Source organism: Chiloscyllium plagiosum, unplaced genomic scaffold (genome assembly GCF_037043375.1).
Source record: "Chiloscyllium plagiosum isolate Xiang-an unplaced genomic scaffold, Cpla_swu_hap1 HiC_scaffold_29, whole genome shotgun sequence".
Lineage (NCBI taxonomy): Eukaryota > Metazoa > Chordata > Chondrichthyes > Orectolobiformes > Hemiscylliidae > Chiloscyllium > Chiloscyllium plagiosum.
The window spans coordinates 7,256,957-7,372,748 of record NW_028270167.1 but is presented as its reverse complement, the minus strand read 5'-3'; the positions used below and the strand labels follow the sequence as shown (position 1 = coordinate 7,372,748).

The following is a 115,792-nucleotide window of genomic DNA, read 5'->3' as shown; positions in this document are numbered from 1 at the left end:
TTCCATGCTACCTCCTGACTAAGGATGCCAGAAAAAGTCAAGGCTGGTGTAATCAGGGTTAACGAAAATAATTTTTAATTACATAATTGTGATAATTGCTCCAAATTCATTACTCTGGCTTGAAAATATCATTTTACAAATGTGAAATTTTATTTCTTCTGAAGTTTATTAGTGTTTTTCTTTTACTTTTTCTGTCTGTGTCTTTGATCTCTCCTCCTAAATTCCATCAGTCTTCCCTAATGTTTATTTCACTTTCTTTATATGTAACTTAAATCCAACTTTTACCTCCTCCACCCCAATGATCTCAAAATCAGAGAGATATTGATAAATTAGGTAAATGGGCAAAAAGTAGGCAAATGGAGTATAATGCGGGAAAATGTAAAGTTGTTCAATTTGGAAGGAAGAACAAAAAAAATGTGATGGCTTAGTGGTTAGCACTGCTGCCTCACAGCACCAGAGACCCAGGTTTGATTCCTGTCTTGGGTGACTGTCTGTGTGGAGTTTGCATATTCTCCCTGTGTTGGTGTGGGTTTCCTCTGGGTGCTCTGGTTTCCTCTCACAATCCAAAGATGTGCAGGTCAGGTGAATTGGTCATGCTAAATTGCCCATAGTCAGGGGTAAATAACAGGATTAGGTCTGGGTGGGTTACTCTTTGGAGGATCGATGTGAAATTGTTGGGCTGAAGGGCCTGTTTCCATACTGTAGGGGATCTAATCTAAAAAAACCAGAATATTATTTAAATTGAGAAAGCGGTAACACAAAAGGCCCTGGAGACAATGATGCACGAAACACAGAAAGCTAGCATCCAGGGGCAGGAGGTAATCAGGCTAATGAAATGTTGACACTTAATTCAAGGGAGTTGGAATTTAAGAGTAGGGGACGTCTTACTGCAACAATCTACAAGGTGCTGGTCAGACCACATCTGGAGCACTGTGGGCAGTTTCGGTCTCCTTTTTTAAGGTAAGATATCATTTCATTGGAGACAGTTCAGAGTAGGTTCACCACAATGATCCCTGGTATGGAGGGATTGTCTTATGAGCAAAGGCTAAACAGGTTGGGACTCCACTCACTGGAGTTTAGAAGACTGAGAGGTGATCTCATTATAACAAAGCAGATTCTTAAGGGGCTTGACAGGGTAAGTGCTGAGAGGATATGTACCCTCACAGGAGAGTCGAGGACCAGAGAGCATCGTCTCACAATAAAGGGGAGCCGATTTAAGACTGAGATAAGGAGGAATTTCTTTTCAGAGGGGTGAGAGATTTTGGAAACCTTTGCCACAGACAACTGTGGGGGCAGAGTCTTTGTATACTTAAGGCTGAGATAGATTCTTGATCAGTAGGTGAGTCAAGGATTATGGGGAAAGAGTACACGAAAGAGGACGTGTGGAATTTCAAATCAGCCATGATCCAATTGAATGGTGGAGTAGGTTGAAGGGTCGAATGGCCTGCTGTTGTTTCTGGTTCTTATATCTTAATCTTCCTTCAACTCCATGTTCTGTGTAACTCATTACACTATCTTGGGAAAAAGGGGTGCATCTTAACACTACCTGGACATTGAGTCATACAGCACAGAAACAGACCCTTCGGCCCAACCAGTCCCAAGCATAATCCCAATCTAAACTAGTCTCACCTGTATGCTCCTGGCCCATATCCTTCCAAACCTTTCCTATTCATGTACTTACATAAGTGCCTTTTGTTCTGAAATAATTGTCTGTTTTAGGATTATAAGCAGGAGTTACTCAAAATCAGTAAAATGGATGTCGGAAGCTTATTTTGGAAACAAATATTTCCCATTGTTCTGGAACTAGATACAATTCAGAGAGCATGGTAGTTGGATACAAATAACAATTCATGGCTGTCATTTATCCACTGGGCTCAAATGATATTTGTCAACCATTTTGTCAACCAGTTGATAATGTTATTTAATATGCATGAGATCTCTTTGTCACTTCCTTTTATGTATCCATTAGTGTATGTTTCAGTAATATATTTAAAATTTGAGACATTATATAATGCATGTCTTAAACTCATTAGATTGGTGGATATTCACCGATGTTTATGAATTTGGAGAACTGTCCATTAGTTTCAGTCAGAGATCCAATGGTCTTACAATGTTTGTAACATCTCTCAAACATCCGAACATTATTTCACATCAGCATCAAGTAGCTGAGCTTTTGTTCTTTGCAAGACAAGATATCCTCTAAACTAATAATGTTTAAACAAATTGTACCGTGGTAGTAGTTTTCTTCATTTTTCTTTCCAATTCAAGTCTAAGTGAATCATTTTACTATTACATTTTTCATTTCAACCTATTTTCCTACTGATATAGCTCCTTTACAATTAATACGTTTAAAAAACTTTCATGAAACTCAAGGCCCATATGGAACAACATCGCAGATAACAAACCCAGCTTCCTGGAATGCTTTCTTTAACTCAACCTTGAAAGAAAATGGAAGAACATGTCAGCAATATATCAAATTCAATTCAAGCAAATCTTAAGTAAAGCAGACTAACAATAAACAGAAAACAGCTGGCTCAGAGTTTGCCGCAAAACTAACATGGTCAATGGTTGTGCCTGTTAGTCTCATTGACATTAAAATGTCCTTTTTATCCTTTCATGGGATGTGGGTATCACCGGTGCGGTCAGCATTTGTTGCTCATCCCAAATTGGCCTTGAGAAAGTACTGGTGAGCTGCCTTTGTTGACCACTACGGTCCACGTGATATCGGCACACTCATAAACTCAAGGAGTTCTAGTCAACAGTGAGGTAACATTGCTATAGTTGTAAGACTGGATGGTATATAACACGAAGGAAATTTTGAAAATGGCATTGTTCCACACATCTGATGTTCTTGCTCTTCTTAATGGTAGAGGATACAGCTACGAAAGGTCTGTCGAAGGACCCATCCATTTTGTGGATGGTATACACTGTTGCCACTGGAGCTGAGATAACTGAACTCCAACAAACACAACCATCTTCTTTTGTGACTTCAAGCAGTGGAGAGTTTCCTCTCAGATTCACACTGAACTCAATTTCTGTAGAGATGCTTGATGTCAGACTTAGTCAAATGTTGACTTGATGTCAAGATCCTAAAGTGGGAACAAATGCTTGCTTCTGAATGATTCTCAAAAGGATTTTGGTTAATTTCTTTTCTAACTCACAACTCCTGCCACTGACCTACTTTAATGCAGAAAGAATTATTTCGACCTACCAAGTTGTCAGGATCTAGGCAGAGACCAATCACTGCTCCTCCACTGCCAGGAAGCTTTACCGCTGAGCCAAACTGCCAAAGTAACAGACAGATAGTAAAGCATTTTCTTTCTGTAAATACTGGACCATACATTAAATTTTGACAGTGCAGCATACAAACTGAAAACTATCAATTTAACAGAACATAGTCATTTGGTTAATTAAATCAAAAGTAAATTTTGCAACTTAAAATTTTAACCAAGAATCCTGGTGTTCTTAAAATTTTCATTGCTATAATGTCATACTGGAATCAATTTTGTTAGAGGTGACTTGCATTAAGTTTGTTGTTAACCATTCTGAAACAATAGTTATTGCTGTTTACCATGTGACCAGAAGGCAGTCTGAAAGCAAAGTTACAGTAGTTTATGTGATAAGTCACAGTTTATTAAGCAGGTTTTCCGTTTTTAATTCTTCTGTCACATTTTAAATTCCACCTCCTTTAGTTTCCCTTAAACAGACAGTCCCCAGGATATGAATGGATTCCACTCCTGAGTACAGTCATAAGTTGATTTGTACATAATTCAGAACGTAAAACAATGCAGCCATTTGTAAATATGAGTAATAATTCACATATCGGATCTTTACATTTTTGTTAATACGGGATCTCGATCGAAAGTATGAGTGTTTGTAAGTTGAATGTTTGCAAACTGGGGACTGCCTGTACCATCGTTTTTTGACAAATTAAACTACAATTAACTAAAATGTAAGGGAAATGTGCACCACATGACAACGGAACCTTTCATTTCAATTGAATATAACGCATTTGTGACTACATTGTCAGTTGTCATGCATGATAATGTACTTTATTTAAATATTTTATTACACCTAAATCCATTATCATACTTAATGCAAATATAGATTGTATTAGCCAGAAATATAACAGTTTTGAAGAAACCTGTCTGCCAAGTTCCACCATTCTCAAATTTCCTTGGCCCAGACAAGCATCTGTGTATATAGACCTGTAACAACAGAAAATATTTAATACAGATACTCAGAAAATATAAGTTTTATTATTTAATCACTTAAGAACATTTTATTTCCCAATCAAATTTAACCATGGAACAGATATTCTGTCTCCAAAATACTCAGTATTATATCAGTTTCTCTTTCCTTTTCTAAGAGTTAAACTAATTGCTCAGCAGGTTCTGTCAGTGAAAGTGAACAGTATTGTACCAGGTGATAGGTGTGTATGGTCCAAAAATGATTTTCCTGACGGTTTTCCCATAAAGTCTGTGGGCAGTTCATGTGGTGTTCAAATGCAGCTGCCAAACATGAGACAGCAGATCAGAAACTTATTCTCTTAGGAATTGTGAGCATTTAATCATGACATACCCTACCGAATTTCAACAACTTGCTCAATCGCTTGCTGAATGGTGTCATATAACGTAAACCTAGGGTTGTTCTTTCTGTATTATGGGACACTCTAGGACTAGAGGACATAGTCTCAGAATATAGGGGTGTCAATTTAAGACTGAAATTAGGTGGAATTTTCTCACATAGCGAATTGTGAATATTTGGAACTCCTTGCCACAGAGAGCTATGGGGGCAGGGTCCTTGCGTATATTAAAGACTGAGATCGATAGATTATTGGTCAGTAGGGGAATTAAGGGTTATGGGGAAAGGGCAGGAAAGTAGATATGAGGAATTTTGGATCAGTCATAATCCTATTGAATGTCAGAGCAGGGGCCGAATGGCCTATCCCTGTTCCTATTTCTTATGGTTTTATGTATGTTTGTTGAACCACACTTTTTAATGTTTAATATACCATATAATTCAACAAAATGCAAAATTTAAATCAAATTCAATGGATAGCACAAGCCATTTAACGTGAAAGTAGTAATATAACACAGAGTAATTTTAACGTAACTCACGATGCAGAAAACACACAGGATAAGGTGGAATGTCAGTTTTGTACCTTGCCCAATATTGCTCCCTGTTAACTTCAATTTGATTTGATTAATTATTGTCACAGGTACCTAGGTATGGTGCAAAGTTTTGTTTTCCGTGTATTAGAGGCAGGCCATACTATACAAAGTGCATTAGAGTAATAGAACAGAGCAAATAATGCAATGTTATGGCTGCAGAGAAGGTGCACAAAAATGGAGATCAACATGAAATTTAAAATTTGAGAGGTCCATTCAGAAGTCTATTGAATAAGCTGTTCTTGAATCTGTTGGTATGTTGTATACAAACTGCCCGATGGAAGAGGATGAAAGAGAATATCAACCAGGTTTGGAGGGGTCTTTGATCATGTTAAATCACAATGTGTGTAAGACCAGCATTGTACTTAACCCCTCAGTTTTCTGGTGAATGGTTTATATTTATATTGCTTCTACAGACTGAGAGAATTCTCAGTTTAGACCTAAAATTAGATATCTTCCTTTCATGATCTGTGACTTCAGCTCTTTATAAAGTCATTTGAAGCCAGCTGAACAGTATTAGTTTTAATTAATATCTGTCAAAGCCAGATTGAAACACAAGAACAGAAATTGCGAGAAAGGCTCAGCAGCTATGCCAGCATCTATGGAGAGAAAGCAAAAGTTAATGTTTCAGGTTCAGTGACCCTTCTTCAGAACTAAAGAAGGGTCATTGGACCAGAAATGTTAACTCTGCTTTCTGTCCACATTTGCTGCCAGAGCTGCTGAGATTTTCCAACTACTTCTGTTTTTGTTTCTGATTTCTAAAATCTGCATTTCATTGATATTTTTAACAAAAAACACGAGATCTTACCTTCGTAGTTCAAAATTTTTGTTCATCAGCTCAGAAAGTTGACTCCAATTCCTACACTCGACGGCTATCCTGTGCAAAGGAGAAAAGGGATCCTGTTGACTGACAAAGGTGTGCCTTTTCTATAAACAAAGTAATACAGGTTTTCTATAGGTTATAGCAACTTTATTTTTTCTTTAGCTCTGTCACAAAACTGTGATGTCAAAAGTGGAGGAAGAAATCATTTTCAGACTTTACCAAGTAAAATGGAAATGGTAGATTCAGCACTGCGCATTTACTGGTATCTTTCATACAGAAATGAACTTTATAGAGGAATGCAAATAGCTAGGAAATAAATAGCAAGCCAAGGAAAAGAGAATGCTTTTAAAGAGAGAGACAGGAGAGGAGGGGTGGAGGCATTTAAAGGGTTTCATACAGCTCCAAAAAATGTGCAAAAAAGAGATACATAAGAGTTTGAAAGGCAATGGAGGTACAAGAGGGGATTTGGGAAAAATATGGAAAGATAAAGTAGGGTAAGTCAGTGAAGGGTCTTGACGTTTTTTTTCTACTTTAAAGGCATTATATCAATCCACACTGGGATTAATGTCAACTCTTTGAGAAATGTATACTTTGGTAGGACAGTAAACTTTGTTTTAACTGGCACCTTATCAACCGGCACTATTGATAAACTGACAAAAGAATGGCATGGTGACTCAGTGATTAGCCCTCTGCTTCACAGCAATAGGGACCTGTGGTCAATTTCAGGTTTCGGCTGACTGTGTGGAGGTTGCACATTCACCCCATGTCTGTGTGTGTTTCCTGCGGGTGCTCCGGTTTCCTCCCACAATCCAAAGATGTACAAGTTAGATGAATTGGCCATGCTAAATTGCCCATAGTGTTGAGGAATGTATAGCTTAATTACATTTACCCCTGACTAATGCAGAGTAATAGGAAATGGGTCTAGGTAGGATATTCTTTGGAGGATCAATATGAATTTGTTGGGCCAAATGGCTGTTTCCACATTGGAGGGGTTCCATGAAACATTATCCACCATAATGCGTTAATGCTGTAAATAAAATATAACAATGATAATGTGCACCCCCTGCATTATGCTTCTATGTGTTTCTACATTGATTTTAGGAAGGATGCTAATGTCTCAAAGCTTTGCTTGCTTACTGCGATATGCGTACCTCTTGATTATCTGGCATATTCGATCAACTGGAATGTACCTGGTCCAATAGGTGTTGATAAATAAAAGGATTGCTGTAATTAATTTTTGAGTATTTTGTCCATTTATTAGACAAAGTTCCAGTAGAAATGGCAATCTCCATTGATGACAATTTATCTCTTGCTCTCTCTCGCTCTCTTTCTCTCACCCTCTCTCTGCCCTTTCAGACTATTATGTTATATCAGAAATTGGCCAATGAAGATATAGATGTACTGTACTACCACATATTTTCCTACAAGGAGAAGAGGTGCATTTTCTTTGACATTACCCGTTGAGCATGCAACTTCCCTGCCCCAAGTCAAAAAGCAGCACCATCCTTATTATCAATCCTGTAAAAGGTAAACTGTCATCTCATGTTGCTGTATTTCTCTAGACAAGCAATGAGGGAAAGGATTATACAGCCACACAGGAACTTGGAGTAACCAGGTCAGCCATGATATTGAATGCCAGAGCAGAATTGAGGGGCTGAATGGCCTACTTCTGCTCCCAATTCATACTGTTGACCTGCTAGCCCTTGCCTCAATGTTATTCCAATTTCATCAATGCATAAAGTTTAAAGTTGAATAGAATGCACCTTTTTGCTTTTTTTCTTCTTTGTCAATAGTTTGTAGATTTGTGCATGACTGAACACATATTTTAGTGGCAATGCAGTGCTAATATTATTGAAATATTTAGTTTTGCAATACTGGTCTAAAATTTAAAACAATAATATTGACGATCCAAGATCGTTCCTCTATAAATATCATGCACAATAAAAAAGCTCTAGATGTTCAATTTTAGCATTAATCTTATCAACATGAGAGGGTTGAAAAGTTTCTCTGGAAACTGCTGTTTCTTCCTCTCTTACCATTTACAGTGCATGGAAGAAAATTCTCCCCAACGTCAGTTAAGTTAACCACAATAAACTACTATGTAGAAAATCTTCATAGATAATTCACCAGAATTATGCAACTTTTCTTAAAAGTCACTTACTTAGCCAGATCAGTAAGTTCTGCAAACGTTTTCATTGCTGCCACAACATCAGAATCACCTGAAAATTACAAAATATTTACTATAAATTCCAATTCATTAGCAAAAACAATGTTAAAGATGCCACTGATTATGACATTGACCCAAGTTATCCATCAGCATTGAACAGGTAGAATGAATTTACTTCAGAATAATGAGGGTTGATGCTCCCAAATTCCTTGAGTATGGCTATGACGAAATGCGGTAAGAGACGAAGATATGGACAGCAATAAATGCAATTCTGAATAAGTCATACCAGACTCAAAAAGTCAACTCTGTTTCTCTCTCCATGGATGTTATCAGACCTGCAGTTTCTCTAACATGTGCTGTGTTTGTTTGATATGAAACGCAAATTCTCTTTGCAAGAGAGTATGTGAGTAAAAGGACAAAGAACCGCAGATGGAACTGAAACAGATCTTGTGCACATTAGTAGCCCCAATAAGACAGAACTGAAACTCAAATATCAAAAACAGAGGATGAAATAAAGAACCAGGGATTTCCTGCAAAATTCAACCAAACCCACAGCAGGTGTGGTAGAGTCCCTGAGAAAAAAATGATAAGGAATTGATTTCTGTACTAAAACAATTAAAGAGAATAGGTCAAAAAAGTTTGCATTTCACACAGCTATTTCTTAACCAACCTATTCAGAGAAATGCAAAACTTGCGCCAACACCTCCCCCCTCACTTCCCTCCAAGGCCCCAAGGGATCCTTCAATATCCATCAGAAATTCACCTGCACCTCCACACACATCATTTACTGCATCCGCTGCACCCGATGTGGTCTCCTATATATTGGGGAGACAGGTCGCCTACTTGCGGAACGTTTCAGAGAACACCTCTGGGACACCCGCACCAACCAACCAACCCAACCGCCCCGTGGCTGAACACTATAACTCCCCCTCCCACTCCGCCAAGGACATGCAGGTCCTTGGCATCCTCCATTGCCAGACCATGACAACATGGCGCCTGGAGGAAGAGCGACTCATCTTCCGCCTAGGAACTCTCCAACCACAAGGGATGAATGCAGATTTCTCCAGCTTTCTCATTTCCCCTCCCCCCACCTTTTCTCAGTCCCAAATCTCAGACTCAGCACCGCCTTCTTGACCTGCAATCTTCTTCCCAACCTCTCCGCCCCACCCCCTCTCCGGCCTATCACCCTCACCTTAACCTCCTTCCACCTATCGCATTCCCAATGCCCCTCCTCCAAGTCCCTCCTCCCTACCTTTTATCTTAGCCTGCTTGGCACACCCTCCTCATTCCTGAAGAAGGGCTTATGCCCGAAATGTCGATTCTCCTTCTCCTTTGATGCTGCCTGACCTGCTGCGCTTTTCCAGCAACACATTTTTAAGCTTCCTGGCTCACAGGTAAGACACTACAGCGTGCCACAAGAATGCTCTACTAGAGTGTGGATACACTGCAAGCATTCAGATTGGAGCAGAACCTGGTTCTTCAAGTGACAAACTCTATGTATCGAAGGTACCTTACATTATATAAAAGGTGCACTGGTAACTGTTTCATCTTGTCACCATGGGCTTCCAACACTTTCCTCTGTGAGTAAAATGATTTCCCAGATTTCTTCCTTAAATTGTCCCTAAGTTTCTTTTCTCCCACTTCCTCCACTATTACATTTCAAGCATATACTTTTGGTTACAAAGCACTTCAGAATATCCTGAGGTTGTGAAAGGTGCTATGTAAATATAAATCCTTCTTTGCCAATAGTTTGCACAAGGGCCACTAACTGATGTGATGATAAGTGGAAGTTACATCAAGCCAAAACAGCATGGAGTCTGGCAGATTATACCCTGTCCTTTCTCGAATGTTTGCACAACATGGACATCTAAACTATACTTGAATGTACACAACTGGTGCTCAGCTGGTATTGTTCCTTCCAGAAGAACAATGTTTAGCTGGAAATTGCTGCAGGTAACATTCCATACATGGGAATAAATAGCATTTGCACCTGCACTGTACAAAAGTAAGGTTAAACTGGAATTAGGTACCCACTCCGATATCATATTCACTTCCTAATTTCTGGGTGGAATTAAGATCATGTTCTTTTCTATATAAAGCCCATTTTCTAATCAATCTGCTTAGAGAAGTTATTACACACCTCCAGAGCAGGTAGGACTTGAACTCAGATCGCTTAGTCCAGGGGTAGGGACACTACCACTGTACCACAAGAGGGCTCATTTATTATGCTTGTACCTAATAAAACAAGTAACAAACCATTGAGCCATCTCTGTCGCACATTACTATGGATCTTCCCAGAATCACTTGGATCTCCCATATAAGCAAGCCAGAAGTGTGGTGCACAGCTTATATCCATGGGAACATAGCTACCTAAAATACAGAAGAGAAAATAAAATATATTAAGCAACAAGGACATTTATCTCAACGGACCTGTGATCAGAAGACTAAGGACAGGTGCATGATAATGATTATGTGTCGCATCCAAGTTTCCTTCTATCATAGTGCATTCCTGACTTGGAAAGATATCATCATTCCCTCATCATTGTGGGATATTAGAATAGTCTTATAGCAGCTTCATATCTTCAGTGGTTCAAGTCCAAAAGTCCACCATCACCTTCTCAAGGACAAATAAGCCAGGCACTAATCATTGGTTTTGCCATTAATACTATGACTCAAAAAGAAAGCAAATAAATAATGAATTTATTTTACTTAATAGTAATCTGGAGATTAATTTAAAGAACATGACCCCTTTTACTGTAACTGACTGTTCTACCATTGCATTCAACTGCTGTTGCTAGATAAAAGAGGTACGGCATGATATTATAGCATAAAACTCTGGGTGTTATTCTGTGATGGGAGTTGTGTTGTAACAATGGAAGTGTATGATGTAGTGACCTGATCTTAAATATGAGTTTTTGATTCACTCGTGAGACCTGGACATCATTGGCTGGACCAATATTTATTGTCCATCTTTAGTTCCCTTTGAGAAGATGGTACAGTCAATTTGCCATTTCCTTTAAAGTTCAGATTAGATTCCTCACAATATGGAAACAGACCATTTGGCTCAACAAGTCCACACCAACCCTTTGAAGAGTAACCCACCCAGACCCCTTTCCCCTACCCTACATTTACCCTTGACTAATGCACCTAATACTATGGGCAATTTAGCATGGCTAATTCACCTAACCTGCATATTTTTCGAGAAAACTGGAGCACCTGGAGGGTGCCACACAGAAACATGGAGAATATACAAACTTCACATAGGCATCCAAGGCAGGATTTGAACTCAGGTCCCTGATGCTGTGAGGTAGCAGTCCTAACCACTGAGCCACCATGCCACCCCAAGTTCTTGCTGCTTTTACACGTGCACCTATTATATTAGCAATGCATAAACAGACTCTTTGGCCAAGTGAGCCCAGGCTGATATTTATGTTGCATGTTAACTTCCTCCCACACTTTTTTTCAGCCAACACAGTCAACGTATTCTTTTTTTCCTGTCTCCCTCATGGGCTGAATTTTCATGTCAATGAAAAGTCAAGGATGACTCTAGCCCAAAGGTGATTTTACAGATTCTCTGATGGCACACAGATAAATACACAATTTTAAAAGCATTCCCTCACCATAACCTTGTTTCTCCAACAACTCCTTGTTGAAATCCATGTAAACCAATCCCTCATAAACCTAAATTAAGAAAGAAAATTCACTTGTTGCAGATGTGACAGAGGCATTTTAAATGATGCATTCAATGTGTTATATTCCTTAGTACTGTAACATAAACCAACATTTCTGCAAATACTTTAGCATACCCAAATACTACTTTTGCCACAGTGGCTACGATCAAATGCAACAGGTGTTTTGTGCACAGCAAGTTTCCACACTCAGTAGTAAGATAAATTATAAATTAATTCTTTTTTAAAAATCCTTCACAAGAGGTAGACAAAGCCAACTTTTATTGCCTATCATTGATCAGCCTTTGAGAAGGTGGTGATGAGTTGCCTTCTTGGTAAATGAGTGGCTGGCTAGGCCATTTCAGAGGATACTATTTTGGGTCTGACTTCATGCACGGCCATATTTATTGTGAATGAGCTCAGAAACACAGCGTAGTGATGTGATGTCACTGCCCAATGAGACAGCGGCAGTCGCTTCTCCCAAATATTTCCCAAACTGGGGAGGTGATGGCCTAGTGATAGTAATACCTGACTATTAACCAAGAAACTCAGGTTCTGGGGACCTGGGTTTGAATCCCATCACAGCAGGTGGTAGCACTTGAATTCAATAACAACAAAAAAATCTGGAATTAAGCATCTACTGATGACTGCAAATCACAATGGTGCAGATAGGGGGAATTTGGCCAATCAAGTCTGCAATGACCTTCCAAACAGCATCCCAGACCCAACCTGTCCCTACAGCCCTGCCATAACTATGGCACAAACACTGAGCCTGTACATCTTTGGACTGTGGGAAGAAACCAGAGCACCTCGCAGAAACCCACTCAAACACAGGGAGAATGCACAAATTCTACATAGACAGTCACCCAAGGTTGTAATCAAACCTGGGTCCCTCATGCTGTAAGGCAACAGTGCTTGTCACTGTGCCACCCAATTGATTATTGCAAAAACCCATCTGGTTCTCTAATGTCCATTAGAATGAAATCTGCCAACCTCGCCTGATCTGGCCTACATGTGACCCCAGACCCACAGTAATGTGGTTGTTTGTCTCAAGTGCTCTCTGAAATGGTCCAGCAAACCACTCAGTGCAAGGGCAGCCAGGGATAGGCAATAACTCCACCCAGAGACACCCACGTCCCACGAGTGAATAAAAAAGTAACATCGTGCCAACCAGTGTCATCATCTACTCCTCTGTTCCAAACTGAATTGGTATGAGGATCCAGGAGAGTGTGCAATAGGGAGAGGCCAAGGGGATTCTTTTAAAATTAACCCACATTAATTATGCTGAAGCCTGTCCCAGTGAGGTGCCATGACCAGCCTCATCTATGCATGCACTAGTGGTCATTTTATCCACCATTTTAGCATTAGGAGCAGTCACTCTCTTTATATGTTGACGAGATCAGGTATTAACACTAGACTATTAATCAAGAAACTGAGGTTCTGGGAACCTGGTTTTGAATCACCCAGGTGAGAAGGGATCATATTTCCTTCCCTAAAGGGTAAGAATGAACCACTGGTGTTTTCTTTTAATGACAGTACAGTATTTCACTATTGCTAGGCACCTCTCACCCTCACAACGCGCAGCCCTCCAATCCCTCTGCTCCAATCCCAACCTTTGCCAGCGGACAAAGGGGGCGCAGTGGTAGTCTGGCGCACTGACCTCTACATCGCTGAAGCCAAACGCCAACTCGAGGACACCTCTTCCTACCGCCCCCTTGACCATTACCTCACCCCCCATCACCAAACCATCATCTCCCAGACCATACAGAACCTCATCACCTCAGGAGATCTCCCACCCACAGCTTCCAACCTCATAGTCCAGGAACCCCGCACTGCCCAGTTCTACCTCCTTCCCAAGATCCACAAGCCTGACCACCCTGGCCGACCCATTGTCTCAGCATGCTCCTGCCCCACTGAACTCATCTCTACCTACCTCGACACTGTCCTATCCCCCCTAGTCCAGGAACTCCCCACATATGTTCAAGACACCACCCACGCCCTCCACCTCCTCCAAGACTTCCGTTTCCCCGGCCCCCCAATGCCTCATCTTCACCATGGATATCCAATCCCTCTACACCTCCATCCGCCATGACCAGGGCCTCCAAGCCCTCCGTTTTTTCCTCTCCAGACGTTCCCAACAGTACCCCTCCACCGACACTCTCATTCGTTTGGCCGAACTGGTCCTCACCCTTCACAATTTCTCCTTTGAATCCTCTCACTTCCTCCAGACCAAAGGGGGAGCCATGGGCACACGTATGGGCCCCAGCTATGCCTGTCTCTTTGTTGGCTACGTAGAGCAGTTGATCTTCCGTAATTATACCGGCACCACTCCCTACCTCTTCCTCCGCTACATTGATGACTGCATTGGCGCCACCTCGTGCTCCCGCGAGGAGGTTGAGCAATTCATCAACTTCACCAACACATTCCACCCTGACCTTAAATTTACCTGGACCATCTCTGACACCTCCCTCCCCTTCCTGGACGTCTCCATCTCCATCAGTGACGACCGACTTGACACTGATATTTTTTACAAACCCACCGACTCCCACAGCTACCTGGATTACACCTCTTCCCACCCTACCTCTTGCAAAAATGCCATCCCATATTCCCAATTCCTCTGCCTCCGCCGTATCTGCTCCCAGGAGGAGCAGTTCCACCATAGAACACACCAGATGGCCTCCTTCTTTAGAGACCGCAATTTCCCTTCCCACGTGGTTAAAGATGCCCTCCAACGCATCTCGTCCACATCCCGCACCTCCGCCCTCAGACCCCACCCTTCCAACCGCAACAAGGGCAGAACGCCCCTGGTGCTCACCTTCCACCCTACCAACCTTCGCATAAACCAAATCATCCGCCGATATTTCCGCCACCTCCAAACAGACCCCACCACCAGGGATATATTTCCCTCCCCACCCCTCTCCGCCTTCCGCAAAGACCGTTCCCTCCGTGACTACCTGGTCAGGTCCACGCCCCCCTACGACCCACCCTCCCATCCTGGCACTTTCCCCTGCCACCGCAGGAACTGTAAAACCTGTGCCCACACCTCCTCCCTCACCTCCATCCAAGGCCCTAAAGGAGCTTTCCATATCCATCAAAGTTTTACCTGCACATCCACTAATATCATTTATTGTATCCGTTGCTCCCGATGCGGTCTCCTCTACATTGGGGAGACTGGGCGCCTCCTAGCAGAGCGCTTTAGGGAACATCTCCGAGACACCCACACCAATCAACCAAACCGCCCCGTGGCCCAACATTTCAACTCCCCCTCCCACTCTGCCGAGGATATGGAGGTGCTGGGCCTCCTCCACCACCGTTCCCTCACCACCAGACGCATGGAAGAAGAACGCCTCATCTTCCGCCTCGGAACACTTCAACCCCAGGGCATCAATATGGATTTCAACAGCTTCCTCATTTCCCCTTCCCCCACCTTATCCTAGTTTCTAACCTCCAGCAAAACTGTCCCCTTGACTTGTCCGGGCTTGTCCGACCTGCCCAGCTCCTTTTCCACCTATCACCTCCACCCTCTCCTCCCTAACCTATCACCTTCATCTCCTCCCCCACTGACCTATTGTACTCTATGCTACTCTATCCCCACCCCCATCCTCCTCTAGCTTATCTCTCCACGCTTCAGGCTCTCTGCCTTTATTCCTGATGAAGGGCTTTTGCCCGAAACGTCGATTTCGAAGCTCCTCGGATGCTGCCTGAATTGCTGTGCTCTTCCAGCACCACTGATCCAGAATCATTGAGGTAGGCCAGGTCAATGGGAGAGCAGCTTCCATTTGGAATAGTGCAATAGAATCTTTAATGTATTTTCCAAACCAGATCAGGTTAAGGTGGCCCAAAATTTAAAATTTATTCTCAGGGTCTCTGAAAGGCAGAACTCCCTCAACATTGCACTGGAGTGCCAGCAGCATGTAGTGGATTTCTCAAAACCCAGAATGAACAGATTTTTTAAAAATCTGGTCACGTCCAATTTGAAAAACAGGCTCATAATATATATGACTTGTGCCAACCCTCTAACTTTGTCATAAGGCTGTCTTCTGGTTAGCAGATGTTTATATACTCAAAATGCCATTATATTAAAATTATAGTACAATTACATATTTCAGACATATTCATAATTTCCTGGTATTTGCACTGCTCTTTAGTACTACCTATTGCCCATTCATTCTACTCCACAAACTTCTGACTAAAGTTGAGAAGTCTCAATCAGTTTAAACTGATGCCTATTCTATCATTCAAACTTAATTCATGACAAACAATTATATTTGAACTATACCTGGACTACCCGATCCTGAAGTCCTGCTGTAATAATTAACTCTTCAGTCTCTACATTCAGAATGAAGTTTGCCCTGAGTGGCTTTGGCAAATCCTGTAAAAGAAACTAAGTTAGTTCAAAAGATTGAGGATTATTATAGCTTTATTCTATTAAGACAGTTTCTGACTAAACGTGCTTTGTTTCCCTCGTTGCTTCAATATACATTAAAAAGACTTTTTGTGAAGTGACGGTATGCTGCAGTAATCTAGAGTTGGGGACAAATTCAACCTAGGCTCATTGGATAAAAGGGTTTTGGTGCCTCAGGAGCTGGAGGGTATATTTTCAACTTGGTGCCATCAGCATTATCCATAATATTCTGTCTGTTCAAGCAGATAGAAAACTGGTAATTGTGTATACAATTGAAAAACACTCTCAACCTTCATCAGCCTAGCATTGCTAACTGTGTAGGTGGGCAATTTGTCCTCATACTCAAGGAAACAGTTCTGCAGAAGGGTCACTGTACTCAAAACACTAACTCTGCTTTCTCTTCACAGATGCTTCCACATCTGCTGAGTTTCACCAGCAATTTCTACTGTTTGTTTATTTCAGATCTCTAGCACCCACAGTTTTTTGTTTTATTCATGTATTCATATATTAAACTAAATCATGTCTCACCTATATTGTAACTTCACCTAGCTCCTTTGTTCTGTAACTCCTAATACCCTTACCCAACCTTGATATATAAAACCCAGTTTTAAATTCTTCAACTTCCCCAGTGAGGTGTCAGTACTTTCAAGTGAGACGGGAAGATAAGAATATTGGCAAAAGGAAGAGAGAGGTTCACAAAATTACTCCAAATGTCTTCTACTATCATGTTATAAAACTACTGAAGATAAAAGTAAAGGTCAGCATAGGATTACTCACGTCATCAATTAAATCATAAAACTTCATCAAACACTTAAGTGTAGCTGACACAATAGCACTGTAAAAAAAATGAAATTGAGACTGTCATGATTCCAGCAATATAGTCAGAACATGGAAATTTAGCAACAGATGTGAACTGACCATAATGTGATGCATTTTTAACATTTAGAAACTTAAATGAAGGCACAAGACACATTCTATAACAGGCCGTCAAAGTTAGAAAGAGTAGGACAGATGGTAAGCTAGGTGACAGCAGATCTGTGTTTTAAATACTTGCACATAACAGGACAAAGATAATGGATTCCTGTGTTTTGGGCCACTGAAATGAAATCAGTTCAGATCAGCCAATGGAATAATGTATTTTTTATTGAACACATGAGACTAAAGAGAAGGAAGTCTGTATAAAAGAATCACTTGGTGCTTTTCACAACCTTAGGATATTTCAAAGTGTTTCACAACCAATGATCATGATTTGGAGATGCCGGTGTTGGACTGGGGTGTACAAAGTTAAAAATCACACAACACCAGGTTATAGTCCAACAGGTTTAATTGGAAGCACAATTGGAGTCGCTACGAAAACTAGTGTGCTTCCAATTAAACCTGTTGGACTATAACCTGGTGTTGTGTGATTTTTAACTTTGTACAACCAATGATGTACTTTTAAGGAGTTGCAATATTGGATACAGCGAAGTGCTACAATATTGTGAAAAATGCCAGATTTTTAAGGTGCAATTTCAGTTGAGGGATAAATATTGGCTTGGACCTGGGGGAAACCTTCCAAGTATTTTTCAAAATCAGCGATCTTTCAGACAGGACACAGTTTAAAGTCATATCAATCCTGACAAGGCAGTGATCTCTCAGCACTGTAATGGAGTAACTATCGAGAATTTTAACTCAATTTTCTAGAGTGGAAGTGGAACCCTCAACTTTCTTACCCAGAGGAGTACTTCTGCCAACTGAACCATGTGATATAGGCTGATTAAAGATGAGCTTGTATCCATTATCATAGCTCTCACAATCTCAGAAAAGAGGAAACCAAGTAGAATAAAATTATTTATGAGGAAATAGATGAAGATAAGTATGTTAGAATGGCCAGGAACTGGAGCGGATCATACTGGTTGACTGATACAAAACAGGATTGATTATAACTTACAAACAGAGGCGAGATTTACTGGTGACAGATATATCCCAGTGAGAAAAGGAAAACAAATAAGAAATTAAATTTTGAAAAAATAATTCTGTCAGTTAGGACTAACTTTACCAGGGATTCAAGAAGAAAGTCAAAATTAAGTGGCAGAAAAGAGAGTTTATCTGGACGAAGTAGCCCAAGTATTTCAAGGGTAACAGCTGCTTTTCCAATAAGTCCTAATGTTTTTTGACTTCTAAGAACTTTTGATCTTGAGCTGACAAACTATCAAAGTCAAATAAGGACAGGATAACTATGGGCGTAGGGAGTATGATGGTGATGCCGCCTCATTTATTAAAGGTTTGAATCCATTTCATTATAATTTGCCTATTTTGCGCAAAGGTCAACATACTATCTATTCTTAACCTTTCTGCTTATCATGAAAGAATTGCCAAGTTACAAGTTATGACACAGATGGCCTCAGCAATACTGTGTGCCACTGATATCACTTACGAAACCATAAGCCACCATTTCAGAAAGAAAATGACTTAAAAGTATTTACGCAGTGTTTTTATTTTCACTTTTTTCCAACCATGCTCCCCTACTGCTTTCATTGTACATTTCTCGGTTGTAAAGGAATTGAGATGCAGTCAATAATAACCTTAATTCAGTCTGACAAGAGGCATCTTTGAAGTATATCATCTGGTTAATCTCGAACTTTCCAAGTGACCTGGTTGACCTTTCCAAAATTTCCTTTCCTGAGCACATCAGGCAAAATGCTCAACAGAACTCAGCCTTGCATTTGGCTCTCTCCTAGAAATCAAATCTTCAGTTTTGTAGCAGACAGGCAAAATGCTAAGTTGCAAAATTGTTACCAAACTCTCTAATTGTTAACGTCACATCTTCACTGACCCATCATAGCTTCTCTTCCCAAATTGTGTTAAAATAGTTATATCTATCAACTGTCTCATTTCTATTGTGGTATTTAATTCCTTCCAGCCTTAAAATTCCCCTCAAACTTTTACAACTATCAGGCAGAATATGGGCTTGACATGAGAAGGCTGAGGTCTTTAAAATTATGAAGTTTGATAAGGGTGAATAGAGATGTTTCCACATTTCAAAAGTATGCACCATCAACATAAGATACTCATAAATATGTCCAGTAACGCATTCAACTTAAATTAGAATGTGGAACTCAAGGAGTAATTGAGGTTAAGAACATTTATGGGAAAGCTAGACAAGCACATGTAGAATGAAAGAACAGAAATGGTGGCATGGTGGCTCAGTGGTTAGTGCTGCTGCCTCACAGTGCCACGGAACCAGGTTCAATTCTACTCTCGAGCGACTGAGTGCGTAGAGTTTGAACATTCTCCCTGTGTCTGCATGGGTCTCCTCTGAGTGCTCTGGTTTCCTCCCACAGATATGCAGGTTAGGTGGATTAGCTGTGGGAAATGCAGGGCTAGGGTGGGGGGGTGGGGGGGGGGCGGGTTGGTCTGGATGGGATGCTGTTTGGAGAGTCGGTGTGGACTCGATGGGCTGAATGGCCTCCTTCCACACTGTAGGGATTCTATGATTCAAGAATATGATGGCTGGGCTCAAGGTGGGATACAATGAAGCTGAAGCAAAGCATATGGACCAGCTTTGAACTGAATGGCCTGTTCCTGTGATGTGAATGTATGTAATTCTGTGAAGATATAAAATTAATTATACCTTCTAAAATTCAAAATGTAAAATATGGAAAAAGAGAAGAAAATGCAGCCAAGCAGAGAAAACAATTCCAGTAGTAATTTGTGATGTAAAAATAGAAATTACTGGATAAACTCAGCAGGTCTGGCAGCATCTTAGGTAATGTTTCGGGTGGAGTGCCCCTTCAAAACTGGAGAGTTTCTAAAGCAATTTCTGTTTTCGTTTCAGTTTTCCAACATCTGCAGTTCTTTGTTCTAATTTAACTTGTGGCTGCTCTGAAGCAAACACTTTATTAGAATCTTAGTAACAATATCATTCCTACCATTTAGATGCAAGAAGTACAACCAGAGGATCCAACAGCTGTACAGCGTGCTCTAAGATATTTACACAAACTAACTGAGAGGAAGAATTCATGGTTAGTACCAAGAACGGTTAGCATAAGGGCTTCGACAATGTACAGGTACAAGATCCTTTATCCAAACACCCAAAAACCGAAAAGCTCCAAAATCTGAAGTTTTTTTTGTGAAGTTTTTTTCTCATTAACACGGGTGTTTGGCAAGCAAGCAGTTAACCCAAGTCGACACCCACTCAATGCATGTCACATGTCACTCAGATGCGACGTTGCGGGGGGGGGGCAGTTCTTACTTAGAACTTTGCTCCTCCGGTAAGATTTTTAAAAATTTCACCATTAAACTGTCACTTATTCTGAAAATCAAAAAATTCCGAATTCCGAAAAACAGCTGGTCCAAGCATTTTGGATAAAGGATCGTCTACCTGTACAACATTTATTTAAAGAAATGGGATGATTCAGTGTATTTTTTTGACACTTGAACACTAACCTGCTTCCAGCAAGGCCCTGTAGAAAGACAATCACAGAGAAAGTGAGATAAGATCCATTCCAAAGCTATACCAAAAGTACCCTCAAAATGATTCCCTCAGCTGGTTTGATACTTTGAGCCACAGAAATTAGAATCATTGGTTTGAGATGGGTGCTTGTGTCTGTAACACCCACTTACTTCTGTTCATTTCCAGGCACTGTACCAGATAATTTGCATGTCCTTCCCACTAACCTACACACCGGCAGCGAAACAGCAACTTGGATTTCTGAGGCTTAATCTCAGCTGCTTGCAGAAACATACTCATCAATAACTGGGCACCAGAGAAGGGAATATTGGGTGCGATGACTAAGACCTCAGTCCCTTAAGAATGAAAAAAAACACAGATTCCTGAACACAAAAGCTAGGCAGCTAAAAGCATGGTTCCCAATAACGGTGTAAAGGGAATGAGATATGCAAAACAATGCAAATTATTTGAGAGTTGCAGTTTGTAAAATCACAGAATATTCCAGAAATAGAGAGGTAAAGCCATGAAGGATTTAAATAAGAGGACAAATTTTTAAATTGCAAACATTGAAGGTGTTACACTAGCACCGATATGTTTGGATGTTTTACATGATTTGTTTGGCATCTAACTTAGTTTGTGAAGTTAAATTGGAGTGCATTTTATCATGCCAAATGTTTTGTGTAGATACAGATTGCAATTGCTCATTGTTGAGATGCAGGGAGAGTTTTGGATTGCTTTTCCCAATTGATATCAATGAGGGAACTGCATGTGCTGTGCAAATGAATGTGCTGTGATGAAGTCTGTCCCATTGAGTTGACATATAAATTGCATAACACAACTTTGAAGTAGCACCAAATTTTAGCCCTAAGAGTCTTCCTTGACTGAGGAAAATAAGTCAGGGTCACAGCAGGGGAGGAGATGGAAGCACTACCCTAAAATGTCTGCTTTGATTGACTGATTTGTTGAATTATTGTTGTCATGTGTACCAAGATACAGTGATAAGTGTTGTTTTGTGTGTCACGCAGGCAGATCATACCATTCAAAATGCAGCAGTGCAGCATAACAGAGTGTAGAATACAGTGTTACAGCCACAGAGAAGGTGCTTTGTGTGTAGATGCTCATTCCAACCAAGGTATAACACTCAGTGCAAAGACAGGAATTTATCCCAAAAGACCTTGCTGATATTTACTAACACTTTACAGAAAACGTTATCTCACCATATCAGTATGTCCTTCAATTACATTTGCCATTCAGATGTTTGCCTATAGTTACCCTTGAATATATTATGTGTTAAGAGATGGAAATGTGTTGCTGGAAAAGCGCAGCAGGTCAGGCAGCATCTAGGGAACAGGAGAATCGACGTTTCGGGCATTAGCCCTTCTTCAGGAATCTCCTGTTCCCTAGATGCTGCCTGACCTGCTGCGCTTTTCCAGCAACACATTTCCATCTCTGATCTCCAGCATCTGCAGACCTCACTTTCTCCTATATTATGTGTTAAGCCAAGTTGCATTTTGACCTGAATATTTCATCAGTTCTTGACGTGCCATTGTCTCAAAAAATATGAGGAAACCTGAATCTGTTCAGGAATATACTTACCACCTGCCGTGGTATATTAGTGTCATATTTCAGAGTAAAGTTTCGTTTGGCCAAAGCGATTCTGAAAATTGGAATACAATTTCAATAACAGATTTAGTTGAATTGCAGAAAAGAAACAGTTCTTCAAAAGCGCAAAAAGTTTATTCCTTTAGAAAAAGTAAGGTCCTTTTTTTGTCGAGCAACATGGAAATGACTTAGAAAGAAAGAACTTGCATTTAAGATTTGTCCTTCAAAATCTCAAGACATTTCAAAGAACTTTAAAGACAATAAGTCGAGAGTGGGGTGCTGGAAAAGCACAGCAGGTCAGGCAGCATCCGACGAGCAGGAGAATTGGCGTTTCATGCATAAGCCCTTCATCAGGAAGGGCTGATTCCTAATGAAGAGCTCTTGCCCAAAACGTCGATTCTCCTGCTCCTTGGATGCTGCCTGATCTGCTGTGCTTTTCCAGCACCACACTCTCGACTCTGATCTCCAGCATCTGCAGTCCTCATTTTCTCCTTTAAAGACAATGAGTTGTCTGAAGAGTAGTAATCCACTGGATGAAACGCAACAGCCATTGCATTCAGCAGGGTCCATCAACAGACCAGATCACTTACTTTAGCAATGTTGGCTGAGGAATAAACATTGGTTAGTTATAGGGGAGAATTTCCTTGCTGTCCTTTAAGCAAGTAGCCCTGGGGTCAATTACATCCATCAGAGAGGGAAGATGGCAAATTGGTTTAAAATCTCATTGGTATGAAAAGCATTAGGGATAGTGATCCATTGCCTAAATTGATGCATTCACAGAATCTCAAATTTCTCTTACCCTTGTTCAGAGCAGTATTGGTAGAATTTCTTACAAGTTGCTTGAAGCAGTCTCAGACCACCCAGATACCTGTAAAACAGCCTCAATTTAACATGAGCCCATGGAAGTCTTGTTTCCCAACCCTGCCTGATTCTAGCTAGTCCTTCCCCGACAATAATTTGGCCCAATCCAGTGTTCAATTCTGCTCCATGGAAGAAGAAACCATTAAAATGTCAGTTCAAAAGCATTTGCCCACATCTTCTGAAATGTTCTCAGGGAAATTCTGACTGCATCATCTTCTCATTATACATGATGGTTGTTATGACCAGACCATAGGGGAGTTCCCCAAATCATTACATTTCCAGGTGGGATACCCCAAGTTGTTAAGCCACTAGGTAAGGAAGGATGAATTGGTCTCCCCTTCCTTTACTCCTTTACTAAATTAATCAATTTACTCAGTTGATTACAACAACTACTATACTGCAAAAGCAGGTTAGAGCTAGGAATATTGTATCTCACCACCTGATACTCCAAAACCTGTCCATCATCTATAAGACATGAGTCAGGAGTGCGTTGGAATACCGCCTGGGTGGGTGTAGATCCAGCAACACTCAAGAAGCTTGACACCATTCAGGACAAAGCATCCCTTTTATTCGGCACCATATCCACTCCCTCCACCATCAATGCTCAGCAGCAGAAGTGTGCATCATCTACAAGGTGTTCTGCATGAACTCACTGAGACTCCTTACAGAGCACTTTTAAAACCTATTCTCATTCCCATCTTGAAGGACAAAGGCAGCAGATACATGGAAACATCACCATCTGCAAGTTCCCCTCCGAGCCACTCACATTCCAAACTTCAGTACCACTGGGTGAAAATCCTGGAATTCCGTCCCTAATGAGAGTATACCTACAGAAAATAAACAGCAATGATTCCAGAAGGCAGCTCACCATCACCTTCTCATGAGGCAACGATGGATAGTAATAAATTCTGGCGTAGCCAGCAATGCCCAGATCCAGTGAATTAATTTAAAAAAAAAGCAAGGTTGGTATTAAAAGGTCTTCCTCCCTTATGAATACCTTTCTCCCAGACCCAAGTGAAATTATGTTTTAAAAGGAGCCAATTTAATAGGCTTTCTTGAATTCACAGAGTGGTTTATTAATTACTGTATACAAGAAATACTAGTGCACCACATACAGACGGATTAGAAAAAAGGGGTGAGTGCTAAAGATCAAAGTAATAAATATATACAGATAAGTATCTGAATTTTCACAAAGAGAGGATAATTGATCATTGCAGCCATTGCAGTGGGGTAATGAGTAGTCTTGACATTGGTAGCTGAACAATCAGTTCCAATATCCTTAATTTCAGAGATTAGTTGAAATTCTGTTATTCTGAAGCCTTTTAACTGTGACTAAATTTCAGCATTCAGGGTGAGAGACAGTCCCTTTGTTGTCCTACTTCTCTCTTGTCTGGCTGACCTCGAGCTCTCTGAGGTAAAAACAGCCTTCACCTACAACAACAGGGTGCCTAGGGGATAATCTTCTTCTGTGATCATCATAGCAAGTCAATGTTCAAATCCAAGCTGGTACACATGAAAACATTTAGTTCCACAAGTACCGCTCCAGTAGAGTTCAGATGAGATTTCTTTTGAACCTCTATCTCTGACTATTCTTTAAAAGGTAAAATACAAAATGTGCCCGCAGTTTGGGTCATAATCCCCTGGGGGTGGTTTGCTGTTGAACAGAGAAGTCAAGTCCTCATTATCTTAAATCATTCTCTCTCCGTTGAAATTTGTTCGGCATCTTAGGTATTACATTCCATTTGGGGAGAAAGTGAGGTCTGCAGATGCTGGAGATCAGAGCTGAAAATGTGTTGCTGGAAAAGCGCAGCAGGTCAGGCAGCATCCAGGGAACAGGAGAATCGACGTTTCGGGCATAAGCCCTTCTTCAGGAATCTGAAGAATGGTATTACATTCCATTTGTCTCACTTCGAATTTTTTGCTAGTCCAGTTGCTGAATTTCTACCTGAAGTTATTTTGGGACTGTAGCAATCCACTTTTAAATAACACATTTTAGAATAGAGTTGTACAGAGCTAGAGCATAGAAAAAGACTCTTCAGCCAATCATATCCATGCCAGTCAAAACTAACCATCTAACCATTCTAATCTAATTTCCCAGCACTTGGCCCATTGCCTTGTATGCTTTTTAAATGTTAGGAGGGTTACTGCTTCTACCACCCTTCCAGTTAGTGAGTTCCAGATTTCCAATACCCTTTGAATAAAAAAAGCTTTTCCTCACATTTGTAAGGGCTAAAAATATCCATACTATTTCAGACTTCCGATCTTTTGTCATAATAAGTTTTTTCAATCTCTCATGGGATGTGGGTATCACTGGCTATGCCAACATCTATAGCCTGTTCTGAGCTGCCCTTGCGAAGGTGGGGGTGAGCTACCTTCTTGAAGTGCAGCAGTCCATGTGCTAGAGACTCACAATGCCTTTAGGGAAAGGATTTCTGGGATTTTGATCCTAGTCCAGTGACATTACTGTTATGCCACTGCCTTTCCCTTTATTGGATTTTAAGTAATGGAAGTTCATTTTACTTCTATGTATTCAGTAAGTTGGAAAAGTGGGTGAAAGGTGGTAGATGAAACAACGGGTTCATGTGAGTTTTTACTAAGTTGGCACAGCAGGCCATGAGGTTTCACAGTGATAGATAGAAGGCATTATGTGGCATACATGGGGCATGGGGAGTGTTGAAGGAGTGTGAGGGATTCTGTTATGTGAATTTTTGGACATAGTGCCATGCTCCCGAGAAAGGCTTTCTGCCCAGCCACCTGTCTCTGCACACCCTATCCAACAACTAAGATTGGGGATGCAATGTCCAGTCAATGAATGGGATGGAGTAAGGGTAAGTTTGGGTGAGAGTATATGTTATTCACTGTGGATTCCTACTATCTAGGAACAGAATTCCATGCATAGTTTTACCCATTCAAAAGAAATCAAAGGAAGGAAAAACAAGAAACTATTTTAAACATTTTCCATTCTTCATTAAACTGCATTTTTATTTTTTCAAGCAGGTGGGGATCATGTTCAAAGCATCAATGAAGAATTAACAATGTTTAAGGCAGCCTGCATATACACAACAAACCCTGAATAAAATGGAGAGACTTGATGTAAGTAATTGGAATGAATTCTATGCAAATCGAGTAACTATCCAACTCAGAGCATATCAGAGTCATAGAGATATACAGCACAGAAAATGACCCTTCGGTCCAACTTGTACATGCCAAACAGATGTCCTAAATTAATCTAGTCTGCTTTGCCAGCATTTGGCCCATATTCCTCTAAATCCGTTCTATTCATATACCCATCCAGATGGCTTTATAATGTACCGGCTACCACCACTTTCTCTGGCAACTCACTTTATACATGTACTATCCTCTGCATGAAAACATTTCCCCATAGGTCCCTTTTAAATCTTTCCCCTCATCCATGCCCCTCATGATTTTATAAACTTCTATAAGGTCACCCCTCAGCCTCCAACACTCCAGGGGAAAAAGCCCCAGCCTATTCAGCCTCTCTCTTTAGCTCAAACCCTCCAATCCCATTAATATTTTTGTAAATCTCTTCTGCACCCTTTCAAGTTTCACAAGATCTTTCCTATAGCAGATTTCTAGAGAAGTAATTGTGTTTGTTATTGGAAGATCTTGGTGTAGTTTTGATCATGACTTCTCTTTGCTGTAGGTTTTACGAGCTCTGTATAAATAGAGTAGTTTTGCTGTAGACTGTTTGCTGTTCTGTCCTTCACTAATTTCCAATCCTCCAACAACTCATTGGCTGATGCAATGTTGTTAGCACTCCCTTCAAAGTTTTTAACGAACACTATATGTCTGCTAACAAACTATTCAATAATGTTAGAATTAAACAGCATCATGGATGCCATTTGGCCATTCCTGTATTTGAAGGAGTGATCCAATTAGTCCAATTAGAGTTTGGAGTATAAGAGTACTGAAGTCTTACTGCAACAAAACAAGGTGCTGATGAGACCACATCTGAAGTACCGTGTGCAATCTGGGTCCCTTATTTGAAGAAAGGTATTATCTCATTGGAGGCAGTTCAGAGAAGATTCACTAGGATTATCTCTGATGTGGAGGGGTTATTTTATTAGCAAAACCTAAACAAGTTGGGACTGGATGCTGTGAAGAGAGGCAATCTTATTGAAACATTCAGGATTCTTAAGGGGCTTGACAGGTTATATGCTGAGAGGATGGTTTCCCCTCATGGGAATGTTGAGGACCATAGAGCCTAAACTCAGAATAAAAGGGTGCCAATTTAAGATTGAGGTACGAAGAAATACTTGTCTCAGAGGGCTGTGAGTCTTTGGAACTCCTTGCCACAGAGAGCTTTAGGGGTAGAGTCCTTGTTTATATTTAAGGTTGAGATGGATAAGTTCTTGATCAATTGGGGAATCAAGGGTTATGGGCAAAAGTCAGGACAGTAGATGTTAGGAACGTCAGCCATGATCCAACTGAATGGCAGAGCAGGCTTGAGGGGCCAAATGGTCTGCTCATGTTTTAAGTTCTATGGCCTTATGCTCCTTACTCCTTCCCCAGCCCTTATAATGTTTTCCTGTGAAGTATTTAACCTACTCCATTTTCAAGGTTGTGCCTTACAGATCATAACTACTTGTTCCATTAAAGAAAAACCTGATTGGCAGAAGAATCAGGGATGGAAATGTGTTGCTGGAGAAGCGCAGCAGGTCAGGCAGCATCTAGGGAACAGGAGAATCGACGTTTCGGGCATTAGCCCTTCTTCAGCCCTCACCTTGACCTTTTTCCACCTATCACATTTCCGACGCCCCTCCCCCAAGTCCCTCCTCCCTATCTTTTATCTTAGCCTGCTGGACAAACTTTCCTCCAGGACAACCAGAAGAATCAGGGAGACAAGTCAAAGCTATACAAGTGTGTGCTGAATTGAAAATGTTACTTTGCAAACTACAGGTGAAACAACTCACTGAACTGAAACATGCTTACAGAAATAACAGATACAAACCCTTCCTTCCGACTGATCCTGTGTAAATCTTGCAAGCTACCGAACTCTGTGGGATCATTGAGAGGATGTGGTATTAGCACCTGAGGGAAATCAAAAACAGAAAGCAACAGTAGTGGAAGAACGTGAAGATACTTTGTGGGAAATTCTCAACTGTCCTCAGAATAATCTATTCTTTAGCTACAAATTTCGTCCCTGAGGATGCAGAGAAACCAATCCATGGGTAGAATAAACCAATTGACTGCAATGCAACTGACTATCATTTGCATGTGAGATTGAGACTGATCTCAGGTGAACTACTGGACTATCAATGCAGCCAGACCAAGCTCATTCAGCCTCTACCCATCACAAATATATAACACAAAGCATACACATGTCATAACTACCAATACTTGCATTTATATAGTGCCTTTCACAAACTTAGGATGTGCTGAAGTATTTTAGTTAGAATTTTTGAAGAGTAGAGCCTGAAGTTATTGTAAAAACTGGTTGTAGTCCAGTAGCAATTATGAACGGAATCTGGTAGATTTTACTCCTTCCTGTTCTCTGTTCCTCCTCTGAGACATTAATTTTGTACATGAGGTACAAAGAGTTAAAAGCAAAGATATATCATACCTGTACAAATCACTGGCTAGAATTCAGTTTGATAAGTGTGTCCACTTTTGGTACCTTGTTAAGAAAAAGATGTTACAGAAACCTCACCAAATGTCACCAGGGATACAAGGACAAGTGTAGAAATGACAGATCATTTTGGTAGAACACTAAGAACATTCAGAGATAATGTGAAGATGCTCAAAATTATGATGGGCTTTGATAATGGAAATGAGTTGGCAATTAAAGGGCATAATTTTAAAATCATCATCATAAGGGTGAGTTTTCCCGCATTAAAAGGAACTTACCTCGGGAGTCGGGCCTCCATTTTGCCAGAGCGGCGAGGAGAGAAGGAGTGGTGAAGCGAGGACTGCTGGGAAGGGTGAGTTTTCCCGCATTGAAAGGAACTTACCTCAGGAGTCGGGCCTCCATTTGCCGAGAGTTGCGAGGGAGGAGCGAAGGGCTTCTGCGAAGTCATATATTTGTGTGGTTGCGTTACCCGAAGCACTACTCGGGTAGTGTCTCCCACCCATCCTCCTCCTCTAACCAAAACGAAAGGATCTGTGCGCCAGATTGGTAAGGTAACGAGTTTTTTTAATTCCTTATTTTTTCAACAGTTTCTTTGGGAATTTAGAATAGTGGGAATGGAGGTTAGGGCAGTTGAATGTTCCTCCTGCAGAATGTGGGAGTTAAGGGTCACCACTTGTGTCCCTGCTGACTATATCTGCAGGAAGTGCACCCAACCCCAGCTCCTCGAAAACCGCATTAGGGAACTGGAGCTGTATGAACTTCGGATCATTCGGAAGGCAGAGGGGGTTATTGAGAGGAGTTACAGGGAGGTAGTCACTCCTAAGGTACAAGAAAAGGCAGATGGGTTACGGTCAGGGGACGGAAAGGAAACCGGCAGGTAGTGCAGGGATCCCCTGTGGCCGTTCCCCTCAACAATAAGTATACTGTATTGGATACTGTTGGGGGGGATGACTTACCAGGGGAAAGCAGTGGGGTACAGGGCTCTGGCACAGAGTCTGTCCCTGCTGCTCAGAAGGGAAAGGGGAAGAGGAGCAGAGCAGTAGTCATTGGGGACTCCATAGTTAGGGGGACAGATAGGAGGTTCTGTGGGGACGAGAGAGACTCATGGTTGGTGTGTTGCCTCCCAGGTGCCAGGGTTCGTGATGTCTCTGATCGTGTTTTTGGGATCCTTAAGGGGGAGGGGGAGCAGCCCCAAGTCGTGGTCCATATAGGCACCAACGACATAGGTAGGAAGAGAGATGGGGATTTAAGGCAGAAATTCAGGGAGCTGGGATGGAAGCTTAGAGCTAGGGCGAACAGAGTTGTTGTCTCTGGTTTGTTGCCTGTGCCACATGCTAGTGAGACAAGGAATAGGGAGAGAGAAGAGTTGAACACATGGCTACAGGGATGGTGCAGGAGGGAGGGTTTTGGATTCTTGGATAATTGGGGCTCTTTCTGGGATAGGTGGGACCTCTACAAGCAGGATGGTCTTCATCTGAACCACAGGGGTACCAATATCCTGGGGGGGGACATTCGCTAAGGCTATTGGGGTGGGTTTGAACTAATCCAGCAGGGGGATGGGAACCTAAATTGTAGTTCGAGTATAGAAAAGGTTGAGAGTAAGGACGTCCAAAATCAAGTTTCAGGGACGCAAGATGGCACCAGCAAGCAAGAAGTTGGTTTGAAGTGTGTCTACTTCAATGCCAGGAGCATCCAGAATAAGGTGGGTGAACTTGCAGCATGGGTTGGCACCTGGGACTTCGATGTTGTGGCCATTTCCGAGACATGGTTAGAGCAGGGACAGGAATGGTTGTTGCAGGTTCCAGGATTTAGATGTTTCAGTAAGAACAGAGAAGAGGTGTGGCATTGTTGGTCAAGGACAGTATTGCAGTTGCAGAAAGGATGTTTGGGGACTCGTCAACTGAGATAATATGGGCTGAAGTTAGAAAGGAGAGGTCACCCTGTTGCGAGTTTTCTATAAGCCTCCGAATACTTCCAGAAATGTAGAGGAAAGGATAGCAAAGACGATTCTCGATAGGAGTGATAGGGACAGGGTAGTTGTCATGGGGGACTTCAACTTTCCAAATATTGACTGGGAACACTATAGTACGAGTACTATAGATGGGTCAGTTTTTGTCCAGTGTGTGCAGGAGGGCTTCCTGACACAGTATGTAGAAAGGCCTACAAGGGGAGAAGGCACATTAGATTTGGTACTGGATAATGAGCCCGGCCAGGTGTTAGATTTGGAAGTAGGTGAGCACTTTGGTGATAGCGATCACAATTCTGTTATGTTTACTTTAGTGATAGAAAGGGATAGGAGTATACCACTGGGCAAGAGTTGAGGGAAAGGCAATTACGATGCGATTAGGCAAGGTTTAGGAAGCATAGGATAGGGAAGGAAACTGCAGGGGATAGGCACATTAGAAATGTGGAAGTTATTCAAGGAAAAGCTCCTGTGTGTCCCAGATAAGTATGCACCTGTCAGGCAGGGAGGAAGCTGTAGAGCGCGGGAGCCATGGTTTACGAAGGAAGTGGAATCTCTGGTCAAGAGGAAGAAGAAGGCTTATGTTAGGATGAGATGTGAAGGCTCAGTCAGGGCGCTTGAGGGTTACAAGGTACCCAGGAAAGACCTAAAGAGATAGCTCAGAAGAGCCAGGAGGAGACATGAGAAGTTGATGGCGGATAGGATCAGGGTAAACCCCAAGGCTTTCTATAGGTATTTAAGGAATAAAAGAATGACAAGAGTAAGATTAGGGCCAATCAAGGACAGTAGTGGGAAGTTGTGTATGGAGTCAGAGGAGATAGAGAAAGCACTAAATGAATATTTTTTGACAGTATTCACTCTAGAAAATGACAATGTTGTCGAGGAGATACAGGCTACTAGACTGGGTGGGATTGAGGTTCACAAGGAAGAGGTATTAGAAATCCTGCAGAGTGGGAAAATAGATAAGTCCCCTGGGCCGGACGGGATTTATCCTAGGATCCTCTGAGAAGCCAGGGAGGAGATTGCCGAGCCTTTGGCATTGATCTTTAAATCATCATTGTCTACAGGAATAGTGCCAGAAGACTGGAGGATAGCAAATGTGGTTCCCCTGTTTAAGGAGGGGAGTAGAGACAACCCAGGTAATTATAGACCAGTGAGTCTTACTTCAGTTGTTGGTAAAGTGTTGGAAAAGGTTATAAGAGACAGGATTTATAATCATGAAGAAAATAATAATTTGATTAGGGATAGTCAGCACGGTTTTGTGAAGGGTAGGTTGTGCCTCACAAACCTTATTGAGTTCTTTGTGAAGGTGTCCAAACAGGTAGATGAGAGTAAGCCGGTTGATGTGGTGTATATGGATTTCAGCAAGGCGTTCGATAAGGTTCCCCACAGTAGGCTACTATACAAAATGCGGAGGAATGGGATTGTGGGAGATAGAACAGTTTGGATCAGTAATTGGCTTGCTGAAAGAAGACAGAGGGTGGTGGTTGATGGGAAATGTTCATCCTGGAGTCCGTTACCAGTGGTGTACCACATGGGTCGGTGTTGGGTCCACTGCTATTCATCATTTTTAGAAACGACCTGGATGAGGGTGTAGAAGGGTGGGTTAGTCAATTTGCAGACGACACTAAGGTCGGTGGAGTTGTGGATAGTGACGAAGGATGTTGTAGGTTACAGAGAGACATAGATAAGCTGCAGAGCTGGGCTGAGAGGTGTCAAATGGAGTTTAATGTGGACAAGTGTGAGGTGATTCACTTTGGTCGGAGTAATCTGAATGCAAAGTACTGGGCTAATGGTAAGATTCTTGGTAGTGTAGATGAGCAGAGAGATCTCGGTGTCCAGGTACACAGATCCTTGAAAGTTGCCACACAGGTTGACAGGGTTGTTAAGAAGGCATACAGTGTTTTAGCTTTTATTAATAGAGGGATCGAGTTCCGGAACCATGAGGTTATGCTACAGCTGTACAAAACTCTGGTGCGGCCACACTTGGAGTATTGTGTACAGTTCTGGTCATCGCATTATAAGAAGGATGAGGAAGCTTTGGAAAGGGTGCAGAGGAGATTTACTAGGATGTTGGCTGGTATGGAGGGAACGTCTTATGAGGAAAGGCTGAGGGACTTGAGGCTGTTTTCGTTGGAGAGAAGAAGGTTGAGAGGTGACTTAATAGAGATATATAAGATAATCAGAGGGTTAGATAGGGTGGACAGGGAGAGCCTTTTTCCAAGAATGGTGATGGCGAGCACGAGGGGGCATAGCTTTAAATTGAGGGGTGATAGATATAGGACAGATGTCAGAGGTAGTTTCTTTACTCAGAGAGTAGTAAGGGTATGGAATGCTTTGCCTGCAATGGTAGTAGATTCGCCAACTTTAAGTACATTTGAGTCGTCATTGGACAAGCATATGAACGTACATGGAATAGTGTAGGTTGGATGGGCTTCAGATTGGTATGACAGGTCGGTGCAACATCGAGGGCTGAAGGGCCTGTACTGCGCTGTAATGTTCTTTGTTCTATCACCTCAAAAATACTTAAATAAGTGGCCCTGAAAATAACTTGGGTTTTCTTTTGAGGTTAAGATTCTTTGAAAGCAGCATGCTCTAATAGAAGCACGGGCAGAAGCAGAATACATAACAATTATTAAAAAATAAATGGACAAATATTGACTATGTATATATTTAACAGCATTTGAGAGAGATCGGGAAAGAAAGGAAGGGAGATGTTGGAAGCCAGCTGAATGGCTGCATTCTGCATTGGAGGATCACTTCATTGTAAAATGTCCAAGACCTGTTATCTCAGCAAAGAAATCTTGTTCGTACAAGAATTACAAATGTAAATCTGTTAGCTTCAAGAAAGTATATTACACACACTGTTAATTCACATTGCACTCAATGTGCATCAATGATTTGGAGATGCCGGTGTTGGACTGGGGTATACAAAGTTAAAAATCACACTACACCAGGTTATAGTCCAACAGGTTTAATTGGAAGCACTAGCTTTCGGAGCGCTGCTCCTTCATCAGTTGGTTGTCCTGATGAAGGAGCGACGTTCCAAAAGCTGGTGCTTCTAATTAAATCTGTTGGATTATAACTTGGTGTTGTGTGAGTTTTAACAATGTGCATCAACACTGCAAAAGTGACAAATTTGCAACATTTTTGCTGTCTGTTACTCAGGCCCATTAAACGCATGATACCTAAAAGATGAATACATAAATGTCTTTGAATCCAGCAGAAGGAATGCATATTATAAAGTTTTTTTAAATCTAGCGGCTTAACATTGTAAAATACATGAAATTGTGTTGCGGCTGTCTCTGAGAACTCACCAGTGACTATCCCTTGTGCTTGTTACGTTGCTTTGAGTTTGGAGTTCAGACAATTAACAGCAAAGTTAATTTAGCTGTAAATGGATTGTGGAAACAGCCGCCATCTGTCACTGAGCATACTATTTACTAGTTATCTTGCGTGTAGATTTCACTTACGACTTTTTTGCTTTCAAAAATCATCGCATCAGCCCAGAAATTAGATATCGTCATGGCAATGGTTTTTCCGTAGAAGCCATCTGATGGATTTCCCATAATTCCTATCCTGAAAACAAGTGAGTGTCAGTTCATCAAATTGTTCATCAAATTTTCACTGGATCTCTGGTATGGAAGAAAACCCATTCCCAAAGGTGTCGCATTCCAACAAACCATTCCAGGACAAAACAAGAGCAAGCTTACAGCCTCTTGCAAGTCAGATTTTATGTCTGTTACCCATCAATAAAGTTTAAAAAATCTTTTGAACTATATGAAGTAGTCTGAGTCATTTAATGATAAGGTCCTGGACAAAACTGAGTGATTTCATTCAAAAATGTTCCATATATATAACTTCTCATGACTTCAGGATGTCACAAAGTACTTTGTAGCTGATGCCAAACTGTGGAAGACAATCCCTTGTATAGACAGCCAACTTACGCACAGCAAAATCCGATAAATTACACTGCGATAAATAAAGGGAAAGACGTGTACATGCAGAGCTCCATTCATAGCTTCAGGAAATTCCAAAATGTTTTACAATCAATGAAGTACATTTTTAAGAATACTCGTACTAGAAGACATGGCAGCTAACTTTCACACAACAAACTTCCACAAACAGCGATGGGAATAATTACCACTCTGTTTTTCTGCAGAGCATTAGTACTGCCCCTTCTGGTCTTCAAAGTAATGCCATGAGGTCTTTTATATCTACCTGAGGGCAATGGTTTACCTCCACCATCTGAAAGTACAACAGCAGCAGCCAAATGAGAACTCGCGATCTGCTGGTTTCCATCCAGGTCCTAACACGAAACTATACCACCACCCCTGGAAATTGCTCCTTAACAGCACCTTGGATGTACCAGATCAACTTCAGTGGTTCAAGAAGATGGTTCGCCACCACTTTGTCAAGGGCAGTTAGGGAGGGACAACAAATGTTGGCTTTGCCATTAATGCTCACATCCCAATAGCATTTAAACAATATGCCTCCAGTGGTACAGCACTTCCTTGGAACTGCAAAAACGACCAAACTATGTTTAACACGCAATGTATTTACATCCTTTCTTTAATACAGAAACCAATACTGTGAAAAGTAGCCTAGATATGGTCCCACCAATAAGTTGTATAGCTGAAGTGGAATCTCCCTTTTTTTAAAAATTCAATTCCTCTTGAAATGAATGATAACATTCCATTAATTTTTCAAATAGATTAAAACAAATTCACTGAGATCCCCTGGCATGTAATTATTATGTTATTTCCACATTATCTGCAGCATGTTTTAAATGACGCTGCAAATTATTCCTTCTGCAACATCAAAGTAAGTACAAATCAGCAACACAACAATGGTCAATACACCAGCAATCAGCAGATACGGTGGTGAGGAGACAGGTAAATAAATAAGGATATGTATCTCAAAAACAATTATCAACAAGTGTAAACATCATTTAAGCCTCTTTATCAGATTACAGCCAGTAACCCTTCGCTCCAATCTATTGAGTGCAGTTTTTAAGGATATTTTTCTTCCCTCCAGCTTTCAGAATCAGTCATTTGATGTCAGTTTGGAAGACAATAATGCATTTGAGAAGAATGACTGAAACTCTGAAAAGTCAATCTGTATTTAATGGTGCCATAAGTTGATAATGAAAAGTTATCCAGGTCCTAGCTCTTTTTTGAACAGTCCTTGATCCACATCACAGACATTTCTCCACCAACCCCAAGTCTCCTGGAATTCCTTACGTAATAGAACTAATAGAACCTAATAATAAGTTGGCATCATGACCACAGTATTTCCAGAAAAGTGCTCGCCATCAACCACTAACTTCTCAATCAGTCACTAACAAGAAAATAAACCTTTTGCTAAGATTGCAAGCTTTCAGGCTGCATAGCATTCCAGTCCACCATAGTGATGTATGAGCAATGCTAACCTTGCATAGGAACGACAGGTGATTGATTTGGCAGCAATACCATGTTGCTTTGAAGAGTAGCACGCCAGCCACTTCTTGTACTCAGAGAGATCCTAACAACAAATAAGAGTATTAGAAGCAGAGAAATACAAGGCACGAACTGGAAAATCTCTACTGACAAGTGAAATTCACCCGGTAACCCTAGTTTTCCTAATTAAGAGTTTGTGAGTGATATATTTAAGGGAATTCTGGATAAACACAAGAAGAAAAGAATAGAGGACATTCCGACAGAGTGCAATAAAGAGGGACACAGAAGGAAGCTGGCACGGGGCAAAAATACAGACATGGACCAGTCTCACTGTATATCCTGTTTCTGTGCTGCAAGTTCTATGTAAACTTGACATCATCAAGTAAGAGAGAGGTAGCAAGACAGAGAGCATTCTGAAGAGAGAATTCTTAGTGCTAAGCAGCTGCCGACAGAGCCCCCACTAGGGGACAGGATTTGGAGATGCCAGTGTTGGACTGGGGTGGACAAAGTTAAAAATCACACAACACAGGTCATAGACCAACAGGTTTATTTGGAAGCACTAGCTTTCAGAGCGCTGCTCCTTCATCAGGTGGTTGTGGAGTATCTTATGCGCCACAGCTATCTGACAAAGGAGCAGCACTCCAAAAGCTAGTGCTTCCAAATAAACCTGTTGGACTGTAACCTGGTGTTGTGTGATTCCTCACTGGTGGAGCAAGAGACACACAAGAGGTCAGATTCAGAAAAACACAAAATTCCTCAGAGAATTATAGGGCTGCAGAAATCTATGGAGGGAATGATTTAGAGAGAGTAGTTTGGGCTTGTACACACTGGAGTTTAGCAGAATGAGTGGAGACCTTATTGAAACATACAAAATTTCTAGGAGACTTGACAGGGTGGATGTGGACAGGTTGCTTCCCCTTGTGGGAGAGTCCAGACCCAGAGGGCATCATCTCAGAGTAAGGGATTGCACATTTAAGCATAAACATAGCTGTGTCAACAATCCATTGTTTAACCATAAATATCTGGGAGAACATATTGTCAATCTTACCACTTGTCCAATTAGCTGGAATCCAGTAGGCAGCTTCATTCCAAACACTGTGATTCCAGTCTTGTTGATGAGCCATTCCTGGAATTATAAAAGAGGAAAATAATGAGGTTTCAAACATCACAATGTCAAAAGAAACACTAGTTTCATATGATATGAAAACAGCCTCTTTGTGGTTTGATTCAGAGAGTTATTATGAACCAACCAATTTCCTTCTGCAAGCTTCCACCAGCAGGCCTCAAGCTCCATGTGGTACGTACATCAGGAAGCAACAGATTATTGACATTAAAAAGACACAATCATGTTTTTGTTTGTCTTTTCTGTAACTTAATGAAGTTTTCTGCTTTGCAAGAATAGCAGAGCAGGAAAAATAAGTGTCTGGCCAACTCTCAGCTCCAAACCAAAATATCATGGGAAAATCTCGGATGACAGTCACAGCGTAGTTCTAAGGAACAGCCACACTGAGAGAGGTGCTGAGAATTTAAATCATGGTTCTATCTACCCGCTCAGATAGATTTAGAGATTCTACAGGGTTCAATCAACCAAAAAGTAGGGATTTTCTCCTAGCTAATATTTATCCCTGAATTAATATCAGAAAGAAACAAAATATCCGGTCATGACCACAATAGGGCTAGTGTGAACTTGCTGTGTGCAAATCGATTGTACTATTTCCTACAACACTACATAGCTTTTCCAAATCATCCAAACACTGCAATAAACAGAAAGCGCTGGAGAAACTCAGCAGGTCTGGCAACATTTGCAGAGAGAGAAACAAATGTTTCAAGTCCAGCGTGACTGTTCTTCCATTCTGACCTACTTTGTATGACTTAGATGTTGACTTTCAAGGTACCTTCGATTATTTCTAAAATCAGTAAAGCATTTATGGATGTCATACAGCCATAAAGATGTACAGCATGGAAACAGACCCTTTGGTCCAACTCGTTCATGCCGACCAGATATCCTAAATTAACCTAGTCCCATTTGCCAGACCTTGGCCCATATCCCTCTATACCCTTCCTATTCATATACCCATCCAGATGCCTTTTAGATGTTGTAATTGTACCACCACTTCCTCTGGCAGCTCATTCCATACACGCACCACCCTCTGCATGAAAAAGTTGCCCCTCAGGTCCCTTCTAAATCTTTCCCTTCTCATCTTAAATCCCTGGGATCATAAAATGGAATTGTCTTTGTCAGTCAACTTCTCCCACAAAGATAGGACAAATTTACACCAATAACTTAAATTGAGACTTAATTCACCCAATAGGTGCAAAATCATTTTACATAAATTCTTTTTCCCTTAAATAAACGTATGACTAACACTATAAACACAGTGACCACTGGTGGTAAAATAAATTATTTAATTTATCTCATCCATCTGGCAAAACTTTAACATCATCCCTCTTTATCTCTGTATCCTCTTCCATCTCCACAAGTCTTTGAAACCTCGATACTCCTCCAGCCCTATTCTTCTGTGCAACGTATGTATTATTCACTCTCCTACTGCCAACCATGCCATAAGGCTGCTTAGGCCTTGGGCTCTGAATTCCCTCCTTAAATATCTTCACCTATTATCCTTTAGGAGACTCCTTAATACTAACCTCTTAAGCAAATCTTTAGTCATTTGCCCCAAAAGCTTGTTGTGGGGTTCAGTGTGAAATGTTGTTTGGCAAAGTCTTGGGATGGTTTAGTGTTTCATAGAGTGACATTAAAATGCAAGTTACTTTGTAGGAATGTAAAATGACAGTCAAAGGAAATGGCAATGGAGAACCCTAGTCCCATTTGATATACATAATGTAGAGGAGCCGGTGTTGGGCTGGGGTGAATAAAGTTAAAAATCATACAACACCAGGTTATAGTCCAATAGGTTTATTTGGAAGCAGTAGCTTTCGAAGCGCTGCTCCTTTGTCAGGTAACTATACTCGATGTATTGACTTCATTAGTTGTAAATGTTCACATTACAAAAATTCTTTAAATTTTACAGCTGTTCACAAGATGATTCCACCTTGTAGGGGAGTTGAAAACTAGGGTTTCATTAATGTAAGATAATTTCCAATGAAACTAGTAGCGTATAAGACTGTAAGAAATTGGAACAGGAGTACGCCATTCCACCCCTCAAGCCTAAACTTCATCATTCAGGATCATGGCTGATCCAACATTCTTCACATCCACTGTCTTGCCCTTTCCCCATAGCCTATGATTCCCTGACAGATCAAGAATCTCTCTATCTCAGCCTTAAATATAAACAAGGATTCTACCCCCACAGCTCTGTGGCAAGGAATTCCAAAGACTCACTATCTACTGAAAGACAAAATTCCTCCTCAGCTCAGTCTTAAATTGGCACCCTTTTATTTCGAGGCTATGCCTTTGGTCCTAGACTCTCTGATGAGGCGAAACATCCTCACAGCATTTACCCTGTCAAGTGCCTTAAGAATCCTTTATGTTTCAATGAGCTCTCCTCTCATTGTTCTAAACTCCAGGGAGTAGAGTCCCAACCTGTTTAGCCTATGCTTATGAGACAATCCCTCCATACCGGAGATCATCCTGGTGAACCCTTTCTGAACTGCATCCATTGAAATGATATCCTTCCTTAAATAAGGGAACAAAAGCTGCTAACAGTATTCTGGATCTGGTCTCACCAGCAGTTTACATTGAATTGAATTGAATTTATTTATTGTCACATGTACTGAGGCACAGTGAAAAGCTTTGTCTTGCAAGCAATACAGGCAGATTACATTGTTAAGTAGCATAGACAAGTAAGTATAATTCAAGAGAAATGTCCTGTCCAGAGACCAGGCAGAATGTGGAACTTGCTTATTGAAGTGGAGGGATTTGAAAGGAACCAAACACAAGAGAAAGGAAAAGAAGGATGTAGTGCCAAGGTGATATAAATACTGTTAATTTATAAAATCTCTTTGACTACCTTAAAATCTTTGGAATAAAGCAAAGAACTGCTGATGCTGAAATCGGACACAAAAATAGAAATTGCTACAAAACTCAGCATCTGTGAGGAGAAAGCAGAGTTAATGCTTCGGGTCCAGAGACTCTTCATCAGAACTAATAGCAGCTGGGAAAAGTGGTATTTATGCTGAGGATGGAGTTGCGGATGGGGTGGGGGGAGACTTGGGGGGCAGAGAGATGAGCAGAAAGGTGGAGACGGAGCCCAGAGAGAGACAGAGAGAGAGAGAGATGGGGGGGAGAGATGAGCAGAAAGGTGGAGATGGAGCCCAGACAGAAAGAGAGAGAGAGAGAGATGAAAGGGGTGAGTAAATGAGAGGATTATTGATATCAAGCTGTGACAAGAAATCAGCTGAATAAGTAATAATGACAGCAAAGTGTAAGAGAGACCTTGCTGAAACATATGTCAATACAGGTCTGGGTTTGAGGGTGAATCACTCGTGCCTGTGCACTTCTCTCCATTTCACCTGATGAAGGAGCAGTGCTCCGAAAGCTTGTGATTTAAATAAACTTGTTGGACTATAGCCTGGTGTTGTGTGATTTATGACTTTGACCACCCCAGTCCAACACAGACATCACCACATTAAAGCGAACTGACAACTTTCGGTGGCAGTTTTACCCAACTGAACTGAAGATTTCCTCACCATATACTTCCCAAGCCTTCGATCCTCCACCAGCAGATGCATCTTCAAATATTCCCCGAGAGTCGGCAGTGTCTTGTTTTGGAAACAATAAAAGACAACACTTGCCAGCCTCGATTCTGTAACTTCTGAAGAGGGCTTCTCATAAAACTTGGTGATTCTGAAAGAAAACGGTCTTCAATATCTCTGCTCCTTGGAAAACAACACACGCGGATAGATTAGTAGGTCAATGATCATTTGGCAACTCACTGTAGAATTTAACCAACAAGAGAAAATGTTATAAAGATTCATCAGATAATATAGTACAGAGTTAAGGTCTTTAATGTTTGAGCTCTGAAATCAGAAACGTTCAGATAGAGGTCAGAGTATAGAATCCCTAAGGTGTGAAAGCAGGCCATTCAGCCCATTGAGTCCACACCGACCCTCCGAAGAGCATCACACCCATATCCATTCTATCCCTGCAACCCTGCATTTCTCACGGCCAATCCCCTTGGCCTGCATAGTACGGGGCAATTTCCCATGGCCAATCTACCTAATATGCACACTTTTGGACTGTGGGAGGAGAGCAGAGCACCCAGAGGAAACCCACACAGACACAGGGAGAATGTGCAAACTCCAGACAGACAGTCACCCGAGGGTAGAATCAAACCCACTCCCAGGCGCTGTGAGGCAGCAGTGCTAACCACTGAGCCACCATGCTGTAGGATCAATCAACTTCCAATACTTGCTTTGACTATGATGCCAGCATTTCTGAGAACCTCAGCCCATAAGCAGACCATTGTCCTCATGCTAGTTCTAGTTACACAAACAGATTCTATATCCTTTCTCTTCACCTGTATTTTGTCCATTTCTGGGTCCCAAATAACAGAAAGGTTGCAAAGGATATTTATTAAGAATGGTGAAGGGCAACACAACACTGTCACATAGGTTGAACTCATCCAAAAAACTCCTCACTCCCGTGAAGTTTATCTATCACACTTGTGCCCACAAATGTCTACTGGTTCCCATGCCAACAAGGCACAGATAATAAAAGATTCTGTTCAGTTTCAAATCCATCTGTGACCATGCCCTTCATTCAAAGTCCATCCCCAAATCTTCAAGATATCTGTGCTCCTTCTGACATCTTGGCACATATCCAATTTTATCTGCTCTATGGATGAAGCCCATACCTTTGCCTGTTTAGACTCCAAGCTCTGGAGCCCTGTTACTAAGGTATTTATGTTTCTTTTCTTGTTTAAGATGTGCCTAAAAACTACAGTTGGTTCTTTTTTAACGCAATAGTTCCATTCACGTGCGATTTCATGTTACAAGTTAAACTAATGGGGCTGGAATCATGTTATAGCCAATACAGGTAAGGAAAGTTCACATTCTACAAATAACAGTCTAAATTCTTCAATCGCATTCAGGTGACCTTATAGAGGTTTACAAAATTATGAGGGCATGGATAGGGTGAATAGGCAAAGTCTTTTCCCTGGGGTCGGGGAGTCCAGAACTAGAGGGCATAGGTTTAGGGTGAGAGGGGAAAGATATAAAAGAGACCTAAGGGACAACTTTTTCACACAGAGTTTGGTGCATGTATGGAATGAGCTACCAAAGGAAGTGGTGGAGGCTGGTACAATTGCAACATTTAAGAGGCATTTGGATGGGTATATGAATAGGAAGGGTTTGGAGGGAAATGCACGGGTGCTGGCAGGTGGGACTAGATTGGGTTGGGATATCTGGTCGGCATGGACGGGTTGGACTGAAGGGTCTGTTTCCATGCTGTACATCTCTATGACTCTATAACTCTTTAATTCGCGTTGAGGAAACACACATTAGAGCAGATCCAACTGTACTTCTTTGATCAACCATTTGGAAACGTACTGTAGCATTCCCTTACAGTAAGTCCTGTTTGGGAACACCCCTAACCCATCTGGGATGCTTTACATATTTTAAATATGCTATAAAAATACACATTGCTGTTGGATGGACGAGAGAGGCTAGGACTGTTCTCTTCAGAGCAGAGAAAGTTAAGGGGAAATTTAATAGAGCAGATCAAGATCATTATTTGGGCATGACATAGAAGCACTCTTGTGGGACAGCAGTAGTGTCCCTACCTTTGAGCCAAGTGGTCCTGGTTCAAATCTCATCAAATTCAAATGTGAGTAATTTCATCTCTGAACAGGGTAGTTAGAAAATACCTTTACAGTGGTAGAACCGGTGTTTATTATCGGAGACAGATTTATGGTAATTGTTAGAAGAGCCAGAGGAGAAAGGTAACTGGATGAAGACTTGAAGTTTAAAAAGTTACAGGATGATTGGGAAAGGAAATAGGAAAACTCTTACAAAGAGCAGACTTGGTTATGATGGACTGAATGGCATCCTTCAGGACTATCTATGAGTGGCGATAACATATAAGAAAACTGACCGGCTCAAAAACATACCTGTGTGTCAAGGGGCACACCTCAACTATTCCCCGAGATTCTGTCTTCTCTCCTTCTTCCATTTCATAGTAAATTGCCAATTCTCCCTTCTGTCAGGCAAGTTAAAAAATAGTGATAATGTTAGCATTATTTCACATGAGCTGAAATGTGTTGCTGGAAAAGCGCAGCAGGTCAGGCAGCATCCATGGAGCAGGAGAATTATTTCACATGAGCCAGTCATGACTCAGTTGGGAGTTGATTTTTTGTATTAAAGTCCACTCTACAGTCCTGAGCACAAAACCTAAAATCATGCTTTATTGTCAAAGGTCTATCTTCCAGACGAGTCATTAAAGCGAGGCCCCATATTCCTTTTCTCAAGTGGACATAAAGATCACACAGTACGGTTTCAAAGCAGGCAGATGAGTTATGCCGGTGTCTTGGTCAATATTTAATGCCAAACCTATAACACCAATCAGATGATGCGGTCATGATAGCATTGCTGTTTTTGGAAGCTTAAAGTGGGAAAATTAGATGTCACGTTCTACGCTGCAACCTGACTTCATTTAAAAGATTATTTAATTGGATCTAAAACATTTTGTGATGTTCTGTGGTCATGAAAGGTGCTATATAAATGTGCATACTTTCTTCTCACTGTTTAAATTTGGCGTTAAACAAAATAACATATTTTGGTAACTAATTGTACATTTTTCTGAAATGCTCCAAAATGCACATTGTTTGCAGTGTTCCAGGCTGGTGATAATTTTTGGAGTTCAGCTGGGCTCTGGAATGTTACAAGTGGCAGTCAAGTTCGACACTGCCCTGGGGGGGGGGGGGGGGGGGGGGGCGGGGGGATAAGCTCTCAAAGAGGGACTGTTGCTAACTGTCTCTCCTTTCTACATGGACACACTTTTCCCTTGCTTCTGCAAAAAGGAGGATCCTGGTCTTATTGTGTAAGATTCTTCCACTGAAGAAAACATTGCTTGCTCTCCAAACAGGCCAACTTTCTCAAATCTAACACTGAAAGGACTTTTTCCAAGATAGATAGACCCCTCTTTCCCCACTGCAACAAATCCTTAAGATGCTATATAAATGTTATTGGTACTATTGATAAATGTGGACAAATGGTTTGGGCCCCAAGAAAAGTTAAAAAAGCAAACAATATAATCAACATTGTGTTAAACAAAAGTGCCAGTCTTGAGCAAATAGTATACAATCTCAGGATTTATCTCAAATTGTGTTTACGCTCATCTTGAATAAGTTTAGGAGCTAATCAATAAAACCTGCAATCTGTGAAACAAGAGATTTAGCACATCTCTAGTTTGAATGGTAATGCTACCAAGACTTTTTAAAAGTACAATAAATATTTATTTTTCATTAATATCTTGCATAAGGAAGTGTTTCTTGACTGAGGAAGGAATGGTCAGTGTCAGACTAAGTGCGTATGGAATGCAGATGAGCTAAAAATGATCATTTTGTATGTGGTTCCCTCGTCTTTGTCATACAACTATAAAGTCTTGACAACTCACGGACAATTTGCATTACATCCTTCGCACTATTGGGAGTTGTCTATGGCCAGTATATTTCTATCTAATTCTATCTGATGATCATGCCAGATACTGAGCTGAGCCATTAGGTGATTTCATTTATTTCACATGAGCAAGGTTACATAATCTAAATTTCAAGCCCTTATCCCCAAGGCTATTTACATTAAACCAAATAGCTTTTCACATTAGGTCAATTCAACACCATGAAGAAACAAGAAAATATTGGTTCTTACTGACCTTAAACTTAAAGAACTTGAGAACTTCAGCTATATCAAAGTTCAAATCTTCACACAGCATATCCCCAGCAACCTGGAAGTACGTAAAGTTTGTGGTGAGACAGTGAGAGCAAAGAGCCTAAGATTCAGTAAATGGCCAACAATGAGATGTAACATACCACCATGACATCATCATTGAACCTCTTGCTCCTGATCACGAGCTCCAAGTCAGCCACTGCCCCTAACTGTGTTTGGCTGGTTGTCGACCCATCGTTAATAATATTTTCCACTGGAAAATCATTGGCAGTTGCCCATCGTTCATAGTACTTGTACCTACATGTGGAAAGTTAACAATTAATTCAGACCAGTGCCCACAGTATTTCCATATCACTGAACAATAACATACCAGCCCTGCTCACTTTTTGGTGACTGCAGTAAACTAAAGATTTCATTCTTCCAGCAGCTTTCATCACTTCAAAACATCCCGAAGCACTTTAAAAAGTACTGTTGCAGTGTAGTCAATGTTCCAATGTAGGAAATATACCAGACAATCTGTACAGAGCCAGCTCCCACAGTCTGCAGTTGGATAATGGCCAGGCAGCTGCTTCATTTATGTGATGCTGACTGGGTAAAGTTTTGCCGTGGAGACTGCAGACAACTCCCCTGCTCCTCCAAGTCATGCATGAGACCTTTTACTTCCACTCCTGACTCTCATTCTATTTATAGCTTTCATAAAGACAAAATCCTGCAGGTGCTGGAAATCTGAAACAAAAACAGAGAATGCTGGAAAATTTCAACAGATCTGGGTATAGTTATGGAGAGAGAACCTGGGCAGTTTGATGGCTCAGTGGTCAGCACTGCTGCCTCACAGCACTTATGACCTGGATTCAGTTCCACTCTCAGGTAACTGCCTGTGCAGAGTTTGCACATTCTCGCCATGTCTGCCTGGATTTCCTCTGGGTGCTCCGGTTTCCTCCCACGGTCCAAAGATGTGTAGGTCAGGTGGACTGGCCATGTTAAATTGCCCATAGTGTCCAGGGATGTGCAGGCTTGGTGGATTAACCATGGGGAATGCAGGATTACAGCCTTAGAGTGGGGGTTGGGTCTTCAGACGGTCAGTGTGGATCCAATGAGCTGAATGGCCTGCTTCCACACTGTAGGGTTTCTATGAACTGTTTGACTTTCCACAGATGTTGTCAGACATGTTGAGATTCTCCAGCATTTTCTGTGTTTATTGTTTTCAAACCTTTGCACTCTTTTCTTGTAATCTGAGGTGGTGGAAGGATTCAGCTGCATCTCCATGGACACAGCCATGGACACAGCCATCTCTCCACAGCCATGAGGGTTGTTAGTCCCATGTTTCACATCATTATTCATTCCATACTCTCTTTGTCCCAGCTTACTACACTTGCTTATAAACTTCACTATGAACTGGGAAAAGCAGCTGGATTGATACATCTGCCTGCTGAGTGTTTCTGGCATTTTCCTTTGTTATTTCAGATTTCCAGCATTTCCCTTTAGTTTTACTGACCGTACTCTGCTTTGCTTCTAGTCTCAGCAGCAAATATACTCACTTGTCTGCATTTGTGACAAGGTAGACATCACTGAAGAGCTGGCGTCTGCAAACAGAACAGAGAAGACATCATGATGTATGGCAAGTCAATTTAAGTTTCATACCGGAAGATAGATAGAGGGTTAGAAGGGAGATTAGAGTTTGCATTTACATAGTGCCTTTCACAGCCTTGGTTTTTGACAGCAAATTAATTCCTTCCTGAAGTGTTTATCATGTTAGAAGCACCACTGCTAAATTGATGACAGCGAGATTCCAAAAACAACAATGAACTCAATAGCCAATAACAATTTCTGTTTGTAATATTGGTTGAAGGATTAACACTGGCTAGCTTGAATTCCCATACTCTGCCAAAATAATCCAGGGGGATTTGTAACATCCACCTGAGGGAGCAGTCAGGGCTTTGGTCAAACACAACAGTTGAAAGCCAGAACCTCTGCTAGTATAAGACAACTCTTACACATAACCCAGAATTATTAACCTACAACTTAAGCTCAGATCTCTCGAGTGGGATTCGATCCCACAAACTCCTCAGCCAAAGGCAAGAGTGATATCTACTCAGCTAAAGCCGACACTAGAGAAAATCTGGTTAATCTTCATGTGCTGACCTGAGTGCTCCATCCTCTTCACTGTGGAAAAGCTTGCTTCTGGAAGAACATTTTGCACATTTTTCGGCGGTCACAATTCCTTTCTCACCATCCCCCTGTTTTCTAATCTTTTACATTACTAGTCCTAGACCGGTTATCTTAGTCAGGTGAGATTTAAATGAAATTAATTTAAATAAATGATACTACAAAACAAAAACAGCTCTTACATGCAACATCAGGAACAAACATGGTAGCACACTCACATGTTCACAACTTCCCACCAGAAATCCAGAATCTTTTTCCCACCAACTCCCGGTAACAGAGCCTTTGGGATCCCAACTAAATGGCTGTAGAGGCCTGTGGCTTCATTCTGTGAAGAAATTATTTCAGTCAACTGCACAGTACACCAAAATTCACAAAAGACCTGTTCACTGTTTATATAGGAAATAACAGAATACTATTTGCATTTATATAGTGCTTATCACAATCTCAGAATGTCCTAAACTGCTTTTTTGAAAATGTAGTCACTATTGTATGAAAAGTGGAAACAAATGCACACACAGCAAGCTTCTACAAACAGATATGGGAAAACGATCAAATAACGTGTCTTAATAATATTAAACAAGGTTCTGTGAAATAAAAGGAGAAAGTGAGGTCTGCAGATGCTGGAGATCAGAGCTGGAAATGTGTTGCTGGAAAAGCGCAGCAGGTCAGGCAGCATCCAGGGAACAAGAGAATCGACGTTTCGGGCATAAGCCCTTCTTCAGGAATGGGCCCATTCCTGAAGCCCATTCCTGAAGAAGGGCTTATGCCCAAAACGTCGATTCTCCTGTTCCCTGGATGCTGCCTGACCTGCTGCGCTTTTCCAGCAACACATTTCCAGCTCTGTGAAATAAAAGCACATGGTCCGAGAAAGCTCTATTTCTGTACTTCGAAATAATATCATGAGAATCTTGTGCCTATCTGCAAAAATCATAGAATCCCCACAATGTGGAAGCAGGCCATTCAGCCCATCAACTCCACACTGACCCTCTGAAGAGCATCCCACACAGACACAGCACATCCCATGGATGATCCACACACCCTGGACTCTATGGGCAATTTGGCATGGCCAACCCACCTAAACTGCATATCTTTAGACTGTGGGAGGAAGCCCATGCAAACACAGTGAGAATGTGCTAACGCCACAAAGACAGTCACCTAAGGGTAAAATTGAACCTTCGTGCTCTATGGCAGTAGTGCTCATCCCTGAGCTACCATCCCACCCTTGCCACTGTCAGGCAGCCAGAGTTTCAGTGTAATGTCTCATCTGAATGAAAGCACCACCAACTGTTTAGCACTTCTTCAGAAGTGTACTGAAGTATCAGTTATAGTTTGTTAAAAAAGGCATTGGAATTAAATTTAAGCCCACAGTTTATAGGTCATTGGCGAGTCTATTACCTACATGACTAAATGTTTGTAGAAATGGGGCTGTTTGACTCAAAAAGGTCCATATCATTTGAGCAAACCAACTTAATTTTATCCAATTTATCAATGTACCATGTATCACTCAGTTCCTTCTTAGAAACACATCTATTTGCCACTTGACTCCCAATGTGCAGCCAGATTCACTGATCCTCCATAGTAACTCAATCTACAAACTGTTACCTTCTGATGGAAATTTTCCAACTGGAGTAATACACAAAAGCTCTGCTAGCTCTGTAAACTATATCCTGGTATATCCTGTTCATTGGGAATTCATAAACCACAAACCTGTGCACTGTCCTGGCTGATAGTGATGGGGCTACTTTATTTGCAGACACCAGCTCTTCAGTAAGATATACCTCGTCACAAATGCAGCCAAATATTCATCAGACAGGGGAGACTGAGGGGAGCTCTACTTGGATAGCAAGGATATATTTCCATGAGCAAAGACATTAATAACCAGACAGCATAGATTTAAAGATAATCAGTAGGTTTAAAAAGGGTGTTGAATACATTTAAAGCCAGAGGACAGTGGAGATCTAGACTTCATTTGCTGAAAGGGAAACAGAAGCAAATGACCTCCATTTCAAAAATACTTTGATGTGCATTTGAAATGCCATAAAGGGATTAGAGTGGTGCTGGAAAAGCACAGCAGGTCAGGCAGCATCCGAGGAGCAGGAAAATTGACATTTCGGGCAGGAGCCCTTCATCAGGAATGAGGGGCTTCTCATTCCTGATGAAGTGCTCCTGCCCAAAATGTTGATTTTCCTGCTCCTCGGATGCTGCCTGACCTGCTGTGCTTTTCCAGCACCACTCTAATCTTGACTCTGATCTCCAGGATCTGCAGTATTCACTTTCTCCTGCCATAAAGGGATGTCAAGGCAATAAATGGAAAGTGGGATCAGGCTGGATTGTTTTGGCACCGTGAACCAAACTGACCTCTTTCTGTGCCATGAATTTTCTGTTTCTGTGATGGGTCTCATGTACAAGTCCATAGCTTTCATTTTTTTTTTATTTCAAAATTGCAGGATTTGCCCTGTGTTATTTTTAACACGTGACTCTGTGTAAGAATCATTCACCACAGAGATTTTTTAAAAATTTTGTCTTTACAAACTAATTGAAGTTTGCAAAGCTTGTCACTGTTGTCAAATCATTTCCTTTTATAATATTTATCAAAACAGTTATTCTAGTAAGCTATAAAGGTGAATTTTAAATGTCAAAAAAGAATTGGTGAGTTTCTAAATAAAAAATGAACATATGATTGAATGATAGCAACATACTCATGTATTCATATAATTCCATTTAAATCCAGGGTCCACCTTTCTGATACTGAGTCTTTGAAATCTCTATTAAGTGTCTCCTTCATGTTTCTCATCCCACTCTTTTGCTCTGCTACTCAGAATTGTTTTTCATTGTTTTCTTTTGACAATCCTTCCTTCAATTAGCAGCTCACAGTACATGTAGCCAAAACAAATATAAGACAAAATAAAGGCAAAATTCTGCAGCTGCTGGAAATCTGAAACAAACACTGAGCATGCTGGAGAAACTCAGCAGGTCCGTATGTAGATTAGCTCACTGAGCTGGAGGGCTTGTTTTCAGATGTTTCATCACCATACCAGGTAACATCATCGACTGGGACAACATACACACCCTAGGACAGGTGAAACAAAGACACACACAAGAATTCTTAGAAGCATGGCATTCCAACCAGAACTCCATCAATAAATACATTGATTTGGATCCTATCTAACTTCCTTTGAAAAAAGGAACTGGACACGACATCACCCACTTTAAGAAACCAAGACCTATAAATAGAGAGGCAGGATATACCATCAGCACTTCACCGGAGACTCCCTCTGATGATGTTACTTAGTCTTGGTGACAAAACGTCTGAAAACAAACCCTCTAGCTCTGTGAGCTAACTTACATATTTCTCATCAACCTGAGCTACAAATCTCAAATATCACTAACTCAGCAGGTCTGGCAGCATCTGTGCAGAGACAAACAGAGTGAACAGTTTCAGTCTGGTATGACACTTTTTCAGAACTGTTCTAGACTCAGGGCACAGTATTGACTCTGTTCCTCTATCCACAGATGTTGCCAGACCTGCTAAGTTTCTCCAGTATTCTCTGTGTTTAGTTCAAATAAAAGCACAATAGCATGGAGTTTGGATACTGTGGATGCAGGGTCACCTGTTTAAAATAGAGATGAAGCAACTTTATATTTCTCTCAGAGGGTTGTGAATCTTTGCAACTCTTCCTGAAAAAGTGATGGAGATAAAGTCCTTGAATATGTTTAAGATAGATTCTTATTAACCAAGGGGTAGGTGGCCATCAGGGGTAGGTGTGAATGTGGATTTAAGATTACTTTCCAATCAATCGTGATCTTGTTGAATGGCAGAGCCAGGCTCAAGGGAACTGAATGTCCTCCTCTTTCTCCTAATTCATAGGGAAATCTAAAACAAAAGCAGAAATACTGGAAAACACTCAGCAGATCAGTATGCATCCGCAGAGATAGAAGCAGATTTTAAAAATTTTGGGTCATGACCTTTCATAAACCATGATTCGGAGATGCAATTTCTCTCTCCAATGATGTTGCCTGACTCACTCTGCCTTTGCAGTGTCACCTGCTTTTATTGGGATCCAACTAACGCTGCTCACAGCAGTAACATTTTATTTCTGATCTGTCCCTGATCCGGCTTAGTGCCTAAATAGTACTTCCACTGTAGACGAGTTCCATATAGGATTTCTGGTTAGCAGCTGTACCAGTGTCACACAGCAGAGACCTCTCCTCTGCCATCACCCACTCCTGACACCAGCACCACCTTTCTGTTGAAAGAACTTTGAGGGTTTGAGCTTCTCCTGTGTCCTAACTCCAACCCCCACACACCAGGTCTTGTTATCATATGGTCTGCTATTTCACAGAATTCATGATTAGCCACTAACAGTCCCACTAATAGCTATTCATTCTCCCAGGCAGGCCATTATCCATTCCATTGTCTGTCAACCATTCTTGTCTCACTTTGGGCTCTATCTCCACCTATTGCTTATCCTTACCCACTCTCCCCACCCTATCTTCTGCAAAAAAGCCACATTTTCCCAGCTATCCCCATTAGTTCAAAGAAGGGTCACTGGATCCAAAATGTTAGTTCTGATTTCTCTCCATAAATGCCAGTGATCAGCTCAGCTTTTTCAGCAAATTTTGATTTGACTCCCATTTTCCATTCCTTGATCCTTTGGTAGCTATTTCAGGTTTATTATCCACACTCAATCATATCTACTCCATACTGAGTTTGCATTGTTCCTCCTTATGGGAAAACTGCTACAAATCATGGATTATGTCAGAGGTTAGAAATCACACAACACCAGGTTATAGTCCAACAGGTTTAATTGGAAGCACTAGCTTTCGGAGCGACGCTTCTTCATCAGGTGATTGTGGAGGACACAATTGTCAGGCACAGAATTTTGAGCTCATGCAGTTTTTGAGCTCAGAGTTTTACATGAATCTATGCAGTTTTTGAACAACGTATAATGTAACTCTGCAAGTACAAATTCACCCCACAAAATATATGTGTGCATGTGGGTCTTTGTGTCTGTGTGTGTGTGTCTCTCTGGGTTGGGGGTTGTGAGTGTGAGAGAGTGTATATGTGTGTGTAGTGAGTGCAGTTCAAAAACTGCATGAATTCAGGTAAAACTCTGTTATCTCACTTTTTAGATTAGAATAAATCTAAACATCATGGCATAGACAGAGAACACAGGGGGCTAACACCTTCAACATATTGTCTAGCTAACATCAATTGTTACAGCTAACATGAAAATGCAACTTTTAAAAAAAGGTTTTGTGATTTACACATGAAAGAAGTGAAACTATCATGGTATTCGAACAGATGAAAGACTCAACAGACAATCAAGGATTTTTCAATGTATAATTTCAGTTACATCACACTGTAAATTTTTGCTATAAATTCTGTGCCGTACAATTGTGTCCTCCACAATCACCTGATGAAGGAGCGGCGCCCCGAAAGCTAGTGCTTCCAATTAAACCTGTTGGACTATAACCTGGTGTTGTGTGATTTTTAACTTTGTACACTCCAGTCCAACACCGACATCTCCAAATTATGTCAGAGGTAAAATGTTACTTCATAGAAGACATTACAACATTGAAATATTTAAAATAGTGTAGCCATAAACTATCATGGAATCTTAGAATCACAGAATCCCTACAGTGTGGAAACAGGCTACTTGGCACAACCAGTCTACACCAACCCTCTGAAAAGTATCCCATCCAGACCTATTCCCTACCCTATTACTCTATATTTCCTCTGACTAATGAACTAACCTACATATCTCTGAATACTATGGGCAATTTAGCATGGCCAATTTACTTAACACTTAATCACACCTCTCTCCCCTTCTTTCTCAAGCAAAGGTAGATACAGAAATAGACTGAGAAACAAATAGAGATGGAATGCTTTCTCAGCACTCATAGGGAATGCTGAAGATAACTTTATTGGTCAAGCTTACTGAAATAACTCCACTAAGGCTGGTATCCCGTCACCAAGTCACCATTTATATAAGTGGAGAGTCCTTAACAGTGATCCAGCTCCCTAAGAACCAGCTCTAAGAGTGAACAGAATGCCTTACATTCCTGTTCTTATGTGTCAGCCAGGGCTCCCTGAGTGGACCAGATTTACGGCCCAATCAAGGAACTCATATTCATTGAGGTCCACCTGGCTGACCTCATTACAATCACTACACTTACCCTTTATGAATTTAAGAACTATTGGAACGGAAAGTTTTGTTAAATCTTTTGAAGAATGACAATTGGTTCCAATTGGGCGGCACGGTGGCACAGTGGTTAGCACTGCTGCCTCACAGCGCCTGAGACCCGGGTTCAATTCCCGCCTCAGGCGACTGACTGTGTGGAGTTTGCACGTTCTCCCCGTGTCTGCGTGGGTTTCCTCCGGGTGCTCCGGTTTCCTCCCACAGTCCAAAAGATGTGCAGGGTCAGGTGAATTGCCCGTAGTGTTAGGTAAGGGGTAAATGTAGGGGTATGGGTGGGTTTCGCTTCGGCGGGTCGGTGTGGACTTGTTGGGCCGAAGGGCCTGTTTCTACACTGTAATGTAATCTAATCTAAAAAAAAATCTTCAACAAAGGAAAAAAAACTCAGCAGGTCTGGCACATTATTTTGCTATTACTTCAACAAAGGAAAGTAAATAGGGTCTCAAGGGATGTGGAGTGGGAAGGTTGAGTGTGAGAATATTTAGTGGACATGGAGTTAGTACACAGACACAGTATGATTTGAAGGACTCTGGGTAGACAGGCACTGAGACTTGTTATTGCGTGGATAGGGTTCTGTGGGCAGGAGATATTGCAAATCTGGGATACTGCAAGGATCACTGGCTTTGTGTAACTAAGGCACTGTGCAATTTAGAGACTTGGTATGTGACGTGCTGACTGCATGGGCCCCTGGTACACCACCATTTAATTTGTGAAGGATTTTAAATGACAACATAGACCCTAACAGCAGAGACAATGATAGTGTCACATTCCAAGCATATTCCACTCACAAACTACAACATCCAAACATCCATCAGCAATCTAGTTTAGTTTTGTTCATTTTTTTGTTAGTTTAAAAACAAATAATTAAAAGTTTTAAATGTAGGTCATTTAAATTTGGAATATTACAATGATTTGAGGATTTTTTATTATTCCTTACAACTTGTAATTATTCGATAAGCTTAATTTGCTCCTTACAACTGGATGGGGTCATTAATTAAGCCTGGTTACTGTTTTGGATTTAGTACTGGGGCAATTGTTGATTACAACCTGTGAGAAATACTGCATTTGAATAAAACTCACACTGACTGCTTGAACCCTGTAATTAGGGCAGCAACATGATGCATCTCCTGTCAGTGTATCCCTAGTCAGGATATGACAATAATTAACAGACTTAATAATACGATAAACAAAACAGACTTGGAGCACTTTATGTTACTACATCAGCCGAATAGGCTCAAGACCAAGAGTCTATGGACACAATGTCCAATGACTATGGATTGTATTTGGAAAGTAGCATGGGATCTCTGCAATTTCTATACATACCTCTGCCCATGGTTACATAGCAATGTTTCAATATTTGTTCACTTTACATGTTATTTTGAAAGGACCCGTCATACATTAGAGTTGATCTTTCTCTTTCACAGTAACACATTCTGTTCTTTACCCTGATGTACTTACAGATTTGGAGAAAGTGAGGACTGCAGATGCTGGAGAGTGTCAAGAGTGTGGTGCTGGAAAAGTACAGCATGTTAAGCAGCATTTGATGTCACAAAGCTAGTTCCTTTTTTTCTAGAAACTGTTCTTTGGCTCAAGGAGACTCTGTCCTTGATTTTTTTCAGCGGGGAAATAAACCAGGCCAGGTTCCGATCAGTCTGGTTTGGTACAGAGGTGAAAAGGATTTTGAGAGGCCTTTGGTTAATATGTAAATAGATGAGACTTCAGGCCAAAGTGGTCATGTTTTAGAAGTGACCTGTATAATGAAAGGGGAGTGGTCAGCTTTCTAGCTGAGCCGAGCAGTTTTAGTTCAGTCTTATTGGGAAGGTCAACAGGGAGCTGTGTGGAAACTCTCTCTCTCTTTTCTGCCCTTCAACTTCAACCTGTAAGCATGTGTTCCATTTATACTGGTTTTTAAAGGCAGTTTGTTTTTTGGGACTGTTATATATATTTGGATCAGCATAATTAAGTCCAGTTGGATAGGCTGAGTTCTGTAGGGGTTCTTTATTCTGTTCTTTGTGTTTCATTGTGTACTTTTGTGAATACATTTTTTGTCTGTTTTAAAATCTAGTAGTCAACCTAGTTATCTTACTCTGGGTAATTTTCACTGTACACTTACTGAAACAAATTGCAAAGTTATGGTCTGGGACTGTCTGTTTAAGAATGTTTTGTGTGGTCTGGCCTAGTCCATAACACCAAGGAGCAGGAGAATCAATGTTTTGGACAAAGCCCTTCATCAGGAATTCCTGATGATGGGTTTATGCTGAAACTTCAATTCTCCTGCTCCTTGGGTGCTGCCTGACCTCCTGTGCTTTTCCAGCAGCACACTCTCGACTCGTACTTACAGATTTGCCTAGAAAGCAAGCAAAACAATACTTTTCACTGTATCTAACAGTGACAGAAACCAAATCAAATCAAATCAAAACTTGTGTTGTAATGACAGCACTCTACCCTTCAGAGTATCCTTCAGGTATTTAGAGCATGGGGCAGGCATGAGCGATAGGTGGAAACAAAGCCCAGATAGAGAGGGGGGAGAAAAGTTAGGCAGACATAGGAATTGTGGATAATAAGCTAGGGAAGAAGATAAACTAGATAGGTGATAATGGGGAACTATGATTGTGTGAAACATGGGTTGGCTGAACTGAAAGCAACTCATATCATGGCGGGAAGGGGGGGTAATGGGTAAAGCACATGGTGGGAGATGGTCAGGCTCTAAACTTATTTAATTGGTCAGTTTTGAAAAGATTTGCAGCTCAGGTTGAGGTTCTGGATATGTACATCCACTTATTTAACTGTATTGCGAAGTGGGTGCTGCAAGGTCCCCAAGCTGAAATGAGATGTTGTTTGTCCAGTCTGTGTGATATGGCTGTTGTGAGGAAAGAGCCCACAAGTACATGGGTGATGGACAGGAACCAGGAAGTTAAGGCATTGGGAATAATTTCAATTTCTCTACAACCATGATTACACTTCAAAGAAACTTTCTGGTCTATAATTTTTTTGTGAGACCTTTGAGGTAATGAACGGTGACATATAAATTTGCCCGAAACGTCGATTTTCCTGCTCCTTGGATGCTGCCTGGTCTGCTGTGTTTTTCCAGCACGACATTTTTCAACTCTGGTGACATATAAATGCCAGGTTCTGTCCCTCTAACAAGGATACATTGAATTAGCTGTGTGTATTATCACCCTTGCTGAACCTTAATGTATGTAGCAGGAGAAATGGAAGTTGAGGATGCTAGGACTGAGAGATGATGTGAAACATTGCCATTTGATGGAGTATTCGGTTGTGAAGCAGTTGGCAATGGGAACTCACAGGGTTTTCTGACTGTAAGATTTGCAGCTAAGAGCCAGCCCCGTATCGACTTTGGACTTGGACACGAAACCTTTAAACACGAGATAAAGCAAGACCATGTAACTTCCCCAGAACGAGCTGCAGTTGTTCGCCCCCACATTTCTTGTGAACAATTCCAGAAGCGCCATAAGTGAAGTCTGCTGGTACAGATTGGATGTGAACGCGGGAATAAGGCCCAAGAGGTGTTGTAGAGACCGGGAATCCAGCCTAAAGCTCTGCAGGGATGCTGACTGCTCTAATGCATTTACAACCCTGTCGCTCCTCAATCCTGAATCATGGCCGAAAGAGGCCCCGAGGCGATAGAAATCCGTCACCTTGGGACTATAAGATGCGGAGCTCTCAAAGGGTTCAAACTCAATGCACTGTTTGTGAGGCAAGTTGCAGTAATCACCTTGATCTCGCTCTCCAGCAATGTCCCATGTCCAGCGACGAGCAGCACACAGATCATCAGGGCGACCCCGCTAACCGGCTGGGCTGTCAGCACTGACTGTAACAAACTTGCAACAGCTCCCCAAGTTGGTTTGTCAAAGAGATTAGCCGAGTGTCTCACAGCGTCTCTACTCAATGCACAGCGTCCTTACATCACAGGTTACAGGCGGAGTTACACCGATGGGATATCTCTTCCCCCGTGTATTGAGTGTATTTGCCCGTGCAATACATTCCGTGTACTGTAACTGAATCGAAACCACACGCCCGATAGTAGTTTCCCGTTGCCTGTTTGTTGCACCTGTCTCGAACAATGGAAATTGTCAGGGCTAGACTTGACGGTGACAAAAAAGACAATCTGCAAAAATATTAAAAACAGGACGTGCTGGAGAAACTCAGCAAGTTTGGTGGAGAGAGAAAAAGAGCTGTGTCTGAAGAGTTAAAAAAGCAATCACACCACACCAGGTTATAGTCCAACGGGTCTGCTTGGAAGTGGAAGGTTTCGGAGCGGTGTTGGGGTGGGGTAGGATCATAGTGCACAGAATTTATAAGAAAGAAAATCAACGTGTCATACAACTGATGCGATGTATTAGACAAACCCAGATGTCTTTAATTACTTAGAATGGGGTGCTGCAGGTTTTGATTAATATGTAAATCCCAGAATTTACTGCCCCGAGATAACTTAAGGTTTCATCAGTGTATAAAAAAAGTGACATCTCAGCTCAGACAATGCATTAATGGTGTGAGTTTAGACTCTGTCTATATCCCAACTTTGAGTCAGATGGGTCTATTTTCAAAGTAGGAATTTATAAAATGTCACATGGACTGACTGCCTACAGATTGTGTGCCTTGTGAACAAAATGGAATGTATCTGCAAATACAAGTCTGCAATTTCAACATAGACTGATATGTGTGTGGGAGAGAGAGAGGGAGAGTGTGTTTGTGTGTGTGTTTGGGAGAGGGAAAGTGTGAGAGTATGTGTGCATGTGTCCGTGCTTGATAGAGTGTGTACACAAGTGTGACAGAGCATATGCCTGTGAGAAGGTGTGTACGTGAGTATGGATGTTTGTCTGAGAGAGAGCAAGTGTATGAGAGAAGGTCTGTGTGAGTGTGATTGTGTGTAAGAATGTGTGAGTGTGTATAGTGCAGTGGGGTCGCCAGTATTGTGACATGAACAATAGACAATAGGTGCAGGAGTAGGCCATTCTGCCCTTCGAGCCTGCACCACCATTCAATATGATCATGGCTGATCATCCTTAATCAGTATCCTGTTCCTGCCTTATCTCCATAACCCTTGATTCCACTATCCTTGAGAGCGCTATCCAACTCTTTCTTAAATGAATCCAGAGACTGGGCCTCCACTGCCCTCTGGGGCAGAGCATTCCACACAGCCACCACTCTCTGGGTGAAGAAGTTTCTCCTCATCTCTGTCCTAAATGGTCCACCCCATATTTTTAAGCTGTGTCCTCTGGTTTGGCACTCACCCATCAGCGGAAACATGTTTCTTGCCCCCCAAAGTGTCCAATCCTTTAATAATCTGTTATGTCTCAATCAGATCCCCTCTCAGTCTTCTAAACTCAAGGGTATACAAGCCCAGTCGCTCCAGTCTTTCAGTGTAAGGTAGTCCCGCCATTCCAGGAATTGACCTCGTGAACCTACGCTGCACTCCCTCAATAGCTAGAATGTCTTTCCTCAAATTTGGAGACCAGAACTGCACACAGTACTCCAGGTGTGGTCTCTACAGCTGCAGAATAATCTCTTTGCTTCTATACCAATCCCTCTTGTTATGAAGGCCAGCATGCTATTAGCCTTCTTCACTACCTGCTGTACCTGCATGCTTAACTTCATTGACTGGTGTACAAGAACACCCAGATCTCTCTGTACTGCCCCTTTACCTAAATTGATTCAATTTAGGTAGTAATCTGCCTTCCTGTTCTTGCCACCAAAGTGGATAACCATACATTTATCCACATTAAACTGCATCTGCCATGCATCTGACCACTCACCTAACATGTCCAGGTCACCCTGTAATCTCCTAACATCCTCATCACATTTCACCCTGCCACCAAGCTTAGTATCATCAGCAAATTTACTAATGTTATTACTAATACCATCTTCTATATCATTAACATATATTATTAAAAGCTGCAGTCCCAGTACTGATCCCTGCGGTACCCCACTGGTCACTGCCTGCCATTCCGAAATGGAGTCGTTTATCACTACTCTTTGTTTCCTATCAGCCAAACAACTTTCAATTCAAGTTAGTACTTTGCCCCCAATACCATGCGCCCTAATTTTTCTGACTAACCTCTTATGTGGGACTTTATCAAAAGCTTTCTGAAAGTCCAGGTACACTACATCTACTGGATCTCCCTCATCCATCTTCAGAGTTACATCCTCAAAAAATTCCAGAGGATTAGTCAAGAATGATTTCCCCTTCATAAATCCATGCTGACTCTGACCTATCCTGTTACTACTATCCAGATGTGTCGTAATTTCATCCTTTATAATAGACTCCAGCATTTTTCCCACCACTGAGGTCAGACTAACTGGTCTATAATTTCCTGTTTTCTCTCTCCCACCTTTCTTAAAAAGTGGTACAACATTAGCCACCCTCCAATCCGCAGGAACTGATCCCGAATCTATCGAACTCTGGAAAATAATCACCAACGCATCCACGATTTCTCGAGCCACCTCCTTCAGTACCCTGGGATGTAGACCATCAGGCCCCAGGGACTTATCAACCTTCAGACCTAACAGTCTCTCCAACACCAATTCCTGGCAAATATAAATTCCCTTCAGTTCAGGTACTTCAGCCACTCTTACCTCAGGGAGATTGCTTGTGTCTTCCCCACTGAACACAGATCTGAAGTACCAATTCAATTCTTCTGCCATTTCTTTGTTTCCCATAATATATTCCCCTGTTTCTGTCTTCAAGGGCCCAATTTTAGTCTTAACCATTTTTTTGCCTTTCACATACCTAAAAAAACTTTTACTATCCTCCTTTATATTTTTGGCCAGTTTACCTTCGTACCTCATTTTTTCTCTGCGTATTTCCTTCTTAGTAATCCTCTTTAAAAGTTTCCCAGTCCTCCATTTTCCCACTTATATTTGCTATGTTATACTTTTTCTCTTTTAACTTTATATGTTTCTTAACTTCCCTCGTTAGCCACGGCCACCCATGCCTCCTCCTAGGATCTTTCTTCCTTTTTAGAATGAACTGATCCTGCATCTTCTGCATTATACACAGAAATATCCGCCATTGTTCCTCCACTGCCATCCCTGCTAAGGTATTGCACCATTGAACTTTGGCCAGCTCCTCCGTCATAGCTCCATAGTTCCCTTTATTCAACAGAAATATTGTCACTTCCGATTGTACCCTCTCCCCCTCAAATTGCATATTGAAGCTTATTGTATTATGGTCACTATTTCCCAATGGCTCCTTCACTTCGAGGTCCCTGACCAATTCTGGTTTGTTGCACAATACCAGATCCAGAATTGCCTTCTCCCTGGTCGGCTCCAGCACCAGCTGTTCTAAGAATCCATCTCGGAGGCACTCCACAAGTCTCTTTCTTGAGGTCAAGTACTGTCCTGATTCTCCCAGTCTACCTGCATGTTGAAACCCCCATAACAACTGTAGTAACTTCTTTGCAACAGGCCAATTTCAGCTCCTGATTCAACTTACATCCGACATCCAGACTACTGTTTGGGGGCCTGTAGATAACTCCCAAGAGGGTCTTTTTACCCTTAATATTTCTCAGCTCTATCCACACTGACTCTACATCCCCTGATTCTAGGTCCCCCCGCGCAAGGGACTGAATATCATCCCTTACCAACATGACCACCCCACCCCCTCTGCCTATCAGTCTGTCCTCACGATAGCATGTGTAGCCTTGTCATTGCTGATGGTCGGGCTGGGGGACAGCAATGCCCTGTCCACTTGAAGCCACATCTCAGTTATCCCCACAATATCGTATCTGCCAATTTCCAAAAGAGCCTGAAGCTCATCCATCTTATTTCTAATGCTTCATGCATTCATGTATAGTAATTTTAATTTGTTACTTCCCTAACCCTTCCCATCAACTCCTATTTCACTCAACCTTACAGCATGATCCCTTTCTGAGTTTTCTGCCTCATTGATACAGTTGTCTTTTTTGACTTTCCTTGTTCTAACTTTCCCTTCAATTTCCTTCTTAAACATCCAGTTTGTCCCCTCCCCCGCCGCTACTTCGTTTAAACGTAGCTGTATTGCTGTAGCAAACCTGCCTGCCAGAATGCTGGTCCCTAACCTATTAAGGTGCAAACCGTCTCTCTTGTATAATTTATGCTTACCACAAAATATACCCCAGTGATCCAAGAATTTAAATCCTTGCTTCCTGCACCAATTCCCCAGCCACACGTTCAAGTCCATTATCTCCCTGTTTCTGGCCACACCAGCCCGAGGAACTGGAAGCAAACCGGAGATAACCAGCTTGGACGTCCTGCTTTTCAGCCTTCTTCCTAGGGCTTATGCCCAAAACGTTGACTCTCCTGCTCCTCAGATGCTACCTGACCTGCTGTGCTTTTCCAGTGCCACATTTTTCAACTCTCCAGCATCTGCAGTCCTCACTTTCTCCTATCAGCCTCTGCTTGGTAACTCTGCCTTGTTGTGTATCCTGAAGTCCACCCTGGAGGATGGTCACCCGATGATCCGAGGTTCAGCCTGACCATTGAAGTGCTACCTGACCAGGAGGAAACACCCCTGTCCGGTGATTGTTGCGCAGTGTCCATTCATCCATTGTCATAGCGTCTGCTTGACCTTGCCAATGTACCATGCCTCAGGACATCCTCGCCTGCGGTGAATGAGATAGACGACATTGGCCGAGTCACATGAGTACATGCTGAGTACATGGTGGGTGGTCTCCCCACGTGTAATGGTGGTATCCATGTCGACACATGGGCCAACTCTTGTTGTATGGTGTTATGGTTGATGTTGCTGGGCAGTTTGCTGCGAACAATGGTCTGTTTAAGGTTTGGTGGCTGTTTAAGGTTTGGTGGCTGAGAAATGGAGGCGTAGGGAAGATCATAGGGAGGTACTCATCCTCACACCTTTAATGCATTGTCTGAGCTGAGATGTCACTTTTTTTATAAAACCTTAAGTTATCTCCAGACTGTGACTTGAAAGAAGTTCTGGGATTTACATATTAATCAAACAAAACCTGAAACCCACTCTAAGTGATTAAAGACTTAACAGCAATCTAGGTTTGTTCAATACATCACATTAGTTGTATAACACTCTGATCTTTTACTATAAATTCTGTGTCCTATGATCCTATTCCACTAGCTACCTGATCAACACTCTGAAAGCTAGTACTTCTAAATAAATCTGTTGAACTATAACCTGGTGTTGTGTGATTTTTAACTTTGTCCACAGATGATGCCAGATCTGCTGAATTTTGTGCTGTGTTTTTCCAGCTATTTCTCTTGTTGACTGTTCCAGATCTCCAGCAACTACAGTTTATTTTTAAATCTTAGTGGAGAAATATTACTTTCATTTCACTTCACCAAAAGGAATGAAAATCTTAGAATTACCCTGGTTAAGCTCAGGGGTTGTTCATTTAAGACCAGGGAAGATTTGATGGAGGTGTTCAAATTTGTTCATGCTTTGATGAGGGGAAATTAAAACTGAGAAAAATGTAAAACCACAGGAGACAGATTCAAAATGATATATGAACGAATCAGGCAAACAAAGGAAGCTTTACTTTTACATATTGAGTTGTTCGGATGTAGGACACACTGTCCAAAACAAACACAGAGGTAGATTCAATAGTAACATTGTGAAAAGGGGATTGGATAAGTACCTGAAAGGTAAAATGTGAATGAGTAGTGAATTGGGATGAACAGGAGGGCTCTACCAAAGAGCTGACACAGTCATGGTGGACTTAATGGCCTGGTGCATTAAATCAGTCTGTGATTCAACACAAACCCATGGCAAAGGTTTACATTCCAAACAGTAACTTCTGTGGATGCTGATTGCTCTGTTACATATTTCCAGCATTTGGGTGTATCCAATTTATTTGTTACTGCTTTACACTGTTGCCTGACCAAGAGAACAGCATCCAATTCACAGTTCTCAATAAGTCATATTTGACTTGAATCATTAACTCTGTTTCTCTTTGCACAGATGCTGCCGGGCCTGCTGAGTTTCTCCAGCACTCTCTGGTTTAAAGTCAGCATCCAACTCACCTTTTTAAAGTTCCATATCAAACAAGGAGATAGGTAGAAGTTTTATATTCATTTGGAAGTTCACGGAAGACCTCAATAATTTATGTCCCTAACTCTAAGCACTAAGCACAGACCCCTGTGCTTCTCTTGACCTGGAAATTTACTTCCTAGCCCAAGCACAGCAGTAAATCCTGCAACCTCAGCACTGTGGGCCCTTGGAGCTTTGGGTCTTTGTTATTGAGCTTAAACCAATCTCCTGCATCTCCCAGACCACTTACACTTCACCACCCAAAAATGCATAGAGAAAACTTTGAATAGATTCCTGGTTCTTTCTCATTTTAAGAAAATTGCAACTTTGAATCGCTTGAGCAAGTGCTCAGACGAGATGTTTTCATAAACTCCCTACAGGGTGGAAACAGGCCATTAGGCCTATAAGTCCACACTAACCCTTTGAAGAGTATCCCATGCAGACCCATTCCCCTACCCTAGTACTTTTAGATTTCCTCCAACTAATGCACCTAACCTGCACATCCCTAAACACTACGGGCAATTTAGCGTGGCCACTTCAGCTAACCTGCATATCTTTGGACCATGGGAAGAAACCCGAGCACCCAGAGGAAACCCATACAGACACGGCGAGAATGCGCAAACTCAACACAGACAGTCCATCAAGACTGGAATTGAACCCGGGTCCCTGCTAACCACTGAGCCACCATGCTGCACAAGGTCCATTGCCCTCTTAGGTGGATATAAGTGATTCCATGGTATTAATTTTGAAGAGAAGGGAAATTCTTCCCGTGTCCTGGAACAATACTCATCCTCAATCGACATTACTTAAACTTATTTGATCATTATCACATTGCCATTTGTGGGATCTTGCTATGTGTAGTTGTATTCATGTGTTTCATGCATTAAAACAAAGATTAAACTTCAAAAGAACTTAATTGCTGTAAATTTCATTGAGATGTCCTGATGTATGAAAGTTTCTTTATTAGCATACTTTTCTTTAAATATTTAAAGGATTCAAGATTAAATGCACCTTACCAGGATTTGTTGCTTGAAAGTGTGAGGTCACACAACACCAGGTTATAGTCCAACAGGTTTATTTGAAATTACCAATTAATGATCTCAGAATGAAATTGAGAAACACCTCTTCACACAATGGTGAGTGGAAATATGGGATGTACTCTGTCCAACCAGACTGTAAAAACTGTAGAAAGGGGTTCATTAGCTCAGTTGGCTAAATGGCCAACTTGTGGTGCAGAGTGGGTTCAATTCATACACCAGGTGAGGTTACTGTGAAGGACTGTCCTTCTCACTCTTTACCTGAGATATGGTGACCCTCAGGTTAAACCACCACCAGTCATCCTTCTGCAATGAGAGGGCACCTCTAATGTCTGATAAGCCTGTGGTGACTATACATTTTGATGTTGTAGGTCAACTGAAGTGTTCAAGACCAAGATTGACTAATTTTTGTTCACCAAGAGTGTCAAGAGAAATGGAATCAAAATGAGTGAATGGAATTTAGGTTCAAATAAGCCACAAACCACATAGATGGTGGAACAGATATGAGGGACTAAATGTATGTTATGCAAATGCTGAAGTACCAACTGAGATTGATCAAGTCCCTAGAGTGTCGCTTGAACCCACAAGCTTCAGATTTCACCATCATTAGGTTGTGTTAATGAGCATACTCAAGAAGTTTAAATTATATCAGAAACCAGAAGAAGAGATAATGCTTATGTCACTTCCTTAATTTGTCCCATTATTATTGATGTTGACCTACATTGGTTCCTGGCTAAGCAACACCTCGAATCAATTCAAATAATCACCTTTATTTTTAAATGCTATGGCCCCAGCCCTCTTTATTTCCTATTTCCTGCAACCTCGCATCCTCTAAGTTAAGCACTCTCCTTGAATTCTGGTCTCTTGAGCATCCCCAATTTTCTTCCCCTCTCGACAATCATGTTCAACTGCCTGGGCAACTCACATCTTTTAAATTCCTTGTGTGATAAAATCAAGATGAAATGTTGAAATACCACATTCCATTTTGACAAAACTGCCAAACAATTGCCAGAGTTGAGATATTGGAGAGTCAGTCAGGGGACAAACCTTAAATGTCCTGAACAAGAGTCGGCCCAAGTGGTCACTTTATGACATGAACAGAGTAATTGGCACCTTGATAGAGCAGTGTTATGGGCATCTTGGGTAACTCAGTACAAATGATGATGCCTGGAATTAAACTGCATTAAAAGGAGCTTGTTTGGGATAGAAATGCAATACTGTAAAATGTGTCTCCTAGCTTTCATTAGTCATGTGACTTCTACCCTGAGGCCCACACTGCAGGTATCCACCTTTACCCCAGTTCACTAAAGACAGAGTAAATCGAAGACTGGTGTCCCATAAGCCTGTGACAACAACTACCACATTTGCTTATACTATAACTATGGCAGCACATTAAAACAATTCACTGCACAGATAGTACATAGAGATCATGTCCATTAAAACAAGTATTCTCTTAACAAAAACATTGAATTGAATAGCCTCAGTGGTGAAGTGGCCAGATTCAGTTCTCAATGTGCTGCTATGAAATCACTTTAGGTAATTCAGTTCACTAAAGCAGGTAATTTCAGGTTTTTTTTGTTATTGGATCAACTCCAGTAAAATCTCCCTGATTTTATCCTGATCATTACTGATGAAGGGCTTTTGCCTGAAACATCAATTTTCCTGCTCCTCGGACGCTGCCTGACCTGCTGTGCTTTTCCAGCACACTCTAATCCTGACTCTAATCTCCAGCATCTACAGTACCCACTTATGTCCAGTAAAAACTTAGCCAGTGCAAAATTAACTTTTAAAAATATTTCATGTGAGTGAAATTAGGAACTCAGCATTTAAAATCAGAAACCATATAAAAATTGTGGAACAGTTTCAACAAATAAATTGCCTATTAACTGTTTGTACATTTTAAACTTCATTAATGTGGACAATGGTCAGAAGAGCTTTGATTATGAATAACCACTACTGAATCTTATTTAACCAGAGTAACATAGCATTCCTATATAAATAGTATGAGCATTTTCTGAGACACTTGTTATAGACTACAACAAACCCCTCAAAATATATTAAGTCGATAGTCTAGACTCTAAGTTTTATTCAAAGGCAAGTGTAAAGTGCTGTGTTCCAGATATGATTTGATTGGTCACACTATTTGGCTTTAAGCAAAACACACTTTACTCTTACACTAAAATTAAATTACAAACAAAAAAATTGGCATTTTTTTACGCTATTCAAAGACTTAATGAGTAACATATTATTCAGCTGCTACTCATCATCTATCCTAATATAGCAGCATCCCATAAACATTTGCTTGGCAAGGACAAATTCAGTAAAACAGATTTCCCTCACTTGTTATCCCTTCCAGTCCAGGAGAAGGAACACCAACAGAATTAATCTAGCAGCTGAGAGAGAGAGAGCTGTATCTAGCAGCTTTAACTCCAAAACTCCAACTTCATCAACTGAAAGCAAAAACTAAGACCCTGAGATTGCGTGAACCTGACTCCATCACCTGTGCTTCATTTGTATAATTTTCTTAAAAATTGATTTTGGTTTCCATGGAGCAGAAACCATTTCAACAGTTTTACAACACCCCACTTCAAGAGAAACAGGACAGATCAAATCCTTCTTAAAGGCACATACCATCACACACTAAACATATAACGTAATCAGTCAGCACACACGATACAAGGCATCATATTTGTATTATTCCAGCAATTATTCATGTACATTGAAATAGTTCATCATCTGCACCACATCTGACAAACCTGAACATCAGCATTAATGGAATAAGCAGAACAGAAATGTTACTGCTTTATAAATGGAGCTAATACAGTATTAGGGAACAATGACCGACTTTAACTGATTAATTACTAATTTCAAACTTGCCAGTTCCTTAATCAGGAACATATTAGCTGACAAGACATGATTTCAGGGTCATAAATATTGGATTGACATTGATCAGAATTCACATTGATGTTTAAACTGATACAGCCACACTCACAGAATGTTCATGTTGATCAGCTGATGTCCTCTGTCATTGCTCCAGATGGCAAAATACTCCAGGTGACGGAAATTTGAAGAGAAAAAAAGTAACAAAGTGAGAGACAGATGTGTTCTGATGAAAAGTAATTGACCTAAAATGAACTCTGTTTCTCACACCACAGATGCTGCTTAACCTATTGAGTATTTACAGCAATTGCTATTATTTCCAGAACTCAATTACACAGGCAATATTTAGTCAAGCAGCTTTCTCCAGAAATGATTTACTGTGAGTTTCCTCCATCATGATCCCTGGATATGAACTACACATTGAGAGGATAGCTTCTCTAAAGTTTAATGCACAATGATGGGTGATACATTTAACTTTGCTACCCATTTTATATTTTCCTGCCTTCATAAAATTGAGGTCATCCACAATTCTGTTACCATACACTGGCTCACAATTAAGCAATGTTGCAATTTTTAAATTCTACTGCTTTGTTTCTAATCCTTTTGTGGTCTTGCTTCTCCCTATTTCTGGAATCTCCACCAGCTGCACAAACCACCAAACTGTCTGCTTTCCACTTGAGCATTCCTAGTTTAATTGATTCACCACTGGCACTTGTGTCTTCAACAACCACGTCCTAAGTTCTGGAATTCCCTTCCTAAAGCTCTCTCCCATTTTTCTCTCCTTTCTCCTTAAACATTACCTTTCTGACCAAGGTGAGGAGGTGCTGATGTTGGAATGGGATAGACAAAGCCAGAAGTCACACAACACCAGGTTATAATCCAACAGGTTTATTTGAAATCACAAGCTTTCAGGGTGCTGTTCCTTCATCAGATGAAGTCACCTGACAAAGGAGCAGTGCTCTGAAAGCTCATGATTTCAAATAAACCTGTTGGACTATAACCTGGTGGAGAAAGTGAGGTCTGCAGATGCTGGAGATCAGAGCTGAAAATGTGTTGCTGGAAAAGCACAGCAGGTCAGGCAGCATCCAGGGAACAGGAGAATCGACGTTTCGGGCATAAGCCCTTCTTCATTCCTGAAGATTCCTGAAGAAGGGCTTATGCCCGAAACGTCGATTCTCCTGTTCCCTGGATGCTGCCTGACCTGCTGCGCTTTTCCAGCAACACATTTTCAGGACTATAACCTGGTGTTGTGTGACTTCTAGCTTTCTAACCAAACATTTGGTCACCTGCCTTAGGTGTTCTTGGTGGCAAGAAATTTTGTTTGATTATTGCTTTCATTAACTGCCTTGATGCATTTTACTATTTTAGAAATGCTCTTTAGATGCAGTCTATTCGTTAATTTCAAAGATTGCAGTCCACTTAATTTCCAGGGTTACTGTCATTTTAAATTTTTCATTTGAATAATCAACTAAAGTAAAAATTATCATCAACAGTTAAGTGTCAACAAGTACTCCTTTTGTTAATGGTGAAAACTATAATGATTAACTCAAAGGAAATTTAATAAGTCAAAGCATGTTTTCCCTGATCATAACTACGCACTTCAGTTCCTCTGGCACCTACATGTCAAGTAAGGCCTTGAGCATACCATTCAAAATCAATTGCTCATTCCCCAGAGATTCCTGGTCATTTTCATTTTGTGGAAGTGTAACAGACAGATGGTCTGCTATTATCTAATGGTCATTCACATTATTGTAGCCCATTAGAACCCCAGAGTTGTGGTTTCCATAACTGAATGATATCAGTAGACTAGAGTACAAGATGGGAGGTTTAGAAGGGATTTGATTTCACACAGAACAGAGCTGAAACATGCAGTCTGAAAGAACAGTAGAGGCAGAGGCACTGAGAATATTTAAGAAGTGGTTGGATTACACCTATGAAGTGCTGTGGATCAAGAGCTGGAAAGTGGGACTAGACTGTACTAACTAAACATTAACATTAAACACAATACATTATAGAAAGTTGGAGAGAATCGGACTGAGATCCTACACTCTCCTATTCCATCCTCTTGTAACAATAATCTGACATAACACCCATGCACATGCTCAGTAGCTGTCAGTATTGATGCCCCATTAAATGCCAGTATTTTTTTAGATTAGATTACATTACAGTGTAGAAACAGGCCCTTCGGCCCAACAAGTCCACACCGACCCGCCGAAGCGAAACCCACCCATACCCCTACATTTACCCCTTACCTAACACTACGGGCAATTTAGCATGGCCAATTCACCTGACCCTGCACATCTTTTGGATGGTGGGAGGGAACCGGAACACCCGGAGGAAACCCACGCAGACACGGGGAGAACGTGCAAACTCCACACAGTCAGTCGCCTGAGGCGGGAAATGAACCCGGGTCTCAGGCGCTGTGAGGCAACAGTGCTAACCACTGTGCCACCGTGCCGCCCAGTATTGTTTCTCCTTTAAATCCCAGAATTGCTACCCCTTTAAATGATAGGGTTACTGCCCCTTTGAATCACAGTATTACTGCCGCTGTAAATCCTAGGGTTACTGCCCCTTTAAATCCGAGAGTTACTGACACTTTAAATCAAGAGTTATTGTCCCTTTAAATTACAGGTTGACTGTCCCTTTAAATTCCAGAGATCTGTTCCTTTAATCCCTGGGGTACTGCCCCTTTAAATTACCTTAAAATCCCAGGGTTATTGCCCCTGTAAATCTCAGGGATCTATCCCTTTAAATCCAAGAGTTACTGCCCCTTTAAATCCAATGGGTTTGCCTCTTTAAAGCCTAGCGATACTGCCCCTTTAAATCCCAGAGATCTGCCCCTTTAAATCCCAGCGATCTGCCCATTAAATCCCAGAGATCTGCCCCGTTAAATCCCAGGAGACTGCCCCGTTTATCCCAGGAGACTGCCCCTTTAAATCCCAGGAGTCTGCCCCTTTAAATCCCATCGATCTGCCCCTTTACATCCCAGGAGTCTGCCCCTTTAAATCCCAGCGAACTGACCCTTTAAATCCCAGGGATCTGCCCCTTTAAATCCCAGGGGTCTGCCCCTCTAAATCCCAGCGATCTGCCCCTTTAAATCCCAGCGATCTGCCCCTTTCAATCCCAGGTGTCTGCCCCTTTAAATCCCAGAGATCTGCCCCTTTCCATCGCAAGAGAATGCCCCTTTAAATCCCAGCGATCTGCCCCTTTAAATCCCAGGTGTCTGCCCCTTTCAATCCCAGGGGTCTGCCCCTTTAAATCCCAGAGATCTGCCCCAATTAAATCCTAGCAATCTGCCCTTTTAAATCCCAGAGATTGTTTTTTTTTTTTTAGATTTTTTTTTTTTAGATTTTTTTTTTTTTTTTAGATTACTTACAGTGTGGAAACAGGCCCTTCGGCCCAACAAGTCCACACTGACCCGCCGAAGCGAAACCCACCCATACCCCGACATTTACCCCTTACCTAACACTACTGGCAATTTAGCATGGCCAATTCACCTGACCTGCACATCTTTGGACTGTGGGAGGAAACCGGAGCACCCGGAGGAAACCCACGCAGACACGGGGAGAATGTGCAAACTCCACACAGTCAGTCGCCTGAGTCAGGAATTGAACCCGGGTCTCATGGCGCTGTGAGGCAGCAGTGCTAACCACTGTGCCACCGTGCCGCCCACTTTAAAGGGGCAGACCCCTGGGATTTAAAGATCTGCCTCTTTAAATCCCAGGAGTCTGCCCATTTAGATCCCAGAGATCTGCCCCTTTAAATCCCAGAGATCTGCCTCTTTAAATCTCAGGAGTCTGCCCGTTTAAATCCCAGCGATCTGCCCCTTTAAATCCCGGCCATCTGCCCCTTTAAATCCCAGAGATCTGCCCCTTTAAATCCCAGGGATCTGCCTCTTTCAATCCCAGGTGTCTGCCCCTTCAAATCCCAGTGATCTGCCCCTTTAAATCCCAGAGATCTGCCCCATTTAAATCCCAGCGATCTGCCCCTTTAAATCCCAGAGATCTGCCTCTTTAAATCCCAGGTGTCTGCCTCTTTAAATCCCAGAGATCTGCCCCTTTAAATCCCAGGGGTCTGCCCCTTTAAATCCCAGAGATCTGCCCCTTTAAATCCCAGAGATCTGCCTCTTTAAATCCCAGGTGTCTGCATCTTTAAATCCCAGAGATCTGCCCCTTTAAATCCCAGGGATCTGCCTCTTTAAATCCCAGGTGTCTGCCTCTTTAAATCCCAGAGATCTGCCCCTTTAAATCCCAGGGGTCTGCCCCTTTAAATCCCAGTGATCTGCCCCTTTAAATCCCAGAGATCTGCCCCTTTAAATCCCAGGGATCTGCCTCTTTAAATCCCAGGTGTCTGCCTCTTTAAATCCCAGAGATCTGCCCCTTTAAATCCCAGGGATCTGCCTCTTTAAATCCCAGGTGTCTGCCTCTTTAAATCCCAGAGATCTGCCCCTTTAAATCCCAGGGATCTGCCCCTTTAAATCCCAGGAGTCTGCCCCTTTAAATCCCAGAGATCTGCCCCTTTAAATCCCAGGATTTTGCCCCTTTAAATCCCAGAGATCTGCCCGTTTTAATCCCAGGAGTCTGCCCCTTTAAATCCCAGGGATCTGCCCCTTTAAATCCCGGGGATCTGCCCCTTTAAATCCCAGGAGTCTGCCCCTTTAAATCCCAGGGATCTGCCCCTTTAAATCCCGGGGATCTGCCCCTTTAAATCCCAGGGATCTGCCCCTTTAAATCCCGGGGATCTGCCCCTTTAAATCCCAGGAGTCTGCCCCTTTAAATCCCAGGGATCTGCCCCTTTAAATCCCGGGGATCTGCCCCTTTAAATCCCAGGAGTCTGCCCCTTTAAATCCCGGGGATCTGCCTCTCTAAAAGAGAGCATCTGATGGTTCTAGCAGTGACGTTACCATCAGGCCACACAACAGCCAATCGGAACCAAGGAGGTGATCAGTCGGGCGAGCCCTAAGCCCCGCCCATTCCCACATGAATGGTTAGAACGCAAGTACCGCCCTTGCCATCTCTTCGCTTCATTGGTCTAGCTTGTGACATCAGGCGTCACGGACAGGCAGACGGTCCAATCGATGTGGAGGCTGCGAGCCCCGAATGGCTGAATCCTGCTGTCACTCACATTCTGGGGCGGCGAGGCCTGCGCGTTGCCTTAGCAACCGACTGGCGGAGTGGCCTGAGAGAGAGAGAGAGAGAGCGGCGCTTTAACATCCCCGTGCCTCCCTGGAGGATCGGGCAGCAGGTAGGAGCGGGGTAACCGGACCCGGGGAGGCCTTAATGACCGGGGGGGGAACGGGGCAACCGGCTGGGGACACGGGCATTGGGGGTCAGAGAGAGTGCAGTACCAGGGTTAGGAGAGGGTTAACTGACCAAGCCCGGGGATACCTGACAAGGAGGCATCTCTTCCCCACTCCATCCCTCCAGTTTCCTGTTGAAGGTTGCACAGCCAGATTGGATTCTGGATTAACAAAAACCTTTGCATTCAAGTGCAAGGGTTTTAAGTTCTGACCCAGGCGTTAGCACCTCTGGCAGTGCTGCACCCCCTCAGTGCTGCAGTGGGTGTAACATCTGACCCTCTGCAAAGATGGTTGCTCTGGACCACCATTCACAAGCAGCTGGCTCCCAAATCATGAGCTCAGCCCCTGGGGAATTAATGTTCCTCCCTACCACCACCACCCAACTCAATCACTCCTCCTTGCCCCCCTCCCCACCTTCACTCTGCAAAGAAAAAACTGAAAGAACTGCAGATGCTGTAAATCCTAGTCAAAAACAGAAATTGTTGGAAAAGCTCAGCAAGTCTGGCAGCATCTGTGGAGAGAAGTCAGAGTTAACGTTTCAGTTTGAGTGAGCCTTCCTCAACTCTGTCCTGAGGAAGAGTCACTCAGCCTGAAACATTCATTCTGATTTCTGTCCACAGATGCTGCCAGACCTGCTGAGCTTTTCCAGCAATTTCAATGATCCTCCTTCAGAACTGAAGTGTATTAACATAAAGACTGCAACTGTTTTTTATTTCTGTATTTTTGACTCTGGTCTAAAATTAAAAAGGACTTTTGTTAAACCAAGGAATGCAGAAGGAATAGCTGCATTTTTGAAAACAAGTTATGGAGCTTATGAGTTATGTTTACAGTATTGCTTTGCAAGCAGTTGGGGAGATGAGATAAGACAGTATCACACCAGGGTATGTACAGAGCGAGATCAGTGAGCAGTTGGGTGTTGATTGTTGGTGCAGTTTTTGATCATATGTAAAACCCAAAGGTCATCAGCCTGATAACAACAATCTAATTCGCAGACAGCTGAGTAGCTTATGTGGGTGAATGGTGCAGCGGTAGTGTCCCTACCTCTGAATGAGGATACCTGGATTCAAGTTTCACCTGTTTTAGAGGTTTGTACTGACATAGAAATTTTCTTATCAACTTTCAATAGTGGCAAAAGGTCTTAGGGAGTTTTGAGAAGATTTGTAGTTCAGGTTCAGGTTGAGGTTCTGGATTTAGATTTGATCGCTGTGCTGGAAGATTCATTTCCAGACATTTTGTCACTCTACTAGGTAACATCTTCAGTGGGCCTTAGGGCGAAGCACTGCTGATGATGCCAGCTTTCTAATTATATGTTTGGGTTTTTTGGGTTGGTGATGTCATTTCCTGATCTTTTTCTCAGGTGGTGGTATATGGGGCCTAACTCAATATTTAATAAGCTGTTGACTCTGACCAGTGACCTATGAAACTGAACAATTGATGAGTAAATCCCCAGTATCTTTGATAAAGAACTGAGAATCTGGAATGAAGAACTTTGGAGAACCAAAGGTTTTGGGAATTAAAAAAAACACCTCATCTAATGAGGACTGGTGCTAATGAACTGTGTTTCCCCAGCATATTGTGTGTGTGTGTGTGTGTGTGGTTTTAAAAGGAGTGTTAGTTTTAGTTGTAGAATTCTATGTTGATGGTCATAACTGTTTACTCATGGTTAGAATTTACTTGTAACAAATTGTTTTTATTAAGTACAGGATTCTGGTCAGTTTTCTGGTCACCTGATTCCATCAGACTGGTAAATCTGAGGCTTTACATACTCTGGTTATATCATCAATTTTTGCTATGAATCTGGCAGTAATGGGGTTCAAGAATTGGTGCACTTTTCCAAGTGGATTGTGGCAATAGATTCATTTTAACTTTGGTTCTCTCTCCACGAATGCTGCAAGACCAGAGATTTTGCTTGAACTGCTTTTATTTGAGTTTTTCAGCAACCGTAGTATTTTGCTTTTATTTGATCTCGAATTGAGCAATTTGGTTAGAGTCCAAAATAAAAATAAAATGTCTTGCATTTGTTCAGTCCTACGCATGACCCCTGGACAAACTCCAAAATGCTTTACAGACAACAGTACTTTACTGAAGTGGAGTCATTGTTATAATTTTAGGAAGTGTTGAAACCAATGTGTGTATGGTGAGCTCAACAAACAGCAATTGGATTATGACCAGGTAGGTTTGTTTTATTATGAGGCTAATTAGGGGATAAATATTGGCCAGGGCACAGGGGAGAGCTGTGTCCTGCTCTTCTTTGAAGTAGTGCCATTCAATCTCTTACATCCACAGTTGTGGGCAGATGTGAGCCAGTGGTTGATGTCCCATCTAATATATATAATGAATGAAACCACTGAAAGAAAGCGGCAGCCTAAAAGTTTACACGGCTGCTTTATCTGTGTTTACTGTTTACGATCTTGATTATAACAGTAAAGAGGTTTATATCTGTGAAATCCAGTGTGCCAGATTAATTGTGGCTTCGCAGTTGTCAGCTTTATATAAGCTCCCACAAAGATGAAGCATGTTCCAGATTTTCACTTTCTTTCAAAATAAAATTAAGATAATTGAGAAATGAAATATTAGGGTTGTTTTAACTTGGGTTTATATTTTTATTTGGATAACCTCAATGTGGCTATCATCATTCCATATGTTTTAATGCAAAATAATTTTATTTGGAATTAAGCAATTTATCGGGCTGAATCCAGTGTTCTATTTTAGGGTCATACCTGTTCAATAACATTACTTTGTAGAATTTAATGGAAGAGTTTAAATATTTTGTGAATGAATATCTTACAGTAATTTCTGAGCATATTTTCTCTACTTAAGAGTTTCTGATATTGTGAATTACCAAACTCTTATGATTTGAACTCCATCCTGGCTAACTTCCCACACTCCATCCTTCATAAGCTTAAGCTTACCCAAAACTCTGCCTGCGTCTGAATTAGGACCTAGTCCTAACCATTTACCATTCCTAATCCTCACTGATATATGTTGGGTATCAGGTTTAACAAGGCATGTATTTTAAAGTTCTCTTTAGTTTCCAATCCTTGAAGCCTCACCCTCCTTAAAATCTCTATCCCTAAAATCTTCAGATTAATGCTGTTGACATTATTCAGCCATCTTGATCTTAAGATCCCTAGAGTCTTTCCACCTCTCTGTTCTTTTTTTTATGAAGTTCTATAAAACTTGAGTTTGTGTTCAGCTTTTAGACACCTCTCTTAATATCTTCTTGTGTTATTTGGTGTCAACCTTTATTTGATAAAGGTTGCTGCACAGTGATGTCCCGACATATTTTGTCTGCTTGTTTCTCAGCAACAAACAGAACATTGTTTCAACATCAGAACATTATTTCATTGAGCCAACACACACTGCAGCACAGAGGAACTACACAGAGCAGTGGAAAATCACTTATACCGTGTATTCAAAAAGAATGGGTACCCAATGAACACAGTCCGCCGATTTCTCGGCAACAAACCCAAATAAGCAGACAAAACACATTGGGAAACCTTAGCCACTCTTCCCTACAACAAAAACAGCTCGGAAGTGACTGCCAGACTACTCAGACTGCTTAACATCATGGTAGCCCACAAATCCACCAACACACTAAAACAGCAGCTAATGAACTTGAAATGAACTATACAGGCAACGAGCAAAACTAAGGTCATTTACAAAATACCGTGCAAGGATTGTAACAAACACTACATTGGATAAACAGGGAAAAAACTGGCCACCAGGATACAGTAACACCAACTAGCCACAAAACGGCATGACCCCCTCTCACTAGTATCCTCAAATACGGATGAGGAAGGACACCGCTTCGACTGGGAAAACACACCCATCCTAGGACAACCAAACAAAGACACACACAAGAATTCCTAGAGGCACGGCATTCCAACCGGAAGTCCACCAACAAACATATCGGATTAGACACCATCTACCACCCCCTGAGAAAAAGAACGAAGTGACATCACCACAGGAAATGACACCACCAACCCCAAGAAACCCAAACATATGAATAGAAAGCAGGAATCATCAGCATTGCTTCACCTGAGGCCCATTGAAGATGTTACCTAGTAGGGTGACGAAACATTTGGAAATGAACTTTCCAGCTCAGCAAGCAAACCTACATCCAGCACTTTATTAGTGATAACTGTTTATGTAGCACCTCTCACCTCGAAATGACAGTCTAAATTCTTGTGCTCAATCACTAAACAGACTGATTTGAAATTCTCTTTTGCTTATTTAATGTTTTTGTAAAAGTGAATGACATAAGCATTATTGTTGAGCAATACCAGAATCTCTTAGAACACAGAACATTACAGCGCAGTATAGGCTCTTCGGCCCTTGATGTTGTGCCAATCTGTGGAACCAATCTGAAGCCCATCTAATCTACAATATTCTATTCTCGTCCATATGCCTATCCAATGACCATTTAAATGCCCTTAAATTTGGTGAGTCTACTACTGTTGCAGGCAGTGTGTTTCACGCCCCTACTAGTCTCTGAGGAAATCTGTCCTATATCTATCACCCCTCAATTTAAAGCTATGTCCCCTGATGCTGGTTACCGCCGTCCAAGGACAAAGGTTCTCACTGTTCAGCCTATCTAACCTCCATGATTATCTTATATGTCTCAATTATGATTTGGAGGTGCTGGTGTTGGAATGGGGTGTACAATGTTAAAAATCACACAACACCGGGTTATGGTAGAACAGGTTTATTTGAAAGCACTAGCTTTTGTAGTGCTGCTTTTTCATGAGGTGGTGGTGAAGGAGCAGCGCTCCGAAAGCTAGTGCTTCTAAATAAACCTGTTGGACAATAACCTGGTGTTGTGTGATTTTTTTTTTTAAAACTTGCATCTCAGTTAAGGCACTTCTCCACCTTCTTCCTGTCAGAGTCAGTGCAAATGAAGAGTTGGGAAGAATGCTGAGTGTTCACAGAGAATTAATTTTCATACATGAATCACTAAGACCTCTTCTTTTGGTTTACAGGTTATGCCATGGATATTGTATTACATTATACAGACTACTACTTCTTCACACCGTATGTGTACCCCAGTTCCTGGCCAGAGGATGATGCTGTTCGCCAGATAATCAGCCTCCTAGTTGTAACAAATCTGGGAGCTGCTGCTATCTACCTCCTCTTTGGAATGTTTAGCTATTATTTTATTTTTGATCACATGCTGAAGAAACATCCGCAGTATTTACCGGTATGTGCTATATCCCTGATGTCTGTGTTTCTGTTAGTTCATCTGATTTTTACATGGAATTCAAAGGAGCTGGCCAATTAGTCTCAGAAACCCTGACCCCCCCCCCCCCCCCCACTCTTTGTTGACAATCCTGAACATCTTTCCTGTTTAAGTACATATTCTGATCATAGTAAAATCGTTTTTAAAAACAGTGGAATTAAACGCTTCATGACAGCTTGTGAGATAACCTACTGCATTGGCTCATCTGCAGGTAGAATATCTGTCATGTTGCATATAAAACCCTCTGCACCACGAATTTCCATCATCCATTTGGAGGAAATGGTGTGAGAGTACTTGATAGTAAAATAGAATCCTTATGTAAGTTTAAAATTATTTTTTTCAACACTTGTTCAGACTAGCAAATGGGATTTATTTTAATTTGGAGTGCCTAATATTTTCTTGCTTATAAGTTACTATTTTGCCTTCAGGTTTCACTAATTTTTTATTCTACTTTCTATTCTTCATTTCTCTGTCCACCCTCTGCAGAGCAACTAGCCTCTAGCTGCCCCATCAAATGGAGAGGCCTTATTGAATGAGGTGACAGCCAGCAACTTTAATCTCTCCCTCTTCTTGCTTGCACTGGGGTTTTAAAATGTGAAACTTTCTAATCATTTTGGAATGCTGGCATCTCGATTTTTGTTACTTTATTATTTCTTCTAAATGAGATGCACTGTATATGACTTGTTGTGCATTACTATTAATAAGGTTGCAGTAAGGTACTGGAGGAGTCAGGGCTTCGATTTGTGGAACTGAGAAGGTTGAAATGAGTGATCTGATTAAGATCAAGGTAAATAGTTTCCCCTGGTCAATGGGATGTTGCTAAAGGTAGGTGTTTAAGGCAGTCCGAACAGCAACTAAACTGGGAGTTAGGAAACATTTCTTCACACAGAATGATTGAAATCACAGAATCCCTACAATGTGGAAGCAGGGAATTCAGCCCATTGAGTCCACACCGAACTTTCAAAGAGCATCCTGTACAGTCACCTGAGGCTGGAATCCAACCTGGGTGCATGTTAAGCAGCAATACACACCGCTGAGCTGCTGTGCTGGCCTCAGGAATGTGAAAGGTCCATGCTGCAAACCATTGTTGGAGCAGAGTTCATTTCATTCTCTCAAAAGGGAATTAAATAGTTTCTTGAGAGGTTATGATGCACAGTTCATGCGAAGTGGGCAGGATTTGTGATATATTTGGCTAACTGATGTGTAGAGAGAAACTGGCTCAGATATACTGGACCAGATTACATATTTCTGCCCTGAGACTTCAAAAACAAACACACATTGCATATGTGGTTCTTTGGAAATGTTGGTAATTGAATTTGATTTTCTGGATATTTTTAAAACCAATTTCTTTTTTTTTTATCCCCCTCCTCTTTTATAGAACCAAGTGCAGCGGGAGATAAAATATGCTTTGAAGTCAATGCCTTGGATGAGCATTCCAACAGTGGCGTTATTCTTTGCAGAGGTCCGAGGCTACAGCAAATTGTACAACAATATTGAGGATTCCCATTATGGTAAGCGTTTTTAACCAAATAAGGAATTCGATGCAGGGAAATGGATTCCGGCCAACATTTTATTTCATTCCCTAATACTGGGCAGCAAGCTGAACTCTGAACTCTGCATTGTTCTTGAACCCTGAGAGCAGGTGACACGGAAGGGCAAGAGTAAACCATTTTCACCCTCCTGCCTGCTCTGCCTTTCTAGATCAGGACTGAATTGAAAATCTGATAGACTAGTTGCTTTGGAAATGTCACCGTTGTATGAAACAAATTGTAATCTTATTCTCTGTTGCCTGCTATTCATTCCACTATTGTAGGACTTGGAGTTCTATTTTGAATTGGTTGCCTAGGCCCCAGGCTGAAGCATTCCCCTTTCCAACATTTTTCATCTTTCATTCTTCCATTCATTCATGATTTGATCATTCTTCTGTTCTTTTTTCCCCTTTTTAATGACACTTAAAGCCTCCATCTTTTTCCAAACCTTTGACCTTTTGAGTGGCATGAAATAAAGTTTGTACAACAGCACACATGTAAAGGATCTTGGGATATTTCACTATTTTAAAGGTGCCATTTAAATATAGCTGCTATTTATGGGACTTCTGTCTGAGTAAAGAGGGCCAAGGAAAAAGCCACTTTTTAAATAGCTGCAGGGCAGGGAAAGAGCAATCCTTGGATATTAACTCTGGTGGGAGTTCTACCATCTCTCTCACACGCTTCCCCAAAATCCTCAGGCTTATGAATTGTGACTGTGCTCATAGCCACATGTGTATGATGAGCTGGAATAGGTGGGTAACCTGTGATTGTATCCTGAGCAGACTACCACTCTAACATTGGTCTTCCTGTTTAATCAGGTTGGTTTGGAGTAATCTTCAGTATGGCCTCCTTTCTTTTCTTCACGGACATGTGTATCTACTGGATCCACAGGTTTCTTCACCACCGGCTCCTCTATAAGGTAAGTGTTAGAGTCACGAGGAAGTACAGTTTTTGTACACAGAGAGAGTGATTTGAAAATTGAGTTTAGATTACATTTGTCACGATTAGATACACATTTCAATGAAAAGGGGTTACTCAGGCATGTTAGCATTGATAACAATACTGATAGACCAGAAGGAGACTATTCGCCCCACTGAGGCAGCTCTCCATTTGACCCACTCCCCAGGTGTTGCCCCATACCCTGTAAATTTCTCCTTGAATACTGTTCAGCTTCCCCCTTTGGAAATTAATATTGATTGCCTGAAGAGAGTTGTCAAGAATCTACTAATAATCTTATTTCCACCTCATAGGTTTATTTAAAAATGCTGATTTTTCTCGTTATTGCATCTAGCCCAAATTTGGATATTGAGAGGCATTTCAAGGCATTAGAACTGCATCATAATTGAACAGCATCTTGCATAAATATAGAATTGCATCCCAAAAGGATCTTATGGCACCAACATTAATGTCCTTGCCTCTGGGCCAAAGGATCCATATTCAAGTCCCGTGATTCTTGGAGTTGTCATAATATGTCAAAACCAATCGAATTTTAAATGTTTGTTTAGCTTTTTAGAACTGCATTTTTTTTTCCTTTTTAAGCAATCACTAATGTGCTGATTATATATAATTTCTCTCTTATTTGCAGCGACTACACAAGCCCCACCATACCTGGAAGATTGCAACCCCATTTGCAAGTCATGCTTTTCATCCTGTAGATGGGTTCCTGCAGAGTATCCCATATCATATCTATCCATTCCTGTTCCCTCTACACAAGCTGGTCTACCTGGGTCTTTACATCTTTGTCAACATCTGGACAGTGTCCATTCACGATGGGAACTACAGAGTGCCTAAAGTCCTCGAGGAGGTCATCAACGGTGCAGCCCATCATACCGACCACCACCTGTACTTTGACTACAATTATGGGCAGTACTTTACACTCTGGGACAGAATCGGAGGCTCCTACAAGTGCCCGTCTGCCTATGAAGGTAACGGACCCCATGACTATTTGAGGAAGCTGACAGCTGAGGGAAAGCTGTGTAGTTCTTCCTCCAATGGCCGGGCAGCCATCGAAAATGTCAGCAAAGAGGAATGAGCTGCCTCATTGTCTACTTCCCTTGCTTTGCTCCAGTGAAGCATTATCATCTCTGCCAAGAGCAATACTACGAATAATGCATAATTCAGGCATCACTCAGTATTTTAATTTGCCCTATCTTACTACAAAATAAAATCTATTGGAAATGGGTAGCAGTAACAGACAGTTTGTTGCCTTGTGAATGAGGGGAATTCAAATTTACTAGCTATTCACAGACTGGAAATACTTTCTTTTATAAATAATTTATAGTACAATACTTGCTTGGGGTATTGACATATTACTGACTTGTTAACTTTGTTAATGCTGTGCATGCCATTATCTAGGGTCTGGGTGATTATTGGTTGTCTTCTCATTGTAATTATGTATGATATTACCATAAGAATAGATTTGGTTGTTGAAAGATCTCATTTATTCTAATGATTCTGAGGAATTTTGAAACAATGTACTGTACAGCCTTTTGTAAGGTAAAGAATTGAAGGGCAGTATCAAAGATTCCCATGTACTGGAGATGCTACTTCATTTCACATGCACTATTGTGAACCATTATTGAAGCTTGAGTTCATACCTTTAAACAATTCTGTTTAATGTTTACTGCCTACATAATTTTGTGATATTTCTTGGATTATTCTGTGGAATGTACAGTAAAATGCAATACTGCTTTCATGAGTGGGTTACTTATTTTCATCAAATTTTTACTCTTTATAAATATTTTTATTAAAAATTTCTTCAAATATTTTACAAAACAACTATTATATAGAAATAAACCAAAATACAAAAATATAGAGATAGTATAATAGTCATATCACAATACTATTTAATGATAAACTACCTACTATTCTATCAGAACAAACGTATCTACTTAAACTAAACTACAATCAAATTAAATTAAGCTGAATTCAAATTAGCTTAAATTATATCATATTACTTTATTCTATTTCACTCTCCACATCTCCTACCCCTACTAAAACTCCTACCCCTGGGGGCACAAGTCATTGCACGTGTATTTTTTATTCCCCAGCTGATCTCTCCCAGGCCCCTACAGGCACCCAAACTGATTCCCCTGGCTATATCACGGCCCTAATTAATATTGCTGATAAGTCTGCGTCAATATAATTTAGAAAGGGCCGCCGGGTCTTATAAAACTGCTTCATCCAACTCTATTTTGATTTAATCCCTGCCCTCCCCTTCACTGTTTGATCATGCAGCATTGCCCTCTGAGAAGGGCACTGCTTGTCACTGGCCACCCTGGGGTTTTGTTTTGTGGTGCACCATATTTGTGAGGTAGTCTTGGGGGAGATGCTCCATCACCAGCCTACATTGCCCCATAAGACCTGGGGGGTTTTCCAACTTCCAATTCATTAAAATGCCCTTCCTTGCACGGAGGGTAAGAATGTTACACAGTCTCTTTCCATGTTCCTTCAGACAGGGCAAATTTGGCAACGCCAGAAGAAGAAATACCAGATCCACTTTGACTTCGATTCCCCGGATTTCCTTCAGTTCCCTTACTATGGCACTCCAGAATCTCTGAATTTTGAAACATAACCAATAGCAGTGTGTGAGAGTGCCTATATTAATTTTACATTTGGGAAACCCTGGTGATGCTCCTGTCTTGAACTTAGCTAGATCCTCTGGCACCATATGAGCCCTGTGTAAAATCTTCAATTGCATAGCCTGCGCTTTGTTACATATTGAGATTTTCTTTACATTTTTCAATATATCTTCCCATTTTTCCAATGAAATATCCTCTCCTGGTTCCTGATTCCAAGTCCTACAGAGTCTCTCCACATCTAAGGCACATCCTTTCTGTAAATGATACAAAGTACTAATTGAAAGAGCACCCGTGCACCGGAGTACTCTTCTCCATGTCTGACTTGTAAGGAGTGTGGTCCTCCTCTGTATATAATCCCTTATCTGAAAGTACCTGAAAAGGGCCCTATTAAACATTCTATATTTCTGACTTAGTTGGCGAACTGACATCAAGACCTCCCCCTCGAATAAATCTCCCAAACAAAAGATTTGCCTATTTTCCCACAGCTTAAAGCCGGAGTCCATTGCTCCAGGTTTAAATCCTGGGGCTCCCACCAACGGGGTAAATGGCGAGGTCTTAAGCCAATTGCCCTCGTCTTGCCTCATTATCCTCCAAGCTTTTACTGTGTTCAAAATGATTGGGCTCTTACACTGCTTGATCACATTTCATCTTATCCATGAATAATAGATTAACTAGGGGACATCTCGATGGTGAGGCTTCAACACGCCAAATCGACTAAGAATCCCCGCTGTACCCAGTCACCCACATATGCTAACAGGCTGCATATTTGATATCTCTTCAAGTCTGGAAGGGCCACACCACCACCTCCACCCGCCCCCCCCCCCCCCCCCCCCCCCCCCCCCCCCCCCAATTTAATTAGAGGTTGCCTGCAGCACAAATAAAGGACTCTCGCCAACCATTGAGCCTCAGTAACACTCATCTGGGTAGCAACAACTTGAGCATTCTCATGGGGTACAACAGGTGAGGAAGAACATTCATTTTAATCAGGGCTATTTGGCCTAACCATGATAATGGTAATCCCTCCCACTGCTGCAAATCCTGTTTTATCCTCTCCAGTAGTTGTGCATAGTTAGCTTTATACAGCTGGTGGAAGGCAGTGGTAATAAATATCCCCAAATCCAAAAAACCCTTTGACGACCATCTAAATGGGAACTGCATTCCACCCATCAAATCAGGCACCTCCATTAATCCCCCCACCGGCATAGCTTCTGACTTTTGTATCCGGCTAAACTGCCAAATAAATTAATTTTTTGAATCAGTCGAGGAACAGACTCCTCTGGATTGGCCAAGAACAAAAGGACATCATCAGCGTATAGGGTGATTTTATGGTTCCCCCATTCCCACCCCTGGCACCACTATTTCAGGATTCTTCCTGATTGTCTCGGCTAACAGCTCAATTGCCAAGGTAAATTACAGTGGTGAGAAAGGACACACCTGTTGACTACCTCTCCCAGTATTAAAGTTATCTGACTTAGTACCATTCATGATGACTGTTGCCTTCGGATCATTATACAATATCGCCACCCACCTGGCAAAGGCTCCCACCAGACCAAAGCGCTGTAGGACCCTAAACAGGTACAGCCATTCTCTCCAGTCAAACTCCTTTTCTGCATCTAGGGAGACCACCAAACTTGGGATCCATCATTGCTGGCATACCTGTCTATGTTCAGTCCCCTCCTGATATTGTTGGAGGAGCTACGGCCCTTGATAAAACCCATCTGATCTTCTTTTCTAAAATAGGGCAATATCTTTTCCAACCTCAGGGCCAGCATCTTTGATCGAATTTAAAAGTCTACATTCAACAGTGAAATTGGTCTATATGAAGCACATTCTTCAGAGTCTTTCCTCTTCTTTAAAATGAGGGCGATATTAGCCTCCCTAAGAGAGGGCAGCAGATAAACCTGTGTATATGAATGGCTATAAATCTCCAGAAATGACTCCATCAATACATTTATGAATTCCTTATAAAACTCATTTCGGAATCCATCTGGCCCCGGTGCTTTGCCACCCTGGTGATGCTTTATTGCTTCCTGCACCTCTTGTATCATAGTAGATGCATTTAACAGGGAGACCTGTTCCATACTTATACTGGGCAGGTCCAAGTTCTCAAAAAAATAATGCATTCTCACTGCACCATCTTTGCCGCCCTCCGTCAGGTATAACTCTGCTGTATAAATCTAACATTGGTCTTCTTCAACTCATGGGTAACTGTGCCAGCCTTTTCTCTAACAGACATAATGGATTAGGAAGCATTTTTCTTTCTAGCCAGATATGCCTGGTATCTACCTGGCTTATCAGCAAAGTCAAATAATCTTTGTTTAGCAAAGGAGACGTCTTTTTTTGCCACCTGTGTGTGCAATGAGTCATGAGCGGCCTGGAGAGCCGTGACCGGCTGAAGCTTGACCAATGAAGGCCCATTATAATAATCTTCCTCAGCTACCTTCAGCCGGGTCTCCAGCATCTGTTGCTGCTCCTCCCTCTGCTTCCTTCTAGTCATTGAATACAAAATAATGAGGCTTGGTAAATATGCCTTAGCGGCCTCCCAAAGTATTGATGGATTACTGGCCATACCCGAGTCGATATCCCAGAAGGCCCTGGACTCACTTGTAATGTACTCAACAAATTTCTCTCCCTTAACAGGAATAGATCCATGCGCCAGCACCGTATATCTATTCCACCACCCTTGATATTAATATCTAAGTACATTGGCGGATGGTCCGAGATAGTTATATTCCCAAATGTTCTGTCCAAACTAACCAACGGCATAAGGAACATGTCAATTCTTTTGTGGCACTTGTGTGGATTGGAATAAAAAGTAGTCTCCTCCTTTCAGGTGGAGGTGCCTCCACACATCCACTAATCCCAATTCCTCACTCATGTCCTCCAACTGTCCAGATTGCGCGAGTGTACCTGCCGGGCCCCTTCGTATCCTGTCTACCCCGGGATTCATTCGGCGCTTAAAATCCCCTCCTATGATCGTGTAGCGCACCTCAAGATTCATTAATTTAGCAACTGCATCAATTAGAAATTTAATTTCTAATTGATGCGCTGGGGGACAATAAACATTCAGGACGCCATACTTTTCTCCATGTATCGAGGTCACAAAACCAACAGCTTGTGACCTACCCTGAGCCATTACCCATTTACCTGCTACCTATCCATCACTTACCTTTTGTAAGCCATAGAATACAGCAGCTACTTCTTCAAAAAGGGGTGTGGTCTTGGCATCAATTCTCTCCAGCACTGCTGGCTTGGTTTCCTGCACTGGATGGTCCTACTTTAGCTGGGAAGATTTCTGGCTTGTCAGTTTACCCAGGACACTCTTCTAAAGGCATCTGGTCAAACTCTGGGTTGGAAATAGGGATTCTGAGCAAGGTCAGATGATTGAGAACTTTATGCAGAGTTTATGACCACATTATATGTTCATGTACAACCTAAAAGACCAAACACGTAGCTAGGTATTGATCTTAACCAAATGATTAGTTTTGAAATTCCAAGCAATAATAACCAAGATACTGCCAGCATCGACTTAGTTTGATAGTTTATAATGTTTGAGAAGACACATCACCTTTTAAGAGTTTGACCATTTTGGGTAATGTCAGAAAGCATGTCATCACACAAAGGATCAGAAAATCTGCAGTGCACTCCTCTGAAGTAGAAAATTGATGGATTTTGTTTTGCATTTTTAATATTAAGGATTAGATAGATGGAGTTAAGATGTAGATCAGCTTTGACCTAATTAATTAGCAGAACAGACATGACAAGACGTCTGTTCCTATTCCTACAACATTACTGGTTACTGAATTATTTTATAATGTGTTTGAATTGATTACAGTTTCTGTCCACCATGACATAACCGATTAAACATCCCACTTAACATTACTGTCTAGGTGTACCTCATTGTGAAACTGCTTGCCAAAGTCCTCTTTAAAGTCACATTGTTCTATTTCCAAAAGACCAATTGACCTCTCCTCCACAAAGGTGCTGACTGATCTACTTCTGGCATCTTCTGTCTCCTTTATAAATCTCCTGCATCTCCAGATTTTCTGTTAACAGCATCCTGATGGTGAGAAGTTAATGAGAACTATTTTCAAGCTGGTTAAAGAGGCCCTGTTGTAGTGCAGTTGTAGATTCCCTACCACTGAGGTAGGAGGAGGACTGTGAGGACTGCGGATGCTGGAAATCAGAGTCAAAGAATGTGGTGTTGGAAAAGCCAGTCAGGCAGCATCCGAGGAGCAGGAGAGTCGACACTTTATGCATAAACATTCCTGGTGAAGAACTTATGCTTGAAATGGCAACTCTCCTGCTCCTTGGATGCCGCCTGACCAGCTGTGCTTTTCCAGCGCTACACTTTTTGACACTGAGGCAGGAGGCCGAGGTTCAAGTCTTGCCTGCTCTAGAGATCTGTAACAACTTCTGAACAGATTGGAAAATAACTTCAAGCTGTGAAAACTAATCTCGAAATTTGTGTTAATCAGCTATACCATCATTGTCCACTTGGGTGCAGCTCTGAGCACAGATCACAGATGCAGATAAGGTCATTAAAGCTTTGTTGGTGAAGATAAAGTTTAATTTGGATTCAAAACGTCATCACCCCTCCCCAATCCACTCTCACGGTTTCACTGAGGGGTCCCACAAGTTTCAAGCCTTGATGATGGGGTCAGAGTGGGAAAAGGTTTGGGAAGCAGTGTCTTGCTGTATTTCCTTTCCTGTCTTGTCTCCATCTTGTGACGTGCTTTCACTGTGTATGGAGCGAAGGTTGGCATGAAGTGCTTTTGTTTTGCAGAATCTCTGTTGTGGTATAACTGAAAACCATATCGGTGCACCTGAAGTCACCAGAGATTTCGGGGAAGGCAGAGGTCTAACTGTAATTTCTTCTGTGGTCAATTTCAAGGTGATCTCCCCAGCCACAGCTACAGGTTATGTGCATTAGTTGGGGATTTCTCCATAAATAAAAATTGGCCACTAGAGGTAGTACGGTGGTAGTGTCCTAACCTCTGAACTAAGAAGCTCAGCTTCAGATCCAGAGCTGTGAAATAATGTCTCTGAACAGGTTGATTAGCAAATATCAAAAATGCCCATTAATGATTAGTTATTCCAACTCAAAAGAAGATTGCACGCCGCAAGACTTAGGAGTAGAAATTAGGCCATTCAGCCCATTGAGTCTGCTCCGCCATTCAATCATGGCTGATAAGTTTCTCAACCCCATTCTCCCTCTTTCTTCCCATAACCCTTGATCCCTTTGATAATCAATAACCTCCTATCTCAGAGTTAAATACACCCAATGATCTGGAATCCACAGCCTTCTATGGCAGTGAATGCCATAGATTCACCACTCTGTCACTGAAATAACCCGTCTCCAGCAACCACATGTGTAGACTTGCTCATTAATGAGGTCACTTTTGCTGTGCAAAGTTTCCAACACAACTGATTCCAGAAAGGAATGCGACAGGGAAAAAAAAAGCCCAGTGTTTCTCCAGGCTTCCCATTTGACAGTTTGAAACTCTTGCCATCCAATTATGTGGTCTCTAGAAAAGCAATCACTTGTATTTTGTGCACAGAAAGTTCCCACTGATTACAATGTGATATTGACCAGCTCGTTTTCTCAAGAAAAACTGTTAAATAATCAATGTCCAAGATGTCAATTCATCTGAAATAGCATAAGGAGCAATTAATTTGGGGCACAACTGGAATTTGGGTGGATCTGGGAGTAGGGTGTTGCTTTTGATAATAATAGGGAATGGGGGGCTTTGGTAATAATGAAAATGGAATTATTAAATAGTCCTAATTGGAGTTTGTGTATTACTGGCTGGGCCAGCATTTATAAACCATCCCTAAGTACCTTGGAGAAGGTGGTGCTGAGCTGCCTTCTTGAACCGCTGTAGTACTTGCTATGTAGGGGCACCCACAGCGCAATGAGGAAGAGAGGTTCAGAATTTTGACCCAGCAACATGGAAAGAGGGGTGATAGTACCAGAGGATGATGTACAGCTTGGAAACCTTAAAGCATCTAAAACTTACAAGTAATGTGATCACCTTACACCTTACTGCCAGTTCATCCATGGACTTTCACATTTTATTCTTTCATAGGATGATAGCACCACTGACTGGGCCAACATTTGTTACCATCCCTAAGTGCTCTTGACCTGATCGCCTTGCTTGGCCCTGTTAGAAATCAGTTAAGAGTCAACCATGTTGCTGTGGATTTGGAGTCACACATAGGCCAGACCAGGTAAGGATGCCAGATCTCTTTCACCATTATTTTAATTATTTGATTTATGATCTGCCATGGTGGGATCTAAACCCCTGTCCCCAGGACATTAGCCAGGCCCTTTGGATTATAGTTGAAACTTTATTGCTGGAACAGCACAGCAGGTCAGGCAGCATCCAGGGAACAGGAGATTCGACGTTTCGGGCACAGGCCCTTCTTCAGGAATAATGTTTCGGGCCTGTGCCCGAAACGTCGAATCTCCTGTTCCCTGGATGCTGCCTGACCTGCTGTGCTGTTCCAGCAATAAAGTTTCAACTTTGATCTCCAGCATCTGCAGACCTCACTTTCTCCTTTGGATTATAGTCAAATAACAGCACCACTATATTACTATTGCCTCCGTTTGATTTCATTCTTATTATTGAACTGAGTCACCTAGCCTGTCCTGTCTGACAGGCACAGGACACAGGACGTCCCCCAAAAAAAGGCCAAGTTAGGGACATCCCTTACAATTAGGGGACATGACTTGTAGGTGTCGGTGTAATTTTGCAGAATTACATTTTATTTTGCTCAAAAACTGCAAGAATCCACGAAAAAAATCTGTAAAACTATACAGAGGGTTTGACAGTCTGACATAGCATTGGGACACAGACAGACTTCACACCTGGTGTTTAAAAAGCTGAGCTATTTTGAGTGTAATTTAAAAGAAGTTCTGGGATTTACATATCAAAGAACAGAAACCAGCATATCCCATTATAAAAGATGAAAGTTTTAATCTCAGATTGTTTACTGTATCACAGCTCCATGACACCAGACACCTTTGGCTATAAATTCTGTGGAATTAACCTTCTGTGGATCTTAACCTCCACAACCACCTGATGAAGGAGCAGCGCTCCGAGAGCTAGTGCTTCCAAATAAACCTCTTGGACTATAACCTGGTGTTGCGTGATTTTTAAATTAGGGGGCAATTGACCACTGGTGTTCCAAGGCACCTGGAAAAACTGGCCTGGTCTTATGTCCACTTGAGTGTTGCATTTTTTAAATTTTCTCAGTTTTGTATCTATAAAGCTTTTACTGCACAAGTAATTTTGCCAAGCCCTCCTGGTGCTATTCTAAAGTGCAACAATACATTTTTACATTGCTTTCTCTACACAGATGCTGCCAGACCTGCTGGGTTTCTCCAGCAACTTGTGTTGTTTTTTTTTACACTTGTTCCCCTTACCTTTTAGCTTGTTTGAAAAGTAAAGGCTTCTGCGGATACGTTTTTGGTGAAGTGGCCTGTCCTTTTACAACTGAGAGATTTGGAGGATAAAGTTCACCCTTCACTTCCACAGTACGGTTTCCTGGGGCCTCAAGTAAATTGAGGAACAACAGAATGACATGACCAGCAATTTAAATAGACGCAGGGAAACAGAGCAGAGTGCTGCCCAGGAGGAAGATCAAGAACAGGCTGCACAGATGAAGCATCGGCAACTGAATTATAGCACTGGAATATTGACTGCGGATTGTAAGTTCGATGCTGCTCGGAAACAGAAACATGTTGCAGGAAAAGAGAATTAGCTTTCAATCAGAGATTTCTGTTCTCATTGATAGGTTCTTTTTCAACCTATATGTTTTAGGGAATGTTCCTGAGTATAATGAAGTTTTTCTCTCACTTTATCAATTATTCTTTCCAATTATCATGATCATTTTATGGTGCTGTTAATGGACATCGGTGTATCTATCTGTGGATATAAAGTTCTAAGTTCTTGACTGTATTCGAGACAGAGGTTGATAGATCAATGGATGCTGATGGGGTGAGGGAAATGGGGATAGAGTGGGAATATGGAGATGAGGGACAAGATCAACCACGATTGTGTTTAATGATGGAGTGGGCTTGAAGGCAAAATAGCCGATTCCTGTGTACTCTGTTTTAATGTTCTATAAACTATAAACCTGATTATAGGATAAATCAGTACAGATCAATATATTCTCATTCATTGCTGCATTTTGCAATTAATTAGCTGATACAACCTGTTTAGAGGTTTCTTTCATTTAGTTTCTGAAGGCCTCACAAGATGAAACATAGCTGCCTCCACTCTCTTTCACTCTGGAACTTCACTGTCTGTGCCTCAATTTCCCCCTTCCTTTCCTGAAGGTGCTGACTCTCACTGGGGTATGGGGTCTCTCTCCCCTCACCTGAAGCTGCTGACTCACTAGTTCTTGGTTGTCTCACCCCCAGAGCCTCAGCAATTGTTATTTTTCATATTTCAGCCTGCTATAATGTGTCAGAAGCTGTTTGGAGCTGTTGCAAGTCAGTGCTCTCCATGCCTCGTCCCCGCAAGCACTCCCTGTCTAGCAGCACTCACATGGGACTCAGGAAGGAATCTGGTCTGGAAGAGTTCATAGAAACTCTGGGCTCAGTTAAGAACAACTCCATAGGGACCAAAATGTTCAGCCTGAAAGAATGATTGAAACTGTCAATGGACATGATCTTACACAGTCCTACACTGATGTTTAGCCACAATCACCATTTCAGAACTCAATCTGTAGTCTTTATACTTTTGCTGTCCTTCTCCAATTCTATAAACTGTCCATTTCTATCTCCGCTGCCCAGTTCCCTGCTTTCTCAAAGTCCTGCTCCACCATCACATCACTCCCTTTACTCACAAACCTATGTTGAATCTGGCGGTGCTACCACTTCAAGGTCTCATCCTTGATTTCAAATTCCAACATGGTCTCGCCCCCATCCTTATCTGTTCAAGCCTCTCCAGCCCCACAATCTTCTGAAATCTCTGTTCTCCTCTGATTCTGGGGTCCTGCACAGCTCTTATTTTCTTTGTTTCACTATTGGCAGCCATACCTGAACTGAGAATTTCCCTCTCCACTTCCTCTTGCCAGGCACTAAGTAAAACCTACCTCTTTGACTAAGGTTCTGGTTGGCTGTCATAATATCTCTTTGTGTCAAATTTGAGTCACATTTTGATTCAGGGTCAAATTTGGTTTGATGGCATCCCTGCTGATTACCTAGGGATGGTTTACTATGTCGAAGGTGCTTTGGAAATGCAACTTGTTATTGTCACTGATCATCTTTCTCTCCGTAGGTGAGGAACAGTGAAATGGATCTCCTCTTGCTGCTGTCATCTCTCATATTCTGTGGTAAGTACTTTGTTTATTGGAAACAGTGACGGAAGAGTGGCCTGTATTAGGCAGAGGGTTTGAGTCACAACATGTAATTGGGGCTGGGATTGCTGACTGTGGCTCGTTACATTCCTAGAGATTTTATTACATGGTTCACCCATCTCTAAATATCAAGCCCCTACCCAACAGTCATCATTGATTTGTTTTTAGTTGAGCTGCATTGAACCTATTTAAGAATGGGCTCAATGAGTTGAATAGTGGACTAGCAGCTCAGATCGGGCTGAATTGGTGATCTATTTTCATGCCTGTGAGCAAAAATGGATTTCCAGTGCATTAAACTAAAACAAAGAACTGTGGAGTTTGGAAATCTGAAATGAAAACAGAAATTCAACAGGTCTGGTAGCATCTGTGGAGGGAAGGTAGAGTTAACTGGCTCTCAACTTGAAACGTTAACAGTTTCTCTCTCCACAGATGCTGCCAGACCTGCTGAGTTTCTCCAGAAATTTCTGTTTTTGTTGAGGGTACTGTTAGGTTTTGAGGACAGAGGAGGAAAGACCCAGCTCAGTGTCAGTATTGACAAAAGGGGTAAAGATTGTATTTTGGTAGCGTTTTTCATGACCTGAGAGCATCCCAGATGCTCTGCAACCAAAGAAATGCTTTTTTAAGCATAGCTGATGTTGTCATATTGGAAACACTGAAGTCAATTTGTACACAGTAAGCTTCCACAAACAGTAATTTGATAACGATTTTTTATTGGTGTTGATTGAGGGAATAAATATTGACCATGACACTGAGAAGAGCTCCTCTACTCTTCTTTGGAAATAGTCAGATCTTTCAGGTCCACTGGGGCCTGAATTTAACAAATCATCCGTCAGATGGCACCTCCAACATTGCAACACTCCCTCGATACTGCACTGAAATGTCAGCCACAAATTTTGAGTTCAAATCCTGGAGTGGGACTTGAAGCCATAACTTGTACCCGTACTGAGGTAACATTGTTACCCACTGTTCCCATATGCATAAGCCCTCTATCCTCCAGTACTCCTGTATTTATATATATATATTAATACAATACTAATATTTATAAATTTGGTCTTTGTTTGCATTGTTATCTTTGTTAGTGAATTTTACACTCTCACAACTGCCTTGAGTAACAGGGCACACTTTTCCTGCTCTTTTTTCTAAATCACTTTCATTCAATCTTACATTAATATCTTTTCATTCAAGACCCTTCAACTACTGGAAACATTCTGGGGGTGATTGGGACCCATCATAGGGAAATTAAAGGCTTTGGGATCAATGCTGGTTTTAGACTCTGCCTGATTTTACTCTTCATTAAAGTCAACAGAGAACAATTTTGGACATTCCTTCCCATTCTCTGGAATTTCCACCAGCGAAATTATGTCAGAAAAAGACCCTCTGCTTTTGCATACTCTGTTCCTTCTATTCATAATGTTAAATACCTCTATCAAATCACTTGTACACCAGACAAGAAGAAATAGGAGCAGGAATTGGCCATTCGGCCCGTTGAATTTGTTCCATCATTCAATGAGATTATGGTTGATCTTTTAACTCAATTCCACTTTCTAACTCTAACCTCATATTGCTTGGTTGCCTCAGTGCCCGAAACTCTATACATCCCAATCTTAAATGTGTTCAGTCTTCCAGGTTCTCTCTGGGATTGAGAATTCCAAAGATTCATACTCATTTTGAATTGAGACATTTCTCCTCAGCTCAGTGTTAAATGGCTTTTTCCCAACTTTCGACTATGAATCATAGACCCAGATTCTCCAACTAAGGGGGCAACAGCCTCTCAGCATCTACCTGTAGCAACCACCTTGTCCCTAAGAAAGTTATGGACAGAACTTGCCATTTTGTTTCTGACCAAATGTGGCAGTGAGTGCCTGTAGGATTGAGAGACTGCACCCTCCCCCACCCCGCCGTTGTGTCTTACCCAATCAACTCCCATGACATAGATGTCCCACCCCTCTGGCTGAACAGCAGCACAAAGGACTGGCACCATCAATGGCTTTGTGCTGCCACCCTTCGACCCTCATTCATGTCTAGATTGCCTCTATCCTGGGTTGAGAGTGTGATGCTGGAAAAGCACAGTAGGTCAGGCAGCATTAGAGGAGCAGGAGAATCAATGTTTCAGGCACTCTTGACTCGGGAAACGACGATTTTCCTGCTTCTCGCATGCTGCCTGACCTGCTGTGCTTTTCCAGCACCACACTCTCGACTCTGATTTCCAGCATTTGCAGTCCTCACTTTCTACTGCCTCTATCCTGGGCATAGCTCCTCCCAGCACCCCACCTAGCCCCCCCCCCCACAAACCGCAGTTGGTGATCTACCCCATTGTAATAGATGAGAAGACTGCCACTTTAATCTCCTGTCATGACAAAGTCAACTGGAGGGTTTGAGGCCCTTAACATGCCTTTAATTAACCCCTTACTGCCCTCAGTTGGTAGGGGTCAGGAAGGTTGCCCATGCACCTACCCCCAAAACATAACTGCTGAACTGGGAGGAGGGGCAGTAACTTCTTGACATCAACTCACCCCAGTAGTTACCCATCCTCCACCTTCCTTGTCACATTTAGGGAGGAAAGTCCCATCCAAATTTATATTTCAATGAGGTCACCTCCTGCTTACAAACTGCACAGATTATAAACCCATTCCTCCTCTCAGAGGACAGCTTTCTCTCCCAAGCCCTAATGAGATGTCATGGCTTGGGTGCAAGATTTTTGCTAAGTTCCTTTGTATAAACTGTTCAGGTTCTGTACAGACGCTGATATATATGTTCCCAGCTGTCTCTTTGCTGAGAGTAAAACTGAAGGAGCAATATTGAAAGCTCTGATGCAGTTGCATTGCTGCACAGGAGAGCAGTTATTTTAATGGAAAGGGGAAGCTGAACCTGCAGATCCTTCCTATCACCACCTTGCCTGGCTACCAAACACAAACCCACAGTTTCCCTTTTTGCAGCCAGCTGACTTCAACTCATGATAATTTTAATATTGTGAAGCAATTTAACCCATAATAAAGTGCAATTATTCCGGCCCATGCTACTAAACATGAGCTGTACCTTGACCAGGGTTCTGTATCTCACACAGCATGGTAAATCGAGCATCCTTGTAGCTTTAGCTTTTGTCTGATACTGTGCAGGAAGATTTACAGGTTTTTTTATAAAATAAATGTTGCTGGCAGTGACAACATCAACTGGCTTTCATTTATGTAAATTATAAATCAACACCAGCACAACTGGTTCAAGATAAGTCATGAGTTTGACTGAATTCTTTGACAATATCAGTCATAAGACTGATGAGAGGAGTACCATTGGAAACATTAAAAATCACACAACACCAGGTTATAGTCCAATAGGTTTAATTGGAAGCACTAGCGTTCGGAGCGCTGCTCCTTCATCAGGTGGTTGTGGAGGACACAATTGTAAAACACAGAATTTATAGCAAAAATTTACAGTGAGATGTAACTGAAATTATACATTGAAAAATACCTTGATTGTTTGTTAAGTCGCTCATCTGTCAGAATGACCATGTTAGTTTCACTTCTTTCATATGTAAATCACAAAACCTTTTTTAAAAGTTACATTCTCAGATTAACTTTAACAATTGGTGTCAGCCCAGATAATGTGTTGAAGCTGTTGTCCCCCTGTGTGGTGCCGTCTGTGCCATAATGTTTAGACTAATTCTAATCATGGATTCATGCAATTTTTGAGCAAGGTAACTCTGCAAGTACAAATTCACCCCAGAAACGTATATGTGTTTTGTGTGTGTGTGTATGGGGGGGTTTCTAAATGTCTATGAGAGAGAGTGTATATGTGTGTGTGTGTGTGTGAATGTAAAGGGCTCTAAGTCTGTGAGATGGTGCATGTGTGAGTGTGGGAGTGTGTGTGTGTCTGGGGTGGGGGATTGTGAGTGTCTGTGAGAGAGAGTGTGTGTGTGTGTGTGTGTGTGTGGGGTCACCTGTAATGTGGGGTGGGTGAACCCAAGTTGGAAATGTTGTTTGATAAAGGGCCAGATCATAGACTTGTTAAAAAGTTAAAGACAGTGATTAGTGGTTGGTTTACTGATCAATGGATGTCTGCTGCCATGTTCCCAGGGAGCAGAGTTATGACCATTGCTCTTTGTCATTTATACTGCAAGCGTGTTGTTTCTGGGCCTTGGTTGTAACTAATGCTAATGAATAAAATTGTATATATATTTGTGGCTAAGAACTGTTATCGTTTGCGCTCAGAAACAGAAGTCAGAATTTGTGTCATACAGGCTGAAATGTATTTGCAATGTCTACACAATTTATATTTGGGACAATAGATACTCAGGAGCACATTAGAGTCTGGAACCTAATCAGGAAAGTCATGTAGTTTCAAGTAGAATGACAGATATGCAGCAGAGAGTGGTAGCCTGGAATCTAATCAAAGGTTTGTACCCAAGAGAGATTTACAGCCTTGATTCTAATTGTGGAGCTGTCATGCTTTATACATAAAATAACAGATACCCAGGAGAGGTTTACAGTCTGGAATCCACTCAAATGGTTTAAGATAAGAGGGGAAAGATTTAAAAAGGACCTGAAGGGTAACATTTTCATGCAGAGGGTGGTGCATGTAGGGAACAAGCTGCCAGAGGAAGTGGTAGAGGCTGGTACAATTACAATATTTAAAAGGCATGTGGATGGGTATATGAATAAAAAGGGTTCAGAGGGATATGGGCAAAATGCCGGCAAATGGGACTAGGTCAGATTAGGATATCTGATCGGCATGGATGAGTTGGACCAAAGGGTCTGTTTTTATGCTGTTCTGACTCTATGGCTCTAAGGTGTCTGGGTAGTTTATATACAGGCTGAAGAATAGCTGGTCTAACATCATCAACAGTGGGAATCAATCCACTGCCTGTCAGCCCAGACACTGAGGCTTCTACCCATCAATGGGCATTGGATGTTGGTTTCTGTCCTTCAGGTATCTGCTCCACATTAGCGATTGGTGTCTATACCCCAAAATCCTTGGTTGTAAAGAAGGGAATGGAGTTACGGTTGGACTGCAAACTCGAATACCAAACTGACATTCAACAGCACAACATCAAACTGGAATGGTTGTATAGCTCTAACAGTGATACCGAAGAGGTCTTGGTGAGTGATATGTTCCAGAGTTCTCTGTTGATTTCAGTGGCTGCACTTTACTTACATGATTTGTGACTTGTCTGTAACTCAAATGTCGTGAGAGCTGCTGCCATTTACAACAGTGATGTGGTTGAGAGCTTTCAGTAATCTCTGGGAAATTTTGCAAAGAACCTGCAGAAGTTGTCCACCAAAGCACATTGTAAATGAGGATAAATCAGTGGGTGATTGCTCTGATTATGTATCCATTAAAAAAGATTGTACTTATGTTCATACACTGTCACATTGCAGCACTTCAGCAACACAGAATGCACAATAGCTTCAGCAAGTCACAGACAGCATGCTTCCACTCTTCCAGGTCTATTTTGAACAGATACGAGTGTAGTTAGCAGTAAAAGTAAAGTCACCAGAACAGCACACTCTAGTTATGATGCCGAGATGCCGGTGTTGGACTGGGGTGTACAAAGTTAAAAATCACACAACACCAGGTTATAGTCCAACAGGTTTAATTGGAAGCACACTAGCTTTCGGAGCGACGCTCCTTCATCAGGTGATTGTAGTTAGACAGACATAGCTGATTGTGTTTTAACCTGAGGGTCACCATGTCTCAGGTGAAGGGAGAGAGTGAGAAGGAGAATCCTTCATGGTAGCCTCAGCCTGAGCAGGAATTGAATCTACGCTGTTGGTGTCACTCTGCATCACAAACCAGCCAACTGAACTAACTGACCCCCAATAGTAATGAGCAGGACAACCAGGGAAGACTGGAGAAATGGGCAGCAGCACGGTGACTCAGTGGTTAGCATTGCTGCCTCACAGAACCAAGGACCCAGGTTCGATTTTACACTCGGGGACTGTCTGTGTGGAGTTTGATATGCTACCCTTGTCAGTGCGGGTTTGTTCAGGTTTTCTCCAACAGTCCAAAGATTGCAAGTTATGTGGATTGGCAACACTAAATTAGATCATAGAGCATAGAATATTACAGAGCAGCACAGGCCTTTTGACCATCGCTGTTGTGCTGACCTGTGAAACCAATCTGAAGCCCATCTAACCTACACTGTTCCATTCTCATCCGTAAATTTATCCAATGACAATTTAAATGCCCTTAAAGTTGGTGAGTCTACTACTGTTGCAGGCAGGGCGTCCCACTCCCCTACTACACTCTGAGTAAAGAAACTACCTCTGACGTGTCCTATATCTATCACCCCTCAATTTAAAGCTATGTTCCCTCGTGCTAGCCATCACTGTCCGAGGAAAAAGGCCCTTACTGTCCACCCTATCTAACCCTCCGATTATCTTATATGTCTCAATTAAGTCACCTCTCACCTTTCTTGTCTCTAATGAAAACAGCTTCAAGTCCCTCAGCCTTTCCTCATTAAACCTTCACTCTATACTAGGCAACGTCCTAGTAAATCTCCTCTGAAACCTTTCCAAAGCTTTCACATCCTTCCTATAATGTCGTGACCAGAACTGTACGCAATCCTTCAAGTGCCGCCGCACCAGGGTTTTGTACAGCTGCAACATGACCTCATGGCTCCGAAACTCGATCCCTCTCCCAATAAAAGCTAACACACCGTATGTCTTCTTGACAACTCTATCAACCTGGATGGCAACTTTCAGGGATCTATGTACTTGGAAACCAAGCTCTCCCTGCTTATCTCTGCCAAGAATCTTACCATTAACCCCGTACTCTTTATTCCTGTTGCTCCTTTCAAAGTGAATCACCTCACACTTTTCCCCATTAAACTCCATTTGCCAACTCTCAACCCAGCTCTGCAGCTTATCTATGTCCCTCTGTAACCTACAACATTCTTTTGCACTGTCCACAACTCCACCAACTTTACTGTCATCCACAAATTTACTAACCCATCATTCTACGCCCTCATCCAGGTCCCAAAACAGATCCTTGCGGTACACCACTAGTAACTGAACTCCAGGATGAACATTTCTCTTCAACCAGGTAAAAACAATGACTGCAGATGCTGGAAACCAGATTCTGGATTAATGGTGCTTGAAAAGCACAGCAGTTCAGGCAGCATCTGAGGAGCAGAAAAATCGACGTTTTGGGCAAAAGCCCTTCATTAAGTATTCCTGATGAAGGGCTTTTGCCCGAAACATCGATTTTCTTGCTCCCCGGATGCTGGCTGAACTGCTGTGCTTTTCCAGCACCACTAATCCAGATTTCTCTTCAACCACCACCCTCGGTCTTCTTCCATCTAGCCAATTTCTGATCCAAACCACAAAATCATCCTCAATCCCATGCCTCTGTATTTTGTGCAATAGCCTACCATGGGGAGCCTTATCGAACATCTTACTGAAATCCATACAAAGAACATCAACCACTTTACTCTCATCCACCTGTTTGGTCACCTTCTCAAAGAACTCAGAAGGTTTGTGAAGTACGACCTATCCTTCACTTCACCGTGTTGACTATCCCTAATCAACTTATTCTTTTCTAGATGAATGTAATTCCTCTCTCTTATAACCTTTTCCAACAATTTACCTACAACTGAAGTAAGGCTCACTGGTCTATAATTGTCTCTACTCCCCTTCTTGAACAAGGGGACAACATTTGCTATCCTCCAGTCTTCTGGCACTATTCCTGTAGACAATGGTGACATAAAGATCAAAGCCAAAAGCTCTGTAATCTCCTCCCTGGCTTCCCAGAGAATCCTAGGATAAATCCCATCCAGCCAAGAGAAATTATCTTTTCACACTTTCCAGAATTGCTAACACCTCCTCCTTGTGAACCTCAATCCTGTCTAGTCTGGTAGCCTGTATGTCATTATTCTCCTTGGCAACATTGTCTTTTTCCAATGTGAATATTAGCGAAAAATATTCATTTAGTGCTTCTCCTATCTCCTTGGACTCCACTCACAATTTCCCACTACTGTCCTTGATTGGCCCTAAACTAACTCTAATCTTAAAGGATTCTTTTATTCCTGATATATCTTTGGAAAGCTTTAGGGTTTTCCTTGATCTTATCTGCCAATGACTTCTCATGTCCTCTCCTGACTCTTCTTACCTCTCTCTTTAGATCTTTCCTAGCTAACTTGTAACTCTCAAGCACCTTAACTGAGCCTTCATGTCTCATAAGCATTCTTCTTCCTCTTGACAAGAGATTCAACTTCTGTAGTAAACTACGGCTCCTGAACTCGACCACTTCCTCCCTGCCTGACCAGTACATACTTGTCAAGGACACGCAGTAGCTGTTCCTTGAATAAGCTCCACATTTCAATTGTGCCCATCGTCTGCAGTTTCCTTCCCTATCCTATGTATCCAGAATTTTGCATAATCGCATCGTAATTGCCTTTCCCCCAACTATAAGTTTTGCCCTGCAGTATATATCTATCCCTTTCCATCACTAAAGTAAGCATAACTGAACTGTGGTCACTATCACCAAAGTGCTCACCTGCCTCCAAATCTAACACCTGGTTTATCACTCAGGACCAAATCCAATGTGGCCTCGCACATTGCTGGCTTGTCTACATACTGTGTCAGGAAACCCTCCTGCACACATTGGACAAAAACTGACCTATCTAAAGTACTCGAACTATAGTATTTCCAGTCAATTTTTGGAAAGTTAAAGGCTCCCATAACAACTACTCTGTCACTCTCGCTTCTATCCAGAATAATCTTTGCTCTCCTTTCCTCTTCATCTCTGGAACTATTCGGAGGCCTATAGAAAACTCCCACAGGGTGGCCTCTCATTTCCTGTTTCTAACCTCAGCCCATACTATCTCAGTAGACGAGTCCTGAAACATCCTTTCTGCCACCGTAATACTGTCCTTGACTAACAATGCCACATCTCCCTCAAGTTTACCATCTTCCCTGTTCTTACTGAAACATCTAAATCCCGGACGCTGCAACAACCATTCCTGTCCCTGCTCTATCCATGTCTCTGAATTGGCCACAATATCGAAGTCCCAGGTACCAACCCATGCTGCAAGTTCACCCACCTTATTCCGGATGCTCCTGGCATTGAAGTAGACACGGGGCAGGCACAGTGGTACAGTGGTTAGCACTACTGCCTCACAGCACCAGAGACCCGGGTTCAATTCCCGCCTCGGGCAACTGTCTGTGTGGAGTTTGCACGTTCTCCCCATGTCTGTGTGGGTTTCCTCCGGGTGCTCCGGTTTCCTCCCACAGTCCAAAAATGTGCAGGTCAGGTGAATTGGCCATGCGAAATTGCCCGTAGTGTTAGATGAAGGGGTAAATGTAGGGGAATGGGTGGGTTGCTCTTCGGAGGGTCGGTGTGGACTTGTTGTGCCGAAGGGCCTATTTCCACACTGTAAGTAATCTAATCTAATACAACTGTAATCTAATACATTTCAAACCAGCCTCCTGCTTGCTGCTGCACTCCTGCAACCTTGAAACCTTATTTCTGACCTCACTACTCTCAACCTCCTAAATTGTTCGCAGTGTCCAGGGATGTACAGGTTAAGTGGGTTGGCCATGGGAAATGCAAAGTTAAAGGGATAGGGTGGGTGGAAGTGGGTGAGATGCTCTTTGGAAGGTCAGTGCGGATGGACAGAGTGTACGGATCCTATTTATCTCAAGAGGGTTGGAATATAAAAGCAACAATGTACTTGTAAGACTTTATAAAGCTCTAGTTAGGCCCCGTTTAAAATACTGTATCCAATTTTGGGCCCCACACCTCAGGAAGGACATACTGGCACTGGAGTGTGTCCAACGGAGATTCACATTGATGATGATTGGCTGAGGATCCTCGGATTGTATTCATTAGAGTTTAGAAGGTTGAGGGGAGATCTAATAGAAACTTACAAGATAATGCATGGCTTAGAAAGGGTGGATGCTGGGAGGTTGTTTCCATTAGGCAGGGAGACGAGGACCCATGGGCACAGCCTTAAAAGTAGAGCGGGTCAATTTAGAACGGAAATGAGGAAACATTTCTTCAGCCAGAGAGTGGTGGGCCTGTGGAATTCATTGCCACGGAGCGTAGTTGAGGCCAGGACGTTGGGTGTCTTCAAGGCAGAGATTGATAAATTCTTGATCTCACAAGGAATTATGGGCTATGGGGAGAGTGCAGGTAAGTGGAACTGAAACGCTCATCAGCCATGATTAAATGGCAGAGTGGGCTCAATGGGCCAAATGGCCTTGCTTCCCCTCCTATGTCTTATGGTCTTATGGTCTTCCATGATTCTAAAAGTAACAAAACCACTATCACCACTGAAAACAATCAGAGACTATGCAGTGATACCACTCGTAACAGCCTTCTCTCTCAGTTCATGTTGCCTCAGCCCACTATCATTGACACACTTTAAGGTTTGGCCTTGTATATTTTATCCTGTAATTTGAAGCAAGCTTCTGTTGGCGATTTCTCAGTCCATTTTGCAGGCATCCTTTTGTTTCTATAGAAACCATTCCTAACTTCATTAAGATCATAGGCTGTGTATTGCATGTTATCAAAGCTTCTTGTCTTGCACTGATCAGGGATGCATCACAAGAATACCAAATCTCAAATAACAATTTTATACTGCCCGAGAAGAGAGTGCTGATTGGTTAGCATATGGTGTTTTCATGGTGAATGTGCCAGTGAACAGTTAACTGATGATTGTACAATAAATTGTGCTATTCTCCAGCTGAGGGGAACTTGTGAAGTGACTGGTGTTGGAATCGGCACTTCCTTCGAGTTCAGTTTCAATGAGAATAATTAAGTTAATTGTATACCTGTTGAGTGATATACCTGGCCTGGGAGTGTTTGATGGGGACAATGTAGAAGAAGCTTTACCCTGTATCTAACCCTGTGCTGTTCCTGGCCCTGGGACTGTTTGATGGGAAGCATTGTAAAGGGTGTTTTACTCAGTATCTAATGCTGCGCTTCATCTTTAGTTAATTTCCTTCTTGATTCCAACACAGATTTTCTTTCACTACCAAAACCTCAGTGTGATAGCACAGGAAACAGTATTCTTCCCAAGACTGCAGTGGGTGGGTGATATTGGACAAAGCAATGGCTCCATTCTCATAACTGACGTGGAATGCAGCGACAGAGGCTACTTCACTTGTGATATGCGGATCCCTAGGTCATCCAGTAGCATCTATAGAAGCAGAATTGACCTAGCAGTGTTGTGCGAAGGTAAGTCAGACCACATTTGGAATATTGTAACAGTTTTGGGGGCCCCTTATCTAAAGAAAGGTATACTGCCATTTGAAGTAGTCCAGAGAGGGTTCACTTGGTTGATCCTGGGCATGGAGAGATTTCCTTTTGAGGGAAGATTGAGAAGGTTGGGCTTTTACTCATTGGAGTTTAGAAAAATGAGGGGAGACCTTATTAAAATATAGGGTTCAGTGTTGGAGCAGCAGCTGTTCACATTATATATTAATGATCTGGATGAAGAGACTGGGGGCATTCTAGCGAAGTTTGCCGATGGTACGAAGTTGGGTGGACAGGCAGGTAGTACTGAGGAAGTGGGGAGGCTGCAGAAGCATCTAGACAGTTTGGGAGAGTGGTCCAGGAAATGGCTGATGGAATTCAATGTGAGCAAATGCGAGGTCTTGCACTTTGGAAAAAAAGAATACCAGCATGGACTACTTTCTAAACGGTGAGAAAATTCATAAAGCCAAAGTATAAAGGGATCTGGGAGTGCTAGTCGAGGATTCTCTAAGGGGAAACATGCAGGTTGAGTCCGTGATTAAGAAAGCGAATGCAATGTTGTCATTTATCTCAAGAGGGTTGGAATATAAAAGCACCATTGTGCTACTGAGACTTTATAAAGCTCTGGTTAGGCCCCATTTGGAGTACTGTGTCCAGTTTTGGTCCCCACACCTCAGGAAGGTCAGACTGGCACTGGAGCATGTCCAGTGGAGATTCACACAGATGATCCCTGGAATGGTAGGTCTAACATATGAGGAACGGCTGAGGATCCTGGGATTGTATTCATTGGAGTTTAGAAGGTTAAGGGGAGATCTAATAGAAACTTACAAGATAATACATGGCTTGGAGAGGGTGGACGCTAGGAAATTGTTTCCATTAGGTGAGGAGACTAGAACCCGTGGACACAGCCTTAGAATTAGAGGGGATAAATTCAGAACAGAGATGCAGAGACATTTCTTCAGCCAGAGAGTGGTGGGCCTGTGGAATTCATTGCCGCAGAGTGCAGTGGAGTCCGGGACGCTAAATGTCTTCAAGGCAGAAATTGATAAATTCTTGATGTCACAAGGAATTAAGGGCTATGGGAAGAATGCGGGTAAGTGGAGTAGAAATGCCCATCAGCCATGATTGAATGGCGGAGTGGACTCGATGGGCCAAATGGCCTTACTTCCGCTCCTATGTCTTATGGTCTTATAGGATTCTTAGGGGTCTTGACAGGGTGAGATGCGAAGAGGTTGTTTCCCTTGTGGGTGAGTCTCGGAACAGAGGGCACAATATCAGAGTAAGGGATCATTTATTTAAATCAAGATAAAAGGATTTCTTTTCTCTGAGGGTGGTGAATCTGCAGAATTTATCATAGAGGGCTGTAGAGGTTTTGCAATTAAATATATATAAGGCTGAGGTGGATCAATTTTCAATCAGTGAAGGAATTAAGAATTAAGGGGGAAAGGCTGGAAAGTGGAGTTAAGGATTATCAGAACAGCCATGATCTCATTGAATGCAGAGATGACTTGATTGGCTGGATGGCCTGCATCTTATGACCCAATGAAATAAGATGCTGTACTTCTATAAATTGGGAATGATGAGAAAGTGGATTTGGAGTGGATGCTTGGAATTAAATATGAAGTGATGTTGTCTGTTGGGATTGTATGCACTGAGTGCAAATGGGAACAAGTTTGGTCCACTGAGATTCAATCCTCTGGGAATTAATTGGAAAGGATTTATGTCATGGGTGTTTAATTAAAGTTTATCTCGCTGTTGTGTTAGTATTGAGTAAGTGGATAATTATGTAAAACTTGTGTATTTGGCCTCCTGTTCACAATAGCCTCATCAATTAAATTAATGCATGAAACATTCTGTGGTGTTCCCCATATTCTGACACACACACAGCTAATGGATGGAACTTTCCATAAACAAAGCGCAATCACAAAATCTGTCTTTGTATTAATAAGATTGCTAAACATCCAGAAAATTGAATGAAAAAGAAAGAACCTGCAATTTGTACAATTGTTGTATGTCTTTTTAATATCCCAAAATGCTCATCAATCAGTGAATGGCTTCCCAGTGGATTCACTGATGTAATGTAGATAAAAATGGCCAACAATTAGCACATAAAATACTATAAAGAGTAACCCATTTATCCTGACCAATTAATCCGATGTTGGTTGATGATTGGAACTTGATCAGGAAACTTTGAACTGCTTTCAGTAATGTCATTAGTTATTGCACATTCAACAAAACAGTTAGGTTTAGCATGTCATCCACCCCTCTGATTGTGCAGCATTCCTTTCGCACTACACTGATGTGTTTTTCCAGGTTCCTCATTTAAATCCAAGATCAGGGCTTGAATCGATTAGCAGTTGTTGGTGAGATTCTCCCCAAACATGACAGACTTATTAATTTTCTGAAATGAATGCCTCTTTGGGCAGCGAGGCAGAGATTTTGCATTTAAATTTATCTGAACATTTTTATTTCCTTCAGACACCAAACGTACACGGAGGTTAAGACCATCTATGTTAGTGGAAGGAGTTCCAAAGAATATCATTATATATACAACAGCAGGTGTTTTCATCTTGCTTGTTGCACTTATCGTTGGAAGCACATGGAAGAAATGGTCGATAAGAAATCAAAGGTAAATATATTGAGGAGTAAGAATTTAAGTGAGTTAAATTGTCATCTTCCTTTTCACACAGTGAATAATTTTGATCTTTCTCCCCGATTCTCTGCACCAATAAGCAGAAGATATCCAAGAAGGCTTGAAGACTCTGAGGTAAGGGACATTTTAATGTACAGTTTTTATTCTAAATTTTTAACAATCCAGAATATTGAATATTTACTTATTTTCTCAGTCACTAAAATTTGTGAATTATAGTCAACATGGATTCAGTGTTCATAGTATCGCTCCAGTGTGGAATCAGGCCTTTCAGCCCATCGAGTTCACACCAACCCTCTGAAGAACATTCAACCCAGACCCACCCCCACCCCCCTACTCTATAACCCTGCATTTCCCATGCCCAATCCACCTAAGCCGCACATCTTTAGACTGTGGGAGGAAACCAGAGCACCCGGAGGAAACCCATCCAGACATGGGGAGAATGTGCAAACTCCACACAGACAGTCGCCTGAGGGTGGAATCAAACCTGGGTCCTTAGTGCTGTGAGGCAGCAGTGCTAACCACTGAGCCATTATAGTTCATCCAAAGCTTCTTCACAGTTAGAGCAGCATTTACTGAAGTCTTACGTTTCCCAGCACAGTGTGAGGGTAATAGACCATTAGATGTAGGAGCTCAAATAGGTCATTCTGCCCATCAAGTCTACCCTACAATTCGAAGAGATCATGGCTGATCTGATAATCCTCAACACCACTTCCTTGCATTTCCGTTGTTTCCCTTACCTAATGATCTGATTGAGGTTGTATACAGTAATGGAGGGAATGGACTGTACCCTAGTTGACAATTTGATCCAATTGCTGAAAATGTGTTGCTGGAAAAGCGCAGCAGGTCAGGCAGCATCCAAGGAACAGGAGAATCGACGTTTCGGGCATAAGCCCTTCTTCCCTACACATTTCCAGCTCTGATCTCCAGCATCTGCAGTCCTCACTTTCTCCTCCAATTTGATCCAATTACATGGATTAGGGAGAACCAGGACTCTCAATTTTTAATTGTGTGAGGCTGGACTGAAGTTAGATGTCAGGCGTTGGTCCTTTAATCAGGATACAGTGAACCCCTAGAATAGGATGGTGGCTTATGGGTTGGCACCCATTTTCTGAATTCTTTCCAGTGAGAGCTGAATCTGTGGTTCAGACAGACATAACTTCTTACAAAATACATGTATTTCAAGGCATTCGTGGTCTCCAAAGGTGTAAACAGAATGTCCCAAATATTCCTCCCCAGTACAGCTTAGGTTTTTAAATCTGGCTTCTTGCTTCTCCCAGGAGATGGCATGGCTTTTGGTGGGAAGGGATGGAGAGAGCTTTCACTTATAATCCATTCATTATGGGCGATGTCAACATTTATTATCCATCAAGATGGTGGCAAGCTGCCTTCCTGTACCGTGCGCTATAGATTCACCCATAGTGCTTCTCTGTAGCAGTTTGACCAACAGAATGGCCGCTTCAGAGGGCAGCTGAGAGTCAACCATTGTGCTGTGGGTCTGGAGTCACATGGAGGCCAGACTGAGTTGGGTGGCAGATTTCCACTTTTGAGGGTCATTAAGTGAACCAGATGGCTTTTTGCCACAATCTGGCAGCTTCATGGTCATCATTACTGCCAAATATCTTTTTATTCCAAATATATTAAGTTACTTAATTACTTATTGTGATGGGTTTTGAACTTAGTTCTTCAGTGCATTAATCTAGATTAATAGTGCAGTATCATGACCGAACACGATACTCCTGTGTGGGCACATTGTGGGACATGTTAAATATTACGACTTCCACATCTGTGGGCTTCATTCAGCTTCTATCCCAGGGTTAACCCTGTGAACAAACATAGAAAATAGGAGCAGGAGTGGGCCATTAGGCTTTTTGAGTCTGCTCCACCTTTCAGTACAATCAGTATTAACGCAGGAGCAGGAATGGGAGAGGATCTTCCTCAAACAGCGAGGAGATGAATTTTCAAATTCTGTCACACTTGGAATCAGCAGCTCAATGATGGGAAATGACCCAGACAGTCACAACCCACACACAAACTACCTTGACCCAAAGCAGTATTGCAGAAACACAAGAGGGAATTGCAGGAGAGGGTATGGACTTAAATTAGAAAGTGAAGATGATGTGAAGATCCAGATCCAGCTGGTGAAATAAACTTGTTCACTAACCATCAGGACATCGAGCGCTACGTCACTGTGACCAACAGAAACCCACTCCGGATTGAGAGACAAAATAAAGACGTGGACGAAGTGATAAGTAAGGACTCAAAAACTGGTGAAGAGGAAACTTATGTAACAATGGTAAGATTGTTGGGAGGTCAGGATATGACATTGCATGGTGTGCCTGATATCCATAGTCAGTGATGAATTACAGAAATATGGCAATATTTACAGCACAGAGGGACCATCTTATCTGCATCAGTCAATGAAAAACTGCTCAGTCTAATTTAATCCTCAAGGTTCTGGTCCACAGCCTCAAACACTTTATGGGATCTCATGTGCCTCTCCAAGTCATTTTTGTTTGAATACTATCAACCATTAGATACACAAATTGTGTAAGTCCATTCCAGTAACAGAAGGTGGCCAACAGGCTCATCATTCTCTTGTGATCTCAATCCCACCCACTCACCTTCCCAACATATCCCTCAATCCCACCCAATCAACTTCCCAACATATCCCTTAATCCCACCCACTCATCTTTCCAACATATCCCTGAATCTTATCCACTCACCTTCCCAACATATCCCTCAACCCCACCCACTCATCTTCCCAACATATCCCTCAATCCCACCCACTCATCTTTCCAATATATTCTTCAATCCCATCCACTCATCTTCCCAATATATCCCTCAACCTCATCCACTCACCTTCCCAACATCCCACCCACTCAACCTTCCCAACATATCCCTTAATCTCACCCATTAAACCTTCCCAATATATCCTTCAATCCCACCCACTCATTTTCCCAACATATCCCTCAATCCCACCCACTCACCTTCCCAACAAATCCCTCAATCCCACCCATTCAACCTTCCCAATATATCCCTCAATCTTATTTATTTTCCCATCATATCCTCACCAAATTCTTCAGCACCTTTCTTTCTTGAAAAGTACAACTGAAATTGAATGGTTGATGGCTTTCTGATCCATTTGGCAAGGTTAATGGAAACATGTGCTACAACTGAATACACTTTTTACGAGATGTTTCTGCTTATTGTCCACTCCCTCACTTTTAACTTGAGTGCACATTTGGATTTGAGTCATGTGACAGTGAACAATTTGTCCAGTTCAGTATTGTTGATCCTACTCTCAATCTCAAACATTTCATGGAAGAATGTTTTCCTTTCTTACCACCAACCTCACCTTCATTAGTAAAGCATTAATCCTAAGTAAAATGAACTATTGTTATTGCTCACCCCTGTAGTCTCTCACGCAAAAGTGTACCTCCTTAAATCTGGGATTCCCAATATGAAACCATCGGCACCTTCAGCAATTCAAAACTGATCTCTTAGACATTGTTCTTGTTCATCTGTTGTGTATTTTTGAAGTTTGTGGAGATAGTTCCCAGGTGAACCACACTAACCATTTGGGAACACTCAGAAAATTAGCCTGCTATTTGGAAATGATTGCTGCATATTTTGTACTTAGCACTTTTTGTCTCTCTTTGTCTCCAGCACTCAATTTTACGAGTAAAGACACCAGATGATCTTCCTAAACCTCTCGTAGTCAATGCTCCTGTACCTGGAGAACATCCCCACCCAGTTTTGTCTATTGATTTTCTGGACAATCATCGGAATTTTTGATACTGTATTCATCTATCTTGTTAACAGCAAAGACACACACAATTCGTCCGGACTAAGTCAGATAGTTCTGGTTTGATGAAGATAGTGGCATTGCAGTAATGTCACTGGACTACTAATTCTGAGGCTCAGGATAAAATTCTGGGGATTTGTGGAACAAATCCCACCAGAGGATCTGGTGAAATTTAACACAGTTAATAAACTCTGGAATATAAAGCCAGTCTTAGTAATAGTGGACAAGAAATTATCATCAATTGTTGTAAACCCCATCCAGTTCACTAATATGCATTAGGGAAGGAAATCTGCCATCCTTACCTGTCCGGCCTACATGTGACTCCAGACCCACAGCAATGTGGTTGACTATTAACTACTCTCTGAATGGCGGAGCAAGCCATTTAGTTCAAGGCCGATGAGGGATGGGCCACACTTACATTGCATGAAAGAATAGGGAGAAACAACATGGGGTGACTCAAATTCCTTCTGCAAGACTGGTTCCTGAACTTCTGGTCATTGTCAAAAACCTTTTGCATTAAAATGCACAAAGCAAATTATAAAATTGTTATATTTTAGTGTTTGTTTAAAAATAAAACTGAATTAATAAATGTTCTATGTTGTGTTCTCTTCTCTAGTTTTGAATTATGAATGTTAAGGAAATACCATTTCAGTGAAAAGCCCAGTGTCAAAAGTGTTCTGATTTTGTTTAAACGCTGGGGAGAAAGTGAGGTCTGCAGATGCTGGAGATCAAAGTTGAAACTTTATTGCTGGAACAGCACAGCAGGTCAGGCAGCATCCAGGGAACAGGAGATTCGACGTTTCGGGCACAGGCCCTTCTTCAGGAATGAGCAGAGAGTGTTCAGCAGGAGAAGATAAAAGGTAGGGAGGAGGGACTTGGAGGAGGGGCGTTGGAAATGTGATAGGTGGAAAGAGGTCAAGGTGAGGGTGATAGGTCGGAGTAGGATGGAGGCGGAGAGGTCAAGAAGAAGACTGCAGGTCAGGAAGGCGGTGCCGGGCTGGAGGGATTCGGCTGAGACAAGGTGGGGGGAGAGGGGATGAAGAAACTGGTGAAGTCCAAGTTCATCCCCTGTGGTTGGAGGGTTCCCAGTCGGAAGATAAGACGCTCCTCCTCCGACCGTCGCGTTGTTGTGGTTTGGCGGTGGATGAGTCCAATGACCTGCATATCCTCGGTGGAGTGGGAGGGGGAGTTGAAATGCTGTGCTACAGGGTGGTTGGGTTGGTTCGTCCGGGTGGCCCAGAGGTGCTCTCTGAATCGCTCCGCAAGTAGGCGGCCTGTCTCCCCAATATAGAGGAGGCCACACCGGCTGCAGCGGATGCAGTAGATGATGTGGGTGGAGGTGCAGGTGAATCTGTGGCGGATATGGAAGTTTCCTTTGGGGCCTTGGAGAGAAGTGAGGGGGGAGGTGTGGGCGCAAGTGTTGCACCTCCTGCGGTTGCAAGGGAAGGTGCCGGGAGTGGAGGTTGGGTCGGTGGGGGGTGTGGATCTGACAAGGGAGTCACGGAGGGAGTGGTCTCTACGGAAAGCTGATAGGGGAGGGGAGGGAAATATATCCTTGGTGCTGGGGTCTGTTTGGAGGTGGCGGAAGTGACGGCGGATGATGCGCTGTACATGGAGATTGGTGGGGTGGTAGGTGAGGACCAGTGGGGTTCTGTCCTGGTGGTGGTTGGAAGGGCGGGGCTCAAGGGCGGAGGAGCGGGAAGTGGAGGAGATGCGGTGGAGGGCACAAACCACAAACTACAAACCAACCGACTCCCACAGCTACCTAGACTACACCTCCTCCCATCCTGCCCCCTGTAAAAACGCCATCCCATTCTCCCAATTCCTTCGTCTCCGCCGCATCTGCTCCCAGGAGGACCAGTTCAAAATACGTACAACACAGATGGCCTCCTTCTTCAAGGACCGCAATTTCCCCCCCGACGTGGTCGACGGTGCCCTCCACCGCATCTCCTCCACTTCCCGCTCCTCCGCCCTTGAGCCCCGCCCCTCCAACCACCACCAGGACAGAACCCCACTGGTCCTCACCTACCACCCCACCAATCTCCATGTACAGCGCATCATCCGCCGTCACTTCCGCCACCTCCAAACAGACCCCAGCACCAAGGATATATTTCCCTCCCCTCCCCTATCAGCTTTCCGTAGAGACCACTCCCTCCGTGACTCCCTTGTCAGATCCACACCCCCCACCGACCCAACCTCCACTCCCGGCACCTTCCCTTGCAACCGCAGGAGGTGCAACACTTGCGCCCACACCACCCCCTTACTTCTCTCCAAGGCCCCAAAGGAAACTTCCATATCCGCCACAGATTCACCTGCACCTCCACCCACATCATCTACTGCATCCGCTGCAGCCGGTGTGGCCTCCTCTATATTGGGGAGACAGGCCGCCTACTTGCGGAGCGATTCAGAGAGCACCTCTGGGCCACCCGGACGAACCAACCCAACCACCCTGTAGCACAGCATTTCAACTCCCCCTCCCACTCCACCGAGGATATGCAGGTCATTGGACTCATCCACCGCCAAACCACAACAACGCGACGGTCGGAGGAGGAGCGTCTTATCTTCCGACTGGGAACCCTCCAACCACAGGGGATGAACTTGGACTTCACCAGTTTCTTCATCCCCCCTCCCCCCACCTTGTCTCAGCCGAATCCCTCCAGCCCGGCACCACATTCCTGACCTGCAGTCTTCTTCTTGACCTCTCCGCCTCCATCCTACTCCGACCTATCACCCTCACCTTGACCTCTTTCCACCTATCACATTTCCAACGCCCCTCCTCCAAGTCCCTCCTCCCTACCTTTTATCTTCTCCTGCTGAACACTCTCTGCTCATTCCTGAAGAAGGGCCTGTGCCCGAAACGTCGAATCTCCTGTTCCCTGGATGCTGCCTGACCTGCTGTGCTGTTCCAGCAATAAAGTTTCAACTTTAAACGCTGGGGGACAAGATCAAAATGGGACATTTTATTCCTCATAATTCAAGTGTGTCTCAGAGGCACTTCCTCCTTCTCTGCCCAAACCCCCATCCCCACAGTGCCATGATCTCCACCAGGGCAGGGCAAGGAGGCAACCCCTGAGTCTACTACAGCTTGGACAGAGATTAAGACTCCTACTCTTAGTGTGGACCAGATCCACACCAGATACTGATCCAAGGTGTCTGGGTTACTGTGAATGTGCACGACCCCATACATGGTGGAGCCTCGGGCTATGACAGTGATGGTCGAGGCTCCAAGTTTCTTTCCTGGAATTTCTCCCACTCTTACCACTACAATGTGGTGGAAGTATTGATATGTTGATGCTCAACCCTTTGACCATGCTATTAATGTGTTTTCCTTGGTGATCAGGCCCTGCATTGGAACTTGAACCCAGAGATTCTGGCTCCACGGCAGGGACACTACAGCACAAGAGTTCCCCAGTGACACTTTATCATCTGAACCCTGTTCCATTGAGATCCTGTAAACAAATCATAAGACTATAAAAGGTAGGAGGTTGTGAAAAACACAATTTTAATCAAACTTCTCTCAGAACCTAATAACCTCTACCAACTGGATGAGTAGTTACAATGATCTGACTGCAATTCCTGATGTAAATCTGTAATGAATGCAAATTATCATACAACCATAAAACGCAAGGGCAGAAATGCATCATATATTTAGATCATGGCTGATCTAATAATCCTCAACTCTACTTCCCTGTCTTTTCCCTGAAACTATTGATTTCCCTTACTGATTAAAAATATCTTCCATCCTCGAATGTGGTTAACGACTCTGCCTTGACAACCTTCTGCAGTTAGGAGTTACACAGGTTGAATACCCTCTGCACGAAAAAAATTCTCTTTATAAGGAAAGCAGTTTACTCAGGAAGAGTGTGCCCATTGAACACCGTTTCATAGTGCAGCTTTAATCCTTGTGTGTCTGGGTTCAGAGCCTCAGAGAGGAAGTAATTACGTTGGATCACAAAAACAGAAAACACCAAAAATCCAGCAGCTTTGGCAATCTGTATGAAAAGAGAAACTGAGTTAAATATTTGAGTGGGAGGGCCTTTTATTGGAATGATGGAATTGCACTGGAAAAATTTGCATTTGTACAGCACCTCTTCTCATTCTGCAGATGTCTCAAATGCTTTGAAGGCAATGAGATTCTTCAGGCGTGTAGTCACTTCTGTAATACAGCTAATCTGTGCACAGCAAGCTCCCACAAACAGTAATGTGGTAATGACCCAGATAACCTGTTTTCATGATGTTGCTTGAGGAATAAATAGCGGGCACGGGAGGAACTGCTCTGATTTTCTTCAAATTAGTAACACATGATCTTCTACACTCACTGGAAAGGATAGACACAGCCTTAGTCTTAGGTCTCGATCTAAAGATAGCCCTTACAACATTGCGGTGGTACTGCACGAGGAATGTTAGACTATACTTTGTGTTGAAGTCCATGGGTTCCCAACCTGAGCCCCAGAACTCCTTGACTCAGAAGCTGAAATACCTGGAACCACCTCCACTGATATCTGCCATCCTCTCTGCCCCAAAGCCTGGGAGAGGGGAGTGCACATAACTCCAATCATCAAAACCAGTCCTTTCAGGAGCATCCTGGACTGAGCAGTATTGCTCCTCTCTCAATGGATTGAATGTGGTGGCAGACCTCCAGGTGGTGGCAGCCTCCTGTGAGAGCATTTTTAAAAACTGAACAATGGGGAAATACTCTGAAAACAATTGGCCCAACTCACAGTGGATACATCACTGTACCCTGTCCACATATACCTTCGATGGTTGAAAGGAATTCCTTGTAAAACATTGTAAATTGCGAGGTGAGAGCGGAGGATAATGAATGGAACATTCTTGTTCACACACAGATGAACCAGATAACTGCAGACTATTCAACCTAATGTCAGTTCTATGAAAGTATTTTTTGCGAACAAAGTAATTAGCAAGTAGAAATGGATGGGTTAACCGAAAGTGGATTTATTAAAAGCAAGTCATGTTTGCCAAATTTTATAGATTTTTATGAAGTGGTGACTGATCGGCTAAATAAAGGGATTCTAGCTTGATATTTTTCAGATGTCCTTTAATACAATCTCTAGGTGTCAAGTTACAAAAATTCTAGTGTCTATTTTTATTACAAAGGAAGATGTGACAGCATGAATAGAAAGTGGGTTAAATGGAAATCAAGTGGACTAGAAAAGGGTGAATATGATGCACCCCATGATCTACTTGTTCTCATGTTGTGCAGGCAATTTGCAATTTTGTGCAGGGTCCAGGAAATTGAGTAATAGATAACTTGGAGAGTGTCAAGGACAATAAAATATGTTCATGATTTGGGCAAGCAAGAGGCAAATGCAGTTCCATGTGCAAGGTAAAACATTTTGAGCAGTAATAGGGAGAAGGCAGTCAGTGGAAAGGTGATGAAGTGTGTGTGTGTTCACTAACAGAGAGGGATGCTAGAGGACAAGTATATACCTGAAGGTGTCAGAGCAGTAGATAAGCATTTTCAAGACCAACACTTTTTTTTATAACTAGAATACATGCTGAAACAATAAAGGAGATGGTGATAAATTTGTAAAAGGATGCAGTGTTCTGAGGCTTTGATCACCCTAAAGCAGATTAGATATTGGCCATATGTAATGTAAATAATGAATCCAGTGCCAGGAAATTATAGTTATGAGGAGTTATTTCACAATCTTGAGATATTCAAGGTCTATTGACATTTGAGATACTCTATTTCCACAATGACAAAGAAAGTTGAGGAGACTCAAGGAGGACTTTGATAGATTGAATGTGGAAGTGGCAGAGAGCAAAAGGGGAGTGGGAGGAGAGAGGGGGAATACATTGGGGAGGTCAGGAAGGGGGAGAAGGGAGGGGAGAAAGAGGAAGAGGGAATAAAGA

The 115,792-nt window shown here is 42.1% G+C and overlaps 3 protein-coding genes across 8 annotated transcripts; 2 read left to right on the top strand and 1 right to left on the bottom strand.

Moving 5' to 3' along the window:
* Nucleotides 1–242: 242 nt before the first annotated feature.
* Nucleotides 243–57,276, bottom strand: gkup (glucuronokinase with putative uridyl pyrophosphorylase). 3 transcript variants are annotated; one of them, XM_043676526.2, is made up of 23 exons: nt 57,064–57,270; nt 47,346–47,452; nt 46,500–46,544; nt 45,105–45,258; nt 44,948–45,019; nt 43,188–43,276; nt 40,768–40,924; nt 37,169–37,246; nt 36,114–36,205; nt 34,156–34,261; nt 28,102–28,181; nt 23,068–23,136; nt 22,263–22,323; nt 20,663–20,679; nt 17,012–17,069; nt 16,109–16,201; nt 11,782–11,842; nt 10,418–10,531; nt 8,156–8,213; nt 5,980–6,048; nt 4,145–4,208; nt 3,212–3,283; nt 243–2,437 (listed from the first exon to the last, which is right to left on the bottom strand). In XM_043676526.2, the coding sequence occupies exons 1-23, from the start codon at nt 57,118–57,120 to the stop codon at nt 2,369–2,371; spliced, it is 1,842 nt and encodes a 613-aa protein (XP_043532461.2). In that variant the 5' UTR covers nt 57,121–57,270; the 3' UTR covers nt 243–2,368. The 3 variants fall into 3 exon arrangements, with proteins under 3 accessions (XP_043532461.2, XP_087832470.1, XP_087832469.1); XM_087976343.1 differs by lacking the exon at nt 243–2,437 and adding an exon at nt 2,445–3,089 and having other exon boundaries at nt 57,064–57,274; XM_087976344.1 differs by lacking the exons at nt 28,102–28,181; nt 34,156–34,261 and having other exon boundaries at nt 57,064–57,276.
* A 15,113-nt stretch (nt 57,277–72,389) lies between these two features.
* Nucleotides 72,390–82,007, top strand: sc5d (sterol-C5-desaturase). 3 transcript variants are annotated; one of them, XM_043676523.2, is made up of 6 exons: nt 72,475–72,491; nt 73,539–73,631; nt 77,529–77,746; nt 79,164–79,296; nt 80,133–80,233; nt 80,900–82,007. In XM_043676523.2, the coding sequence occupies exons 3-6, from the start codon at nt 77,537–77,539 to the stop codon at nt 81,344–81,346; spliced, it is 891 nt and encodes a 296-aa protein (XP_043532458.1). In that variant the 5' UTR covers nt 72,475–72,491; nt 73,539–73,631; nt 77,529–77,536; the 3' UTR covers nt 81,347–82,007. The 3 variants fall into 3 exon arrangements, with proteins under 3 accessions (XP_043532457.1, XP_043532458.1, XP_043532459.1); XM_043676522.2 differs by lacking the exon at nt 73,539–73,631 and having other exon boundaries at nt 72,390–72,491; XM_043676524.2 differs by lacking the exons at nt 72,475–72,491; nt 73,539–73,631 and adding an exon at nt 74,591–74,718.
* An 8,528-nt stretch (nt 82,008–90,535) lies between these two features.
* LOC122540510 (myelin protein P0-like) lies at nt 90,536–110,498 on the top strand. Of its 2 annotated transcripts, none has more exons than XM_043676374.2 (8): nt 90,536–90,609; nt 92,186–92,240; nt 97,188–97,357; nt 103,223–103,439; nt 105,936–106,086; nt 106,194–106,224; nt 108,278–108,403; nt 109,777–110,498. In XM_043676374.2, exons 2-8 carry the CDS (start codon nt 92,201–92,203, stop codon nt 109,903–109,905), a joined length of 864 nt encoding a protein of 287 aa, XP_043532309.2. In that variant the 5' UTR covers nt 90,536–90,609; nt 92,186–92,200; the 3' UTR covers nt 109,906–110,498. The 2 variants fall into 2 exon arrangements, with proteins under 2 accessions (XP_043532309.2, XP_043532308.2); XM_043676373.2 differs by having other exon boundaries at nt 106,191–106,224.
* Nucleotides 110,499–115,792: the final 5,294 nt, after the last annotated feature.

Bases quoted from the DNA above. Each gene is read 5' to 3' on its own strand.
- gkup (XM_043676526.2), bottom strand. From the start codon at position 57,120: ATGATCTGTGTGCTGCTCGTCGCTGGACATGGGACATTGCTGGAGAGC. The intron at 47,453-57,063 runs GTGATTACTGCA...ATTTCTTCACAG, and splicing joins TGCTGGAGAGCGAGATCAAG to AATGAAGCCACAGGCCTCTA. The intron at 11,843-16,108 runs GTATAGTTCAAA...TTCTTAATTTAG, and splicing joins TTCAGGATCGGGTAGTCCAG to GTTTATGAGGGATTGGTTTA.
- sc5d (XM_043676522.2), top strand. From the start codon at position 77,537: ATGGATATTGTATTACATTATACAGACTACTACTTCTTCACACCGTAT. The intron at 77,747-79,163 runs GTATGTGCTATA...CCTCTTTTATAG, and splicing joins AACATCCGCAGTATTTACCG to AACCAAGTGCAGCGGGAGAT. The intron at 80,234-80,899 runs GTAAGTGTTAGA...TCTTATTTGCAG, and splicing joins ACCACCGGCTCCTCTATAAG to CGACTACACAAGCCCCACCA.
- LOC122540510 (XM_043676373.2), top strand. From the start codon at position 92,201: ATGGATCTCCTCTTGCTGCTGTCATCTCTCATATTCTGTG. The intron at 92,241-97,187 runs GTAAGTACTTTG...TCTGTCCTTCAG, and splicing joins GTCATCTCTCATATTCTGTG to GTATCTGCTCCACATTAGCG. The intron at 108,404-109,776 runs GTAAGATTGTTG...CTTTGTCTCCAG, and splicing joins AGGAAACTTATGTAACAATG to CACTCAATTTTACGAGTAAA.